A 144,179-nucleotide genomic window follows, 5' to 3' on the forward strand; every position below is an offset into this window, starting at 1 on the left:
GAGCGTATGAACCAAGAGTTGGGAAAATTTCTAAGAATATATTGTTTTGAGAATCAGGCTAACTGGTCCCAGTTCTTGCCATGGGCAGAGATCATATGCAAACTGTGGAATGGGGAACTGCTTTGGCCATTGTTGACATCATTTTGTTGTGCTTTGCCTAGGCAGAATAATGGTGTCCTGGCGGGAATAAGATTCAGCAGGCAATTCTGAATTTGATGCAGTTGACACACATGATTGAGAGGCACAGTCAGTTGACTGTTGACCAGAGGTACTGTTGAAACTTTCATCAGCTGGAAACAGGGTAAGAGTAATGGGGGCGGTTTGAACAACCTTTATGCTGTCTATGTATTTAATTTGGTCTCCAATGTTAAGAGTAAAGTAGTCTTCAAATTCTGTGTCCAGATACAGAAGATTGAACTCATCAGATATTCCAAAGGTCTCCTTTACAACTGTTTGCAGCTCCTTCACAGTGGGTGGGATTCCCAATGGAAGGATCAGCGTTTCAATTCAGTCATCAAGTATTACTCTGAGCTTTGCCTCCATCTCTGACAAACTGGCAACAATATAGACAAAAGTAAAATAACATCACAAGCAGAAGGGTACAGATGAGTGAATAATAACCAGACAGACAGTGAATAATGTGATGAAGAGCCTGCAAAATCATTTCAGGATAATTCAATTTAGCACTCAACTATGATCACTAAACCACTCGACAGAAGTGGTGACTTTTCCCATCATCTGATGTCTTGTAGAAAGGGCCAACAACACATTTCAGAAGTCATTAGTGTGCCTTACAATTTGCTTTAAAAAAAAACTGTGTTTGGCTTCAAAGCGCATTGTCCATACACCAACCAGAGGGCCATATGTTTCTATCAATGCAGAAAACAATTGTCTGTTCAGGAAAAACTTCTAAGAACCTGTCACAATGTTCAGATATTTTAAAGTTAAGATGTGTAATACTTTCAGCTGTGTGAACAGGGGCTACCACCAATTCAACTATGTCTTTTAAAATCAGAAGAACCTGCCAAGCAGAATCACCCTCAGGTACCAGTGAACCAACAATAAGTGGCAACAACCGTATTAGGGCCCAATTTTCATGTGCATTTCCACCTATTGTTTTACGACCAGTGTAGTTTTGTGGGATTGCTATTGGCTTTGTCTGTATTTTTGTAGGGAAAATGTGTAATTAAGTTATTGAGCACCATCAAATTAAAGTACTTCTTCTTCTTGGCAAAAATCTGAAAACACAATGCAAGCTTCGGCCTTCAAAAAGGTCATGAAGTATATCTGGTGGGTACCCGGAAAAAGTCAACGTGAATACATTTTTCAGTCAGGGGACATGACCGCTTTACTCCAAAATAATGTGCTAAATCTGTATTTTCTCTGACAGTTTGCACATGCAAAATATGGTCCTCATTTGTCTGAGGTGGAAAGAATCCAGTGCATACTTTGTGTGTCTGGTACTCTGAAGAATGTCCAAGACAATATCTACAAACATACGGCCCAATAAAACTAGTCCACTAATTGAATGTGCACCTAGATTATCAGCCACAACACAGTGCACACTCCCTTTAATGTTTTTCCTAGACTGGAAATGAACACCAGTTCTAGTTCTAGAGTAGCAAGATCATTGAAGAGTGGTTCCAAAACTGCTTTGTATTCAAACCTTTTCACATCAACAGCTTTGCAAAGCAAAGCAAGGTGTACTGAATTTAATGCAGATGGTAAGTGGGATGGTATGTTTCCTAAAACCCAATATACCGCTGTTATTTTGTGTTTCTTGCTTGAGGTTCCAAGTGGGTTGCACTCTTCAAAGTCATCAACATAAAGGATTATAGAGAGTCATGTTTTATCTCCAGTGTAGAAGTCATTTTGCTTGAAAAATGTACCATCAAAATGGACTTAATATGTCCTGTACTGCTCAAACATGACACAAAGAACACGTTTGGTAGATTACAAAAGAAATAAAAATAAAAGTTATGGTAACAAAAGTGACAATATTTTTCAATAGATATGAAGTTCTGTCATAGTTTTTAAAACTTGAATTTGCACATTTCATTTAGGTACAGACAAAGAGGAGTTGCAATGTAATTGTGTTGATTTAAGCAACAAATTGCTTAAATATGAGTTCATATAACTTATTTATTTTTTAATTCCTAAGTATTTAATAGTGATATTTCGTAAATGTAAGTAATATCTTTCCAGCTATTAAGTACATTTAAATAAATATTAGCAAGGTATTTAGTAAATATTAATTTTACTCAAATAATTAGTCAATATTAATGAATTTTCTTGTGAAATTAATTTGTATTTACTCAATATTTTTGAGCTATGTTAATTCTTAAGTAGGCATGTATTACTAAATCCAACACATTTTAGTTGTTCATTTTATTAACATTTATTTAATTTATTTGCTTAAATTTAGTTCATTCATTCAATAACTGTCAATCTAAATTTTGAAAATTAAAATCTACTCATTTATATTATGTGTCACTTTGTTGCCATAATTTGTTTAACTATGTAATGGGTCACATTTTTTTACAGTGTGTGTCTTCACTGGTAAATGAACATATGCAAATGATCTCAGAGCAGAGCAGCTGCTGATGACATTGTAAAATATACATTTGTGCCAATTTAATTCTTGAGTTATTCAGCCATAAAGTTTAAGTGAATTCACTCAGCCCCTCATCAACGTCAAAATTGCTCCAAAGTGGTCTCTTTCATTAGTGATTTCATCTTAATGATGATTATATTCTTATGTATGGAATAAACAAAGAATCTGTGGTTTTTGTAAAATAACTTTTGATATTAGAATATTGTGTTTATGTTTCCATATGATTCCAGTTGACTGCTGAATCCCAAAAAATGTAGATGCTTACTGTTATTATTATTATTTCACTGTGAAGACATTATTAGAGGGTTCAGTTGTATTTATTTTGCATTTATTCAAGTTTGAATATAGAATCACATGCTGTTTTCTTGGACAGGGCCAGTCATATTGGGCAAGGCTCTGACAAGCTGTGGATTTACTAGGTGACTAACTATATATCCATTTTGCATAATTGGTCTCAGACCTCCAGCAAAAGTTTTACATTTTACATTCACAGAGACTTTTATTCTGGAAAACAATCTAATACAAATATTATCAACAACTATGAGAGATATAATAATGAGTATAAGCGTGATATAAAATGATTAAATGTTAAAAATTGTGACACTGTGCTGGATTAAAATTATTTACTAATCTTATTTATAAAGAATAACAAAAGATGTAAATGTAAACTGGACTGTGAATGGAAAAGTGTAAAATGTGGCATTTTGTCTAAAATTCTGTTTAATCACCAGTGGTCCGCCCAGAAAACGCTGCCCTCAGTGGGACATCAGTGGACCCCCGTCTCCGCGTTATCAGTGGAGGTCTTTTTAGTGTCAGGATATTCTCAGAATTTCAGTGATGGCAGGTTTTTGTTTTTTGTTTTTTAAAGAAGTTGTATAACCACAGATATATACAAGTTAAATAAGTACAAGTGAAAAAAACTAAACAAATGAAATCACTAGCCATTAATTACAAACACTTCCTATAATAATAAAGAAAATAGTATCACTTGATTGGATAATACTTCATAATCCTGACAATCAACTCTTTCATTTTCCACACAATTTATACCTGTAGGGTGAATTTGTACAAATTAATATTTATCTTCCCTTTCATATTTTCCCTTTTCTTTGGGTTTTATTTGAAGTGGATTCCTCATTAGGTGTTTTAATACTTTCATAAATTATACTACTCCAATGGAAACAATAGTTCCAGCTTCCATGCAGCATTTTGTATATGTCTATACAATAACTAAGTGAAGAATGCAACTCTGGAATCACCAGTGGTTTTTTCTGCCATAATTTGCAACTGGCGGCACGGTGGCACAGCAGGTAGTGTCCACACAGCTCCAGGGACCTGGAGGTTGTGGGTTCGATTCCTACTCCGGGTGACTGTGTGTGAGGAGTTGGTGTGTTCTCCCCATGTCCACGTGGGTTTCCTCCGGGTGCTCCGGTTTCCTCCCACAGTCCAAAAACACACGTTGGTAGGTGGATTGGTGACTCAAAAAAGTGTCCATAGGTGTGTGTGAGTGGGTGTATTCCCGCCTTGCGCCCAATGATTCCAGGTAGGCTCTGGACCCACCATGACCCTGAACTGGATAAGAGGTTACAGATAATGAATGAATGAATGAATTTGCAACTGAATGTTTCCAACTGAATAATGAACTAATGAAAATCTTGTAAATTTGTAATCAGGCCCCCACCTCTTCTCATTTATTTATTCAAACCTGCAAAAATATCCTTTGACATCTCACTTTATGGCATCAATAAAAAAAAATGCAGTATTTTTAAAGTTAGTGGGTTACTTACTCATTTTGATGTTCATGATATTGTTTATTGAGTTTCCATCATTTTGTATATATTACATTTTATGTACTGAAGTCACACTTCAATAAATAAAAAATAAAACTTGGCTTGTGACTTTCACTGTTAACATACACATGTAGGTATACTTTCCCAGTAAAATAATCTATTTCTCATTCTGAAATATTAATAAAAGGAATCAATATTCTAATCCATGTTTCTGTGTGGACCAAAAAAAAAAAAAACCAGTGAGACCTATAAGTGGGAGGGTATAGTAATGGGACTGCTATCCGGATACAGATAGTTGTTGACTGATTGTGAAGAACCCAAAAGCAAACAGATTAACTTAAATACGTACTGGGGCTTGTGACTACCAGGGATCCAAAAGAGGAGAATAACAGATGTAAAAAAAGGAGAAATTCTTATTCTTTCTTAGAATAAGTAGAGGAGAAAGCAAATTGGCGAGACAAAAAGTCCCAACAGGAAAATGCTCTCCAGACTCCTGGAGGATAGAAAGAAAAGGGCTTGTAAGTAGAACTAACTCCAAACTTTGAAAATACAAAAGAAGATCAAAAGACTCCTTTTGGAGAGAAATACCAAATTACCAGCAAGGTCTGGCTTTTACAGACTCAAGACACAGACTGAAGGCTTAATAAAGGGTAAGAACCCTCTGTTGTCAATCGGGCTGATTAACACGGTTCCTGAGATGTGGTTGCCCCCTGTTGGGCATATAGTATATATAGAAAACAGTATATAAAACAGATTATACTTGTACATAGTTTAACAAAATGTGTAATAAATTATGTAATATGTTAAGCAATTGAATAAGTTAGTAAATTTAGTAAATTTTATTATAAAAAATAAGTTACATATTTAAGTATATTTAAGGCCCCACTACAGGGATATGACAGATGAGCTACGGTCTCTGACTTTACATCTTTAAGGTGGACCAACAGAGTGGTGTGTCCAACAGAGTGGACACAGGGTTTAATACCTCCAGCAGCACTGCTGTGTCTGATCCACTTGTACCAGCACAGAATGGACAGTGAGTGTAGAAACAATGAAGTAATAATGATCATAATGTTATGGTTGACTGGTGTATAATTCACTTGAGACAGAAAACAGACTATTAGTACAATTTATCATCATGAAAGCAATGTCAAGCAACTCTATTATACACAGAGATGCTTTCCGTATGTCCATCAACACAAACACAGCAGTAAACACCTGAAAATGTTATAGTTTGTGAACTCTGCTTCTTTAACCCTTGTGTGATCTTAACATTCAGTTTACTCCCCTTGTCCTATGGGTCAAAAATGACTCGCGCTACCAAAGCTTATTACACAATACAAGAAGATCACCAGTAAAAAAGTTTACACTGTCACAACTGTTTTCTTTTACACAGTAGAGGTTTATTATTGCTATAATATAAATGTGAAGTTATTACTTCTGAATTAATTATATTGAAACAGAAAAGACAGTCAACAATCTGGAACTTTTTTGTCAACAGTTTTTATTTTATATTTTTTAGGAAGTGAATTATAAAAATATTTCTCTCATAACACTAACAAAACAGCAAAATGTTGCTTGATTTTGTGAACAATATTCAACATAAACTCTATTTAGCACATGCAGGACAGTATGTGCGAACATGAGAATGGGCTTTGCAGATGTATTTCTCACATGTGCAGCACACAGCTGTTGTCTTGCAGTCCTTCTTCCAGGGGCAGAACTGGCACCTTTTTCTTTTGAGTGACCCAGCTTCAGACTCAGGTGGATCAGTACAAGATGCAACTCCCTGAACAGCTTCCACAATGGCTGCAGAGGCTTCTGTGTGGGGCAGGCACTCTCTTCTCTCAATACATGGGGTGACAAGAGCCTTTCCCAACTGCTCAAGGAACATCCTTCTCTTGTTTATCTTCCCTGACATCCAGGTTGGGTTGATCTCCTGCCATCAAAAGCCCTATGTAGCCACGCGGGTCAATCTCATCCATTTTTTTCCAGTTTTCTCCATATTTCCGGAAACCCTCCAAATTTGTGTTTTCCAGGATGATTTTTTCGATGGCTGGTGTGATGAACAGGAGAAAGGTGGATAAAATGTCCTGGACATGGGCAGCCGAATACCTTGTTGGCCCTGGAGTCATCCTTATGATGTTTGATGCTGCTGTTCTTCCCTGGTTGCTGTCTGAATTTGATGAGGACCATGCAATTTTGACGTTCTTTGACAAAAAAGTCTCTCTGTCAGCGTGATGGATTTCCTCTTCTTCTTCATCTGAAGATGCATCATCCTCTGGGTTGCATTCCTCCCCATCTTCCTCTTCAGATACATCTTCATCCTCTTGTTCCTCCAGAGCTCCTGAAAATATCTCATCCAGGACCTGTTGGGCTCTGAAATGTCTATTCATGGCTTCAGCAAGCAACCAACTGGGGTACTTTGATTCAGGGTCCCATCAAAGAAACTCCGACCTAAGAACTGATCATGTGTTTTTAGGCCGGAGTTTCTTTAATGTGTGTGTGTGTGTGTGTGTGTGTGTGTGTTAGAGAGAGTTTGTGTGTGGCCTTTGAACTTTTTTCTAGTGTTTAAATGCTTTTATAATTCACGGGTCAAAAATGACCCATAAGACAATCTTTGTACCCTAGTGGTGTACAGCTCACATGGAAACATAAACAAAAACAAAGTATCATTTTTTTCTAATGAAGGGGTCTCTAAAATTTCAAGTTGGAAAAAGATAGTTTAAGGTATTTTTTCTACAGCTAAACATGGTAGTGGGTCACTTTTGACCCGCAAGACAACACAAGGGTTAACCTTCACCCACTGTGGACACAGGTTGTAACTGACTGGTAGAATGGGGGTTTCTGATGTAGCTGCACATGAGGCTAAAACCAGCAAGCCCAAAACCAAGGGTGGGATAGAAGTGTAGAAGCCTCGTTGCCCTGGCACTGGGCTGTGGAACAGTGGAACTGTGTTCTCTGGACTGATAGCACACCACCTAATTCTTTTAAGATGATTTTGTCACGGGGGTGTGATGAGTAGATATACGGAGGCGGACACACTCGCTACAACACAGAGTTTAATAATGAAATTACAAAACAAACGAACTAGACCAGAAACACGAAATAACATGACTTATAAACATAGGAAAGAGCAGGAAACAGCACTACAGGACTGGGGCAGGCAACAGGCAGGAGACCGAACAAGGAACGAGAAACAAACACTAATATAACAACAAACAAACTAGCGGTTAAACACGAATGGGGCATGAAAGGAGCAAGAGAGACGGGCAAGAACGAGAACGAAAACACAGCGAAACATAACACAAACACAATACAAACGACAAAGAAAACAATGACCGATAACAGGAAGTGAGTGAAGAGGACTTAAATACAAGAACTAACAAGAAACACCTGACACAGATAATGACAAAGAGGCGGAACAAGAGGTGGAGCCAGAGTGGAACGAGGGTGGAGATAGGAAAAACAACAAACAGACAGAGCCACATGGAAGGAGAAAACAAACAAGAAAGTGCCAGGGTGTGACAGATTTAGGTCATCCAACACCAGTGGCACATCTCATTAATACCTCAGACAGAGGAATGAAGCGATCGTCTGTTTCACCAAAACACATTTTGCCTAAAGTTTCCTCATCACATGATCAATGAAAATGTCACTTTATATATTAACCCTTTAGGGCAGTGAGCCAATCCATTTCACTAAGGATTTGATGGCATTAAACCACACAGTGTTTTTGCTCAATAAAAGTAAATATTCCCTTTTAGGATTTTCTGACATGAGACGTAATCATATTTAATGTGTCTCTGTGAAAGCAGGGGGAGAGTTTATGAAAATCAGACACTGATGTTATCAGCAGCTGCTCTGCTCTGAGGTGCTTTGCATACACACCTCCATCTCCCAGCACAAACCCAGCAGGTACCAACTCAAAATGTTCAGTAGAACTAAGGTAAGGACAGCCTTTATAGTGAATCTAGCTTTGATAAGGTTCACCCAGTGTGGACATAGGTCGTAACAAGTTTAGGTTAGAAAGGTAGAAACCCTCCCTCCACCCAGCACTGGGCTGTGGAACTGTGGAACTGTGTTCCCTGGAGTGACAGAGTATCATCTAGTACTTTTGGCATGAGTTGGGATGGCATCCAACATCAGAACCTGTCGACATTAATGATTGTTTGAAGCAATCCAATCAAATCTGCAAAGTCTCAAAATTTGACTCAAATCGTTTTAACAGATTTAAAGAGTCTATTTTTCTCCCTTTTTCTTCTCTGTTCAGTCCTGGAGTCTGGGGGTCTGTAGGTAGGTGAATGAATGAATGTAATAAATGAAGATCAGTGTGAAGGAATGTGATGGTTTGTGTGATTCTTCGGACTGTGCACTCAGTGCCAGAGTATCCTAAGAATGCTCTGTAATCACCTGCTGTAGGATGTGTTTTATGTGGGAGTTAATGATCTACTATAATCCTCAAACTGTCATTACAGCAATGTTGTCCATGTGTCTGAGATTCCCAAAGACTCCTGTAACCAACCCATGAAGTTCGACTGTTTTCATTTTTCTTCAATGACATTAATAAACAAAGACATATGAACTCATCTCAGAACAACTTGTAACTTATTTGTAATTTATTTTTAAAAAATGTCTTTATGCAATGAATATTTCATAAACCTCCAGTTATTTCTTACCTAATATCACAATGTTCAAAAATCACATCCAGCTTACTGAGTATTTCTGTATGTTTATTTTGTGTAATAAAAATAATAATAATAAAAAAATAAAAACTATTTTCTCTATATTTCAAAGACTATAATGTAGGTCTCTAGAGTAAAAGGCACTTGATGAATATAAATAGTCTAAAGCATGAAAATGTATCTCACCAAATATAAAACCCAAAGAATATGCGGGATAGCAGCAAAACCAGTGAAAATGAGGATTTTCTGACTCTGGATCCTGAAGAGTGATCACACCTGCCTTCACTCTTCATTTTTTGAAAAGAGAGAAATAAATGAGGGTTACCAGTACTGCTGCAGTTTTCAAATAGTAACCAATCAACCAAAGAATAACTGACCTCAGTAGTTGGAGCAGATGAAGTTGAGTTGTTGGTTCTTTGGGAGACCCAGTGCTGTCCTCCACTTGATTCCACTGCTCCGGCTCTCTCTAGAACACCACAGTCTTCTCTCCCGGTCCCGTTCCCTGGAGCCCAGTTCTGGAAGCAGACAGTGTGGTTAGTGACCCAGAACCAGCAGCTGAAAAAGCAGTTGTGATGGAGCCCCAGCCAGAGGTATTCACTGGAGGCTTTCTGAGCCACCACTGTCACCAAGAGCTGGACCTCCTCGGAGTGAACTGAGACCAGGTCTCTATGGTTCTCCCTGCAGTATCTCAGAGCGTCCCCCCAGGTCAGCATCTGATTCACCAACACCAGTTTATCTGGAGAAGGAAGGGAACGGACATTTTAGTGTCTTTACAGGATAATAGAGGATTATAATGACATTGTGGAGAAAGTGAAATGACACTCACTCTGGTAGCAGACGAATGGGTTCATGGTGTTACAGTTTACATCAAGCCACTGACCCTGGTCAGCCATGGACACTGCAGTACAGTTCTCATTACTAGTCGCGGTATTTGGCTGGTCAGACCTCCAGTACCGGAATGAGGCGTTAATCTGATCTGACCACTGCCACGAGTCATTGAAAAGACCGATCCAGAACCGGTTTACACCTGAACTTAGAGTCACATTTAACATCAGCTGGTTCTCCGTCTGGTTCCTCACACTGGCCAGATCTGTGTGATACTGTCTGCAGTAGCTCTGAGCGTCACGCCAGGTCTTTGCTTGTTGAATATATACATATAGCTGAGTGTTGGTCATCATTTCTGAAACACACTTTAATTACATTGTTAACTCTATATTTCTCTCTTTAGGTTTTTACAGCCAAACAAGTATCAGCCACATGAACAACTGGATGAAATGTGCACTGCACTGGTCAGTCATATTTTAATGTTTTCCTGATATATTTCCTAAAGTGATTTCTATGAAACTGTGTCTGAAATATCTTACAGTCATAACACATAAAATAGTACATTTGGTTACATGTGTCATCATTCCAGGTTCCAGCAAATCCAATGCACCTCTACACAGTACTCCCCTTGCCCTAGATAGTTGTTTGGTTCCAGCACAGCCCAGTTATGGTACAGATCTGAATCACCCAGAGACCAGTGCCATCTCCCAGTGTTCCCTCTGTTCAGTCCGATCCACACTGAGCTCGTAGTTTTATCTTTGAGAGTCGTGTTCAGGTTCTTCATCTCCTTCATGTTGTTGACGGTGACCAGATCAGTGTAGTTCTGTCTGCAGTAGCTCTGAGCCTTAGTCCAGGTTTTAGCTTCATTCACAAAAACAAACTGATAAGGAGCGAATGCAAAGGCTCCAAAAACAGCTGTGAAAGAGAGGTATTAAGTGAAAAGGTTTTAACACATATTTGCTTCAATTATTATTAGTATTTCACCAGAGGAAATGTCATGTATCCTCTGTGTCCTCAGGGTGCTAAGGTGATTTAAAATAATTATTTGTTTACTCATAACTTGACAAACAACATCTAAATAAACACAAATTTAGCTATTCACAAACACAAGTTTATATTAGAATGTGAACAAATGTACAGAAGGAAGGAACAATAATTCAATGAGAGACCAATTATAAACTAGAGGGGGAAAGTTTGTGAACAAATTTTAGCAAGTCAGATATTGCTAACATAGTTGCAACATTAGTTTATATACTGCTTAATAGCTACAAGGTTGAATACACCTTAAGAAGTAATTATTTAAATAGTTGATCTAGATTTTAAAAGTCTTACTTAATTTCGAATTTATAAATAATCATGTAAACAGAACTAAAGTCATAAAATGTTACAAAAGATCAACGAGAGGCGATAGTAGCTAGTATTTTACTGTGGGTAAACTTTCAATTTCTGCCCCTCCATACTCTGGCCACTCTGCAATAAAAAAAATAGAGGAGATGGTGGCATTCGAAACTTTAATTAAGCTATTTACTATACGTCTAAGATACTTCTAATGTAATCAGAAATGTATGTTTTTATTTTCCTTTCTGCTTTGGTTTGTTCCTCATTATTCATTTAAAATAAATAAATAAATAATATTAATGGCCAAGGTGTCACTTTGGATAGCTATCCACCACACACACACACACACACACACACACACACTGACCTGCCACAAGGACATTGATGGAAAACCACTTCAGATACATTTCTAAGAGAAAAATAGAGAGAAACTGGTCATTAATATGTTCATGAAAATCACATTAGGAAATAAGAAACACTTTACAGATACTGAAATAATGAAAATTCATGCCAAATATTGTATAAGTAATGTAAATAAAGTCAAACACACATTTTGCACTCTTGAAATGTTTTGAATATTTGAAGATTTAAGATTCAATATTTAGATCTGAATTCATGGTAATTTTCCTACTGTTTTGGGATTCTCTGCATCACAGTAGAGTTTGTACAAACATTAAAGTCACTCAGACCTGTCTAGAACCTCTACAGGTAAAACCTAGATATTTACTACCCAAAATAATCATGAAGTCTAGAACCTTTGGGATCTAAGTGTAGTTTGGCAATGTTAATTAAAATAGTTATCCAATGCATTCTAGAATATTTTCCACAATTACTAAGTTATTATCTAGAACCTGTGTAGGATCTCAGTGTAGTTCAGTGATGTTCCTCAGAGTGATTCTCCGGTTCTTTTGGAGTGTGTACCTCACAGTAACTGGGTCACTATGTAGAACTTTCTCTTTATCCAGTGTCCACTATGAAAACTAACCCCAGCAGAAGACTGGAGCAGCTTCTTTAGCTCTGAGTTAAAGTTAATGAAACATGAATCCTACCTCGGTGTTGGTTCTGTTCTCCTCTCGGCGTCCACTTCTGTCGTCTTCTCTTCTCCCTGTGACTCTGTATCTCTCTCTATCCTCTCTCTCTTATCTCTGACCTTTCTAACTCCTCCTCTGTACGTCACGTATAGGACTGAATTGATCGTCTGTTTCACCTAAACACACTTTACATAAACGTCACTCACCACACGTCAGTCACAACAGCCGACTGTTTATGAAATGTACCTCTTAGGGCCCTGAGACAGTGCATTTCCATGAGGTTGTGATGCCTCTCCAGCACCAGTGTTAGTGCTCAGTAAATAAAATATAGCCTTTATTTATTATCCATTAATGGTGTAGTGTTTTAATAGTTTTTTTCAGATAAACATTGGATGCTTGTGTTGTAATAAAATCTAACATGACTCTGTGAAAGCAGAGGAAGTAGTTTATGAAAATTAGACCATGATGTTATCAGCAGCTGCTCTGCTCTGAGATCATTTGCATATGTTCATTTACCATCGCAGACACAGTAGTGACCACCTGGTTATATCCAGCAGAACTAAATAAATCTCCATAATGTCCACAATGTCCAAAGGTAAGGACAGCTTTTATAGTTAGTGAACTCTGCTTCTTTAAGGTTCACCCATTGTTAATAATATTAATAATAATAAATTGAATTTTTAAAGCGCTTTTCAGTAACCCAAAGACGCTGTTACAATCAGATGAACACATAAAGACAATCACATCCATAACACTGCATAACATACAATGATACAAAACAGGAACAAGGGTAAAAACAAACAAGGGCTAATCAGAAACAGAGGGATTAAATGCAGCCGCAAACAGGTGTGTTTTAAGTTTGGATTTAAATAGCGATAGAGATGTTGACTGTTGAATTTCTACTACGCAGCTTAGAAGGGGGAATGGTGAGTAAACCAGCTGAGGAAGATCTGAGAAGGTCTTTGTAGGTGAGGAGGAGGATTTTGAACTGAATACGATATTTAACAGGAAACCAGTGGAGGTTGTGGAGAACTGGGGTGATGTGGTGGTGGGACCGGGTGTGGGTGAGGAGACGGGCAGCAGAGTTCTGGACCATTTGGAGTTTATGTAGTAGTGAGGAGCTAATGCCAGAAAGAAGAGAGTTACAATAGTCAAGACGGCTGGAGATGAATGCATGGATGAGGCGTTCAGAGGCAGACGGGGAAAGAGAAGGACGGATTGTAGCAATGTTGCGAAGGTGGAAGAATGAGGTTTTTATGATGGAACTAACATGGGAATGAAACGTGAGTGAAGAGTCAAGGGTGACACCAAGATTTCGGACCACAGTGGAGGGGGACAGGGTGACATCATCAATTGAGAGTGTGAGGGAGCCAGTTTTATTTAGGGTAGATTTGGAGCCAATGAGGATTAGGTCAGTTTTATTACTATTAAGCATCAGTGAATTTTGTGTCATCCAGTGCCTGATTTTTGAGAGACATAGTTCAAATTTGGAGAGTGGTGGGTTGTTGAAAGAATTGATCCGGAGGTAAATCTGTGTGTCATTAGCGTAACAGTGAAAATCAAGATTGAAATGACGGATAATATGGCTGAGGGGAAGTACATAGACAATAAACAGTAATGGTCCAAGGACAGAGCCTTGTGGGACCCCTTGTGAGATGGATGAAATGGTTGAACTATGTCCAGAAAGTGTGACAAATTGTTTTCGATCTGTTAGGTAAGATATAAACCAGTCAAGGGCAGAACCAGTGACACCCAGTTCACGCAGTCTTGAAAGGAGGATGGCATGATTTACTATGTCAAAGGCAGAACTTAAGTCAAGGAGGACCAGAATACTTAGAGCTCCCGTATCTGCAGCCACCAGCAGATCATTGATAACTTTGACCAAGGCAGTTTCGGTACTATGGTGAGGGCGAAAACCAGACTGAAATGAGTCGAGGTGGTTATTGGATTCTAGGTATGTTGTCAGCTGGGTGGCTACGACACGCTCAAGGATTTTAGAAAAAAAATGGAAGATTTGAAATCGGACGGAAATTGTTTAGATTAGCTGGGTCAAGACCAGGTTTTTTAAGGAAAGGTGTAACTGCAGCTAATTTGTAAACTGAGGGTACATAGCCAGAAAACAGTGAATGGTTAATAATAGAGGTTAGATGAGGGACCAAAGCAGTCATGCAGGCTTTCGTTAATGAGGTAGGGAGGGGATCAAGAGAGCAGGTGGTACTTTTAGAATGGGTAATGATATCACTAATAAGAGAAGGAGTAACCGGGCTGAAATCAGAAAAACAGGGCGTGGATATAGAACAGACTGAGGGCTGTGGAGACAGTGAGGAAGGAAAGGTGGATTTAGATGAGATAATCGTAAGAGAGTTATTAATATTGGAAATTTTATCTTCAAAGAAGTGTAAGAAGGAGTTACAGAGTTCAGAGGAGGGTGTCATGTTGCTGCCAGGGGCTTTGAAAAGTTTAGAGATTGTTGTAAAGAGATTACGGGGGTTAGCATTAGGCCTATTAATAAGACCTGAGAGATACCTAGACTTGGTGGTGTGTAAGGAATCTCTGTATTTGTGCATGTGTTGCAGATAAGCATCAGCATGCACCGTTAATTTGGTTTTTTTGTACAGCCTTTCAAGCTGACGTCCGGCTTGCTTCATAGCGCGCAGCTCAGTGGTGAACCAGGGAGCAGAAGTGGTGAAAGAGACCAATTTGGTTTTCGCAGGAGCAGAAGCATTGAGGGACGCGGAAAGAGCAGAGTTAAGCATTGTGGCATGTACCTCAGGAGAGGATGGAGCAGTGAGAACAGGAAAGCTCAAATTGATGGACTGAGCGAAGGAACAGGGATCAACAGATTTAATATTACGGAAAGAGAAAAGTCTTTTCCTTAGAAAAGCAGTGACTGGTAGAATGGGAGTCTCTGGAGCAGCTGCACATGAGGCAGTGACCAACAGATCAAAGCCAACTGTGTCTGTAGATGGAGGAATGGCTGAATGGAAATGAATAATGTCAATGAATGTGGGTGAATCTGTTGATTTCACGCTGAGTGCCAGAGTTTCTCTGTACCTCTGTAATTAAAAGGTTTAGGATGTGACTTCAGAGACTGGATCTTAATAATCTACCATTTGCTGAAGCTCTCGTTACCGTAATGTTGCCCTTGTGTTTGAGTCTCTCAAGTTAAAGAAATAAATTACAATTAAAACATTATTCAATTTCACATAGAATATGTTATTTATTCAAAAAATGTGCAGATTTCCAAAAGAACATAAAAATAGATATATAAGAAAAAACAATGTTAATAGACTCTTGCTTCCAGCATCAAACTTTAGTTTGATCACAATCACAGATATTTTAAAGAGTGTTCACACACGGACTGTTTCATTATCCTTTAGATCCATTAGATATTACTCAGGAAAATCCATTCTTTTCAAGTTCAACATAAACAATAGCAAATGTACTTTTTGATGTTCAATAACATTTCAAACTTTATCCCTTTGTTTAAACATAGCTAATGCACCTCGTGTTGCACTGAACACATTTTAAAATAAAAACAAACACACACCAATCTGATTCACTGTTCTTTCACTCGCCCCACAATCGAGGAAAATGTAACACGCTGTAAATGACTGTGTCATGCTCCATTATATGATAACACTTTATTTGAGGCTCTGAGCTCTTTCTTTTTGTCTGTGGTTCCCAGCATGTTTCTGTTGTTTTACACATAAATTGAACAATGACTGATCGACATTTTATAAAACAAGTTGTACAGAGATGACTTTTGCATTTGTTTTAGTAGAGCATGATGACATTATGATTTACAGTCAAAATTTCATATTATTTTATACAGTATTTTATTGTTTTTTTTTAATAAATTTGTGACAGAATTGGTGTGTAGACAGTAATGATGATGATACAGTGATACACAGAATAAAAAGCACACAAAATAAAAGAAGGACTGTAAAAATAGATCAAACTTGAAACAATGTTTAAAACTGACATTTGAAGACCATGGTCTTGAACAATGTGTCCATTCAACAAACTCATTCTGTTTGTTTCATGACTGAGGACCACATATATTTCAGGAAGAAAATGATTCATCTGCGCACTAAACATCCAACATTGTTATCAAAATGTACATATTTACTCACCACCCATTAAACCCAGTAATAATGCAAGAAATCATAAACATCACTGAACATAAGGATCTTCCCACTGAGGATCTTCTGTGTCTCAGAAAGGGAACACACCTGGCTTCAGTCTTCATCTTTGAGAAGAGAAAGAACCAGTGAGTGCTACAATGTCCACTTCAATATTCCAGTGACAAACAAAGTGTAACTGACCTCAGTAGTTGGTGCAGATGAAGTTGAGCTGCTGGTTCTGTGGCAGACTGACCCACTGTTGTCCTCCACTCAATTCCACCGCTCCAGATCTCTCTCCAGAACCACAGTCTTCTCCACCGGTCCCGTTCCCTGGAGCCCAGTTCTGGTAGCAGATGGACTCTCCACTCACCCAGAACCAGAAGTTGAGAGTGCAGGTGTGACGTAGCCCCAGCCAAACATGATCAGTGGAGGCTTTCTGAGCCACCTCCATCACCCAGGACTGGACCTTCTCAGAGTAAACTGAGACCAGATCCACATGGTGCTCCCTGCAGTATCTCAGAGCGTCTTTCCAGGTCAGAGTCAGATTCACCAACACCACTTTATCTGGAGACAACAGGACAGAGGTCAGTGAGAAACATGGAGCAGTTCAACACAGCATTTAATGTTAAAATTGTTAATTAAGTGTATATCATAATTAATCAGCTCATTGTTGAATCAGTGAATCATGACTCACTCTCTCAACAGACGAAGGGGAGCTTGTTGTCACAGGTCAGATTAGTCCACTGACCGTCTTCAGTCACTACGGCACACTGCTGCTGTCCATTTTTACCATAATAATCTGGTCCAGGCCTCCAGTATCTGAACGAGGAGTTACTCTGATCTGACCACTGCCAGGAGTCGTAGAACAGACCGATCCAGAAATTACCATTGTTATGAGATGACTGTGGTAAATCCCAGATCTCCTGGTTCTCCGTCTGGTTCCTCACAGTGACCAGATCTGTGTAGTGTTCTCTGCAGTAGCTCTGAGCTTCATGCCAGGTCTTTGTCTCATTCATAAATATATATCTGTGAGTGCTGTTCTTTTCTGAAACATTAATTCAGTCAGAATTTACAATTTTCCAGATCCATTTCATGAAGAGATTATTATTTACATGAATCTGAATCTGGGAGTTCTTACCGTCATAACACACAAAAGGGTGTAGATAATCACATCTGTCATCATTCCATTTTCCAGGATTTGTCCACATTGTGACACAGTACTCTATCCCTCCAGAGTTGTCTGGTTGTCCACTGCACCAGTTCCTGTACTCCGCTCCCTCACTGTAGAGTCCTCCATCAGCCAGAGACCACAGCCATCTCCCAGTGCCCCCTCTGTTTAGACCGATCCACACTGAGCTGGTAGTTTTATCTTTGAGAGTCGTGTTCAGGTTCTTCATCTCCTCCATGTTGTTGATGGTGGCCAGATCAGTGTAGTTCTGTCTGCAGTAGCTCTGAGCTTCAGTCCAGTTTTTATTCTCATTCACAAAAACGTACCGATAGGAAGTGTATGCAGATACCCCACACACAGCTGTGGAGAACACGAGAAGGACTGATTTGTAGAGATCATTTACAGATATTTATTGGTGGATGTGTTAAACTCAGAACCAGTTCTAACACTGGATCAGTTCAGAAACTAGTGGCTAATCTCCAAGTAGATGCCCAGGCAGCAACATGTTCTAGGAGCCGAACTTAACCAACACCTAAACGTCTCTTAATGTGGAAATAATAATGAATACTTTATTTGATATAAATACAGCAGAAATGGCATAAAGTACCATATAGTTTTAGTCTCAACAATTAACCCTTAGACATTCACTCACTCACTCACACACACACACACACACACACTGACCTGATAACTGGAAGATGATGGAAACCCACTTCAGATCCATTTCTAAAAGTAAATACATGTCTTTATTTAGATTTTCCTGAACATCAAAGTGTAAATGTATATTTCACACAGAGAAATAATGTGATTGTTATAAAGTTAATAAATGATGCACATAAAGTAATGTTAGTTGAAATATTTTTCCTGTTTTAGGTTGAAGGCATGTTTCTCTGGTTCTGGACTCGTTTTGGTCTCAGTAGAACTTCTATATTCCACACTTCTTCAGAAAATATCTGGAACGTCTTTGGCATCTCAGAGTAATTGAGGGACGTTAACCCACAGAATCCAAAGATATGTTTCAGTGGATTTTGTTCCATTAAACGGGAGAATATTTAAATGTAATTTCTATAATTGAACCAGACTATTGCTATAATAACAAACACAACTCCATTGGACCTTAGTGATCATACATTATAATTACTCAGGTATTATCTAGAACCTGCTTAGGTTCTCAGTGTAGTTCAGTGATGTTCCTCAGAGTGATTCTCCAGTTCTTTTGGAGTGTGTACCTCACAGTAACTGGGTCACTATGTAGAACTTTCTCTTTATCCAGTGTCCACTATGAAAACTAACCCCAGCAGAAGACTGGAGCAGCTTCTTTAGCTCTGAGTTAATGTTAATGAAACATGAATCCTACCTCGGTGTTGGTTCTGTTCTGTCTTCTCTTCACTGGTTCGTTTCAGCTGCTGTGTGTTTGTGGGTTTTAAGGATCTGGTTAAATCACACTCCTCTATGTCCGCCTCACTCTGCTTCTCTGTGCCGACTGACCCTGTCTCTCACTGTCCTCTTCCATACATCTCTTTACAATTCAAATCCTCTTATCTCCATCATCTACCACACCTATCTTATATCACACTGTCCATGACGTCAACAACAACAACAACAGTCCTCTTCCACAGAACTTGCTTTGCATGAGATTCCTGTCTCTGTCCTCACAGTACACTGTGTCTAAATGTATGTTGACACTGATCTGAATTCAGCCACTATACAGAATCCGCCCAGCATTTACCAGAAGAACAGTGGAACTGTGTTCTCTGGAGCGATGGGTGAGGTGGAGGCAGAAGATCTAATCTTACAGCAGTTCATACCCTTCACTCATGGACTCTGAGGACAATGCGTATGTTTTGCATGTGTTACTGTGAGTCAGAGTCAAAACAATGAGGCCACCAAACCACACACTATGTAACATGACCACCCCGTCCAGTAGAACAAAATAAGTGTCCAAATGTCAAAGGATGAAGACAGCTTCTACAGTTAGAGAGGTCTACTTTAAGATTCACCCATTGTTCTCTACAGAAAAGCACTGACTGGTAGAATGGGAGTCTCTGGAGCAGCTGCACATGAGGCTGAAAGCCCCAGGTCAAAAGCCAGCTGTGTTTTAGAACATTAGAATCACACACAGCCCCAGCTCATATGGATGAATGGAATTGAATGTGGGTGAATCTGTTCAGTTCACACTCAGTGCCAAAGTTTCCTGAGAATCCTCTGTAATTAACCAGTGTAAGGTGTGTCTTCAGAGACTGGATATTAATCATCTATCATTTGCTAAAACACTTTTTACTATAATATTGCCTTTGTGTTTGAGACTGAGTCTGAGACCCTTCTGTAGACAACCCATGAGTGTCTACTTCTTGTTTGAAATGTGTGTGTGTGTGTGTGTGTGTGTGAGAGAGAGAGGGAGAGAGAGAGACATTAATGAATACAGACATATGATCCGGTCCTAAAACAAACTATTATCTTAAATCACACACACACACATCATTCATTAGAGTGTATATACACTGACTGAGTAGTCCTACCTCTTTTGATCTCACCAAAATGTCTTACATATGACACCAAAGACAAATAGAACACACATTAAATACAGAATTTACAAGTGACATTTTTCCTTTCTTTGTCAGTTGTTCCTAGCGTAACTCAGTTGTTCTATATGGAGGTGAATTATTGATTCAAATGAAGACAAGTTAAAGCTATTCATCATCATCATCATCATCTTCTATTCCACTTTTCCATTTCAGGGTCGCGGTGGTTAAAGCAATTAATTACAGTCAAAACACTATTAAATTTCAAATAGTAAATGTAATTTATTTGATTTATCTGATTCGCTGTTCTTTCACTCGCCCCACAATCGAGGAAAAGATAGCATGTAACCCAGGTTATAAAACCTGAGAAACATAGTTTAATTCATAAGCTAATTGTTAATTAAATGTAGTATATATTTCAATTTTAATAATAAAACACTATTAAATATTTTGAATACTAAGCTAATTCAAATAAAACAATTCGCTATAAGTAAACACAGGAATAACAAAGTGTAAAAAGAATATTTTATTCATTTTATTTGGTATTTTCCTATTGGTTGATGATAAATCTAGCCGGCCAATCGAGTTGTGGTTAGCTGAGGCGCGTGAGTGCGTGTCTGAGCGCTCAGCTCTCTTCATGTACCGCTGTAAAGCATAGAAAAGGAGTTAAAAGTCTAAAATAAGTGGTGAATACTTATTTAGTAGTTAATAACTTGTCGATGAACAAGATAACGCAAAGGGGAAAATTTCTCGTCGAAGAAGGACGAGTTTATCACACTTTTTGCACTGGTGAGCAGCAATGCTAAATTTGTATAAATATATAATGTACATGCTAATGCTAGCTCCGTATATTCATGTGTTTTTGAGTAGATATAGTGACAATATCAGTGTTATATGTTCAACTTATGTGGTTAATATTATTATTGTGAACTAATAGGAGTTTATATATAATACAGGATATATATTATATTTTCAGAAATTTTATTAAAGTTTTGGCGCGAGTTAAGCTGTGTGTCATAAGCGCATGCGCGAGTGTGAGTTTTGGCGCCTAGTGCTGCAGGAATTAACCCTGTAAATGCTGAATGAGGAGTGGTATTCTTATTTTTGTGTAGAAAAGTTGTAAATATAGTGATTAAATGCAATTGTTCATTATAAATGTTAAGTTTTATGAGAACTACATTCGTTAAACTTACTGTTTGTGTATTGTTTGGATATTATATTAATGAGATATATATGGCCATATTATAGGTCAGGTTTTTTTGAATGGTGAACAAGTTGGATAAGTTCATTTGATGGAGAGCCTCCCAGACTCTACCTAGAGGATTGTCTACATTCCGTGGACATCTTTGAACTGATCTTTGTTTTCTTGAGCTGAGCCCTGATCTGGTAGGAGGAACACTTACCTTTACAAACTCCATGGACTGAAATAGTTCCATCACTTTTGGGACTGAGAGAAAAGAAAAAGAAAAGGGCATTACTACACACACACACACACACACACACAGAGTTTTGTTATTTAATTTAAATTGTTTTTGTAATTGGTTGATTTAATTGTCACATATTGAATATTTTTTATTGAAAGATATTGAGAGTTTATATATATTTTAAGTTGATATTTATTTTCTACCTGGTTTGGAAGAAGTTATATTCTAATATATCATTTTATGTTTTGTGTTGTTTACTTACCTGTTGTAATAATTTGAGGCTCTTTCTGGAGCTTCTGTATCTTGACTCACCCCCAGACGCTGTCATGGTTTGTGCTGAAGAATGCATCACATCAGTGACAGTTGGTTGCTGCCTGAGGAGGTGCAGGATTAAAGTAGACACACCGAGGGAACATGGTGCATGTTTAAAATGTAGAAACCCCTGGGTCTAGAGCAGGAGTACACTTTGTTATTCTTCATGAAAGATTTGAGATCACAAAGTATTGGAACAGTAGTTGGTGCAGATGAAGTTGAGTGTCTGGGTCTCAGGCAGACTGACCACTGCTGTCCACCACTTGATTCCACCATTCCACATCTCTCTCCAGAACCACAGTCTTCTCCTCCGGTCCCATTCCCTGGAGCCCAGTTCTGGTAGCAGATGGACTCTCCATTAATCCAGAACCAGACATCAAATATGGAGGAGTGATGTATCCCCAGCCAAACGTGATCAGTGGAGGCTTTCTGAACCACCTCCATCACCCAGGATTGGACCTCCACAGAGTGAACTGAGACCAAGTCCCTATGGTTCTCCCTGCAGTACCTCAGAGCGACCCACCAGGTCAGAGTCTGATTCACCAGCACCAGTTTAACTGGACAGAACAGGACAGAGGTCAGCGAGAAATGACAGACAGCAATTAATGAGTTTAAAATTGATAATTAAGTGTATTTTATAATTCACCATCTCATTGTTAAATCAGTGAATCATGAGTCACTCTCACAGACAAAGGGGAGCTTGTTGTCACAGGGCAGATTAGTACCATAATTATCTGGTCCAGACCTCCATTATCTGAATGAGGAGTTACTCTGACCACTGCCAGGAGTCGTTGAACCAACCAGGTATCACGTCAGAAACGTAAACAGTCTACTAAAAGACCATACCTACGATAATGTATTCATTTGTACGTAGTTGTTGCCGTGCGCCCCCGGGGTATATTGACATGCGGTATTCTGGTACAAGCAGAACACCAGATGCTCGAGACGGACATGGCGCCGGCGTTGCCACGGTGCTAATTATTTGTTGATGGAGGTTCAAAGGTAAAAGGCTGACTTTGTGATGCTAAATTGTGGGTTTCTAAATTCAACTGTAAAACAAGTAATAGTTTTGCACCTTATAATAGCTAATAGTTTCATCTTTGATTTAATTCGACATCTAGGTTTAGCTTAACTAATACCTCGTAAGTCACTACTGTAAGCCATGTAGTGGAGTATGGATCGAATAAAGAAATGAAAAGTTCTGAATAAGGATTTCTTGGGACAGAACCCTACATTCCACAGACTGCGTGTGTGCAAAGACTCTGCACAAAGACTTGACCTCGCCCTGAACTCCGGAAAACCCATCCGCACAGGACGAATAGCATGGACAACCAGCGACCCCAAGTGGACAGTTGTGAAATCATGTTTCACCCTGCGGCCATCTAAATACATAAAGGACTTAATCGAGTGTTTATAAATATGTTTATGCAATATGTATGAATGTTACTCTCTGTTGTCCTCAGGTGAATGTCTACCAACTAATGAAGTGATGTGTATTACTGTTTCAATCATGAAGGAAAGTTTCTGTCTCTGATTAGGAAAACAAATTAATTTCTAACTTCTAGCATAATATTGTAGTGGAATGTAATCGTAAAGTACCCAAGATATATATATATATATATACATAGATGTTTGATATTAATAATCCAGGACACTCATTGTGCTATACCACAAGCATGTATAAGTAATTTTTGTGTATACGTGACTCTCTTCCCTCTCTGAAACGTGAAACAAGTCACGTGAGCCTCAGACCTAGGATCCAATCAAAGGGAGGATACCTCCCAAATGGCCGTGACCGCGCCACATCTGAAAAGAGAGTGCCCGACTCACGTCGCTCTCTCTTCGCTTCCGCTCTTCCCCGCCTTCTTCTTCCGCTCTCCAGCGACCTTCTCACATTGCGCTCTCTTCACTTCAAGTGCGACCCTCTTCCTTACGCCGACGGAACGACTCATCAAAGACTCTAAGGACCTCACTCTGCTTCCAAGGGACGCCTTGTGCTAGTTAGCAGTGTGATACAGAAACTACAGCGTAACGTCGAGTAACTCTCAGTAATATTCCTGTTACTTTTGTTTTCATGTTTTGTTGCCCAATCTAAGTTTAATCTCACGACTGATCAAAGCAAGTGAAACTTATTTTGGCCAGAATAAAATATCACCCCTGAGATTAGTTGATAGTGGATATGTTAGCGTTATACTCTGACTTCTGAGGGCATCACTTCTGGGGACTCGAGTAACGAGCGAACGACTCTTAGACGCCCCCCTCACTCCGGGGACAATCCAGCCAGGCCAGCAGTTCTCCGTAAAGGGAATCCCCCGACTGACGTCACACCTTCTATGGCCAAAAGTGTCTGACTCACCCTGGAAGGAATCCCCTTCCTAGCGAGCCTACCTTCAGTGACACGGGGAGGACAAGAAGCAAAGACCCGGAGAACGGAGATTGAATCTGTGGGACCCGACGGCTCGGTGATAAAAGGCAAAAAGAGTAAGCAAGCAAAATGTACTCACTTTTCAGAAGCTGATGCCTAATTAAGTCTCTTGATAAATTTATACATTAATTAAATCTCATTTAGCAACACCTTAATCAAGTCATATCGCCTAGCCTATCTTTAAATTCGAACCGGTTTGACCTGAGTTGATCTAGTGAGAATTTCTAGGATTGTGCTATGTTTAGTAAATATTCTCTTTTCTCTTAATAAAATATTTCCATTATTTGAAATAACAGTGTGTGGAGTCTGTTCATTAAAAGTCTGAAAATCCTGAAGAACTCACGTAGCGATGACAGTATTCACTCTCTAACTACTTGTTAATGTTTTTGTCAATTAAGTCAATCATAAAAATAACAGTTATTATCATTAGTCAAAATGTCATTAATCAGAACGAGTTTATATATATATTTATATAGAAACACTACAGTGTATACACAACATACACTACAAATTTCACATAGAATATGTTATTTATTCAAAAAAATGTGCAGATTTCCAAAAGTAAACATACTAAACATATTAAACAAAAGTAAACATAAAAATAGATATATAAGAAAAAACAATGTTAATAGACTCTTGCTTCCAGCATCAAACTTTAGTTTGATCACAATCACAGATATTTTAAAGTTTGTTTACACACGGACTGTTTCATTATCCTTTAGATCCATTAGATATTACTCAGGAAAATCCATTCTTTTCAAGTTCAACATAAACAATAGCAAATTTACTTTTTGATGTTCAATAACGTTTTAAAAGGTTTTCCCTTTATTTAAATGTAGCTAATGCACCTCGTGTTGCACTGAACACATTTTAAAGTAAAAACAAACACACACCAATCTGATTCGCTGTTCTTTCACTCGCCCCTGTCACGCTTTCGTCCTGTCATGTCTGTTGTCCCCGGCCATGTGCTTTTAGCACATGGCTATGTTTTGTTTATGTCTTTGTCTCCGCCCTCGTCCCGCCTCTGTTCCGCCTCCTCGTCCGTGTCATCTGTTAACCCGTCCTCCTCGTTATCTGTCTCAGGTGCGTCTCGTCAGTGTCTTGTATTTAAGTCCCTTTCCTGCACTTCCTGTTTGTTGGTCATTGTTCTATTGTTCTCATGTTCTCTGTATCGTGTTTAGTCAGTTGTGTTATCCAGTCTGTCCGTATCTCTAGTTTGTCTTCCAGTCTGTCCGTATCTCTAGTTTGTCTTTACTCCTCTTCTGTTCGTTTGGTTCCTTTGTCCATGCCTCTGTTAGCTATCTGTTAGTCATCTTGTTATGTTAAGCTCTCGGTTTGTTGTTCTTTTGTAAATTAAACGTTATCTGTGCTTTAGCGAATGCGTCCGCTCCATCAGTCCGTCCCTCGTCCCTGACAGCCCCACAATCGAGGAAAATGTAAAACGCTGTAAATGACTGTGTCATGCTCCATTATATGATAACACTTTATTTGAGGCCCTGAGCTCTTTCTGGAGCTCCTTTATCTCGACTCACCCACAAACGCCATCATGATTCGAGCCGAAGAATGCATCACAGCAGTGACAGTGGGTCAGAGGAGGTGCAGCATTAAAGTAGACACACTGAGGGGTGTGGTGCATGTTTAAAAGGTAGAAACCCCTTGGTCTGGAGCAGGAGTACACTCTGTTATTCATCATGAAAATTTTGAGATCACAAAATATTGGAACTTATTTTAAAATCAATCTGTGTCCATTCAACAAACTCGTTCGGCTTGTTTCATGACTGATGTCCACAGAAAGTTCAGGAAGAAGAAAAGCTGACACAGCGACTGAGTCTGAGATTATAATGGAAATATAAATATACTTCACCACCCACTAAACCCATGAATTAAACAGGAGAGCAAACTAAACCAGTGAATCTGAGGATCTTCTGACTCTGGCTCCTGAACAGGGAACACAACCTGGCTTCAGTCTTCGTTTCTGAAAAGAGGAAAGAGAACAATGAGGGTCAGCAATGGTGCTGCAGTTTTCCAATAAAAACCAACCAACCAAAGACTGACTGACCTCAGTAGTTGGTGCAGATGAAGTTGAGCTGCTGGGTCTCAGGAAGACTGGCCCACTGCTGTCTTCCACATGATTCCACCGCTCCACATCTCTCTACAGAACCACAGTCTTCTCCCCCGGTCCCGTTCCCTGGAGCCCAGTTCTGGTAGCAGATGGACTCTCCATTAATCCAGAACCAGATTTCGAAGATGGAGGAGTGACGTATCCCCAACCAAACGTGATCAGTGGAGGCTTTCTGAGCCACCTCCATCACCCAGAATTGGACCTCCTTAGAGTGAACTGACACTAAGTCGGTGTGGTTCTCCTTGCAGTATCTCAGAGCATCTGTCCAGGTCAGAGTCAAATTCACCAGCACAAGTTTATCTGGAGACAACAGGACAGAGGTCAGTGAGAAACAACAGACAGCATTTAATGAGTTTAAAATTGTTAATTAAGTGTAATTTATAATTCATCATCTCATTGTTGAATCAGTGAATCATGACTCACTCTCTCGGCAGACAAAGGGGAGCTTGTTGTCACAGGTCAGATTAGTCCACTGACCGTCCTCGGTCACTATGGCACACTGCTGTTGTCCATTATTAACATAATTATTTGGTCCAGACCTCCAGTATCGGAATGAGGAGTTACTCTGATCTGACCACTGCCAGGAGTCGTAGAACAGACCGATCCAGACACCATCATTGTAATGAGATGACTGTGATAAACCCCAGATCTCCTGGTTCTCCGTCTGGTTCCTCACAGTGACCAGATCTGTGTAGTGTTCTCTGCAGTAGCTCTGAGCATCATGCCAGGTCATTGCCTCATTCAGAAATATATATCTGTGAGTGCTGTTCTTTTCTGAAACATTAATTCAGTCAGAATTTACAATTTTCCAGATCCATTTCATGAAGTGAGAATTATTATTTACAATAATCTGAATCTGGGAGTTCTTACCGTCATAACACACAAAAGGGTATGGTTTATTACATCTGTCATCATTCCATTTTCCAAGATTTTTCCTCATTGTGACACAGTACTCTTTCCCTTCATGGTTGTTTGGTTGTCCATTGTCCCAGTTCCTGTACTCCTCTCCCTCACTGTAGAGACCTCCATCAGCCAGAGACCACAGCCATCTCCCAGTGTTCCCTCTGTTTAGACCGATCCACACTGAGCTGGTAGTTTTATCTTTGAGAGTCGTGTTCAGGTTCTTCATCTCCTCCATGTTGTTGATGGTGGCCAGATCAGTGTAGTTCTGTCTGCAGTAGCTCTGAGCTTCAGTCCAGTTTTTATTCTCATTCACAAAAATGTACCGATACGAAGTGTATGCAGATACCCCACACACAGCTGTGGAGAACACGAGAAGGACTGATTTGTAGAGATCATTTACAGATATTTATTGGTGGATGTGTTAAACTCAGAACCAGTTCTAACACTGGATCAGTTCAGAAACTAGTGGCTAATCTCCAAGTAGATGCCCAGGCAGCAACATGTTCTAGGAGCCGAAATTAACCAACACCTAAGTGTCTCTTAATGTGGAAATAATAATCAATACTTTATTTGATACAAATACAACAGAAATGGCATAAAGTACCATATAGTTTTAGTCTCAACAATTAACCCTTAGACATTCACTCACTCACTCATTCATTCCCTCACTCACACACACACACACACACACACACACACACACACACACACACACACACACACACACACTGACCTGATAACTGGAAGATGATGGAAACCCACTTCAGATCCATTTCTAAAAGTAAATACATGTCTTTATTTACATTTTCCTGAACATCAAAGTGTAAATGTATATTTCACACAGAGAAATAATGTGATTGTTATAAAGTTAATAAACGATGCACATAAAGTAATGTTAGTTGAAATATTTTTCCTGTTTTAGGTTGAAGGCATGTTTCTCTGGTTCTGGACTCGTCTTGGTCTCAGTAGAACTTCTATATTCCACACTTCTTCAGAAAATATCTAGAACGTCTTTATCATCTCAGAGTAATTGAGGGACGTTAACCCACAGAATCCAAAGATATGTTTCAGTGGATTTTGTTCCATTAAACGGGAGAATATTTAAATGTAATTTCTATAATTGAACCAGACTATTGCTATAATAACAAACACAACTCCATTGGACCTTAGTGACCATACATTATAATTACTCAGGTATTATCTAGAAGCTGCTTAGGTTCTCAGTGTAGTTCAGTGATGTTCCTCAGAGTGATTCTCCAGTTCTTTTGGAGTGTGTACCTCACAGTAACTGGGTCACTATGTAGAACTTTCTCTTTATCCAGTGTCCACTATGAAAACTAACCCCAGCAGAAGACTGGAGCAGCTTCTTTAGCTCTGAGTTAATGTTAATGAAACATGAATCCTACCTCGGTGTTGGTTCTGTTCTCCTCTCTGCGTCTACTTCTGTCGTCTTCTCTTCTCCCTGTGACTCTGTATCTCCCTCTATCCTCTCTCTCTTATCTCTGATCTCTCTAACTCCTCCTCTGTACGTCACATATAGGACTGAATTGATTGTCTGTTTCACCTAAACACACTTTACATAAACGTCACTCACCACACCAACAGCCGACTGTTTATGAAACGAACCTCTTAGGGCTTTTCCATGAGACTGTGCATTCTCATGAGGTTGTAATGCTATTCCAACACTAGTGTTAGTGCACAATAAATAAAATATAGCTTTTTTTTTTATTTCTGTTTATGTCTTAGATTTTGAACTTTTTTAGGTAGCACTTTAGAATAAGACTAATCTTATAAAGGTCTATAAATGGTTTAAATGTTGTATTGATGGTTATTAACTGGGTTGTAAACACAATAAAAGTCATTAGTAATCCTTTATAACACACAGATATAAAGGCTAACAGTGACCTGTTGAACCCACATCCATCTACACCAGTGGTTCTGTAACTTTATTGACAAAGTACCACCTATCAATCCAATGAATGTCTTGCTTGAATATTTGTAATTTGCATTACACAAAGTTATTCAAAAATAGTTACTAAAATTTAAAGAGTGAATTAGGGCTGTACGATATCGTATAGTTTTACAATTTTACAAACTAAAAAAAATCGACAATTTTAAAAAAGTCAATATATTGATATTCTCAATATGTTTGCCTCACGACGTCATGCAATTAGCCATGATATGGCATACGTTCTTTATATGTGTCGTTTAGGCCCAGTGAAGTATGGTGGAAAGTGTCTCTGAATGATTGAAATTACATTTGTAATAAAATAAAACTTTTAAATAAATGAAACCATTTAATACTTTTAATATATATTACATACATGTAATATAATTAGTATTAATATCATTTCAATATCACCTTTACCCTAACTATCCATGTGTTATAAAAGATTATTACTGAATTTCAATGTGTTTACAGCCTAATTAATAACCATGTAATCAAGTTTTTTATCCCATTGATAAACCTTTATATGTGTAGTCTTATTTTAAAGTGGCACCATATATATTTTCCCCAGATAAACATTGGATGCTTGTGTTGTAATGAACTCTAATGTGTGTTACTCAGTGAAAGCAGAGGAAGTAGTTTATGAAAATTAGACCTTCATGTTGTCAGCAGCTGCTCTGCTCTAAGATCATTTGCATATGTTCATTTACCAGTGCAGACACAGTAGTGACCACCTGGTTATGTCCAGCAGAACTAAATAAATGTCCAAATGTCCACAATGTCCAAAGGTAAGGACAGCTTTTATAGTTAGTGACCTCTGCTTCTTTAAGATTCACCCATTGCTTTTTATAAAAGAGCAGTGATTGGTAGAATGGGAGTCTCTGGAGCAGGCTGAGACCACCTCATGAACATGAGGCAGTTACCACCAGATCAAAGCCAACTATGTCTGGAGATGGGTGAATGGATGAATGGAAATGAATGTTGTAAATCAATGTGGGTGAATCTTTTGATTTCACGCTCAGTGCCTAAGTTTCCTAAGATTCCTCTGTAATTAACAGGTGTAGGGTGTGACTTCAGAGACTGGATTTTAATAATCTACCATTTGCTGAAACTCTTGTTACTATAATGTTGCCCTTGTGTTTGAGACTCTTAGACCCTTCTCGAGACAACCCATGAGAGTGGACCACTTGTTCAAGATCAACACCCAGCAGAGAAAGCTCATTTCAGCCACTTGTACCCGTGATCTCATTCTTGCAGTCACTACCCAAAGCTTGTGACCATAGGTGAGGGTTGGGACATAGATTGAACGGTAAATCGAGAGCTTTGCTTTTCTGCTCAGCTCTCTCTTCACCACAACGGACCGGTACAGAGCCCGCATTACTGCTGACGCTTCACCAGTCCGCCTGTGAATCTCCCGCTCCATCTTTCCCTCACTTGTGAACAAGACCCCAAGGTATTTAAACTCCTCCACTTGAGGCAGGGTCTCACTTCCTACCTGGAGAGAGCACTCCACCCTTTTCCGACTGAGTACCATGGACTCGGACTTGGAGGTGCTGATCCTCATCCCTACCGCTTCACACTCGGCTGCAAACTGGTCCAGCAAGAGCTGGAGGTCCCGGCTTGATGAAGCCAAAAAGACCACATCATCCGCAAAAACCAGACATGGAATCCTGAGACCACCAAACCGGACACCTTCCGCCACTTGGCTACACCGATAAATTCTGTCCATAAAAATTATGAACAGAACCGGGGACAACAGGCAGCCCTGATGGAGTCCAACTCCGACTTGAAACCAGTCGGACTTACTGCCAGCCATACGAACCAGACTCCTGCTCTGTTTATACAGGGACTGGATGGCTCATGGAAAAGAGCCCAGTACCCCATACTCCCTGAGCACACCCCACAGAGTAGCCCGAGGGACATGGTCGAATGCCTTCTCCAGATCCACAAAACACATGTAGACTGGTCGAACAAAATCACACGCATCCTCCAGGATCCTAGTGAGGGTAAAGAGCTGGTCCTGTGTTCCACAACCGGGGCGGAATCCACATTGTTCCTCCTGGATCGGAGGTTCAACTATCAGACAGACTCTCTTCTCCAGTAACCCCTCATAGACCTTACCGGGGAGGCTGAGGAATGTGATCCCCTATAGTTGGAACACACCCTCCGATCCCCCTTCTTAAAAAGAGGAACCACCACCCTAGTCTGCCAATCCAGAGGCACTGCCCCCGATGTCCACACAATGTTGCACAGACATGTCAGCCAGGACAGCCCCATAACATCCAGAGCCTTGAGGAGCCCGGGGCGAACTTCATCCACCCCCGCCAAGAAGTTTTCCTACCACCTCGGCCACCTCAGCCCCAGTGATAGAAGAGCCCTCCCCGGGGTCCCCAAACTCTACTTCCTCTGCGGAAGACGTGCTGGTGGGTTTGAGAAGATCCTCAAAGTATTCCTTCCACCGCCTAATGATGTCCCCAGTCGAAGTCAACAGTTCTCCACCCCCACCATATACAGTGTTGGTGGAAAGCCGCTTTCTTCTCCTGAGTCGCCTGATGGTTTGCCAGAAACTTCTTGGAGCCAACCGAAAATCATTTTCCATGTTCTCACCGAACTCCTCCCACACCCAAGTGTTTGGGTCAGCAACAGCCGAAGCCATGAGCCGCTTGACTCCTCGGTACCTGTTAGCTGCCTTCGGAGTCCCCTGAGCCAACCAGGCTCGATAGGACTCTTTCTTCAGCTTCAGTTGTTATAGGTGAATTATTTATTTTAATGAAAACAAGTTAAAGAGATAAATTACAATCAAAACACCATTCAATTTCAAATATTATATGTTATTTATTTAAGAAAAAAAACAGGATACAGATTTCCAAAAGACAATAAAAATAGATATTAAAAAACAATGTTAATAATAAAAGACTTAAACTCTAAACTTTAGTTTGATCACAATCCATTCTGTTCAGGTTCATCATAAACAATGACAAATTTACCTTTTGATGTTTAATAGCATTTTAAAAGTTTTTCCCTGCATTTAAATGTAGCTTATACACCTCTTGTTACACTGAACACATTTTAATGTAAAAACAAACACACCAATCTGATTCACTATTCTTTCACTCGCCCCACAATCGAGGAAAATGTAACACGCTGTAAATGAGCATAAATGAAAGCTCTGAGCTCTTTCTGGAGCTTCTTTATCTTAACTCACCCACAGACGCCATCATAGTTTGTGCTGAAGAATGCATCACAGTAGTGACAGTGGGTCACTGCCTGAGGAGGTGCAGGATTAAAGTAGACACACTGAGGGGTGTGGTGCATGTTTAAAATGTAGAAACCCCTGGGTCTAGAGCAGGAGTACACTCTGTTATTCATCATGAAAGTTTTGAGATCACAAAATATTGAAAGTTGTTTTAAAATCAATCTGTGTCCATTCAACAAACTCATTGGTCTGGGCTTGTTTCATGACTGATGTCCACAGAAAGTTCAGGAAGAAGAAAAGCTGACACAGCGACTGAGTCTGAGATTATAATGGAAATATAAATATACTTCACCACTCATTAAACCCATGAATTAAACAGGAGAGCAAACTAAACCAGTGAATCTGAGGATCTTCTGACTCTGGCTCCTGAACAGGGAACACAACCTGGCTTCAGTCTTCGTTTCTGAAAAGAGGAAAGAGAACAATGAGGGTCAGCAATGGTGCTGCAACTTTCCAATAAAACCCAACCAACCAAAGACTGACTGACCTCAGTAGTTGGTGCAGATGAAGTTCAGTGTCTGGGTCTCAGGAAGACTGACCCACTGCTGTCCTCCACTCGATTCCACCGCTCCAGATCTCTCTCCAGAACCACAGTCTTCTCCCCCGGTCCCATTCCCTGGAGCCCAGTTCTGGTAGCAGATGGAGAACCCACTGACCCAGAACCAGAAGCCCTGTCTGCAGGTGTGACGTAGCCCCAGCCAAACGTGATCCGTGGAGGCTCTCTGAGACACCTCCATCACCCAGGAAAGGACCTCCTCAGAGTGAACTGAGACCAGGTCCACATGGTGCTCCCTGCAGTATCTCAGAGCATCTCTCCAGGTCAGAGCCAGATTCAACCACAGCAGTTTATCTGGAGACAACAGGACAGAGGTCAGTGAGAAACAACAGACAGCAATTAATGAGTTTAAAATTGTTAATTAAGTGTATATCATAATTAACCAGCTCAATGTTGAATCATGACTCACTCTCTTGACAGACAAAGGGGAGCTCCTCATCACAGGTCAGATTAGTCCACTGACCGTCCTCAGTCACTACGGCACACTGCTGCTGTCCATTTTTACCATAATTATCTGGTCCAGACCTCCAGTATCGGAATGAGGAGTTACTCTGATCTTAGGTTGAAGACATGTTTCTCTGGTTCTGGACTCGTCTTGGTCTCAGTAGAACTTCTATATTCCACACTTCTTCAGAAAATATCTAGAACGTCTTTATCATCTCAGAGTAATTGAGGGACGTTAACCCACAGAATCCAAAGATATGTTTCAGTGGATTTTGTTTCATTAAACGGGAGAATATTTAAATGTAATTTCTATAATTGAACCAGACTATTGCTATAATAACAAACACAACTCCATTGGACCTTAGTGATCATACATTATAATTACTCAGGTATTATCTAGAACCTGCTTAGGTTCTCAGTGTAGTTCAGTGATGTTCCTCAGAGTGATTCTCCAGTTCTTTTGGAGTGTGTACCTCACAGTAACTGGGTCACTATGTAGAACTTTCTCTTTATCCAGTGTCCACTATGAAAACTAACCCCAGCAGAAGACTGGAGCAGCTTCTTTAGCTCTGAGTTAATGTTAATGAAACATGAATCCTACCTCGGTGTTGGTTCTGTTCTGTCTTCTCTTCACTGGTTCGTTTCAGCTGCTGTGTGTTTGTGGGTTTTAAGGATCTGGTTAAATCACACTCCTCTATGTCCGCCTCACTCTGCTTCTCTGTGCCGACTGACCCTGTCTCTCACTGTCCTCTCAGTACATCTCTTTACAATTCAAATCCTCTTATCTCCATCATCTACCACACCTATCTTCTATCACATTGTCCATGATGTCAACATCAACAACAACAGTCCTCTTCCACAGATCTCATTTTGCATGAGCTGCCTGTCCCTGTCCTCACGCTACTCACTGTGTCCAAAAGTTTTAGACACTGATCTGAATTCAGACACTACACCGGTGTCCAACCAGCACCCAGCCCTGCATTTACCTGAGGAACAGTGGAACTGTGTTCTCTGGAGCGATGGGTGAGGTGGGGGCAGCAGATCTAATCTTACAGCAGTTCATACCCTTCACTCATGAGCTGGCAGCTGCCATCAAATCCTCACAGATGAAACCTCAGATATCAAGAAGTAGTCTAAATCATCATAGATTCAACAGAAAAAAATATAACAGTTGTTTATTAATAATATTAAAAGATAATGTTTATGGTAATATCAGACCTCTAATAGAGTTCTCTGTCATCACTAAGTCTTTGTATCTCAGCTGTAAAACAGGTTTGGCTTCTCTTATACAATGCAATACTGTGATCTGGAGGTTCAGAGGAAAACACACTTGTTTTGCATGTGTTACTGTGAGTCACAGTCAAAACAAAGAGGGCCTGGTTAAAATTTTATTTAAAAAAAAAAAGAACAAATCCCTTGTTCAGTGCATGTTCACGTTTATATGAGGATCTGGAGGCCACCAACCCACACACTGTGAAACAAGACCACTGACAATTTTCTTAATTCAGAAAGCACGAGATAAAATGAGTCGTTCTGATTCTGCTCTGCTTCTGACGTGCAGAGGTTTTAGAATGGCCCCGCCCCCTTGTCTGAGTCTTTCCAATCACAGCACTGGACCCGAGTGTGTGTGAGAGCGCAAAGACGAAGTTGAATGAGTGGTATTTATTAGTCATCTGTGAATACTTATTATTAGCATTTAGCTAATAATAGCATTTAGTTGTATGTAAATAATTGTAAATGTTAGTTTAATTGTAACTGAGCAAAATACTAAAGACATAGAGGGAAATAACCATTAAACCATTCATGAAGAATCTACTTAAACACTATTTATTTATAAAGTAAAGTGAGGAGAAACACCCGACTCAGTCCACTGCCCTCAGCCAATCAGCAGCATGTTAAGTTCTGCTGGAGGAAGAACCTTTGACCAACTCAAATGTTGTGCTTTATAAAAATGCTTTTTCAGCTGTCACTCAAACATTTTCATACACCCATTGAATCGCATTCACTCACTAACTCGTGTTTAGCAGGATGTAGAGTCACCATAAGGGGGTGCTGTTAGGACTCCAGTAGCTCCTTGTCCTTCAGTGTCCAATTAGTTTTTCGTTGCTTTCCCAGTTATTGATGCATTTAATCATGAATTAAATAAATTAATATTAATTAAGTAACTGTTATCTTACCTCAGAAAAGTTTGACCACTATTACAGCTACATAAAAAATATAAATACACATTTTAATTGTCTCAATTTAATTGTCTCAATTGTCTCGATTTATTAAAGAACTAATTAAGAAAGAACAGGTTTTATATTGATCAAAATGATTGATTTTATACAAAACAGTGTAGTGGAGGAAGGCCAAGGTATGCTGAACTTTAAGACTATGGATTATCCAGATCAAAGGATGGAGAAATTTTAAGATTTAGCCTCTGACTTTCCATTCTTAAGATCAAAGAAGAATTCTACATTCTATAAGCTTGAGCTGTGAGGAAAATGACCCCCCCCCCCCACACACACACACACAGTATGTGTGAAGGCCAGAAGGTCAAGCAAACCCTTTTCCTGATTGACCCTGGGATGCTCACAAAATGTCCATACCTACTCTAAGTGGTCAGTTGGAAACTTATGGCCATCATTAGACCAAAAGATAACTCTTAAATCAGTTAATGAATCCTGGGGCGTGAACACTAAACCTATCACCTGACTGAACTCAAAACTCTTCTAAAAGAACATTTTTCAGACTTAATCTTATCAGAGATCGGCACATGGTCCCAAGGCTAACTTTACCTCCAAAATCATAGTTCAATCCAGCCGGAACAGCTTAGACCAACAGTGCCTCCAAGTGGATGTGTGGGAAATCATATGTCACCAAAAGCACCCCATTCTCTCTCTCTCTCTCTCTCTCTCTCTCTCTCTCTCTCTCTCTCGTTTCATCTCTGTCCCAAAAGAGTTATCTTGGACACATACGTCTTTCTCAATGCAGTTATGCATTATGCAAAATATTATTGCTTAATCATGTGATATCCTGTTATCTGAGGTATTAACTGAAGAATGGTTTATCCACCTAAGCAGAGTTAAACATTTTATCTCTGGGGAATTTGAGATGGTCACGTGTATTTCCCAAGCCCAGTAGTCAATCAGAGAACGGCTACCTCTCAAGTGGGCATAATGGCGCTGACTAGAAAACCAGTTGTACAAGGTAGAAGTTTGAGTCGCTTAAAAAAAAGTGTCACTTAAGAAAACGAAAGGTAGAGAGTTGAGTTGCTGAACGGAGTCGACTTTAGCAGAGATTCGCTGAAAAGACTCGCTGTCTAGGATCAGCGGAAGGACCAGAAGAGCTCTGACTCTGGCTCATTATTCTGAAAAGACTCTGTGAACATGGACCAATCTTAGAACTGGGCAGGGGATGCTCTGTTCAGTTTAGCATTGGATAATAGATATCTGAGCCTTTAGAAATAACTCCATCAGCACCAGCCTCTATCTACTGTAGTGGAGGATGGATCCAGATCAAGAAATGAAAAAAAATGCTAGGATTCAAACTTTGACTTTCATCAAGACCTCATATTCCACAGAATGTGTGTGTGCTAGCAGCCACACACAGACCTAGCTATAAAACTATAAACCCCCCTTCTTCAGTGACCGGGAGATGCTCACAAAAAGGATTCATATGACACTAAGAGGTTTCCCAATTTTGTGACTTCATTAAGCCTAAAAGGTCAATCAGAACCTTGGAGACCTGGATTAAAGAACCCCGGAACCCCCAGCATTTATTACCCTCCAGCGTTGGACTGTCGAATGCTTATCTTATTGCAAAATCGGCAGATGGCCCAGGACTGCCTAATGGTGACCTCTCTCATCCCGAGTTCAAACCAGACAAACAGCATGGACCAACAGTGCCCCCAAGTGGACATTTGCGAAATCATATGCCACCCTAAACATTTTTCCCTATCTCAAAAGAGAATTATCTTGGATGCATATGTTTCTGCTGATTCTAAGCATGTATTATGCAATATGTTATTAATGTTATTCTCAGGTGACTGTCTACTAACTAATCAAGTGATGTGAATTAAAGTTTTAATCACGATTCCTGTGTAAATTTATTAGAATGTTACTCAATCTCTAGTAACTAGAATAATTGATGTAATTACATCAGTATACTCATTATGTTATATTCAAGTATATACAAAGTATTAAAAGTATTAAAAATTTAACATGCTCTCTGTCGGCTGCTCTTTGGTTTCTACCTGCTGTCTCCAGATAGAGCCTGGTTCCCATGGTCTGTGCGAGTCTCCACGTCCGGTGTCATTGGAGTAGAAACAGGATGTGGGTCGTACACTGAACAGGACTTTCAAAGAGAGGCACCCGGGGATAGGAGCAGCTCAAATGGCCACACCTAAAGGCAACGTCATTGACTTTCAGTCATTGATAAATTTACTTATAAACAACATAAAATTAATTTTAATTATTACACCCCAGAAAACATTTCCTAGAATTTAAGCAAAATGAAAATAAATCTCATGAGTCGTTATGGTCCTTTACTGATTTATTTAAAGACTTTTTCACAGATGAGCATTTTTATGATAATTAATGTGACTGATTATATAAAAGACAAAGCAAAGATAGCAAAAAATCTTATATATGTTATAAATGTGATATAAACAGTGTGTCACTGCCTGAGGAGGTGCAGGATTAAAGTAGACACACTGAGGGGCGTGGTGCATGTTTAAAATGTAGAAACCTCTGGGTCTAGAGCAGGAGAACACTCTGTTATTCATCATGAAAGTTTTGAAATCACGAAATATTGGAACTTATTTTAAAATCAATCTGTGTCCGTTCAACAAACTCGTTCGGCTTGTTTCATGACTGATGTCCACATAAAGTTCAGGAAGAAGAAAAGCTGACACAGCGACTGAGTCTGAGATTATAATGGAAATATAAATATACTTCACCACCCATTAAACCCATGAATTAAACAGGAGAGCAAACTAAACCAGTGAATCTGAGGATATTCTGACTCTGGCTCCTGAACAGGGAACACAACCTGGCTTCAGTCTTCCTTTCTGAAAAGAGGAAAGAGAACAATGAGGGTCAGCAATGGTGCTGCAGCTTTCCAATAAAAACCAACCAACCAAAGACTGACTGACCTCAGTAGTTGGTGCAGATGAAGTTGAGCTGCTGGGTCTCAGGAAGACTGACCCACTGCTGTCCTCCACGTGATTCCACTGCTCCACATCTCTCTACAGAATCACAGTCTTCTCCCCCGGTCCCATTCCCTGGAGCCCAGTTCTGGTAGCAGATGGACTCTCCATTAATCCAGAACCAGACACCGAAGATGGAGGTGTGACGTAGCCCCAGCCAAACGTGACCAGTGGAGGCTTTCTGAGCCACCTCCATCACCCAGGACTGGACCTCCTTAGAGTGAACTGACACTAAGTCGGTGTGGTTCTCCTTGCAGTATCTCAGAGCATTTGTCCAGGTCAGAGTCTGATTCACCAACACCAGTTTATCTGGAGACAACAGGACAGAGGTCAGTGAGAAACAACAGAAAGCATTTAATGAGTTTAAAATTGTTAATTAAGTGTATTTTATAATTCATCATCTCATTGTTGAATCAGTGAATCATGACTCACTCTCTCGACAGATAAAGGGGAGCTTGTTGTCACAGGTCAGATTAGTCCACTGACCATCCCCGGTCACTACGGCACACTGCTGCTGTTCATTTTTACCATAGTAATCTGGTCCAGACCTCCAGTATCTGAATGAGGAGTTACTCTGATCTGACCACTGCCAGGAGTCGTTGAACAGACCGATCCAGACATCATCGTTGTTATGAGATAAACCCCAGATCTCCTGGTTCTCCGTCTGGTTCCTCACAGTGACCAGATCTGTGTAGTGTTCTCTGCAGTAGCTCTGAGCATCATGCCAGGTCTTTTTCTCATTCATAAATATATATCTGTGAGTGCTGTTTTTTTCTGAAACATTGATTCAGTCAGAATTTAGAATTTTCCAGATCAATTTCATGAAGAGATTATTTTTTACATGAATCTGAATCTGGGAGTTCTTACCGTCATAACACACAAAATGGTTATCATTATTACATCTGTCATCATTCCATTCTCCAGAATTTTTCCTCATTGTGACACAGTACTCTTTCCCTTCATGGTTGTTTGGTCGTCCATTGTCCCAGTTCCTGTACTCCTCTCCCTCTCTGTACAAATCTCCATCAGCCAGAGACCACAGCCATCTCCCAGTGTTCCCTCTGTTTAGACCGATCCACACTGAGCTGGTAGTTTTATCTTTGAGAGTCGTGTTCAGGTTCTTCATCTCCTCCATGTTGTTGACGGTGGCCAGATCAGTGTAGTTCTGTCTGCAGTAGCTCTGAGCTTCAGTCCAGTTTTTACTCTCATTCACAAAAACGTACCGATACGAAGTGTATGCAGATGCCCCACACACAGCTTTGAAAACATGAAAATTATTATTATTACAAATGAATGTAGATTCATTATCTTCTTCAGAACTTGCATATTGGTCACTAAACTGCTTCACGTCTTCAAACAAAAATGTAAATGAGATACGGAGAGCTTGAGGAAACAAAGCCATTATGAAACTGGAATTCTGACACATTCTTCTTTTAAAACCAAATTTGATTACACCACTCTGCTGTGCTTTTAAAGAACTGGGATTTGTGCCAAGACAACAATCCTAAGCACAAGAGCAAGCTGACATCTGATAGCTGAAGGGAAGCAGCATGAAGGAGTGGGAGGGGTTTAATCAAAGTCCTCACTGAACCTCAAATTTTAAAACAGGAGGTCAACCCAGTTAACAAGCACCATCCACTTAATGCCCCTTTACCTTCTGATTTGAATCACTGCATGGTCTTATGTGCCAGATGATAAGAGGATAAGAGGAGTTTCAGGAGACAGGAAGTAATGAACATTCCATGGTCCCAAGTTGGTTAGAAAAGACCTCTCTTTGACCAGTCTCTGAGTCCCTAAGGAATATTCTCGTTGTGACTTTGCCGGTTTGGTCCCTGTCATTGGGTTCAGGTTTCAGCCATAAATCTGAGAAGATCTTCCTGTAAACTGGGACTGTTGCCTCTGCTGATCGACCCTTATTCAGTTACTTCTTTCACACTACGCCCAAATGCAGTCACCCCTTTTGACCGATCATTATCTTCTGCTTTGCCACCCATTTTCCACACATCAGCCAACATGTACACTGCACTGTACCACCTCTTCCTAATTTAGGACTCCCATCGCAGACCTCGCAGAATTTATAATCCCACCTTCTTAAGCAGTGCTATCTGCAGGAGCATGAAGTTAGGACCACCTTAAACACGCAAGGTCACTAATTTATGTCTGGGACATTTATTTTGTCCTTAGTTTTGACTTTTTAACTCAAAATAAAGCGCTGTTTTCTAAACATTTTATAGAATATATACTTATAACCACACAAAACCAACAGGAACAACTTCTGAATCAAGCTCATGGTTTTTAAATCTCACTTTGAAAGATAGGTCTTGGATCTTAAAAATTACATTAAGTCCTAGATCCAGTTACATTACATCATTACATCAGAGATGATGAGACGCTGGGGAAGGTAAATGGGTTTCTCAGAATATGCAAAAACCTAGTGTAAAAATATATATATTCCTTTATTTCAGAGTGCCACTCTAAGGAAAATCTTCTGGACATACTGCCTTCATCCATAACTTTACTTCATGGAGATAGATTTACACACAAATGAGACTCCAGAGAAGGTACACACACACACACACACACACACACACACTTACCTGAGTATAGAAAGATGATGGACACCCACTGCTGAGCCATTTCTGAAAGAAAAGACAGAGGCATATTTAATAAACGACTGAACTAATGACATGCGCATAATTAACAATCAACATGATCCTGAATTAAACCTGTTCTGAAAGGGTGCCACACCTTGTTTCCATGCCTTAACAATGCCTTTATAGTTCCCACATATTCTTACATTGTTATTTGTGTCCCAATTATTTAGTCCTTCCCACATTATAAGTTGTTCCCACACATTACTAAATCATTCATGTGCATTAATAATCTGTACCCATAACTTATTAAATAGTTCCCACACCATATTTTACCCTTCCCACATCCTCTTAAGTAATTTACGTACATTTTTAAGTTGTTCCCACATGTTACTTTTTCAAAAAGGAAGCAGTTTCCAAACCTTATTAATCTCTCCTATCAACGACCAACACACACACACACACACACTGAGCAAGACAATGAGACTCGTACCTGGGGTCTGATGCTCTTCTCCAGTTTGTTTCTCCTCATCCTCCTCGCTCTGCTTCTCTGTCCTGACTGACCCTGTCTCTCTCTGTCCTCTCAGTACGTCTCTCTGTCCAAACCCTCTTATCTCCATCATCTTCCACGTCCATGACGTCAACAACAACAACAGTCCTCTTCCACAGAACTCACTTTGCATGAGCTGCCTGTCCCTGTCCTCACGCTACACACTGTGTCCAAATGTTTGTAGACACTGATCTGAATTCAGACACTACACCACTGTCCAACCAGCACCCAGCCCAGCATTTACCTGAGGAACAGTGGAACTGTGTTCTCTGGAGCAAAGGGTGAGGTGGGTTCACCCTCACGGATGAAACCTCAGATACCAATAACTAGTCTAAATCATCATAGATTCAACAGAAAAAATATAACAGTTGTTTATTAATAATATTAAAATATAATATTTATGGTAATATCAGACCTCTAATAGAGTTCTCTGTCATCACTAAGTCTTTGTATCTCAGCTGTAAAACAGGTTTGGCTTCTCTTATACAATGCAATACTGTGATCTGGAGGTTCAGAGGAAAACACACTTGTTTTGCATGTGTTACTGTGAGTCACAGTCAAAACAAAGAGGGTCTGGTTAAAATTTTATTTAAAAAAAAAAGAACAAATCCCTTGTTCAGTGCATGTTCACGTTTATATGAGGATCTGGAGGCCACCAACCCACACGCTGTGAAACAAGACCACTGACAATTTTCTTAATTCAGATTCAGATAAGTCTTTGTATCTCAGCTGTAAAACAGGTTTGGCTTCTCTTATACAATGCAATACTGTGATCTGGAAGCTCTGAGGAGAGTGTGATTGTTTTGCATGTGTTACTCTCTGGTTCAAATTTTAATAAAACAAATAAACAAATCCCTTGTTCAGTGCATGTCCACATGAGGATCTGGAGGCCACCAACTCACACACTGTCTTCGGTTTCTTGACCAGGGGACTAATAACTGCTAGTTTAAATGCTTTGGGTATGTGATCCAGTCTAAGGGACGAATTTATGATTGTTAAAAGGGGATTGGTTATGACTGGTAATACTTCTTTAAATAGTTTTGTTGGTATTGCATCACGTGTGCAGGTCGTACAATTTGACGAGTAGATGATTTTCTCCAGTTCTAGCTGTGGTAGTGGGTCAAAGTCCTCTAGTCTTTCTTCTATGTTTTGTTCTATATCATCCACACCAGATGACAGACAGGTTGGATTTAGTAATATGGTATTTATTGTTTGTCTAATATTTTCAATCTTATTGTTAAAAAAGTCCATAAAAGCATTGCTGGTGTGAATGGCTGGGATCTGTGGATCAGTAGCTGCCCGATTGTTTGTAAGTTTAGAGATTACATTAAAGAGTGCTCTAGGATTGTGTTTATTATTTTCAATCAGTGAGGACAGATGTGCTGAACGTGCATTGACGAGTGCCCTTCTATATTCGATAAGGCTGTCTTTCCAGGCACAGTGAAATACTTCCAGTTTAGTCGACCGCCATTTCCGCTCTAATTTCCTTACGGTTTGTTTTAAGGTGAGTGTTTCTTCATTATATCAGGGAGCAAGTTTTTTTCTGTCGTAGCTCTTATGCTTAAGTGGTGCTACACTATCTAAAGTTGATCGAAGAGTGTTATCTAAGTAGTCCGTTAGTCTGTCCAGCTCCAGAGGGTCTGCTGGACTACTGACTGAGGTCAATAAATCAGTGATGTTTTCAGTAAATTTAGGGGCTGTAGATGGGGTTAGTGAGCACTTTAAATAATAATGTGGGCATGTACATTTTTTAATATCTAAACTCAGTTCATATGAAATTAGGTAGTGGTCTGAGACTGTGGAAGACTGAGGGAGAATATTTAGGTTTTTTATGTTCGTGCCCAGGGTCAAAACCAAGTCTAGTGTGTGATTACAATAATGAGTAGGACCTGATACATTTTGTGTGAAACCAACATAATCTATGATTGATGTGAATGTCTTTTTTAGGGGATCATCACTTTTCTCAAAATGAATGTTAAAGTCTCCTACAATTATTAACTTATCACATGACACTGCTAAATTAGCAGCTAGTTCACCAAATTCTTTTATAAATTCTGAATAGGGCCCTGGTGGTCTATAAATGTTTAATAAGGAGATTGTGTTCTTATTTGTGGCGGGGTTAATTATGTTAATGTACATAATTTCGAAGGAAGTAAAGTTGTAACCATGTTTTTGGTTAATAATTAAATTATTTTTGTAAATTATACATAATCCACTCCCTTTGCCAGTCAGTCAGGGGCTGTGTACATATTTATAGCCTGTAGGAGTGGCTTGATTTAGTGCTAAATATTCATCATTTCTGACCCAATTTTCACATAAAACATCAAATTTCTGATCCATTATTATTTCATGTATAATGACTGCTTTAGAGTTACGTGCTCTTATATTGAGTAGGCCAAACTTTAGGTCTGAGGGGAAGATACTACGCTCTGTTTCTGATGGTTTAATAGTGATTAGGTTATTGGGGCACGCTGTTTGATATTTTCTGGGTTTAAGTTTGATTCGGGGGACAGACACAGTCTTGATACTGTAACAAATGTTTATATTTCTTAGAGCAAGCTTTGTAGATACATCCTTACTATGGGCAAACAAATGGCTATTATCTGTTAGTGTATCCTTAAAATCACTTACCTGTTCGTTGTGTAATCTACTTGCATGGTTTGTGCTGGTGGGTGCGATTAGCCAAGCCTGGCGTAGAACACCCTCAATGTTCCCAGAGAGAACTGCAGAACCTAGATGACTAGGGTAAAGCCTATCCCGGTGGTAGAGGGCAGGACGTTCCTGAAAACACCAAACCCGGAGCCAGGAGTGGAGTGCGAAGAGCCTGATATACACCTCACATCCTCGTCTGTAGGTGGGTAGGGGGCCGGAGACGACGATTCTGGTGTCCGTCTTCTTCTGAGCGGTATCCAGAAGCAAATGGTAGTGCTCCTTCAGGACCTCGCTGCAGCGGGCGGAAGTGTCGTTCGTCCCCATGTGGAGAACGACGGTGCCAAGATCCTCACGCTGCCGCAGCGCAGAGGATAGTCGCCTGGCAACATCCAGGACACGAGCACCTGGAAGACAGGACACAGTGGCATTACTTTTAGTGCCTGAGACTCTTAAATGTCTGACTATAAGAACACCGCCCTGTTTAACTCTCGGTGCCGGTGCAGGTGAGAGTCAAGAGCTGAGCACCTCAAACCGGTTGGTAGAGATGAAGACTGGCTGCGGTAGAGGGGGAGACGACCTCGGCTTCCCACGCCCATGCTGATGCTCCCAGCTCGGAGCTGGAGTAAAGATGGCCATCCCGGAGAGCCGCCACGATGGAGGAGCTGGAGTGCCAACGACCCATGATGACGGTAAGTAGAAGCCGAAGTTTAACATGCTCACAGTTGGCTGCCCTTTGGTTTCTACCTGTTGTCTCCAGACAGAGCCTGGTTCCCATAGTCTGTGTGAGTCTCCACGTCCGGTGTCATCGGAGGAGAAACAGTATGTGGGTCGTACACTGAATTGGAATTTCACAGAGAGGCACCCGGGGATAGGAGCAACTCACATGGCCACACTTAAAGGCAACGTCATTGACTTTCAGTCATTGATAAATTCACTTATAAACAACATAAAATTAATTTTAATTATTACAGCCCAGAAAACATTGACTACAATTTAAACAAAATTAAAATAAATCTCATGAGTCGTTATGGTCCTTTACTGATTTATTTAAAGACATTTTCACACAAGAGCATTTTTATGATGATTAATGTGACTGATTATATAAAAGACAAAGTAAAATTAGCAAAAAATTTTATATATGTTATAAATGTGATATAAAATTGTTATCAATGTATTATGAAATAGTTATCAGTTAAGTGGGTCCCACCCTCTCTGAGTGTTTGAAAAATGCACATTGGTGTGTAGAGCTTACGTCACTCGACTGAACTTAAGATGCAGAAATCAAAGAGGTACACCATTTTAATCACCTATAAATCACAAGAAAAACCAGAGAAACCAACCAAGAGGTGTTCCACCCTTCGACAAAAAAATAGTTGGACCCAGAAGAAATCAACCGACAGGAATGAGACTTGGTGAGTAGGTTTGACATCCTTAGACCTGAGAATGGCGCAGGTTTGATTCAGGTTTCTTGTCGTGCTGCCGTACATGTGACATCCCTGTTCCTGACTAACTGTATGAGGTCATGCCATTGTTGCGATTTCTATTGAGACTTGTGCGGTACAGTTGGTCTCAAACTTTGCAAAAGAAGTCTGCCTCTGAGAAGCGTACGAATTTGAGAAGCATACAATTCACAGGCGTACAAGCCTCTGAGAAGCGTACAATTCGAGCAGCTGGAAGAGTTCAACAGGAGTTAAATCATAGGGCTCTGGGAAACAGGTTGATCTATGTATGCTTGCAGATATTACCATAACCCACTGTAGGCAGCAGTGGATAGAAAACGGCACACACTTGTGATAGGAAGAATCTGAGAGACCTACACAAACCAAGGTGAGGGAGAACTGATGGATTGTTCAGATTTGCCTAACAGCCTCGATGGCAGACATTCAGCAAGCAGTGAAGCCCACTGTGAGTCGTATAATTAGTGCAGGACCACTGGCAGACGACTGCATGATGCAGGCCGTTATGACAACAAACTAGAGCTTGCCTTGAAGACACAGGTACTATGCCAAGGCCAGCCTCATCACTGGACCTGTCCCCAATCAAATATGTGTGAGATGATTTTGGATGCACTATTAACACTCCACCTCTACTGCAAATTCTGCAGAAATTGTGTGAGAATATTCAAGCTGCATGGGATGGATTATCACAGGACATCGTAAGAGCCTCTACTAATCCATGCCAAGACCAATTGCGTACTAACAGGCACTAGTTCTGTAGGTGTAGCTCAGTAAATATTACCCATATCCGTCTAAATTTTTTTAAGTGTTGATGTTCCTGGTAACCTTTGTCTTCCTGCCGAATATCTTTGCAATCTGACATTTCATTCTGGGGGCTACTATCTTTCTGGCAATGAGTGCACTATAGAAATAGAAGAAAGGAATAAATTCGGATTAAAATATACACAATTCCACCATAAAGGAAATTATACCCAAGAAAACGGAAGTGTAGATCCGCTGATACTGACCACTGCTCCTGAGTTCAGCCTGAACAGAAAGAAGACGACCATCAGCATTTCGAGTTGGATCTACAAGAACCTCCATCACCAACCACACAGTAACTGACCTCAGTAGTTGGTGCAGATGAAGTTGAGTGTCTGGGTCTCAGGCTGACTGACCCACTGCTGCCCTCCACTCAATTCCACTGCTCCAGATCTCTCTCCAGAACCACAGTCTTCTGCCCCGGTCCCATTTCCTGGAGCCCAGTTCTGGTAGCAGATGGAGAACCCACTGACCCAGAACCAGAAGCCCTGTCTGCAGGTGTGACGTAGCCCCAGCCAAACGTGATCAGTGGAGGCTTTCTGAGCCACCTCCTTCACCAAGGACTGGACCTCCTCAGAGTGAACTGAGACCAGGTCCCTATAGTTCTCCCTGCAGTATCTCAGAGCTTCCCACCAGGTCAGAGCCTGATTCACCAACACCAGTTTATCTGGAGATAACAGGACAGAGGTCAGTGAGAAACAACAGACAGCAATTAATGTGTTAAATTGTTAATTAAGTGTATTTTATAATTAATCAGCTCATTGTTGAATCAGTGAATCATGACTCACTCTCTCGACAGACGAAAGAGAGCTTGTTGTCACAGGTCAGATTAGTCCACTGACCATCCTCAGTCACTACGGCACACTGCTGCTGTCTGTTTTTACCATAATAATCTGGTCCAGACCTCCAGTATCGGAATGAGGAGTTACTCTGATCTGACCATTGCCAGGAGTCATAGAACAGACCGATCCAGAAATTATCATTGTTTCGAGATGACACTGATAAATTCCAGATCTCTTGGTTCTCTGTCTGGTTCCTCACAGTGACCAGATCTGTGTAGTGTTCTCTGCAGTAGCTCCGAGCATCAGGCCAGGTCTTTGCCTCATTCATAAATATATATCTGTCAGTGCTGTTCTTTTCTGAAACATTAATTCAGTCAGAATTTAACATTTTCCAGATCCATTTCATGAATAGATAATTTTTTACATTACTCTGAATCTGGGAGTTCTTACCGTCATAATGTAGTGGAGTATGGACAAATATGAATACCAAAGACAGATTTGGACAGATTGAAATGAAGAAATGAAAAGTTTTGAATTAAAACTTCTCCAGTCTGAATAGAACCTTTCCTCTGCGACCAAGTCACATTCCAGAGGACTGTCTGCGCCCGCGGGAGTGCAAAGCCCCACACACACGCACACTCATAAGCTAAGAGCATCAAAGAACCCTTTAAAGTAACACATGGCCCCAACAACCCCGTCTCTCTTTTAACTAACAGGAACTGTCGAGATAACTATTTTATAATACTCTTAAGAGGCAGGAACCTCAAACAAAGAAGAGAGCCTTTACGGCCATTTATGACAATGGCACCTAAATGTCGGCTCCTTATCTCGAGCCCACTAAACAGGGTCAACAAATGTTCAAACCAAAGTGACCTCGAGTGAACTCCCGTGAATCACCAGCCGAAGCACGAATCAACAGCGACACCAAATGGACACTGGCGAAACTACGCCTCGCTCGGAGTCGCTGGAAAACAATAGCGGAAAATAATCAAACTCTGATTATTTGTGTATTAAACCTATGTATTGATGTTACTTTCTGTATCATCAAATCAAATCAAATTTATTTGTATAGCGCTTTTTACAACTGACGTTGTCACAAAGCAGCTTCACAGTTTCAAAACAGAACATTTAAATAAAAGCCCAATGCAAGCAAGCCGAAGGCGACAGTGGCAAGGAAAAACTCCCTCGAGGCTGGAGGAAGAAACCTTGGGAGGAACCAAGACTCACAAAGGGGACCCATCCTCCTCTGATCAAACTATAGATTGAATTTTAAATGATCACCAATGAAGTGTCATTATGCTACATAATAATAATAATAATAATAATAATAATAATAATAATAAGGTGAGCAGCTGGTCTGGTCTGCAGGAGAATCCAGCAAACAGTCTTCCATCAGTGGGCCACCATTCTCTCAGAAAAAAACAGTAAAACAGTAAAAGGGAAGCAGTTAGTTTAGTTGAGTGCAGCAGAGAATAAGAGCATGTGAATATTTTAGTGTAGTGACGGATCAGACTGTAACAGACTGGGAGTAGGGAAACCAGAAGGAGCTCAGGCAAAGACATCCTTTCGTTCCAAGCAAGAGAAATTGTGAGCACATCATCCAGGTTTACCCTGATTCTCCATGTCCATGAGTTCCTGAAACGACAACCTTAAACTAGACAGAGGTTAGTTGCCAAAGGCTAAACTGAACAAGTGTGTTTTGAGCCTAGACTTAAACATAGTGACTGTGTCTGCGTCCCGAACACTAGCTGGAAGATTGTTCCAGAGCTGAGGGGCTTTGTAGGAGAAGGCTTTCCCCCCCGCTGAAGTCTTATGAATTCTGGGTACTAGTAAGAGGCCGGCGCCCTGAGATCTGAGTAATCTTGGTGGTTCATAGTGTGTGATGAGGTCTCGCAGGTATTCAGGGGCGAGACCATGTAAGGATTTATACGTGAGTAAAAGAATTTTGTAATCAATACGGAATTTAACTGGAAGCCAGTGAAGGGCCGATAAGACTGGACTGATATGATCAAATTTTCTAGTCTTAGTGAGGACCCTGGCTGCAGCATTTTGAATTAACTGGAGTTTACTCAGGTTTCTGCTGGAGCATCCTGATAAAAGTGCATTGCAATAATCTAATCTTGATGTAATAAAAGCGTGAATTAATTTTTCCGCATCTGGGAGGGATAAGGAATTTCTTAACTTAGCGAGGTTCCGAAGATGTAGGAAAGCTATTCTTGTAATGTTACCTGTATGCTGATCAAATGATAGATCTGAATCAATTATAACACCCAGATTTTTAGCTGATGAGCTCGGGAGAACAGGGAAGTCAAAATTATGTATTAAATCTGATACCTTATTTATAGCAGGTTTTGGACCTAGAAGGAGAACCTCGGTTTTGTCGCTGTTTAGCAGAAGGAAATTGTATGACATCCAATGCTTCACTTCTTTAACACAGTCCTCCATTTTCTTTAGTGTAGGTTTGTCATCTGGTTTGGCTGATATGTATAACTGTGTGTCATCTGCATAACTGTGGAAGGTAATGCCATGCCTGCTAATAACTCTGCCCAGTGGCAGCATGTATAATATGAATAGTAAAGGTCCTAAAATGGAGCCTTGGGGAACTCCAAATCTCATTTTTGTATGAGTAGAAGAAACATTATTTACGTTTACAAACTGATAGCGATCTGTGAGGTAAGACTTAAACCATGATAGGGCTGTTCCTGTTATTCCAACCATGTTTTTTAATCTTTCTAGCAGAATAGTATGATCAATTGTATCGAAAGCTGCACTGAGGTCTAGTAGAACTAGCATGGATACGCAGCCTCGATCAGAGGCGAGAAGAAGGTCGTTTGTTATCTTAACTAAAGCTGTTTCGGTGCTATGGTGTGGCCTAAAACCAGATTGAAATTTTTCATATATGTTATTCTTATGCAAGTATGACCTAAGTTGTTGGGCCACAACTTTTTCTAAGATCTTAGATATGAAGGGAAGGTTAGAGATGGGTCTGTAATTGGATAGTACACTAGGATCAAGATTCGGTTTTTTGATTAGGGGCTTAATAACTGCTAGTTTAAATGCTTTGGGTATGTGACCTAGTCTAAGGGATGAATTTATGATTGTTAAAATGGGATTGATTATGACTGGTAATACTTCTTTAAATAGTTTTGTTGGTATTGCATCAAGTGTGCAGGTCGTACAATTTGACGAATAGATGATTTTCTCCAGTTCTAGCTGTGGTAGTGGGTCAAAGTCCTCTAGTCTTTCTTCTATGTTTTGTTCTATATCATCCACACCAGATGACAGACAGGCTGGATTTAGTAATATGGTATTTATTGTTTGTCTAATATTTTCAATCTTATTGTTAAAAAAGTCCATAAAAGCATTGCTGGTGTGAATGGCTGGGATCTGTGGATCAGTAGCTGTCCGATTGTTTGTAAGTTTAGAGATTACATTAAAGAGTACTCTAGGATTGTGTTTATTATTTTCAATCAGTGAGGACAGATGTGCTGAACGTGCACTGACGAGTGCCTTTCTATATTGGATAAGGCTGTCTTTCCAGGCACAGTGAAATACTTCCAGTTTAGTCGACCGCCATTTCCGCTCTAATTTCCTTACGGTTTGTTTTAAGGTGAGTGTTTCTTCATTATACCAGGGAGCGAGTTTTTTCTGTTGTAGCTTTTTACGCTTCAGCGGTGCTACACTATCTAAAGTTGATCGAAGAGTGTTATCTAAGTAGTCCGTTAGTCTATCCAGCTCCAGTGGGTCTGCTGGACTACTGACTGAGGTCAATAAATCAGTGATGTTTTCAGTAAATTTAGGGGCTGTAGATGGGGTTAGTGAGCGCTTTAGATAATAATGTGGGCATGTACATTTTTTAATATCTAAACTCAGTTCATATGAAATTAGGTAGTGGTCTGAGACTGTGGAAGACTGAGGGAGAATATTTAGGTTTTTTATGTTCGTGCCCAGGGACAAAACCAAGTCTAGTGTGTGATTACAATAATGAGTAGGACCTGATACATTTTGTGTGAACCCAACAGAATCTATGATTGATGTGAACGCCTTTTTTAGGGGATCATCACTTTTCTCAAAATGAATGTTAAAGTCTCCTACAATTATTAACTTATCACATGACACTGCTAAATTAGCAGCTAGTTCACCAAATTCTTTTATAAATTCTGAATAGGGCCCTGGTGGTCTATAAATGTTTAATAAGGAGATAGTGTTCTTATTTGTGGCGGGGTTAAGTATGTTAATGTACATGATTTCGAAGGAAGTACAGTTGTAACCATGTTTTTGGTTAATAATTAAATTATTTTTGTAAATTATACATAATCCACCGCCTTTGCCTGTCAGTCTGGGGCTGTGTACATATTTATAGCCTGTAGGAGTGGCTTGATTTAGTGCTAAATAATCATCATTTCTGACCCAAGTTTCACTAAGGCATAAAACATCAAGTTTCTGATCCATTATTATTTCATGTATAATGACTGCTTTAGAGTTAAGTGCTCTTATATTGAGTAGGCCAAACTTTAGGTCTGTGGGGATGATACTACCCTCTGTTTCTGATGGTTTAATAGTGATTAGGTTATTGGGGCACGCTGTTTGATATTTTCTGGGTTTAAGTTTGATTCGGGGGACAGACACAGTCTTGATACTGTAACAAATTTTTATATTTCTTAAAGCAAGCTTTGTACATATTCCCTTACTATGGGCAAACAAATGGCCATTATCTGTAAGTGTATCCTTAAAATCACTTACCTGTTCGCTGTGTAATCTACTTGCCTGGTTTGTGCTGGTGGGTGGGGTTAGTCAAGCCTGGCGAAGAACATCCTCGATGTTCCCAGAGAGAACTGCAGAACCTAGACGACTAGGGTGAAGCCCATCCCGGCGGTAGAGGGCAGGACGTTCCCGAAAACACTCCCAGTGGTCGACGTAGTCCACGCCGACAGTGCCACACCAAACCCGGAGCCAGGAGTGGAGTGCGAAGAGCCTGCTGTACGCCTCACATCCTCGTCTGTAGGTGGGTAGGGGGCCGGAGACGACGATCCTGGCGTCCGTCTTCTTCCGAGCGGTATCCAGAAGCGAACGGTAGTGCTCCTTCAGGACCTCGCTGCGGCGGGCGGAAGTGTCGTTCGTCCCCACGTGGAGAACGACGGTGCCGAGATCCTCACGCTGCCGCAGCGCCGAGGGAAGTCGCCTGGCAACATCCAGGACACGAGCACCTGGAAGACAGGACACAGTAGCTTTACTCTTTGTGCCTGAGACTCTTAAATGTCTAACTATAGAGTCGCCGATGATAAGAGTACCGCCCTGTTTAGTTTTCGGTGCAATTGAGGGCCAGGAGCTGAGCACCTCAAACCGGTTAGTAGAGGTGAAGACTGGCTGCGGTAGAGGGGGAGACGACCTCGGCTTCCCACGCCCACGCTGACGCTCCCAGCTCGGGGCTGGAGTGAAGATGGGCGTCCCGGGGAGCCGTCGCGACGGAGGAGCTGGCGTGCCAACGGCCGCGTAGGAGGCATCGCGGGCGGCCTCGAGCCTCGTCTTCTCCCGCTGGAGCTCCGTCTGCTTCTCCAGGAGACGCTGAATTCGGCGGCCCAACTGCTCGAGCTCCGTGCTGAGCCTGGAAAGAGATCGCTCCTCCGCGGTCGCCATAATCAGGAGAGAAGGAGTTATTAATTGAGAGAAGTTATTAATATGAAAACAACAATAATAAAATGGTAGTGGTATTTAACAGTGTACAACTAACACTAAGCACAACTAATAAGGATAAGTTAACAAGGTATTAACAGTAAAGATTTTAAGTAACGAGCTTAGGAACAGTACTAAACAGCAGCAAGCAAACAAACAAACTGAGCGCGCGAACTGTCAGCCGGAAATGACGACACCGAATTTTCACTCTCCTGTCTGTATTCAGGGGGTATTCTGTACCCTCAGATGAATGCCTACCTCCTAATGAAATGTGTATATTGTGGACTGTTTTCTATCATGAAGAGAAATCCTACCTCTGAATAGGATTAAACGAACTAATATACTTTCCCAGCATAGCATCATAAATGGGACGTAAAGATGAAACCTTATGTAACTGTCTGATGTTAATAGTCCAATGTACTCATTGTTATATGTTGATAGCGGGTATAAGAATTTTGATATGAGAAATTCATATTCTTTATGTGAGAATCAATGATTCAAACTCCCTTCGACTCTCTCCCCCTAGCGAGAGTCACGTGAGACTGAACTCGCGTCCAATCAGAAAGAGGACGCCTCCCATTAGGGCGTGACCGCGCCAGCCTTGAAAATAGCAGCTCGACTGCTCACATCCAGTTCGAAGTTTTGAAGAGTCGCGAGGACTCTACAGAAGTAACGGACCACGAAAGAAAGTTGAAAAGAGAGGACGCCGACGACAACAACCACGAGGAGATCCGAGAAACTTTGAAACAACAAAGAAACGCTCTCGTCTCCACGCCGACAACAAACAAAGAAAAACCTCTCAGACTTCAAAAAGCTTACGAGAGACGTCTCGAAATTAGCTAAGAGTATGAAGTTTTACTAATACGTCGAGTAATTTGAATATCTTCTTTTCTTTTAATCGTGTTTATGTCTTATAACCCAATCTAAGTTTAATCTCACAACTGATCGAAGCAGGTGAACTTATTCATGGCCAGAGTAAGGAAACACTGCCGATACATCAGAAGTCTTAGAATAAGTGAGTTTATTGAAGCGGTTTCAGTTCTGGAGCTGCCATAACTAGCGAACCGCTCGTCCAAAACGTCCATATTTTGGACTCTCGCACTCCGGACCGAAGGCCGAAGAGAGGATACTGCCGCCTGCGTCATCACACTCCGGGTACGCCCGAGACAACTCAATCAACGAAGAAAAACCTCCACGCTAAACCAGCCTGGATACTTCGGCGGTAAGAACCGCGAGACTAAGTGAGACGCCTCCATTCCCAGGACTTCAAAGAGCCTCTGCATCCAAACGGGTGGTGAAAATCGACGAAAAAGTAAGCTAAACTTATGCATTTCCAGAGCTGAAACCGAATTAAGTTCTTGATAAATTTTGTTTTAATTAAACCTTAGCTAGTAACTTCAGTCACAAATTAAAAACGCCTAGCTCACCTTTAAGTTCGAATTAGTTCCCCCTGCCGGACACAGTGAGATTACAAGGTTGTGCTATGTTAATTAAATACTTCTCTTTATTAATAAAACTCTCATTATTTGAAATCACAGTGTGTGCAGTTTGTTCATTAGAATTTCTGAAAATCCGGAAGAACTCATTTAGCATGATTATTATTCATTCTCAAACTAATTATTAATGTTCTAATTGCTTAAACCAATTATAAATCTTAATTAATTTCATTAAGTCAAATATCAGAGGTTGAAGGAGTTTGAATAAAGTCAAGGCTATAAAACAAATTATAAAATTATATGTATATGTATTTGTGGTGTACCTTACTACACTACATATACAGACCATTATAAATTTTTGGCGCCCAACGTGGGGCCGGAAAAAGGCTTTTTAATGAACAAACTAAACACTGAAACAATATCAGCTTGGGTTTATGAAATACTTTACGCTGTTGTGTTACTGAATAACGATTGAGATTCAAAGCTTGATGTGGGTAATTTCGTGTTGTGTTTGTTACTGCTGAAAAACTGTTCTGTGATATATATACCGGTTAGAAAATAAGCTTGGTTGTTTTTGAAAGAGCGCGGCTCTGCGCCATTTTGCATGCATTAAATTGAGGCCTGGGCACGTCTAAATAGCGCGAAACTCCGCTTTTAAGACTTTGCCTTCGGTTCGACCCCTTGGCCACGAATCCCGGCGAGAGACCACCGAACCGAATACCCCCGTTCGTTTTAAACTGGGTCGCTACCAGCGTTAATAACGAGATCGCGCGCTAGGCGATTGGGAGGTTATTAGACAGCCGAAAATACGGCTTGTGTGAAGAGCTATCTGCTCTTGTCAGCTGTTCCAGTTAAACTGAACGCGTATTCAGAAAGGAACGAACCCCTTTGAAGGGGCGGAGCTGAAACTAAGGAGGGAAATTCAAAACGCCCCCAAAACAGAGGAAGACAAATTCCCTCTTGTGGTATAAGTGCGTAATTGCAGGGAAAATTACTTCATAACTAGCGTCTATTGAAGCGTGTCCCCCGTGCTCCTCCTTGTGGTCAAGTGGTGCTACCCTTGACGTTTGATTCCCGTACACCCTCTAGTGGTTGGGAGGTTGTCCGCCGAGATAACATAAGTGTTTAGCAGCCCTCTGGTGTTTAAAAGTTGTCATTACAGATGAAATTCTTTTAAAATACCTTAGTGTAAAATCTCTGTTCCCCTTTTAAAATTTTAATTTTTTTTTGATAGAGTATCTGAGCGTTTAAAATGTTTATTCCATTTTAGATTTTAATCTGATAACGCCCTCTAGTGTTGAAACTTCCCGCTACAGTGGAAATTCCCACTTGTGTTACTGTGTCTGCTGGTGCCCTGTTGATTGGGATTCCCACCAGCGCCGACTGGTGTGCATTGCTGCTATTGCATTGTAACTTGCTTGTCGCCCTCTGGTGTCCTAGTCTGGTATTACAATTTAAGTTCAACTTAAATACTGAAGCTCGCTGTTGCCATTCAGACTTACCTTCAGTACCCTCTGGTGGAGAAAACTTGCTATCGCAATTGAAATTGTCGACCAGTTCACACTGATAAGACCTGGTATCACAGCTCTAGTGGCTGTCTCTAAACTCTGCACATCTGAATAATTACAAGTAAGGGCTTGGAAGCATAATAAGTTGATACAACTACAGCAGACAGTGTGCTGTAATTAGAGATTGACACTCTAACGCGATACCAGAGCACAAACGCAGTTAACAGATAGAGTCTATTGATTTCGCTGTTCTTAATAATTCTTTAATTTGGAAGATTCTTTTACTTTCATAATTCCTTAATTGGAAATTATATGCAATAATAAATTTCACTTAATTTAAAATTCCTTCATCCAAATTTTTCGACAATTCTTTAATTCAAAATTTTTAATAATTTTAATTATTGAAAATTTTTTTTTATATTTTTTTTCTTCTCTCTCTTCTTGTATTCACTTGCGCATAGCAACTTTCACTCCACTCTCTCATACTAACAGACTTCCCTTAGAGATTCACAAGTTAACTCTAACACCATACATACTAGCAGTTACTCTTAGAGCACTCGATACAGGTGAATTTAGTTCAGATTTAGTTAGAAAAGGGATTAAACGGAATTAATCCTAACTAAATAGAAGTAAGTTACACCTCGCGGTCAAAACACAGCTAACATGGCAGAAGGGACTTTTTCCTCGGAAGTATATATAGAAGGTTTGTGGGATGAGGCATTCTCTGTTCTGACCAGCATCACCAGTGATGTGATGCCTGGATTCGCAGAGACTGTGCAGAAGACCTCCCTGGTCGGCCGTGACCACATGGTGGCTAAGTGGGTAGAGAACCACTTAACCCACATGGCCAAGGGCAAGTCCCTAACGGAGGCATTAGGTCAAATAGCCATCCTCGCTTTAGTACAGCTCAGAGCCAGCGAACGTGAGCTTGAGGTATCAAGGCGACAGCAGGCAAAGGTAGAGGCAGAGCTAAGTCGACTTCAAAGCGAAATAGCTGAAGGGAACACACTGCCCCAGGTCACACCTGATGTGCCACCTAGTGCCGCTACAGAAAGACAAGGCCAGCAGGAAGATAGTGAGGATCAGGAACCAGACTCAGGGACCGTAACCTTTAGAGCTGCTGCAGCACCTCCTCTGGTATCAACGGGTATTTCCCCTTCCCCTGTGTCTCCTGTCAGTCGTCCCTTACAACGCCCTGCTAGACCCAGAGCACTGCAACCCAGTGTCTGGTCCCCTCAACCTTTACCCTCTCATGGTCCCTCATACAAGGACCTAGATAAAATCGCGCGTAATATAACCCGCTTTGATCCCAAACCTGACGGTTCTAATGATATCTTTTCCTACCTAAAAGATATTGACTTCTACCTCCAAAGGTTCCCCGGGATCACCATAGATGACAGACTATATGTGATTAAACTGACCTCCAACCGAGACGTCAGCAATTTCATTGAACGTCAGCCAGACTATGTAAAAGCGCGATATGATGTGCTGTGCCAAGCCTTGGAGGAAGAATTCTCCAATCACCTGTCACAGACCGGACTGGCCGCTGCTTTGAATATAAAACAGCAACGCCAGGAATCCCCTCAGCAATATTATAACCGACTCAGACAGGCTTACTTCGGACCTAGGAATGACTCCGGAATGGAGGAAGAGTTAAATTTCAAATCACTATTTATCCAAAACCTCCATCCCCACACCAGTCATCAGTTGGGAGTCTCAGCTTGCCCTCGCACCCTGTCTAGCAGACAGCTGCGTGATTTAGCACTCAGAGGTTTCCTAAAATCCCAACAAATCCCCAACAGACGGTCCGAAACACCCCAAGTCTTCAATGTCGACTCCAACTCCCCACATTTAGAGTTAGAAGGTGCCACCCAGGCCGATCCACAAAGATCCGCCCTGGACCCTTCCTCCACTCCGTGGACCAGTGAGGGCCCGAAACCTCATCCGCCCTCACACCAATACAAGCGCTACCCTCCTCGCAGGCCAGACAGAAATCACGACAAAGATTTCTGGAACCCTCGGGACAGGGCTGGGTATGGTCGTAACTATTACCCTGTAGAAAACCGCGGTGCGGGCCGTGGAAAACCATCACATCCCCATAAGGGATATGAGCGAACAGCTCCGAACCAGCTTTCTGATTCCTATAGAGAAAAGAAAGAGAAATACTGGTATCAAAATAAAGAAAATCACGCTAAAGACAAGCTTAAAGGCACGGAACTCAGCTCTAAGGAGTTAGAGGACATCCGCCGAATGCTTGCAATGATTTGCAAAGAGAAAAAGAAAAAACCTGACGTTCTTTCTATCACCTCTGTGCGGTCTAACCCAAAGCCATCCTCTAACACTCCAGAAATGTTAGAGAGTTATGTAGGAGAAGTGACAAGCGAAGCTCCGTCTTGCAGCGCACCGTGCGATCTCCTCGTGACCCAAACAAACACTGAAAACCCGATGATACACGGGGGTGACTTGCAACCACCCTCCAGTGCTGTTTTGGTTGTTCAGTTAGACGGTAAAGAAGGTTTAACGCCAAATGACCCCTCAGTCATTGAAGGCGACACACCCGTCCGACAATTCATGGGACACCTAACAGAGAAAGGGGTTGCACGCAAATTCTACTTGTCCACCATTGTGGAGAGAAGGCTAGTACATGAGGCCCTGTTGGACACTGCATCAGATGTCACGCTCATGTCTTCCGCCTTGTTCCACCAGGTTCGAGCCATTGCGCGGCGTGAAAATCGCGAGATACAGCTCCAAAACTGTTCTCTTAAAATTCAGCCGTATTCACATGCAGGCCTCACTATCCAATCTATGGCACTAATACACTTAGCCATTGGACCAATGACTTTAGTGCATCCAGTCCATGTGTCTCCTCTCGAAACAATTCCCTTCCTCATCGGCAAAGATCTCCTTAATCGCTTCGAACCACTGATTGACTTCAAAAGGTCAAAGATCTGGGCACAAGTGCGTGAGCCTCTACCCATCTGCACCCCACACCACCGGGAAGCTCAGTGTTGCCGTCTCGAAATCCGGCCTGAATCAATAGGAGATCCACCAAGCCAGATCCCTCACTTCGAGGAAGAGGAAACTGAGCCCATGGCAGCCACGCCAGAGACAGCAGTCTCTCCCTGGCCCCCTAGTGCCATGTTAGAACAACGGAACACATTCCTGTGCACTTTCACACAGCCGTCCACAACAGACGCTCCCGGCCTTCCCATCGTGAATGGTCTCACAATGCAGGACTATCATGTAGACAATGCAGTTCTGGCTCTATGGACCGACCAGTCCGCCATAAGCCAAACCCTCTTTAACACTCTGCGCCTCACTCAACCAAACATTCCTTTGGTGAGCAGTCCTTGTCGTTTTCCTCTTAACCTGACATCAAAAGCAATGTCACCCACTGATGGAATTTGCGCTTTAACCGTCCAGTGGAACAAAAGGGTAATCACCCATTATTTCTTAGTCGTCCCTAACTTGCCGCACGACGTTTACATTGGAAGTGACTTCTTGGTGCGCCTCGACGTCCACGTAGACACCCTCAATGGCGTGCTGTGGTCTTTGACTGATGTTTCAACGGAAACCTGGTCCTCTGATCTCAGCAACCTAGGCTCAGGACAAACTATTCCCGAGGTATGTCAGGTCACTAACCAAGGTTCACTTGTGGTACCTGCGAACGCAGCAAATGTACCCATCCGCTTAGTCATGCGACCTGGCCAACACTTAAGCCACACGCATGCACTTTTCCAACCGTCACCTCAGTTCTTCGAACTAGGCCTCACCCTCGAAGCCACACCTTTGGTGGAGACGCGAGCAAGATCCACCTATCTATTCGTACGGAACGAAACCACTCAACCCTTAACGATCCCTCACTCATCCCCTCTGGGTTGGTTAGTCAGTACGAAATTCCATGACTTTGAGTTGCGAATTCCGATCATAGGACCAATGCCTGAATCCCTGCTTCTTGACCATGCAGAATCAAAGGTGTTCTACACTCATCCGACGCGAGCTGTTGCTCTCTTCTCAGCTCTGGACATGAGTAACGACGCCATTTGCAGGATAGATCTCGCTGACGACAATCAAATGACGATCACGGTTCTTTCCATAGATTCATCCCCGGAATCCTCCCGGGAACCATCTCTTCTTCCCGAAGCAGGAGAAAACACTTCAAATCCACGTACTTCGAAAGAACTATCTGACTCCGAATTTCGTATCCAAGTCGAACAAGTTCTAAAGGAGGCCGACGCCCTCCAAAGCAAAGAAGAACGTGAGAAACTCTGTGAAGTGCTCCTTAAATATCAAAAATCTTTTTCCAAAGATTCAACGGACTGTGGTCTCACTGACATTCATTCAGTACGCATTCCCACTCGTCCAGGAGCACCACCCACGTTTGTCCGCCAATACAAAATTCCGTTGGCATCCTATGAACCGGTACAAGAAATCATTGATGACTTGCTGGAAAAGGGCATAATTCGACCCTGTAACAGCACGTACTCGGCACCATTATGGCCCGTCATAAAACCAAATGATAAATGGCGCTTAACCATCGACTATCGGAAACTAAATCAACAAGTTCCCTTGTCTCGATGGCCGATGACACAATTGGAGCAAGAACTTCCCTCGGTCCGAAACGCTAAATACTTTTCCACCATCGATGTAGCCTCTGGCTTCTGGACCATCCCGGTGCAAGCAGAAGACCAACACAAGCTCGCTTTCACTTTCGCAAACCGACAGTACACATTCACTCGGTGCCCTTTTGGATATGCCAACTCACCCGCGGAGTTTAATATTTTCTTAAACAAAGCATGCCCTGATGCCCGCGAGCGAGGCACCCTCATATATGTGGACGACATACTCATGCGTAACCACTCCCTACAGGCACACATTGACGAGATTGATCATGTTCTTGACCAGCTTACAACAGCAGGTGCGAAAATATCACTCTCCAAATGTCAGTGGTGCAGAACAAAAGTGAATTACGTCGGTCTGCTCGTAAGCACTGATGGTGTTGAACCACAAGTGAGTCGAGTGCAAGGGGTAACAAACCTCGCAACACCCACCAACCTTAAGGAACTCCGCAGTTTCTTAGGAGTATGCAACTACTCACGACAATTCATAGAGAACTACGCGGACCTAGCTCGCCCACTTTATGACCTCCTGAAAAAGGATACTCCGTTCACCTGGGGCGAAGCCCAGGAACACGCCATGCAGGCACTGAAATCGAAACTGTGCACGGCTCCATGCCTTGCCTATCCTGACAGTAGCAAAGAATTCTACCTAGAAGTAGGGTTCTCGGACCACTGTCTCAGCTCCGGTCTGTATCAATTACACGACAGAGACAAACGTGTCATAGCCTATGCTAGTAAAACTATGCTGGCTGCCGAAAACAAATACAGTGACTGCGAAAAAGCACTACTAGCAACAGTGTGGGCAGTCAAACATTTCTCCAACTACCTAGGTGGTCAGAAGGTGATTGTTGAAACTCATCATCAACCAGTCACTTTCCTAAACAGCCAACGAATTCGAGAGGGTGTAGTAACTAACGCTCGAGTAGCATCCTGGCTAATGGCTCTCCAAAGCTTTGACTTAGAGGTGCGTTACGCGCAAAACTACAAGAGCCCCCTAGGCACAGGCCTTGCTTCCTGCAGGCGATGCGAAGGAAACATTCCTTCCCAAGTGCCACAAACTCCAGGAACCCTCTTACCCACCGTGGCTAACCACCACTATTTCGATCCTAACACATGCAAAGACCTTGTCACTGCGTATGTAGATGGTTGTTCGTTCCGCCGAGAACACACCCTGATGGCAGGGGTGGGGATTATCGGAATAAACGGATGGCCTCACGAACCCCTAAGTTTCAAATTGGGTGCTCAGTCCTCCCAATATGCTGAAATAGCAGGAATTCTCATCACAATCCAGTCTGCGGTCCAGAAAAGAGTAAAAACGTTGGTGATCTGCACAGACTCCAACTACGCGCGCCTAAGCTTCACATGCCACTTGAGACTGTGGAAAACCAACAACTACACCACGTCAAACAAAAAGCCAGTTAAACACAAAGAGCTTTTCGCGGCATGCGAACACTTGGTAGACACGCATGACCTGCAGATCTACTGGAAGAAAGTGAAAGGTCACTCCCGAGTCCCGGGAGATGACAAAGAATTCAATGATCAAGCAGATAGCTTAGCCAAACAAGGGGCCCGCGAAGGCACATCGTGGACATTCTATCCCTCCCTTTTTCCAAACCCACCCGACATCGAAGTCCTAGCTGTCACACGGTCTCGAACAGTAACGAAGGCGTCGCCTGACAATGCCAAAACTACCATTGTCTCTATTAACCCTGCTTTTTCGGACGCTGACTTAGTTGCTCTCCAAGCTCGAGACCCATCCATTTCTAAAGTGCTTAGCCACATCTCTGACCCATCTACTAATCCCATCGCAGCACAAGATCTTGACACCATACCAGGCCTTAAAGACCTATACGGCGCCAGAGCGTCCCTCCAAGTCGTCAAAGACTTGCTAGTTCATGCCACTGACTCGCACACTTCACCTACGTTCGTGGTTCCTCAGTGCCACAGGGGGGTGATGCTGATGCACGCCCATGACTCCCCATCTGCGGGACACAAAGGGGTCAAAGCAACACACCATGCGCTCAGGCAGGTGGCATATTGGCCCCACATGGTAAAAGATGTGGCTGACTATATTAAAGGCTGTCTGGTATGTTGCCAATTTCAACCCTCAAATCCTCTTCATAGAGCCCCCTTGCAAAAGAAGGGATTATCCTTCCCTTGGTCAAACCTCCAGATAGACTGGGTTGGACCACTCACTCGAACAGTAAGAGGTAACAAGTACTTCCTCACAGTCACGTGTGCATTCACTAAATGGGTAGAATGCCTCCCCGCACCGAATGACACAGCGCTAACCACTGCATACTTACTGATGAACCATGTCTTCTCACGGTTTGGCCTACCCAGCCGTGTCGACTCTGACAGAGGGACACATTTCACAGCCGAGGTCATGCAGCAGCTCTGGCAACTCTTAGGAGTAAAAGCCAGCCTTCACATTAGCTACCATCCTCAAAGCTCAGGTCAGGTAGAACGAGCCAACCGAACTGTTGTTAGCATACTGAAAAAGTACGTAGCAGCAAACCAACGAGACTGGGATGTCAAACTCCCCCTCGTACTGATGGCCATACGGGCGACCCCACACGACGCGGTCGGGGTCTCACCCTTTGAGTTGATGACAGGGAGACAAATGACTCTGCCTCTACATCTGTTATATCAGCCAGGTGAAGCTAGCATAGCCGTAGCCTACACCACTCATCAGTATATGGAAGACCTGCAGAAACACCTCAAAGCTACTTTCGCCTTTGCCCAGCAGAAACTGGAAAGAAGTGCAGAAGGTCGCAAAGCGTACTACGATCACAAAGCATCCCACGATGAACTCCAAATAGGGGACAAAGTATGGTACTACATCTTTGTCCAACCTGTTGGAAGGTCGCGAAAAACAGGGGGGAATTTGGCCCGCAAATTCCTACCCCGATGGTCCGGTCCCTATAAGATAACAGACAAACTGTCCCCCGTTGTGTACAGGATCAAAATAAACAAAGCTCGGGGCAGTACCGAATTCAAATGGGTCCACCGCAACCAAATCCGACCACACACAACCCCCATGGGACTTGTAGGGGATACTAACGCTTGTGTTAGATCATAAACGACAGAACCAAAGGCAGGAAGGGTGTTAGTTAACAAACAACTATAACCTTCTACTCACACCTTAGTTCTCCTATTCCTTTTCTCTTTTTCTCTCACTCTTTAGCAGGCAACGAGCTTCTAACCAGACTGAGGACGCTCAGGGTGCAAGACCCTAGTCCCTCATCGTCAATTATTATAAAGTGTTTACCCTAGGAAAATTTTATCAAAAGGAGGGTATCGCGAAAATTTTATAATTTGTCTAAACGACTCGCCGTAAATACCCTAAATCTAACCATGAGCATCTCTTCCGGTAGGATGGCCCCGCTGCTCATTCTCCTGATCGTCGGCTCCCTAGGAACCGCCGTGCTCCCTGAAGTGATCGAACCAGGTCCTGACTCAGGAATAATACTGAAAGACCAGCCGGGACTGCTAATCACTAATTGCCGCCTCCATACCCAGAGAGTATTTGTACGGTTGAATCCCGCCGAAGCGTGTAGCAAAAACCTACCGATAACCACTCTGCAGACTGGCCGGAATGGAGTTAGATGGACTGAGGAAGCTATCAGCCATGCTGAAGCAGACGTAACTCACATGCTCCGCCAGCTACAAAAGTTTACCGTGACGCAATCAGAACTAAATGGTTTTAATAAACGACCTAAACGCTTCATAGGCGGATTGCTAATGGCAGCTGCAACTGTGGGATCACTACTGAGTCTCGGAACGTCCGCCGTCAATGCCGTCAATATAGCCACTGTCAAACGTCAAGTAGGGAAATTACAAGCTGAAATTCCGAACATTAAAACCCAATTAGACAAACAGCAGCAGCACCTGCAAACAATTGGGCAAACCCTACGTGGCACCGTCGTAGTGCTCAACGCTCACAGTGTCGCCTTGAACAAAACGCTCCAGACAGTTAACTCCATGCTTTCAGTAGTACAACTTGACCTTGCCCACATCCAGCTTGTGAATATGTTATTGTCTGATATGCTACAAGAAATCAGCTCCTCGGTAGATAGCCTAGCCATGGGGAGAATTCCTCCCTACCTGGTGCCTCTATCCTTAGTACAGGAGATTTTATCCACAGCAACTCGAGAAGTAGTTACTGACCTCCAGGCCCACCTAGCCTATACCCTAGGCAGCGCCATCCCAATTTATGTTAATCCTCAAGACCGAGAATTAGCATTCATTATTAACCTTCCCATAATGGCGCCTGAAAACATATACCGTTTGAAAGATGTTGTTAACGTTGGTTTCTGGCAAGATTCTGCCTACGTTCGTGTGAAAACAACATCTCTTGTAGCATACCAAGACGATAACCCTGACCTATATCTGGTACCCAATTTGCTTATGTGCACACTCACTAAAGACATTCACTACTTGTGCCCTAGCAAACCTTTCATTCGTGACAGCGCAAATGGGATCTGTGGCCTTAAGCCTATGATGAGTAATACTCAATGCCCGGTAGTCATTACGCCCCGACGTTTGGTAACCAGTACTCAAGCTGAAATTGTTGGAAATCGTTGGTTGGTTAACACCCCCTTTAGAGAGGCCCTACTAACCTATGATCAACATGACACCTCAGAAAGGGTACTCCTTCCTAGCCGAACCTTCTGGGTAGACGTCCCTGTAAACGCAATCTTACATGTAGGAGACCTGGCCCTGTATCACCTAAACCCTGACCAATATGAGAGCGACATAGAAATCTCAGAGTTCTTCTCCAAACACACCATCGAGCTAGATACTAAAACACTAACTCGCCTAGAATATGAGGGAACCCAAGTCATTGACCTAACCCCCATAGATAACACTCTTAGAGAACTGTCGTCTCAACCCCTATGGCCAGTTCAGCCTGTCACCTATGCATGGTCCACCCCGGACACCTTACTAGTTACCCTGGTAGGATTAGGATATCTTTTGACCTTTGGTATAGCTTGGTTCTATTTCAAACGCACTCAAGCCCTCCAGAGCAGGTTAGAAACTTGGTCTAATAAAATGGTCAAATTCGTTAGACATAAAAGAGCCCAGAGAGGTGAACCCCCAAGTTTTAGATATGAAGCCGAAGGCCATGTCGAAGAATCAGCTCTTGAGGTTGCGTTTGAACAAGACCTACCCCTAAATAATTAGGATCCCTTCAGCATGCAAACATACACATTCCATATACACCCATACACTAATAGGAATACATCAGCTCTGGAAATGTGTTTGAATATGCTTGCTGACCTCACCTTCCTCCACAGCAAAAGTTCTTTTCAGCTCCATGATCCCTGACGAACCATAAAACTGAAAAGAAAGGGGGGAATGTAGTGGAGTATGGACAAATATGAATACCAAAGACAGATTTGGACAGATTGAAATGAAGAAATGAAAAGTTTTGAATTAAAACTTCTCCAGTCTGAATAGAACCTTTCCTCTGCGACAAAGTCACATTCCAGACTGTCTGCGCCCGCGGGAGTGCAAAGCCCCACACACACGCACACTCATAAGCTAAGAGCATCAAAGAACCCTTTAAAGTAACACATGGCCCCAACAACCCCGTCTCTCTTTTAACTAACAGGAACTGTCGAGATAACTATTTTATAATACTCTTAAGAGGCAGGAACCTCAAACAAAGAAGAGAGCCTTTACGGCCATTTATGACAATGGCACCTAAATGTCGGCTCCTTATCTCGAGCCCACTAAACAGGGTCAACAAATGTTCAAACCAAAGTGACCTCGAGTGAACTCCCGTGAATCACCAGCCGAAGCACGAATCAACAGCGACACCAAATGGACACTGGCGAAACTACGCCTCGCTCGGAGTCGCTGGAAAACAATAGCGGAAAATAATCAAACTCTGATTATTTGTGTATTAAACCTATGTATTGATGTCACTTTCTGTACCCTCAGATGAATGCCTACCTCCTAATGAAATGTGTATATTGTGGACTGTTTTCTATCATGAAGAGAAATCCTACCTCTGAATAGGATTAAACGAACTAATATACTTTCCCAGCATAGCATCATAAATGGGACGTAAAGATGAAACCTTATGTAACTGTCTGATGTTAATAGTCCAATGTACTCATTGTTATATGTTGATAGCGGGTATAAGAATTTTGATATGAGAAATTCATATTCTTTATGTGAGAATCAATGATTCAAACTCCCTTCGACTCTCTCCCCCTAGCGAGAGTCACGTGAGACTGAACTCGCGTCCAATCAGAAAGAGGACGCCTCCCATTAGGGCGTGACCGCGCCAGCCTTGAAAATAGCAGCTCGACTGCTCACATCCAGTTCGAAGTTTTGAAGAGTCGCGAGGATGTTAATTAAATACTTCTCTTTATTAATAAAACTCTCATTATTTGAAATCACAGTGTGTGCAGTTTGTTCATTAGAATTTCTGAAAATCCGGAAGAACTCATTTAGCATGATTATTATTCATTCTCAAACTAATTATTAATGTTCTAATTGCTTAAACCAATTATAAATCTTAATTAATTTCATTAAGTCAAATATCAGAGGTTGAAGGAGTTTGAATAAAGTCAAGGCTATAAAACAAATTATAAAATTATATGTATATGTATTTGTGGTGTACCTTACTACACTACAATAACACACAAAAGGGTGTGTTTTATTACACTGGTCATCATTCCATTGTCCAGGATTTTTCCACATTGTAACGCAGTACTCTATCCCTCCATAGTTGTTTGGATTTCCACTGTCCCAGTTCCTGTACTCCTCTCCCTCACTGTAGAGACCTCCATCAGCCAGAGACCACAGCCATCTCCCAGTGTTCCCTCTGTTTAGACCGATCCACACTGAGCTGGTAGTTTTATCTTTGAGAGTCGTGTTCAGGTCCTTCATCTCCTCCATGTTGTTGACGGTGGCCAGATCAGTGTATTTCTGTCTGCAGTAGCTCTGAGCTTCAGTCCAGTTTTTATTCTCATTCACAAAAACGTACCGATACGAAGTGTATGCAGATACCCCACACACAGCTGTGGAGAACACGAGAAGGACTGATTTGTAGAGATCATTTACAGATATTTATTGGTGGATGTGTTAAACTCAGAACCAGTTCTAACACTGGATCAGTTCAGAAACTAGTGGCTAATCTCCAAGTAGATGCCCAGGCAGCAACATGTTCTAGGAGCCAAACTTAACCAACACCTAAACGTCTCTTAATGTGGAAATAATAATCAATACTTTATTTGATACAAATACAGCAGAAATGGCATAAAGTACCATATAGTTTTATTCTCAACAATTAACCCTTAGACACTCACTCCCTCACTCATTCACTCCCTCACTCACACACACACACTCACACACACACACTGACCTGATAACTGGAGGATGATGGAAACCCACTTCAGATCCATTTCTAAAAGTAAATACATGTCTTTATTTACATTTTCCTGAACATCAAAGTGTAAATGTATATTTCACACAGAGAAATAATGTGATTGTTATGAGGTTAATAAAAAGAGAGAACACTTGTCAAATATTATTATGGCAAATTGTCATAAGCCACGAGTGTTATTTAAAACCATTGACTCTGTTCTTAAGGCCCCTCAGCCTGTCTGTTTGGAACCATCTCCTGACATGTGTAATGACTTTCTGCACTTTTTTATTGATAAGATTGTTACTGCAAGAGCTCTTATCACAGCTCCTGCTGTTGACCCCTCTGACTCTGCCCCTTGCTTGGCTGTGTTTGATAGGTTTGAGCCGGTGACTCTGTCGCACTTGGAGGCTGTGGTGGGCCATTTAAAGCCCTCAGGTTCTCCTTGTGATGTTTTGCCTCCTCACTTTCTAAAAGAGATTTTTCATACTATAGGGCAGTAGGTTCTGGCCATTATTAACAGCAGCCTGTCTTCTGGTGTTGTTCCTATGAGTTTTAAACATGCTGTAGTACAACACCTGCTCAAGAAACCTGGCCTCGACCATACAGTACTGGCTAATTATAGGCCTATTTCCAAGCTGCCTTTTATTTCAAAGATCTTGGAGAAAGTTGTTTATGCTCAACTGAAATTATTTTTGGATGAGCATAATATCCTGGAGGTTTTTCTGTCTGATTTTAAAACCTTGCATAGTACAGAGTCAGCGTTGCTCAGGGTTTTCAATGACATTCTCCTGGCCAATGATTCTGGGGACTATGCAATTCTTGTGCTGCTGGATCTAACTGCTGCTTTTGACACAGTGGATCACAACATTTTAGTTTCCCGCTTGCAGCATCTAGTTGGCATTTGTGGTAGTGCTTTGGAATGGTTTAGGTCCTATCTGACGGACAGAACTTTGTGTGTTAGTTTTGCTGGCTCAGAATCCTCCTCAGCTCCCCTATCATATGAAGTTCCACAGGGCTCAATCTTAGGACCCCTCCTTTTCTCACTTTATCTGCTCCCATTGGGCTCTATCTTGAGAAAACATGGGATTGCATTCCACTGTTACGCTGACGACAGCCAGATATATGTCCCTTTAAAGAAGAAAGATGCTTTCTCGATTAAACTACTGTTGTTATGTCTCAATGACATTAAAGACTGGATGGCTTTAAATCTTTTACATTTTAACGAAAACAAAACAGAAGTGATGTTGTTTGGTCCCAGTGGGCCCTGTGAAGCCCCTCCAGTTGATTTGTGCCCCTTGACTTTGTATGTGAAGCCAACTATCTTAAATTTGAGTTTTAAGATGGACAGTGATTTTAAATTGGACCGCCAAATAGGCACAGTAGTTAGGTCCAGCTTTTTCCACCTGAGGCAGCTGGCAAAGGTGAAGCCATTTCTCACACATGAGCACTTTCAAACAGTAATGCATGCCTTCATCACATCCTGTCTGGATTACTGCAATGCACTGTATTTTAGAGTCAGCCAGTCCTCCCTCAGACGTCTCCAATTGGTGCAAAATGCTGCTGCCCGACTTTTAATGGGCTCGTGTAAGAGGGAACATATAACTCCCATTCTGGCCTCTCTCCACTGGTTGCTTGTGCATTTTAGAGTACATTTTAAGATTCTCTTATTTGTTTTTAAATCTTTAAATGGACTCGCCCCACCTTACCTCACTGAGCTGCTACATCCCCACGTCTCTGCTCGGTGCCTCAGGTCAGCTGATCAGCTGCTCCTGGAGGTGCCGAGGTCAAAACGTAAGCTCAGAGGAGATACAGCTTTTTCAATTGCTGCGCCAAAACTGTGGAATAGCCTGCCATTACAGATTAGGCAGGCTTCTTCACTTTCGGTTTTTAAAACTTATCTTAAAACCCATTTTTATTCCTTGGCTTTCAACCCAGCATGAGACTTTTGTTTTGTTTTATTAGTTTTATTATTGTTGTTTTAATTTAAGTTATTTATTTTTCCTTATTGGGTGGCACGGTGGCGCAGCAGGTAGGTGTCGCAGTCACACAGCTCCAGGGGCCTGGAGGTTGTGGGTTTGATTCCAGCTCCGGGTGACTGTCTGTGAGGAGTTGGTGTGTTCTCCCCGTGTCCGTGTGGGTTTCCTCCGGGTGCTCCGGTTTCCTCCCACAGTCCAAAAACACATGTTGCAGGTAGATCCGTAGGTGTGAGTGTGTGAGTGAATGTGTGTGTGTGTCTGTGTTGCCCTGTGAAGGACTGGCGTCCCCTCCAGGGTGTATTCCCGCCTTGCGCCCGATGATTCCAGGTAGGCTCTGGACCCCCCGCGACCCTAAATTGGATAAGCGGTTACAGATAATGGATGGATGGATTGATGGTTATTTTATTTTGTTTTTGTTTGTTTTATAAACATCTTTTGTACAGCACTTTGTTTTAGCTGTTGGTGTTTTTTAAAGTGCTCTATAAATAAATTTGAGTTGAGTTGAGTTAAACGATGCACATAAAGTAATGTTAGTTGAAATATTTTTCCTGTTTTAGGTTGAAGGCATGTTTCTCTGGTTCTGGACTTGTCTTGGTCTCAGCAAAACTTCTATATTCCACAGTTCTTCAGAAAATATATAGAGCGTCTTTGGCATCTCAGAGTGGATGTTAACCCACAGAATCCAAAGATATGTTTCAGTGGATTTTGTTCCATTAAAATGAGAGAATATTTAATGTAATTTCTGTAATTGAACCAGACTATTGCTATAATAACAAACACAACTCCATTGGACCTTAGTGATCATACATTATAATTACTCAGGTATTATCTAGAACCTGCTTAGGTTCTCAATGTAGTTCAGTGATGTCTCTCAGAGTAATTCTCCAGTTCTTTTGGAGTGTGTACCTCACAGTAACTGGGTCACTATGTAGAACTTTCTCTTTATCCAGTGTCCACTATGAAAACTAACCCCAGCAGAAGACTGGAGCAGCTTCTTTAGCTCTGAGTTAATGTTAATGAAACATGAATCCTACCTCGGTGTTGGTTCTGTTCTGTCTTCTCTTCACCGGTTCGTTTCAGCTGCTGCGTGTTTGTGGGTTTTACGGATCTGGTTAAATCACACTCCTCTATGTCCGCCTCACTCTGCTTCTCTGTGCCGTCTGATCCTATCTCTCTCTGTCCTCTCAGTACATCTCTTTACAATTCAAATCCTCTTATCTCCATCATCTACCTATCTTATATCACAAATTTCCATGATGTCAACAACAACAACAACAGTCCTCTTCCACAGAACTTGCTTTGCATGAGATTCCTGTCTTTGTCCTCACAGTACACTGTGTCTAAATGTATGTTGACACTGATCTGGATTCAGCCACTATACAGAATCCACCCAGCATTTACCAGAAGAACAGTGGAACTGTGTTCTCAGGAGTGATGGGTGAGGTGGAGGCAGAAGGTCTAATCATACAGCAGTTCATACCCTTCACTCATGGACTCTGAGGACAGTGCGTATGTTTTGCATGTGTTACTGTGAGTCATAGTCAAAACAAAGAGGCCACCAAACCACACACTATGTAACATGACCACCCCGTCCAGTAGAACTAAATAAGTGTCCAAATGTCAAAGGATGAAGACAGCTTCTACAGTTAGAGAGGTCTACTTTAAGCTTCACCCATTGTTCTCTACAGAAAAGCACTGACTGGTAGAATGGGAGTCTCTGGAGCAGCTGCACATGAGGCTGAAACCCCCAGGTCAAAGCCAGCTATGTTTGAGAACGTTAGAATCACACACAGCCCCAGCTCATATGGATGAATGGAATTGAATGTGGGTGAATCTGTTGATCACACTCAGTGCCAAAGTTTCCTAAGATTCCTCTGTAATTAACAGGTGTAAGATGTGACTTCAGAGACTGGATATTTATCATCTATCATTTGCTAAAACACTTTTTACTATAATATTGCCTTTGTGTTTGAGACTCTCAGACCCTTCTGTAGACAACCCATGAGGGTCTACTTCTTGTGTGTGTTGAAGATTAAAATGTTCTTTTGGACCGTTCTCAGAGTAATTAAAATTTAAAAAATATCAAAAAGGTCCAAAATACACCCTCCCTCTTCAGGGAGACGTGTTCGTTCCGGAAGAGTCGCAGACACCAGTCCAGTGAAGTTCAAAGCAAATCAAAGTATTTATTTAACAATACTGGATCCAGGAGAACAATACATGAAAAACAGTCTAGTACCCTTTCCAAGTAAAGCTCTGACCTCTCCAAGATCTGACTCCAACAGTTATACCCCAGATGACGTATACCCTGCTGGTGTGGCGTTTCTGGCTGATTAGCGTATATTAATATGCATAATTTCACGTGTTAGTACTCAGCTCTTCACGTGCAAGTTTCAAGTGCATTCCGTGACCCCCAAAACATTCATTATGGCCAGGCTGACAATGGACCTTTCTTCCCAAGACTCCTCTCCCGTGTGACCACAATTTAGGGAGTTTGAAATGCACTTTCAAGGTCATCAACATGCCCCTACACTTCAGCCCTCCTGAGCCAACACTGTGATTAATGTCAGTGTGCTAAAAGCCTGGAGTGCACATCTGTTCAAGGTTAGACGTTTAAGAATTAAGAATGTGTAAATATCACGTGTGTCATCATGCCATATAGTTAGTCGTGCAGGATCAAAAATGTGTAAATGCTACATAAAGTTAATGCTGGTTAGTCATTCATATAAATGCATATAAGGTACAAGATTTCACACAATGAGTATGTAGTTATAAATGTTAATAAAATATATTTAAGGATATTTGTCCACAAACATAAAGTAATAAAATTGTTTCCTACGACAGTGTGTGTGTGTGTGTGTGAGAGAGAGAGAGAGAGAGAGAGATTAATGAGTACAGACATATGATCCGGTCCTAAAACAAACTATTTCTAACTATTATCTTAAATCACACACACACATCATTCATTAGAGTGTATATACACTGACTGAGTAGTCCTACCTCTTTTGATTTCACCAAAATGTCTTACATATGACACCAAAGACAAATAGAACGCACATTAAATACAGAATTTACAAGTGACATTTTTCCTTTCTTTGTCTGTTGTTCCTGGCGTAACTCTGTTCTATATGGAGTTGAATTATTTATTCAAATGAAGACAAGTTAAAGCAATTCATCATCATCATCATCATCTTCTATTCCGCTTTTCCATTTCAGGGTCGCGGTGGTTAAAGCAATTAATTAAAGTCAAAACACTATTAAATTTCAAATAGTAAATGTAATTTATTTGATTTATCTGATTCGCTGTTCTTTCACTCGCCCCACAATCGAGGAAAAGATAGCATGTAACCCAGGTTATAAAACCTGAGAAACATAGTTTAATTCATAAGCTAATTGTTAATTAAATGTAGTATATATTTAAATGTTACTAATAAAACACTATTAAATATTTTGAATACTAAGCTAATTAAGCTAATTATTGGTTGATGATAAATCTAGCCGGCCAATCAAGTGGCGGTTTGATGAGGCGCGTGAGTGTGTGCAGATGAGAGGAGGGTTCTCCTGCTGTAAAGCATAGAAAAGGACTTAAAAGTTAAAAATAAGTGGTGAAAGCTTATTTAGTAGTTAATAACTTGTCTCTGAACAAGACAACGCAAAGGGGAAAGTTTCTCGTCGAAGAACGACGAGTTTATCACACTTTTTGCACTGGTGAGCAGCAATGCTAAATTTGTATACATATATAATGTACATGCTAATGCTAGCTCCGTATATTCATGTGTTTTTGAGTAGATATAGTGACAATATCAGTGTTATACGTTCAACTTATGTGGTTAATATTATTATTGTGAACTAATAGGAGTTTATATAAAATATTGGATATATATTATATTTTCAGAAAGTTCATTAAAGTTTTGTCGCGAGTGTGAGTTTTGGCGCCTAGTGCTGCAGGAATTAACCCTGTAAATGCTGAATGAGGAGTGGTATTCTTATTTTTGTGTAGAAAAGTTGTAAATATAGTGATTAAATGCAATTGTTCATTATAAATGTGATAAATAAACTGATCTTTGTTTTCTTGAGCTGGTAGGAGGAACACTTAACTTTGCAAACTCCATGGACTGAAATAGTTCCATCACTTTTGGGACTGAAAGAAAAGAAAAGGGCATTACTACACACACAGATAGTATTTAAATTTAAATTGTTTTTGTAATTGGTTGATTTAATTGTCACGTATTGAATATTTTTTATTGAAAGATATTGAGAGTTAATATATATTTTAAGTTGATTTTTATTTTCTACCTGGGTTAGAAGTAGTTATATTCTAATTTATCATTTTGTTTTGTTTTGTGTTGTTTACTTACCTGTTGTAATAAATTGTTAATGCACTTTCCAAATGTCCAATAGTGACAAGTTGTTTTCTTGAGCTGCTGGTTGTCCGAGCTCCGTAGCGGTCCTGGTATTCTTCTGATTGGCCCATGTCTATACCTAATTTAATGTATAAACACCCTGTTCGCATATCTAACCAATAATCATTTATATACTTACCTGTTACTATATTTCTACCAAAGCCTTTGAGTTTATAATTATTATACATATACATAGATATATTTATTTCGTATGTACGTTACAAACACACTGTAAATGACCGCGTCACGCTCCATTATGTGATAACGCTTTATTTGAGGCTCTGAGCTCTTTCTGGAGCTTCTGTATCTCGACTCGCCCCCAGACTCCGTCATGGTTTGTGCTGAAGAATGCATCAGTGACAGTGGGGTGACTGAGGAGGTGACACACCGAGGGAACATGGTGCATGTTTAAAATGTAGAAACCCGTGGGTCTAGTGCAGGAGTACACTTTGTTATTCTTCATGAAAATTTTGAGATCACAAAATATTGGAACTTAGTATTGGAACAGTAGTTGGTGCAGATGAAGTTGAGTGTCTGGGTCTCAGGCAGACTGACCCACTGTGTCCTCCACTTGATTCCACCGTTCCACATCTCTCTCCAGAACCACAGTCTTCTCCCCCGGTCCCGTTCCCTGGAGCCCAGTTCTGGTAGCAGATGGACTCTCCATTAATCCAGAACCAGACATCAAATATGGAGGAGTGATGTATTCCCAGCCAAATGTGATCAGTGGAGGCTTTCTGAGCCACCTCCATCACCCAGGACTGGACCTCCACAAAGTGAACTGAGACCAGGTCCGTATGGTTCTTCCTTCAGTATCTCAGAGCGTCCCACCAGGTCAGAGTCTGATTCACCAACACCAGCTTAACTGGACACAATCGGACAGAGGTCAGTGAGAAACAACAGACAGCAATTAATGAGTTTAAAATTGATAATTAGGTGTATTTTATAATTCACCATCTCATTGTTAAATCAGTGAATCATGACTCACTCTCACAGATGAAGGGGAGATTGTTGTCACAGGGCAGAATAGTACCATAATTATCTGGTCCTGGTCCAGGAGTTACTCTGATCTGACCACTGCCAGGAGTCACTGAATCAACCAGGTATCACGTCAGAAACTTAAACAGTCTACTAAAAGACCATACTTACTATAATGTATTCATCTGTATGTAGTTTTTGCAGTGCGCCCCTGGGATATATTGACAACATGCGGTATTACAACCAGAACACCAGATGCTCGAGACGGCCATGGTGCTAATTATTTGTTGATGAAAGTTCAAAGGTAAAAGGCTGACTTTGTGATGCTAAATTGTGGGTTTCTAAATTCAACTGTAAAATAAGTAATAGTTTTGCACCTTATAACAGCTAATAGTTTCATCCTTGAGTTAATTCGACATCTAGGATTAGCTTAACTAATACCTCGTATGTCACTACTGTAAGCCATAAATCTTGTGTTTTTAGACGTGCTTGTATGTTTTATCGTAGCATATGTTGAGTGGTCAAGTAGTTGTCTGACCCTTAATGAAATGTCCAGCGATGCAAATTGAAAGATATTTCGCTGGCCTAACACGTATTAGTTTTAATGAACTGTAAAAAATCTGTTGTTTTTTTGAGGGTGCAGTGTTCTGGGTGGACAGAGACCACGTGGAGGTTGCAGCGTTCTGGGTGGACAGAGACCGTGTGGAGGGTGCAGTGTTCTAGGTAGATTCTCCAGGTCTCTGAGAAGAAAGAGAAACTGTTGGGGGCAGGAGGAAAAAAACAAAAAAAGTAAATAAATAAACAACAACTATTATAATATTACATTCTAATTATACAGACCAATTTACAAATATATTTTACATTAGACATTTAAATAATGGTTTGTCAAAAGTTCTTCAGCAAATTACAGTTCTAAATAAAACCTTGAACACATTTAAAGAACACTTTGCCTGATTAATGGGTTCTTTGCATTGTGAAATCCATCCATCCATTTTCCACCGCTTATCCGGGTCCGGGTCGCGGGGGAAGCAGTCGGAGTAAATAAACCCAGACCTCCCTCTACCCAGCAACTGCTTCCAGCTCCTCCGTGTGTATACCGAGGCGTTTCCAGGCCAGTCGAGACATGTAGTCTCTCCAGTGTGTTCTAGGTCTGCCCCGGGGCCTCCTCCCCGTTGGACATGCCCGGAACACCTCACCAAGAAGGCGTCCAGGAGGCATCCGGACCAGATGCCTGAACCACCTCAACTGGCTCCTCTCGACATGGAGGAGCAGCGGCTCCACTCCGAGTCTCTCCCAGATGTCCGAGTTCCTAACCCTGTCTCTAAGGGAGAGTCCAGACACCCTGCGGAGAAAACTCATTTCAGCTTCTTGTACCCGCGATCTCGTTCTTTCGGTCACTACCCAAAGCTTGTGACCATAGGTGAGGGTTGGGACGTAGATTGAATGGTAAATTGAGAGCTTTGCTTTTCTGCTCAGCTCTCTCTTCACCACAATGGACGGGTACAGAGCGCGCATTACTGCTGACGCTGCACCGATCCGCCGGTCAATCTCACGCTCCATCTTTCCCTCACTCGTGAACAAGACCCCGAGGTATCAGACTTGGAGGTGCTGATCCTCATCCCTACCGCTTCACACTCGGCTGCAAACTGGTCCAGCAGGAGCTGGAGGTCCCAGCTCGATGAAGCCAACAAGACCACATCATCCGCAAAAAGCAGACATGGAATCCTGAGACCACCAAACCGGACAGCTTCCGCCACTTGGCTACACTGAGCAATTCTGTCCATAAAAATTATGAACAGAACCGGTGACAACGGGCAGTCCAACTATGACTGAAAACCAGTCAGACTTACTGCCAGCTATACGAACCAGACTCCTGTTCTGTTTAAACAGGGACTGGGTGGCAGTTAGTCACAGTAGCTCCGTGCACGTTTATCTGTTCTTGTATGTTGCACCTTTTTCTTGTTTTTTGTGCACAAGGACGGACAACTCATGAGACTGTGGATTTGCATTTTTCTCTTGTTGGGAATACTTAAATCGAAATTAGCGGACCCTTTCAGCCTTTCTGTGGAAAACTTCATGTGTTGTTCCAGTTCCAAAGACTGCACATCCTAGGGAGCCTAACCACTTTAGGCCAGTAACTCTAACCTCTCACCTAATGAAGACCATGGAGAGAATTGTCCTCATTCACCGTCGACACCTGGTAAATAGCGGAATGGACCCCCTGCAGTTCGCGTATCGACCGGGCATTGGTGTGGAGGACGCTGTCATCTACCTGCTAGACCAGGGGTTGGCAACCCGCGGCTCCAGAGCCGAATGCGGCTCTTTGATCCCTCTGATGCGGCTCAGCTTTTGAAAATCATTAATGAGTATTTAATTAAAATGTATTTTATTTTAGTTCATTCATTTTCAAAATGTAATTCTATGAAGATTGTGCCGATCTTGTAACATCTAAAATATATTAATATTTAAAATTTTGTCGCTCTTAATACACGTCACAACTTCCAATGCGCGACACCCGCTGACAGCTGACTGCACGGCGCCAGTAAAGTAATGAGGGCACGCAGAGAGAGGACAGCATTTTTGTTTGCTGCCAGTGGATAATTTAAGTTTGGCGTTTTTTCCCATTACTACAAGGACTCAAATAAACATTGAGTATTTTACTTAACCGTCAACACAACGTCTTTTTTTTTGAGTTAAAAATGTTTTTTTGCATGCAGAAATGTTATTTCATTTTTCTGCAGTCGTTCATTAATGTCATAAATGTAACACAGAATAGTTTGTTTATACATAGCACAAAGGCAAAAAAAAAAAAAAACCTGCAGTGTTATTTCATGTAAAATTTCAAAAGGGTTTTTTGGCTCCCAGTGTTTTCTTTACTGTGTGAAACGGGTCCAAATGGTGGTAAAGGTTGCCGACTCCTGTGCACTTAGAGGGGATGGGGAGCGCTGTAAAAAGTATTGTTCTTTGACTTTTCCAATGCTTTCAATACAATCCAGCCATCACTAAGGGGGAAGTTGGAGGGAGATGGTGTCGACTGTCATCTGGCTGCATGGGTCACTGATTACCTCACCAACAGACCGCAGTATGTGACTGCGTGTCTGATGTGGTGGTCTGCAGCACGGGGGCCCTCCAGGGTACAGTTCTCTCTCCTTTCCTATTTACACTCTACACATCAGAATTCAGTTATAGCTTGGACAGCTGCCACCTCCAGATGTTCTCTCATGATACGCCCATTGTTGGACGTGTGTCAGAGGGGAACGATCTGGAGTATAGAGAGGTCATCACCAACTTTGTGGACTGGTGTGACTTGAACAAACTGTGTATTAATGCCAGCAAGACAAAGGAGGTGGTGATTGACTTCAGAAAGAAGGTTATCCAATTTGCACCAGTGAACATCCAGGGTGTGGACATTGAGATTGTGAAGGAGTATAAAGACCTGGGCATTCACCTTAGCAATAAACTGGACTGGTCAATAAACACAGATGTGTCGTAGAAGAAGTGCCAAAGTCGTCTCCACTTGCTGAGAAGGCTGAGGTCCTTTGGGGTGTGCAGGTCACTGCTAAGGACTTTTTACGACACTGCGGTGGCTTCAGTGATTTTCTACGCTGAGGTCTGCTGGGGCTGTGGAAGCTCTGATAGGGACAGGAAGAGGCTAAATAAACTGGTCACAAGGGCTGGCTCAGTCTTAGACTGTCCTCTGAACTGTATAGAGGAGGTGGGGGAGAGCAGAATGCTAGCAAAACTGATATCAATTGTGATTAACCCCTCTCACCCCCTATATGCAACAGCGGGGGCCTTGAGCAGCTCCTTTAGCAGACGGCTGTTACATCCACAGTGTAGGATGGAGAGGTACTGGAGGTCATTCATACCTACTGTTCTTAGATTATACAACACTCACAATATGTAATATATACTACTATCTGCATATTTGCATATCTGTCTTTGCACTACCAGTATTACTACCTCTGCCCTTTTCCCAATAATGCGAATAATCATGTGCAACCATCTCTGTATGGTTGTATGGGTTATATGTTTGTGAGTATGTAAGTTTTTAAGTCTTTTTCTCCATTGTTTTTATCGCGTTACTGTTTTTTCCCACTTCTTGTCCAATGCCTAAGATTTGTGTGCTGCTGTAACAAGTGGATTTCCCCGATGTGGGATGAATAACGTCAAGACTAAGTCTAAGGTCTCACTGTCGTTACCCACGTGAGCATTTAAGTCCCCCAGCAGAACAATGGAGTCACCAGAATGAGTGCTCTCCAGCACCCTCTCTAGGGTCCCCAAGAAGGCCTGGTACTCTGAACTGCTGTTCGGTGCATAAGCACAAACAACCGTCAGAGCCCTTTCCTCCAACCAGAAGGCGCAGGGAAATTACCCTCTCGTCTGCTGGGGTAAACCCCAACGTACAGGCGCTAAGCCGGGGGGCTATGAGTAAGTCTGCCTTTCGCCTCTCACCCTGGGCAACTCCAGAGTGAAAGATCATCCAGCTCCTCTCAAGGAGATTGGTTCCAGAGCCCATACTGTGTGTTGAGGTGAGCCCAATTATATCTAGCCTGGGCTCTTTTCCCACCAGAGAGGTCGCTTTCCATGTTCCAAATGGCAGTTTCAGTAACAGGATCAGAACGCCTGGGCCCCCGACCTCGGCTGCCACCCAATCCACAATGCACTAGACCCGGATTACTACCTGTCACACAGGTAATGGGCCCATTGGAGAGTGGACCCATGTTGCTCCTTCGGGCTGAGCCCGGCCGGTAGGAAGCTTACTAACCCTCGCAGGGACATTCCTTGACATTCTTTGACATTTTCATATGCATTAATGTGTAAATAAATACATAATAGAATGTATGTATATCAATTATGTTACTTAAAAATATAGGTTTGGAATATCTCTCACCAACTCTAGAAGTGTATGCACTGTGATTGTCTCTTTTTATTGGTGAAGATATCATTGTTAGAATTTGTGTATACCACATGTATTATTACATTTTTTTGATTTCATGACATTATCACACATTGTGATTATAATTTCAGAGAGTCCAGTCTCTGTGGAAGAGGACAGGGTCATGAGGTGATCTAAAATCAAGATGTGTCTTAATAATTGGACTTCAGACTTCTCTACAATAGCCTCTAGTTTTCACGCAGCTCACTTCTAGAATCAAAAAGCTGGGGGCCTGGGCTGACTCCAAAACTAGACGAGCCACACGCAGATAAACACAGTGAAACATTTCCACACATTTCTCACCATTGCCCCATGATCACAAATCACATCATTTGTGGGGATTTACTTTCTTTGAGGTGAGACAAAGGATAAATATGTATTAAAAACAATAAAAAGTATTACTCACCTTTTAAAAGGCCTGAATATAGGTTCTTGATCGTAGCCAATGTGGCTTTCTCCTGCTCCGTCTCCTGCTTTTGGGGACAAATAATGTCAGCTGTGCACCCTACTGTGTTCTTCTTTCTGCAGCCAATTAGAAGCAATGGATAGTAGCCCAGTGTGTGCCACTTATGAAGCTGAAACAAAGAGCAAATACATCAAATTAATTCATTGCTTGTTTTTATGTGATAGCTCATTAAAAATTATTATCCAACAATACCAACTTGGGGAACATTTTTATATCAAACATTTCATTTTTCAGGGCCTACAAAAACCTAGTACATGAGATATCAAAAACTAACTAATTAACTTTTTATTATTACATTTTATTTTCATACACTTTTTGAATATCTATAAAAAAATCCCCAGGTGTCATATATGACATTAGAAAACTAGACCAGTGTTTCTCAGATGTAGTCAATGAATAGATACACCTGCAAACTCAATTAAAAAGGGATTACGTGTAATGAGTGAAATGTGTCAATTCAGGTTAAAAACAACCTCGTAAACAATTAGTAAAAAGTTATGTAAACTAAAAGTAGAATTACGCATTTTAATTATTAATAAATAATTGTAATATTATTATTAGTATTATTAATAATAATAATAATAAACATATTAAGCTTTTCTTATCCATAACACAAGTTATGAATATTTCATAAAATGATTATTTAAACTGAGATTTAAATATGTCAAAGGTATTGTATGGACATTTTAGCCCAGAGGTTCTCAGTGGTACTGGAGTACCACTACACTGCATAATTTGTTATTTTCCTGCTCTAAAAATTCAAATTCAGTCCTGGCTATAGTTTCTCTGTACAACTTCAAACACGTCCTGTCTCAGCACCTGATCTAGTTAACAGGGAATGTTCTGTATTATATCTACTGGAACAACGAAAAATGTGGCAGGGCAGGCAGGCAATAGCCGTGCACATTTGAGCGCACTCAGATTTGTCTTTGAGTTTTTTCTATGGTTAACCCGCTAGTACGGCTATAATCTTATTTATAGAAACTTATAAGGGTCTTAAAACATAGGCCAACGTATGCTTTAAAAGCCTTGGTTTGACTTTACTTTAGCCCTGTAACATAGTGATAGCTAGCTGTATTTAGCTAAACATTTGGTGCAAGGATGTCTGAAAATGTCTAAAAAGTTAATTCAGAGGCACAAACCTGCAAAATATTTATAAACAGTGTCACAACTGATCCTATGTCTACACTTCACCTAAAACTTTTAAAAATAAAACCACAGGACTATGCAAACTTACCAGCAGGGTCGACACATTACGTAGTTTTGACGCGTTGTTGCTCTTAACCATCTTCTCCGCCCATTTGTCGTCATATTTGACGTCTAGTTCCTGTTTTCTTTTGTGTGGCTGCTTGGCTCCACAAAACTTGCACGTTTTGGTTACCACGTTTATCATTGTTTCGCAAGCGATGCACTTTTTCACTGTGGGGCCTGGCATCATTTACTGTTAATTAACGCTACCTGGAAAATTCTCTCTGCAGGTTGCAGCTGCTCTTACTCGCATGCGAAACTAAACTACATTTCCCACAATGCCGGATTACATTTATATATATATATATATATATATATATATATATATATATGTGTGTGTATACTGCATTTATTTGTGTTTATATAAACGTGGCATATCAGTTGATTGCAATACTTTTCTAAACACACTTTTACCACAAAAAAAAAAAAAAAGTAAATGAATCTCCTACTAAGCAATCTTCTTGAATGCTTTGGTTCAGCATGCAGTTTTCCAAGCCACCTTAGAGGCTAGGTGGCGCATATTAAGTTTAATGAAGTTAATTGAAGTTATGTAATAACATAATTTTGGGAGTAGGACCACGCCCTAACTCCTCCTCTCAGCCCTATATATAACCTGCAAATTCACGTCATTTCCACGTCAGACAAACTCGCTTCATTTAGTTCAGGAGACGGATCTCGATTCGATTGCTTAACCAAGTCAACTCGCTCCTCTGCACTGGGTCATTCCTGCTGATCCCCATATTCTGAGCAAGAACTTGTCCAAATCATCATAAATTCAACACAATATATAACAGCAGTTTTTTAATAATATTAAAATATAATGTTTATGGTAATATCAGAGCTTTAATAGAGTCTTAATAGAGTCACTAAGTCTTTGTATCTCAGCTGTAAAACAGGTCTGGCTTCTCTTATACAATGCAATACTGTGATCTGGAGGCTCTGAGGAGAGTGGGCTGTTTTGCATGTGTTACTGTGAGTCAGAGTCAAACAAAGAGGCTCTGGTTAAAATTTTAATAAAAACAAATAAACAAATCCTTTGTTCAGTGCATGTCCACATTTACATGAGGATCTGGAGGCCACCAACCCACACTGAAACAAGACAACAGTCAGTTTTCTTGAGTCAGAAAACACTGGATAAAACAAGTGGTTCTGATTCTGCTCTGCTTCTGATGTTAGGTGCAGAGACTTTAGAATGTCCCCGCCCCCTCGTTTGAGTCTGTCCAATCACAGCACTGGACCCGTGTTTATGTGAGAGCGCCAAGACGAGGTTAAACTCAGCAAAACAGACACAACGAGCGCGGAGAAATAAGAGCACTGAGTAAAAACAGAGAAGAAAGAGAACAGAGTGAAAACGGCTAAAAACCAGAGCTTCTGCTCCTCGCTCCTCACTGCTGTGCGCTCGGGGTCGGGGTGAACACTGAGCGGCTCATTATCATTTAAAGGAACAGGTGCTGAAAGCGGACAGGCCCTTCCTCTACCACCAAACTTCAGAGGAGAGGACGAGTTTGAGAAGTTAACTTTATTAATGCAATGAATTAATAAGAAAATCACCATCAGAAAAACAACAACAAACAGAATCAATATAAACTCAGTCATTTAAATATGAATATATCTGTACCTCAGAGTACAATCAGAGTGTGATTTCTGTAGACAGTGTCTGGGAGGCACCAACAGGTGGCAGCAGAGCTGTCTGTTTTACACCAGCTGGAGATTCCCATGTTCTTTACTGATCTTTACATTTCACTGAATGATATACAGCACTTCCTAAGTCTTCTGAAGGTTTCCTTGGATACTGGTTTATAACTCAATAAACTCTAGTCACATGTAAATACCTCTGAACCTTTCTGTAACTGTATTTGAGCAAAATACCAAATAAGTTTATGGACATTTTGCTTGGAGTAAGATTACAGCATCTTAACTTTCACTAAACAGAAAGAGACACCTTTAAATGTGTGTTTTCAGCTTGTTTTAAAGGTGCACAGTGTGGATCCAGACAGAGCACAGCTATAAAATGCAAGGGGGCACTGATATAAGATGTGAGCACTGGGGGAGAGCAAAGATCCCTTCAAGGTTTTGGGGTGAGTTTTGTCTAAAGCAGTGTTTAAACCATTAAACCATTCATGAAAAATCTACTTAAACACTATTTATTTATACAGTAAAGTGAGGAGAAACACCCGACTCTCTTTAGACTCCGACAGTCCACTGCCCTCAGCCAATCAGCAGCATGTTCTGCTGGAGGAAGCACTTTTGATCAATCAGGTTGCTGTTGGTAGTCAAAATTACCAAGTTACTTTAGAGCAAAGGGATCTTTCCTTCAGTCCAAATCTGTGTTTAATGAACATGACTAACTCAATAGTTAAGGTGCTGGTTTGAAATCAGTCTGAAAAACTCACTCCTTCACTCACACACTCACTCACTTGTGTTTAGAAGGCTGAAGATTATCCATAGGGGGGCGCTGTAAGCACTCCAGTAGTTTGTTGTGCTTTATAAAAATGCTTTTTCAGCTGTCACTCAAACATTTTCATACACCCACTGAATCTCATTCACTCACTCACTCGTGTTTAGCAGGATGTAGAGTCACCATAAGCGGGGGCCTGTTAGCAATCCAGTAGCTCCTTGTCCTCTAAAGTCCAATCAGTGTTTCCTTGCTTTCTCAGTTGTTTATACATTTAATCATGAATTAAATAAATGAATATTAAGTAACTGTTTATCTTACCTTATCTACAGATAAATAAATAAAATATATAAATACATATTTTTATTTGTCTCAACTGGATTTATTAAAGAACTAATTAAGAAAGAACAGGTTTAATGTTGATCAAAATGATTGATTATATACAAAACAGCAGGAAAAAACAAAGAAGAAACAAAGAACAGTGCCATACAAGTGTTAAAAATATATTATTAAACAGAAGTAAACAAGGACATCTGTGGCCAATCACATTGGGCCTAGACTGGAGAAGACACTCTGAATATCTGATCTGGATTGTGGACCACGGGACCCCAGCTCCGACTGCAGGCGGCAAGTAGAAGTCAAAGTTTAACATGCTCACCGTCGGCTGCTCTTTGGTTCCTACCTGCTGTCTCCAGATGAAGCCTGGTTCCCATGGTCTGTGTGAGTCTCCACGGCCGGTGTTGTCAGAGGAGAAACAGGATGTGGGTCGTACACTGGAATTTCACCGAGAGGCACCCGGGGCTAGGAGCAAATCTAAGGCAACGTATACGACTTTGGGGAAATGCAGAGTGAAATGCTGTTCTCTCTGGTTTGTTAACGTTCAGAATCTCTGCGTCTTCTAGGGTGGAACGGTGTGTTTGAGAAAAACTACTGTTGTTTGTATGTTTATGTGTTTGAATTCCCACAAAAACTCATGTGTAACTCGAGCTGTTTAGTTTTGTACCACTTTCGCTCTGTGTTTACTTTCATGTCAGTTAGAGTCAGTTCCACCTTAAGTAATGTAACTGCAACAGCAAAAGTAAGTCAGTGTTACCCCCCTATGGAGCAGGAATAGAGCAACATCCTCATCTCGGTTGGTGCTTTTCAGTGTTTGGAGTCTCTCCGTTGTCTAAAAACCTCCAGATGGCGTTTCTCTGCAGTGAGCAGAGAGAGAGAAAGTCTAGCACCGGACCCAGACACTTTGTTTTTTTTACCCATTTACAGACACTGGGGCTTCGTAAACACATTAGAGCTGTTTCCAGACCTGAAATCGTGAATGTCACTTTTTAGAAGCTGAATGTAAAGAGTGGTATTCCATGAAAACAAGACAAAACAAAACCAAGGGCTCATATTAAAGAAACTGAAAAAGGGTTAAACTAGGATTAAAGTATACACCATTCCACCATAAATCAAAGCAAACCCAAGAAAAATGGAAGTGTAGATCTGCTGATACTGAGCACTGAAGATCCACTGCTCCTGAGTTCAGCCTGAACAGAAAGACGACGACCATCAGCTTTTCGAGTTGGATCTACAAGAACCTCCATCACCAACCACACAGTAACTGACCTCAGTAGTTGGTGCAGATGAAGTTGAGTGTCTGGGTCTCAGGCAGACTGACCCACTGCTGTCCTCCACTCGATTCCACCACTCCAGATCTCTCTCCAGAACCACAGTCTTCTCCCCCGGTCCCGTTCCCTAGAGCCCAGTTCTGGTAGCAGATGGAGAACCCACTGACCCAGAACCAGAAGCCCTGTCTGCAGGTGTGACGTAGCCCCAGCCAAACGTAATCAGTGGAGGCTTTCTGGGCCACCTCCATCACCCAGGACTGGACCTCCTCAGAGTGAACTGAGACCAGGTCCCTATGGTTCTCCCTGCAGTATCTCAGAGCATCCCACCAGGTCAGAGTCAGATTCACCAACACCAGTTTATCTGGAGAAGGAAGAGAGAGTGATTAGTGAAGAGTGTCTGTGGTAAATACATGATGATCACCACATGCTGAACTCTGTGGTTGGGAATGAATTGAACACATTACTGAAGAGATGAAGCAGAGCTCACCCTCACGGCAGACGAATGGAAACTCACTGTCACAGTTCTCATCGAACCAACTGCCCCCTGCATCTCCTTCAGTCATGGACACTGCAGTACAGTTCTGACTCCCACTGGTATTGTTTGGCTGTGTAGAAGCCCAGTATCTGAACGAGGAGTAGCTCTGATCTGACCACTGCCAGGAGTCGCTGAACAGACCGATCCAAAACTTTTTACGTTCAAAATAATTTACTGAACTTCGTATCCACTCGTTCTCCGTCTGGTTCCTCACACTGACCAGATCTGTGTAGTTCACTCTGCAGTAGCTCTGAGCTTCACGCCACGTCACATTGCCTTTAATCAGTATGTAACTTGTGGAACCCACATCCATCTACACCAGTGGTTCTGTAACTGTATCGACCAAGTACCACCTATCAATCCTATGAATGTCTTGTTGAATATTTGCAATTTGCATCACACAAAGTTATTTGAAAATAGTTACTAAAAATTAAAGAGTGAATTAGGGCTGTACCATATCGTATAGTTTTACAATTTTACAAACTAAATAAATTGACAATTTTAAAAAAGTCAATATAGTGATATTCTAACATGTTTACCTCATGATGTAATGCAATTAGCCATGATATGGCATACGTTCTTTATATGAGTCGTTTAGATCCAGTGAAGTATGGTGGAAAGTGTCTCTGAATGATTGAAATTACATTTGTAATAAAATAAAACTTTTTAATAAATAAAACGTTTTAATACTTTTAATATATATTACATATATGTATAATAATATAATTAGTATTAATATCATTTCAATATCACCTTTACCCTAACTATCCATGTGTTATAAAAGATTATTACTGATTTTCAATGTGTTTACAGCCTAATTAATAACCATGTAATCAAGTTTTTTATACCATTGATAAACCTTTATATGTGTAGTCTTATTTTAAAGTGGTACCATATATATTTTCCCCAGATAAACATTGGATGCTTGTGTTGCAATGAACTCTAATGTGTGTGACTCAGTGAAAGCAGAGGAAGTACTTTATGAAAATTAGACCCTGATGTTATCAGCAGCTGCTCTCCTCTGAGATCATTTGCATATGTTCACTTACCAGTGCAGACACAGTAGTGACCACCTGGTTATGTCCAGCAGAACTAAATAAATGTCCAAATGTTCACAATGTCCAAAGGTAAGGACAGCTTTTATAGTTAGTGAGGTCTACTTCTTTAAGATTCACCCATTGTTTTTTATAAAAGAGCAGTGATTGGTAGAATGGGAGTCTCTGGAGCAGGCTGAGACCACCTCATGAACATGAGGCAGTTACAACCAGATCAAAGCCAACTATGTATGGAGATGGGTGACTGGATGAATGGAAATGAATGTTGTAAATGAATGTGGGTGAATCTGTTGATTTCACGCTCAGTGCCAAAGTTTCCTAAGATTCCTCTGTAATTAACAGGTGTAGGATGTGACTTCAGAGACCGGATCTTAATAATCTACCATTTGCTGAAACTCTTGTTACTATAATGTTGCCCTTGTGTTTGAGACTCTTAGACCCTTCTGTAGACAACCCATGAGGGTGGACCACTTGTTCAAGATCAACACCCAGCAGGGAAAACTCATTTCAGCCGCTTGTACCCACAATCTCATTCTTGCAGTCACTACCCAAAGCTTGTGACCATAGGTGAGGGTTGGGATATAGATTGAACGGTAAATCGAGAGCTTTGCTTTTCTGCTCCGCTCTCTCTTCACCATAATGGACCGGTACAGAGCCCGCATTACTGCTGACGCTTCACCAATCCGCCTGTCAATCTCCCGCTCCATCTTTCCCTCACTTGTGAACAAAACCCCAAGGTATTTAAATGATGAAAACAAAAGCCTGAAGGTGATTGAATGCTTTGGACCAAATGTCTAAATCAGTTTAAGCCTCGAATGATCATCCTACTATTTGTAGAACATTCACACATCTACAGCCCACAGAACAATTCAGAATTTGGACAACATTTTTAAAAAGTTTCTCCTGAGACTATGGGTGTTTCTACACTTCAAACCCACACTTTAGTTTTGGGCATGATGGTCTCAGCCTCATGTGCAGCTGCTTCAGAGCATCCCATTCTACCCGTCAGTGCTTGGATATGGATTTATTACAACCGTTGTCTACAGTGTGTGCAGCTTAAAGACGCAGACCTCACTAACTACAAACACTGTCCTTACATTTGGACGTTGTGGACATTTGGACATGTATTTAGTTCTACTGGACATAAGGTGGTCACTGCTGGGTTGGTGTTTATTAGACTGAGGTGAGCAAACCATCTCAGAGCAGAGCAGCTGCTGATAACATCACTGTCTAATTTTCATAAACTCTTTCCTTGTTTATACCCTTCCTTTCAGAAATGTCCAGAAACTCATGCTGACGTAGTGTGTTTACACCTGTCTGACGCCTGTAAACTGTGAATGCAAATCACCGGCACACATCCTGAACCCACATGACCCTGGTGTTTCCACGTCCTAAAGCCTGTGTTTACGTTCTGGACGTCAGTGTGACCTAATGATTTCAGTGTCTGATATTTATTTCTATTAAATATAATCTACAGGACTGTTTTTATAATATTCTTAACACATAGGAGTCTCTGTAAAACCACACGTGTAAAAATATATGATAATACCATGATGAAACAAATACAATTACAAATGAAACCAGAAGCACCAGTTGTTACCTTAGTGATATCATGAGCTGAACATCCAGGTACAATGTAAAGCACTGCTGTGCAGAGCCGGTGATTTAAAGCTGGTGAGGGACAGACAGGTGGTCGACTGCATCAAAGACTGCAGGGTGGTCTATGAGAATCAGGACTGGTGACATTGTGCTTGGTCTTGCACCTTCTGGAAGTGCGGTGAGAACATGATCTGTAGAGTGTGACAAAGGAGTCGAATTCTTCATCTCATGTGAGTTGTAGTTCAAAGAAATAATTCATAAAATAGAAAATGATTCATTTGAAAAACATGGTTTGTGTGAAACCACTGACACCTCACTACAACAGTCTCAGGGCCCTAAAGGGTTAATATAAAAAACAAGAGGTTGTTGTTGACTGGACGTGTGCTGCACCTGACTTTTATGCAAAAGATGTTTTGGTGAAGCAGACGTCCATCAGTCTGGTGTCGGAGGTAAAGAGGAGGGGTTTGGAGAGAGAGATAGAGATAGAGAGAGAGAGAGAGAGAGAGAGAGAGAGAGAGAGAGAGAGAGATTATAGAGAAAGATACTGAGTCACAGGGAGAAGAGAAGACGACAGAAGTGGACGCCGATAAGAGAACAGAACCAACACCGAGGTAGGATTCATGTTTCATTAACATTAACTCAGAGCTAAAGAAGCTGCTCCAGTCTTCTGCTGGGGTTAGTTTTCATAGTGGACACTGGATAAAGAGAAAGTTCTACATAGTGACCCAGTTACTGTGAGGTACACACTCCAAAAGAACTGGAGAATCACTCTGAGGAACATCACTGAACTACACTGAGAACCTAAGCAGGTTCTAGATAATACCTGAGTAATTATAATGTATGATCACTAAGGTCCAATGGAGTTGTGTTTGTTATTATAGCAATAGTCTGGTTCAATTATAGAAATTACATTTAAATATTCTCCCGTTTAATGGAACAAAATCCACTGAAACATATCTTTGGATTCTGTGGGTTAACGTCCCTCAATTACTCTGAGATGATAAAGACGTTCTAGATATTTTCTGAAGAAGTGTGGAATATAGAAGTTCTACTGAGACCAAGACGAGTCCAGAACCAGAGAAACGTGCCTTCAACCTAAAACAGGAAAAATATTTCAACTAACATTACTTTATGTGCATCGTTTATTAACTTTATAACAATCACATTATTTCTCTGTGTGAAATATACATTTACACTTTGATGTTCAGGAAAATGTAAATAAAGACATGTATTTACTTTTAGAAATGGATCTGAAGTGGGTTTCCATCATCTTCCAGTTATCAGGTCAGTGTGTGTGTGTGTGTGTGTGTGTGTGAGTGAGGGAGTGAATGAATGAGTGAGTGAATGTCTAAGGGTTAATTGTTGAGACTAAAACTATATGGAACTTTATGCCATTTCTGCTGTATTTGTATCAAATAAAGTATTGATTATTATTTCCTCATTAAGAGACGTTTAGGTGTTGGTTAAGTTCGGCTCCTAGAACATGTTGCTGCCTGGGCATCTACTTGGAGATTAGCCACTAGTTTCTGAACTGATCCAGTGTTAGAACTGGTTCTGAGTTTAACACATCCACCAATAAATATCTGTAAATGATCTCTACAAATCAGTCCTTCTCGTGTTCTCCACAGCTGTGTGTGGGGTATCTGCATACACTTCGTATCGGTACGTTTTTGTGAATGAGAATAAAACCTGGACTGAAGCTCAGAGCTACTGCAGACAGAACTACACTGATCTGGCCACCATCAACAACATGGAGGAGATGAAGAACCTGAACACGACTCTCAAAGATAAAACTACCAGCTCAGTGTGGATCAGTCTAAACAGAGGGAACACTGGGAGATGGCTGTGGTCTCTGGCTGATGGAGGTCTCTACAGTGAGGGAGAGGAGTACAGGAACTGGGACAGTGGACAACCAGACAACTATGGAGGGTTAGAATACTGTGTCGCAATATGGAAAAATCCTGGACAATGGAATGATGACAGTTGTAATAAAACACACCCTTTTGTGTGTTATGACGGTAAGAACTCCCAGATTCAGATTCATGTAAAGTATTATCACTTGATGAAATGGATCTGGAAAATTGTAAATTCTGACTGAATTAATGTTTCAGAAAAGAACAGCACTCACAGATATATATTTATGAATGAGGCAGAGACCTGGCATGAAGCTCAGAGCTACTGCAGAGAACACTACACAGATCTGGTCACTGTGAGCAACCAGACGATGAATAATGAGATCTGGGGTTTACCAAAGTCTTCTCTATACTCCAATCGTTTCTGGATCGGTCTGTTCAACGACTCCTGGCAGTGGTCAGATCAGAGTAACTCCTCATTCAGATACTGGAGGTCTGGACCAGATTATTATGGTAAAAATGGACAGCAGCAGTGTGCCGTAGTGACTGAGGACGGTCAGTGGACTAATCTGACCTGTGACAACAAGCTCCCCTTCGTCTGTCGACAGAGTGAGTCATGATTCACTGATTCAACAATGAGATGATGAATTATAAATTACACTTAATTAACAATTTTAAACCCATTAAATGGTGAATTATTTATTTTAATGAAAACAAGTTAAAGAAATAAATTACAATCAAAACACCATTCAATTTCAAATAGTATATGTTATTTATTTAAGAAATAGCGCAAAAAAAAGGATACAGATTTCCAAAAGACAATAAAAATAGATATTAAAAAAACAATGTTAATAATGAAAGACTTAAACTCTAAACTTTAGTTTGATCACAATACATTCTGTTCAGGTTCATCATAAACAATGACAAATTTACCTTTTGATGTTTAATAGCATTTTAAAAGTTTTTCCCTGCATTTAAATCTAGCTTATACACCTCTTGTTACACTGAACACATTTTAATGTAAAAACAAACACACACCAATCTGATTCACTCTTCTTTCACTCGCCCCACAATCGAGGAAAATGTAACACGCTGTAAATGAGCGTAAATGAGGCTCTGAGCTCTTTCTGGAGCTTCTTTATCTTAACTCACCCACAGACGCCATCATAGTTTGTGCTGAAGAATGCATCACAGTAGTGACAGTGGGTCACTGCCTGAGGAGGTGCAGGATTAAAGTAGACACACTGAGGGGTGTGGTGCATGTTTAAAATGTAGAAACCCCTGGGTCTAGAGCAGGAGTACACTCTGTAATTCATCATGAAAGTTTTGAGATCACAAAATATTGAAACTTATTTTAAAATCAATCTGTGTCTATTCAACAAACTCATTCGGCTTGTTTCATGACTGATGTCCACAGAAAGTTCAGGAAGAAGAAAAGCTGACACAGAGACTGAGTCTGAGATTATAATGGAAATATAAATATACTTCACCACCCATTAAACCCATTAATTAACGATCTACCATTCGGTCAAACTCTAATCACTTTAATGTTGCCATTGTGTTTGAGATTCTCAGACCCTCTTATAACTAACCCATGAAGCTGGACCTGTTTTAGACCTGTGTGTGGCATTTATATATAAGACATATGTACAACCAGTAACATATTGTACCACCCACACACAGCCCTTGAGTTACTGCATATATTTCTTGCCTCAAAAATCTTTCTTCATTTAATTTTAACCAAACTATCTTACATAAAACAGCTATAATAATAAATTTATGTTATTTGTCTGTTGTTCCTAGCATGTTTCTGTTGTTTTACACATAAATTGAACAATGACTGATCGACATTTTATAAAACAAGTTGTACAGAAATGACTTTTGCATTTGTTTTAGTAGAGCATGATGACATGATGATTTACAGTCAAAATTTCATATTATTTTATACAGTATTTTATTGGGTTTTTTAATAAATTGGTGACAAAATTGGTGTGTAGACAGTAATGATGATGATACAGCGATACACAGAATAAAAAAGAACACAAAATAACAAAAGGACTGTAAAAATAGATCAAACTTGAAACAATGTTTAAAACTGACATTTGAAGACCATGGTCTTGAACAATGTGTCCATTCAACAAACTCATTCTGTTTGTTTCATGACTGAGGACCACATATATTTCAGGAAGAAAACCATTCATCTGCGCACTAAACATCCAACATTGTTATCAAAATGTACATATTTACTCACCACCCATTAAACCCAGTAATAATGCAAGAAATCATAAACATCACTGAACGTAAGGATCTTCCCACTGAGGATCTTCTGTGTTTCAGAAAGGGGACACACCTGGCTTCAGTCTTCATTTTTGAGAAGAGAAAGAACCAGTGAGTGTTACAATGTCCACTTCAATATTCCAGTGACAAACAAAGTGTAACTGACCTCAGTAAATGGAGCAGATGAAGTTGAGCTGCTGGTTCTGTGGCAGACTGACCCACTGCTGTCCTCCACTCGATTGCACCGCTCCAGATCTCTCTCCAGAACCACAGTCTACTCCCCCGGTCCCGTTCCCTGGAGCCCAGTTCTGGTAGCAGATGGACTCTCCACTGACCCAGAACCAGAAGCTGAGGGTGCAGGTGTGACGTAGCCCCAGCCAAACGTGATCAGTGGAGGCTTTCTGAGCCACCTCCATCACCCAGGACTGGACCTCCTCAGAGTGAACTGAGACCAGATCCACATGGTGCTCCCTGCAGTATCTCAGAGCGTCTTTCCAGGTCAGAGTCAGATTCACCAACAGAAGTATTTCTGCACACAACAGGACAGAGGTCAATGAGAAACATGGAGCAGTTCAGCGTAACATTTGATTTTTAATATGTTAAATAATTATATATATATAAACTCATGAATAATGAATCAGTGAATCATGACTCACTCTCTTGACAGATGAAGGGGGGCTTGTTGTCACAGGTCAGATTAGTCCACTGACCGTCCTCGATCACTACGGCACACTGCTGCTGTCCATTTTTACCATAATAATCTGGTCCAGACCTCCAGTATCTGAACGAGGAGTTACTCTGATCTGACCACTGCCAGGAGTCGTTGAACAGACCGATCCAGACATCATCGTTGTTATGAGATGACTTTGATAAATCCCAGATCTCCTGGTTCTCCGTCCGGTTCCTCACAGTGACCAGATCTGTGTAGTGTTCTCGGCAGTAGCTCTGAGCTTCATGCCAGGTCATTGTCTTATTCATAAATATATATCTGTGAGTGCTGTTAATTTCTGAAACATTAATTCAGTCAGAATTTACAATTTTCCAGATTCATTTAATAAAGTAATAATTATTTACATGAAACTGAATCTGGGAGTTCTTACCGTCATAACACACAAAAGGGTGTGTTTTATTACAGCTGTCATCATTCCATTTTCCATTGCAATAAAATATTGTTCCACAGTACTCTATCCCTCCAGCATTGTCTGGTTGTCCCAAGCTCCAGTTGCGATACTCCTCTCCCTCACTGTAGAGACCTCCATCAGCCAGAGACCACAGCCATCTCCCAGTGTTCCCTCTGTTTAGACCGATCCACACTGAGCTGGTAGTTTTATCTTTGAGAGTTGTGTTCAGGTTCATCATCTCCTCCATGTTGTTGACGGTGGCCAGATCAGTGTATTTCTGTCTGCAGTAGCTCTGAGCTTCAGTCCAGGTTTTATTCTCATTCACAAGAACATACTGATAAGGAGAGTATACAGACACTCCACACACAGCTGTAAAGAAAACCAGGAAAAGTCTAGTTTAGTGGAAATGAACACACTTAACAGTGTTTTACAAATTCTGAAAAGCTGCTTTGTGACATCCTCAACTGTAAATCGCAGTATATAAATACATTTTGATTTCATTTGATTTCCACACATTGTTTAAACAAACAATCACCACTGGTTTATTCAATACTCTCTAAAACAACAAAAGTACTAGACAAATACCATCTGTGTTGTTACCTGATATTTTTTACTAGATTTTATCCAGATACTTGGCCAGAAACATGCAAACGTATAGCGAATACATGTACTGTAACTGTATATCCACTAGTGGCAATATCTGGGCTCTAAGCAGTAATTAATAAATATATCCCAAAGCAGCAATACCATTTAGCTAGTGATCACTGCTACATCTGCTAATGTTTTAAACAACAACGCCTGAAGTTGACTTAATGTAGAAATTATAATAACTATTGTGTGTAGGTCATAATAATAAATGAATGCATAATTTATACATTGTCGGTAACCTTTATCCAGATCAGGGTCACGGTGGGTACGGACCCTACCAGGAATTATTGGGTGTAAGGTGGAAATACACACTGGAAGGCAGGAAGTCACCAATCCTTCACAGGGCAACACACACTCAAACATTCACACCTATGGAAACTTCAGTTGGCAATCCGCCTACCAATGTGTGTTTTTGGAGCATGCGAGGAAACTGGAGCAACCGGAGAAAACCCACGCAGACACAGGGAGAACACACCACACTCCTCACAGACAGTCACCCGGAGCGGGACTCGAACCCACAACCTCCAGGACACTGGAGCTGTGACTGAGACACAACCTGCTGCACCACTATGCCACCACTATCTACTAATTATTTAGAAAAAAATTTAAAATATACATAAAAATCACACACAAATCAAACAGAAACGATCTCTGACCTGAGAAAAGGAACAGGATGAAAATGCTCCTCAGGTCCATTTCTAAAAGAAAATTCAGAAGAACATCAGCAATAAAATATGAAAGTTTACCAATAGTGTCAGGAGCGAGGGGTGGATTGAGGGAGGCGGACGCACTCGCTAAAACACGGTATATTTAATAAAGGAAAACAACAAAACAAAGACTTTAACAAAACGAAAACAAACAGGGAGCCAAGCAGGCTAAACTAAACAAGGGGAGCTAAACAGGGCAAACGGGACTGACAGACTAAAGAGTAAACGAAGACACGAGAGAGGAAAAGAAACTACGACACGAAACAACGACTAGGGAAACAAACACGGAGAAACTGTGGAGACAGACGGACAGACTAGAAAACACGACCGACTAGACATATGATAAATGTGAAATGTACGACAAACAGGACGTGAAACAAGAGGGCTTAAATACAGACACAAACGAGACACACCTGGACAGATAACGAGGACGGGTTAACACATGACACGGACGAGGAGGTGGGATGAGGGCGGAGACAAGGATATAAACAAAACATAGCCATGTGCTAAAAGCACATGGCCGGGGACAACAGACATGACAGGACGAAGGCGTGACAGATGCCCCCCCCCAAGAACGCGCAACTCCCGGGCACGTACTCCTAAACCCCCCAGGAGCTGGCACAGGAGAGGGCACGGAAAACAAGACAGGACAACAAACCAACGGGTGACAGGACTCAGGACAATCCGGGAACAGACACTGGAGCTGGGGACACAACAGAACCGAATATACGAGACGGGACATGGGACATGACAGGTGACTGACAAAGGGAGATAACAAAAGACTGGAACGGACTGGACATGACGGGAGTGGACACATGAGACTTGACAGAGTTTTTGACATTGGACATGACACTGGATGGAAACAGGGACTGGACAGAAGACGGGACAGGTGACAGGACTTGGTGCTGGAACTGGACGGGAGCAGAGACTGGTGACAAGACACTGGATAGGATAGGAACGTTAGACTGGACAGGGGTACGTGACTGGACAGAAGACAAGACAGGTGACTTGACACTAGACTGAAACGGAGACGGGACTGGAGACTGGACAGGGGATTGAAAGGGAAACTGGACCGGAGACAAGACAGGTGACTGGACATTGGACGGATATGGGAACTGGACGTGAGACAAGACAGAGGGTTGAAACGGGGACTGGACAGGACTAACAGGGGACTGGACATGAGACAAGACAGAGGGTTGAAACGGGGACTGGACAGGAGACGGGACTTGAGACTGGACAGGGGTTTGAAACAGAGACTGGACCGGAGACAAGACAGGTGACTGAACACTGGATGGATACGGAGACTGGACATGACTAACAGGGGACTGAACATGAGACAGGACAGAGGGTTGAAACATAGACTGGACAGGGCTGACAGGGGACTGGACAAGACTCACAGGAGACTGGACTGGACTTGGTAGGGGAACAGGGACCAAGACATTCAGGGGGACAGACACGAACACAGTGACAGGGACTGGGACAGAGACAAAAGCTGACACGGGTACTGGGACAAGGACAGAGACAGGAACCAAGACAGGGACAGACAAGGGAACCAATATAACAGGGGGGTGCCCAGGACTGGCTAATGTCTGTGGGGCAGTCTGAGGAACCAGCCTGGGCACAGTTCTGGGGATCGGCCCTGAAGTCCTTCGGGCCGACCTACGGACATGGACAGGAGCGGCCGTAGCCACAGTCACGGGGACAGGAGCGGCCGTAGCCACAGTCACGGGACAGGAGCGGCCGTAGCCACAGTCACGGGGACAGGAGCGGTCGTAGCCACATCCACGGAGGCAGGGGAACCTGCGACGACGTCCACGGAGACAGGGGAACTTGCAGTGACGTCCACTGAGGCAGGGAGAACTGCGCCGACATCCACGGAGGCAGATGAATCTGCGACGTCGTCCACGGAGACTGGAGAACGTGCGACGACGTCCATGGAGACAGATGAATCTGCGACGTCATCCACGGAGACTGGAGACAGTGCGACGACGTCCACGGAGGCAGGGAGACCTGCGACGTCATCCACGGAGACTGGAGAAAGTGCGACGACGTCCACGGAGGCAGAGGAATCTGCGACATCGTCCACTGAGACAGGAGAAACTGTGACGACGTCCACGGAGGTAGAGGAGTCTGCGACGTCATCCACGGATACTGGAGACAATGCGACGACGTCTACGGAGGGAGGGAGACCTGCGACGTCGTCCACGGGGACTGGAGAAAATGCGACGACGTCCACAGAGGCAGAGGAATCTGCGACGTCGTCCACTGAGACAGGAGAAACTGTGACGACGTCCACGGAGGCAGAGGAATCTGCGACGTCGTCCACGGAGACTGGAGACAGTGTGACGACGTCCACGGAGGCAGAGGAATCTGCGACGTCGTCCACAGAGACTAGAGACAGTGCGACGACGTCCACGGAGGCAGAGGAATCTGCGACGTCGTCCACGGAGACTGGAGAAACTGTGACGACATCCACGGAGGTAGAGGAGTCTGCGACGTCGTCCACGGAGACTGGAGACAGTGCGACGACGTCCACGGAGGCAGAGGAGAGGCGCGCGCCGTGCTCACGAAGAGAGGCGCGGCCGGAGGTGCTGCGTTCACGAAGATAGGCGCGGCTGGAGGTGCCGCGCTCTCGAGGACAGGAGTTTGTGCTGCTCGCCGGGCTCGCGCTGGAGCTGTAAAGGGTTTAGGGGGTTTCACAGGCGCACCCATTAGATCCCCTCGAGGTGCGCCCCTGTTAGCCTCACTTCCGTAGCTCTGAGGTCGGAGGCTAACAGCCCCTACCCTTAACGCCCCCCCAAAAATTTCCCCGGAACTGAGGGGGTAATCCCCCAGCGAGGAGGGGATTCCAGCACGCTTCTTCCGCCGACTCTTTCGACTCCCGCTGGCGCAACTATTCAATTCACGAGTCGACTCCTCCGGTATATGAATCGGAACAGCGCCAGGCAGGAGCTGGAGCCGGCGACTCCATTCCGAGGCCGCTTTCAAAGCCTCCCCCACAGGATCTTTGGGGCCTGTGCGGAATGGAGTCCGGCGAACGGCACAACCCTTAAGGTAGTAGTCCGTGCTAGCTGCGTCCTGGGGGTCGTACATTCTGTCAGGAGCGAGGGGTGGATTGAGGGAGGCGGACGCACTCGCTAAAACACGGTATATTTAATAAAGGAAAACAACAAAACAAAGACTTTAACAAAACGAAAACAAACAGGGAGTCAAGCAGGCTAAACTAAACAAGGGGAGCTAAACAGGGCAAACGGGACTGACAGACTAAAGAGTAAACGAAGACACGAGAGAGGAAAAGAAACTACGACACGAAACAACGACTAGGGAAACAAACACGGAGAAACTGTGGAGACAGACGGACAGACTAGAAAACACGACCGACTAGACATATGATAAATGTGAAATGTACGACAAACAGGACGTGAAACAAGAGGGCTTAAATACAGACACAAACGAGACACACCTGGACAGATAACGAGGACGGGTTAACACATGACACGGACGAGGAGGCGGGACGAGGGCGGAGACAAGGATATAAACAAAACATAGCCATGTGCTAAAAGCACATGGCCGGGGACAACAGACATGACAGGACGAAGGCGTGACAAATAGTATGTTCTCTAACTGTAGAGATTATATTAAAATCTAGAATGTTCCCCTGGTCAATTTTATTTTTACTTTTTATTTATTTATTTATTTTTACCCTTGTTCTTATTTACAACAGCATCCTGACAAACAGCAAGGGCTACATGGAAATAAATTGATGGATATTGTCACTGTCTAGAGGAGAAAAAAGGATTAAGGATTTCAAGAACTCTTGATGAATGAACCAATAGAAATGCTCAACAATTACTGAGAAACAAATCTATCACTTTTTTATATCACTTTTTTTGGAGATCAATGTTTTTTTAATTTATTTGATTAGTTTTTGATAGTGACCATATAAGATGAAATGAAATATAGAGGAAAAATCTCTTTAAAAAATGCTACATGAGGATATATGAAGCAGTAGAAAATATTAGATCAAATGAACTGAATCAAACAGCACAGAAGTAAGTTGATGAATCAGTAACGATATTTTTGGTGTTAAAAGTTGAGACGGGCATAAATAACTTTAATTTGAATGTTTCCTGAAGTGTATTCCACTCTTTTGTGGAAGTTGACAATGATAAATTGTAATTTAAATGTAATTTAGTAACGTTGCTTAATATAATTTTCATACATTTTTAATTTTAATCATAATTCACACTAGAAAATGTCCAATATCCAAAATAATTATGGAATATTTGAAAATATGTAATTATTCAGCTATTATCTAGAACATGTTTAAGATCACAGTGTAGTTCTCCAGTTTATTTAGAGTGTGTACCTCACAGTACCTGGGTCACTATGTAGAACTTTCTCTTTATCCAGTGTCCACTATGAAAACTAACCCCAGCAGAAGACTGGAGCAGCTTCTTTAGCTCTGAGTTAATGTTAATGAAACATGAATCCTACCTTGGTGTTGGTTCTGTTCTCCTCTCGGCGTCCACTTCTGTCGTCTTCTCCGTGACTCTGTATCTCTCTCTATCCTCTCTCTCTTATCTCTGACCTCTCTAAACCCTCCTTTGTATGTCATGTACAGGACTGAATTGATCGTCTGTTTCACCTAAACACACTTTACATAAACGTCACTCACCACACGTCAGTCACAACAGCCGAATGTTTATGAAATGTACCTCTTAGGGCCTTTCCATGAGACTGTGCATTTCCATGAGGTTGTAATGCCATTCCAACAATAGTGTTAGTGCACAATAAATAAAATGTAGCCTTTTTTAATTTCCCGTTCATGTCTTAGAGTTTGAACATTTTTAGGTAGCACTTTAGAATAAGACTAATCTTATAAAGGTCTATAAATGGTTTAAATGTTGTATTGATGGTTATTAATTCGGTTCTAAACACAATAAGAGTCATTAGTAATCCTTTATAACACACAGATATAAAGGCTAACAGTGACCTGTTGAACACACATCCATCTACACCAGTGGTTCTGTAACTTTATCGACCAAGTACCACCTATCAATCTTATGAATGTCTTGCTTGAATATTTGTAATTTGCATTACACAAAGTTATTCAAAAACAGTTACTAAAATTTAAAGAGTGAATTAGGGCTGTACCATATCGTATAGTTTTACAATTTTACAAACTAAAAAAATCGACAATTTTAAAAAAGTCAATATAGTGAAATTCTAACGTTTGCCTCACGACGTCATGCAATTAGCCATGATATGGCATACGTTCTTTATATGAGTCACTTAAGGCCAGTGAAGTAGAGTGGAAAGTGTCTCTGAATGATTGAAATGCCATTTGTAATAAATATATGTAATATAATTTGTATTAATATCATTTTTTTGTTTTTCATTTTTTTGTCATATCGCCAAGGATATCATTATCATGAAAATACTCTACAATATTGTGATATTACTTTAGAGCCATATCGCACAACCCCTAGACTGAATACAAATGATTAGCCTCAAACTGAATGTTTTAAACACAAACGTACATTTATGAGAACATATACAATTTTGGGGACATAAGCATTTTGATTAAAAAATAAACAGGGGAAAGAGAGCGGTTTAATATGTGCTTTAACAGACTATAGGTGAAAACAGCGTGGCGCTGGGAGCAGGTCACTGCAGCTCTCAGCGCTTGTAACACTAGGTGACGGAGGCGCAGAGCTGCTAAACAGTGTTTTAAGACTCTAATGATGTGAAGATCAGCCACGTCGCTTTCCTTCAGTTAAGTGTTCTCTCTGTTTATGCCTCTAGGTTTAGTCCGTCTGGACTCAGGAGTATTTCTGCTTGTTTTTCTCGTTTACTCTTTGCCCTTTTTGCAATTAGTCATTTTTTTCAAAACGTTATGTAATTTACAAATCATTCCAGATTTTCAGTTATTGATTAATTATTTAATTAACTAGTAATTATTTCGTAGCACCATTTCCATTGAGTTTGAACTTTTTTAGATAGCACTTTAGAATAAGACTAATCTTATAAAGGTCTATAAATGGTTTAAATGTTGTATTGATGGTTATTAATTGGGTTGTAAACACAATAAAAGTCATTAGTAATCCTTTATAACACACAGATATAAAGGCTAACAGTGACCTGTTGAGGCGGCACGGTGGCGCAGCAGGTAGTGTCGCAGTCACACAGCTCCAGGGGCCTGGAGGTTGTGGGTTCGATTCCCGCTCCGGGTGACTGTCTGTGAGGAGTTGGTGTGTTCTCCCCGTGTCCGCGTGGGTTTCCTCCCACAGTCCAAAAACACACGTTGCAAGTGCATTGGCGTGAATGTGTGTGTGTCTGTGTTGCCCTGTGAAGGACTGGCGTCCCCTCCAGGGTGTAATCCCGCCTTGCGCCCAATGATTCCAGGTAGGTTCTGGGCCCCCCGCGACCCTAAATTGGATAAGCGGCTACAGATAATGGATGGATGGAGTGACCTGTTGAACCCACATCCATCTACACCAGTGGTTCTGTAACTTTATTGACAAAGTACCACCTATCAATCCTATGAATGTCTTGCTTGAATATTTATAATTTGCATCACACTAAGTTATTCGAAAATAGTTACTAAAAATTAAAGAGTGAATTAGGGCTGTACCATATACCACATACCATAGTTTTACAATTTTACAAACTAAATAAATCGACAATTTTAAAAAAGTCAATATAGTGATATTCTAACATGTTTGCCTCACGACGTCATGCAATTAGCCATGATATGGCATACGTTCTTTATATGAGTCGTTTAGGCCCAGTGAAGTACAGTGGAAAGTGTCTCTGAATGATTGAAATTACATTTGTAATAAAATAAAACTTTTAAATAAATGAAACCATTTAATACTTTTAATATATATTACATATATGTAATATAATTAGTATTAATATCATTTTTTAGCGTAGCGTAACTCAGTTGTTCTATGTGGAGGTGAATTATTTATTTTAATGAAGACAAGTTAAAGAAATGAATTACAATCAAAGCACTATTCAATTTCACATAGTATATGTAAGTTATTGAAGAAATATCTACAAAAGACAGAGTACAGATTTCCAAAAGACCACATAAATGCATATTTTAAAATAAACACAATGTTAATAATGAAAGACGCTTGCTTTCAGCTTTATAAATTTAGTTTGATCACAATCACAGATATTTTAAAGTGTGTTTAAACACTGACTGTTTCATTATCCTTTAGATCAATTAGATATTACTCAGGAAATTCCATTCTGTTCAAGTTCAACATAAACAATAGCAAATTTACATTTTGATGTTCAGTAATGTTTTAAAAGTTTTTCCCTTCATTTAAACATAGCTAATGCACCTCGTGTTGCACTGAACACATTTTATAATAAAAACAAACACATACCAATCTGATTTGCTCTTCTTTCACTCGCCCCACAATCAAGGAATATGTAACACACTGTAAATGACTGTGTGTAAATGACACTGTAAGTGTCATGCTCCATTATGTGATAACACTTTATTTGAGGCTCTGAGCTCTTTCTGGAGCTTCTGTATCTCGACTCGCCCACAGACGCCATCATGGTTCGTGTTGAAGAATGTATCACAGTAGTGACAGTGGGTCGCTGCCTGAGGAGGTGCAGGATTAAAGTAGAAACGCTGAGGGGTGTGGTGCATGTTTAAAATGTAGAAACCCCTGGGTCTAGAGCAGGAGTACACTTTGTTTTTCTTCATGAAAGTTTTGTGATCACAAAATATTGAAACTTATTTTAAAATCAATCTGTGTCCATTGAACAAACTCGTTCGGCTTGTTTCATGACTGATGTCCACAGAAAGTTCAGGAAGAAGAAAAGCTGACACAGCGACTGAGTCTGAGATTATAATGGAAATATAAATATACTTCACCACCCATTAAACCCATGAATTAAACAGGAGAACAAACTAAACCAGTGAATCTGAGGATCTTCTGACTCTGGCTCCTGAACAGGGAACACAACCTGGCTTCAGTCTTCGTTTCTGAAAAGAGGAAAGAGAACAATGAGGGTCAGCAATGGTGCTGCAGTTTTCCAATAAAAACCAACCAGCCAAAGATTGACTGACCTCAGTAATTTGTGCAGATGAAGTTGAGCTGCTGGGTCTCAGGAAGACTGACCCACTGCTGCCCTCCACGCGATTCCACTGCTCCACATCTCTCTACAGAATCACAGTCTTCTCCCCCAGTCCCGTTCACTGGAGCCCAGTTCTGGTAGCAGATTGACTCTCCCTTAATCCAGAACCAGATATCGAAGATGGAGGAGTGACGTAGCCCCAGCCAAACGTGACCAGTGGAGGCTTTCTGAGCCACCTCCATCACCCAGGACTGGACCTCCTTAGAGTGAACTGACACTAATTCGGTATGGTTCTCCCTGCAGTATCTCATAGCGTCCCACCAGGTCAGATTCAGATTCACCAACACCAGTTTATCTGGAGACAACAGGACAGAGGTCAGTGAGAAACAAAAGACAGCATTTAATGAGTTTAAAATTGTTAATTAAGTGTATTTCATAATTAATCATCTCACTGTTGAATCAGTGAATTATGACTCACTCTCTCGGCAGATGAAGGGGAGCTTGTTGTCACAGGTCAGATTAGTCCACTGACCGTCCTCAGTCACTATGGCACACTGCTGCTGTCCATTATTATCATAATTATCTGGTCCAGACCTCCAGTATCTGAATGAGGAGTTACTCTGATCTGACCACTGCCAGGAGTCGTTGAACAGACCGATCCAGACATCATCGTCATTTTGAGATGACTTTGATAAACCCTTGATCACATTATTCACCGTGTCATTCCTCACAGTGACCAGATCTGTGTAGTGTTTTCTGCAGTAGCTCTGAGCATCAGGCCAGGTCTTTTCTTCATTTATATATGTGTATCTCTGAGTGCTGCTCTTTTCTGAAACATTAATTTTCCAGATTAATTTACTCAAGTGATAAAGCTTTACATGAATCTGAATCTGGGAGTTCTTACCGTCATAACACACAAAAGGGTGTTTTTCATCACATTTATCTTTATTCCATTTTCCAACATTTTTCCGCATTGTGACACAGTAGTTCTTCTTTCCATTCTCTTGTTGTCCATTGTCCCAGTTCCTGTACTCCTCTCCCTCACTGCAGTGTCCTCCATCATCCAGAGACCACAGCCATCTCCCAGTGTTCCCTCTGTTTAGACCGATCCACACTGAGCTGGTAGTTATATCTTTGAGAGTCATTTTCAGGTTCATCATCTCCTCCATGTTGTTGACGGTGGCCAGATCAGTGTAGTTCTGTCTGCAGTATCAGATTTTTCTGACTGTCACAATTGAGGCAGGACGTGGACGTACATGCAAGGAATATTTAATTAAACTAAACCAATAACAAACAGAAAACAAACACAAGCATGGTGTCAAGAATACAAACTAGAACTTAGTAAAACATAACTAGGACAGGAACATAACAACTGTGAACTGGTGGCTATGTGTAAGACAAAGAAACACATCTACACACACAAGAACCGACAAGGGAACACTGAAACAAAGGGACTATATATACAGAGCACCTGGGGACAATAACGAGAGGGCAGGACTACAAATGAGACACTGACGAGAGGGTGGAGCTAAGGTGGGACTAGGGCAGAGACAAGAACCACAACCAGAGCAAGGAAAACAGACAGGACGTTACACTGACCAGGTGATCAGACGTGAGCAAAGGCCTCTAGAGTCTGCTGAGTGACCTTTCAGATACTGACAGTGATGGACCTACGTTGGCTTGTAGAAGTAATCTTTGCCTGTTTGGTCCCTGTCATTGGGGTCATGTTTCAGCCATAAATCTGAGAAGATCTTCCTGTAGACTGGGACTGTTGCCTCTGCTGGATGACCCTTATTCAGCTACTTTTTTCACACTACGCCCAAATGCAATTTTAACTGATTATCTGCTTTGCCACCCATTTTACACACATCGAACAACATATACACTGCACTGTACCAAATCTTCCCAATTTAGGACTCCCATCGTAGACCTTGCAGGAATTTATAACCCCACCTCTTAAGCAGCGCCATCTGCAGGAGCATGACGTTAGGACCACCTTAAACATGCAAGGTCACTAATTTATGTCTGGGACGTTTATTTTGTCCTTTGTAGGACAGTGTAGGTAGTGTCGCAGTCACACAGCTCCAGGGGCCTGGAGGTTGTGGGTTCGATTCCCGCTCCAGGTGACTGTCTGTGAGGAGTTGGTGTGTTCTCCCCGTGTCCGCGTGGGTTTCCTCCGGGTGCTCCAGCTTCCTCCCACAGTCCAAAAACACACGTTGCAGGTGGATTGGTGACTCCAAAGTGTCCGTAGGTGTGAATGTGTGTGTGTGTGTCTGTGTTGCCCTGTGAAGGACTGGCGCCCCCTTCAGGGTGTATTCCCGCCTTGCGCCCAATGATTCCAGGTAGGCTCTGGACCCACCGCGACCCTGAATTGGATAAGCGGTTACAGATAATAGATGAATGAATGAATGAATATACTTATAACCACATGAAACCAACAAGAACAACTTCTGAATCAAGCTCATGGTTTTTAAATCTCGCTTTGAAAGATAGATCTTGGATCTTAAAAATTACATTAACTCCTAGGTCCAGTTACATTACATCATTACATCAGAGATGATGAGACACTGGGGAAGGTAAATGAGTTTCTCAGAATATGCAAAAACCTAGTGTAAGAAATATATATATTCCTTTATTTTAGAGTACCACTCTAAGAAAAAGGAAAGGACTTTTTGGACATACTGCCTTCATCCATAACTTTACCTCATGGAGATAGATTTACACACAAATGAGACTCCAGAGAAGGTACACACACACACACACACACTTACCTGAGTATAGAAAGATGATGGACACCCACTGCTGAGCCATTTCTGACAGAAAAAAACGACATCATATTTAATAAACGACTGAACTAATGACATGCACATAATTAACACTCAACATGATCCTGAATTAAACCTGTTCTGAAAGGGTGCCACACCTTGTTTCCATGCCTTAACAAGTCACATTACTATGTTGTCCTTCCCACGTCTCCTTAAGGAGTTGCGTGTCTTAAATCTTTCCCTATTAATTCATTCCCACATTTTAAGTTGTTCCCACACATTAGTAAGTCATTTGTGTGCATTAATAATCTATACAAATGCCTTATTAAATTGTTCCCACACCATATTTTACCCTTCCCACCTCCTCTTAAGTAATTTCTGCTCATTTTTAAGTCATATTTACGTAGATTTTTAAGTTCTTCCCACGTGTTACTAAGTCATTTTCAAAAAGGAAGCTGTTTCCAAACCTTATTAACCTCTACCGTCAACAACCAACACACACACACACACACACACACACCGTCACACACACACACACATACACACACACACACACACACTGAGCAGGACAATGAGACTCGTACCTGGGGTCTGATGTTCTTCTCCAGTTTGTTTCTCCTCGTCCGCCTCGCTCTGCTTCTCTGTCCTGACTGACCCTGTCTCTCTCTGTCCTCTCAGTACGTCTCTCTGTCCAAACCCTCTTATCTCCATCATCTTCCACATCCATGACGTCAGCAACAACAACAACAACAGTCCTCTTCCACAGAACTCACTTTGCATGATCCGCCTGTCTCTGTCCTCACGCTACACACTGTGTCCAAAAGTTCGTAGACACTGATCAGGATTCAGACACTACACCAGTGTCCAACCAGCACCCAGCCCAGCATTTACCTGAGGAACAGTGGAACCGTGTTCTCTGGAGCAATGGGTGAGGTGGGGGCAGCAGATCTAATCTTACAGCAGTTCATACCCTTCACTCATGGGCTGGCAGCTGCCATCAAACCCTCACAGATGAAATCTCAGATATCAAGAACTAGTCTAAATCATCATAGATTCAACAGAAAAATATAACAGTTGTTTATTAATAACGGCATTTTATTTCTTTTATTTCTTTTCATTTATTGTCATTTTAAATTGTTTTAATCATTTTAATCATTTTACTCTTTTTATGTAATTGTCTTATTGGAATTTATGATTTTACTCTGGCTTTTAATGTAATTTCTTTTTCTGTAAAGCACTTTGAATTGCTTCTGTATGAAAGGTGCTCTATAAATAAACTTGCCTTGCCTTGCCTTGCCATTAATAATATTAAAATATAATGTTTATGGTAATATCAGACCCCTAATAGAGTTCTTTGTCATCACTAAGTCGTTGTATCTCAGCTGTAAAACAGGTTTGTCTTCTCTTATACAATACAATACTGTGATCTGGAGGCTCTGAGGAAAACACACTTGTTTTGCATGTGTTACTGTCGTGTCTGAGTCAGAGTCAAAACAAAGAGGCTTTGGTTAAAATTTTAATAAAACAAATAAACAAATCCCTTGTTCAGTGCATGTCCACATTTATATGAGGATCTGGAGGCCACCAACCCACACACTGTGAAACAAGATCACAGACAGTTTTCCTAAGTCAGAAACACAGGATAAAATGAGTCATTCTGATTCTGCTCCACTTCTGACGTCAGGTGAAGAAGCTTTAGAATGGCCCCGCCCCCTTGTCTGACTCTGTCCAATCACAGCGCTGGATCCAAGTTTGTGTGAGAGCACACAGACAAAGTTGAATGAGTGGCATTTATTAGTCACCTGTGAATACTTATTATTAGCATTTAGCTAATAATAGCATTTAGTCGTATGTAAATAATTGTAAATGTTAGTTTAATTGTAACGGAGCAAAATACTAAAGACTTAGAGGGAAATAACCAGTAAACCATTCATGAAAAATCTACTTAAACACTATTTATTTATGCAGTTACGTGAGGAGAAACACCTGACTCAGTCCACTGCCCTCAGCCAATCAGCAGCATGTTCTGCTGGAGGAAGCACCTTCGACCAATCAGGTGGCTGTTGTTAGGATGAATTACCAAGTTACTTTAGAGCAAGGGGATCTTTTCTTCAGTCCAAATCTGTGTTTAATAACCATGACCAACTCAATAGTTAAGGTGCTGGTTTGAAATCAGTCTGAAAAACTCACTCCTTCACTCACACACTTGTGTTTAGCAGACTGAAGATTATCCACATGGGGGCGCTGTAAGCACTCCAGTAGCTGCTTGTCCTTCAAAGTCCAATCAGTATTTCCTTGCATTCTCAGTCAATGGTATATTTAATCACAAATTAAATAAATGAATATTAAATGAGTCACTCTTTGTTTTGACTACTATTACATTCATTCATTCATTATCTGTAATCCTTATCCAGTTCAGGGTCGAGATCCTACCTGGATTCATTGGGCACAAGGGAATACACCCTGGAGGGGGAGCCAATCCTTCACAGGGACACACACACTCACACAGTCACTCGCACACTCACACCTATGGACACTTTTGAGTCGCCAATCCAGTGACCAAGATTTGTTTTTGGATTGTGGGAGGAAACCGGAGCACACGGAGGAATCCCACGCAGACACAGGGAGAACACACCACACTCCTCAGAGACAGTCACCCGGAGGAAACCCACGCAGACACAGGGAGAACACACCACACTACTCACAGACAGTCACCCGGAGGAAACCCACGCAGACACAGGGAGAACACACCACACTCCTCACAGACAGTCACCCGGAGGAAACCCGCGCAGACACAGGGAGAACACACTACACTCCTCACAGACAGTCACCCGGAGGAAACCCACGCAGACACAGGGAAAACACACCACTCCTCACAAATATTCACCTGGAGGAAACCCACGCAGACACAGGGAGAACACACCACACTCCTCACAGACAGTCACCCGGAGGAAACCCACGCAGACACAGGGAGAACACACCACACTCCTCACAGACAGTCACCCGGAGGAAACCCACGCAGACACAGGGAGAACACACCACACTCCTCACAGACAGTCACCCGGAGGAAACCCACGCAGACACAGGGAGAACACACCACACTCCTCAGAGACAGTCACCCGGAGGACACCCACGCAGACACAGGGAAAACACACCACTCCTCACAAATATTCACCTGGAGGAAACCCACGCAGACACAGGGAGAACACACCACACTCCTCACAGACAGTCACCCGGAGGAAACCCACGCAGACACAGTGAGAACACACCCCACTCCTCACAAACAGTCACCCGGAGGAAACCCACGCAGACACAGGGAGAACACACCACACTCCTCACAGACAGTCACCCGGAGGAAACCCACGCAGACACAGGGAGAACACACCACACTCCTCAGAGACAGTCACCCGGAGGACACCCACGCAGACACAGGAAGAACACACCACACTCCTCAGAGACAGTCACCCGGAGGAAACCCACGCAGACACAGGGAGAACACACCACACTACTCACAGACAGTCACCCGGAGGAAACCCACGCAGACACAGGGAGAACACACCACACCCCTCACAGACAGTCACCCGGAGGAAACCCGCGCAGACACAGGGAGAACACACCACACTCCTCACAGACAGTCACCCGGAGGAAACCCACGCAGACACAGGGAAAACACACCACTCCTCACAAATATTCACCTGGAGGAAACCCACGCATACACAGTGAGAACACACCCCACTCCTCACAAACAGTCACCCGGAGGAAACCCACGCAGACACAGGGAGAACACACACCACTCCTCACAAACAGTCACCCGGAGGAACCCCATGCAGACACAGGGAGGACAAACCACACTCTTTACAGACAGTCACCCGGAGGAAACACACGCAGACACAGGGAGAACACACCACACTCCTCACAGACAGTCACCCGGAGGAAACCCACGCAGACACAGAGAGAACACAACACCCTCCTCACAGACAGCCACCCGGAGGAAACCCACGCAGACACAGAGAGAACACACCACACTCCTCACAGACTGTCACCCGGAGGATACCCACGCATACACAGGGAGAACACACCACACTCCACACTGACAGTCACCCGGAGGAAACCCACGCAGACACAGGGAGAACACACCACACTCCTCACAGACAGTCACCCGGAGGAAACCCACGCAGACACAGAGAGAACACACCACACTCCTCACAGACAGTCACCCGGAGGAAACCCACGCAGACACAGAGAGAACACACCACACTCCTCACAGACAGTCACCCGGAGGAAACCCACGCATACACAGGGAGAACACACCACACTCCACACTGACAGTCACCCGGAGGAAACCCACGCAGACACAGAGAGAACACACCACACTCCTCACAGACAGTCACCCGGAGGAAACCCACGCAGACACAGGGAGAACACACCACACTCCTCACAGACCGTCACCCGGAGGAAATCCAAGCAGACACAGAAAGAACACGCCACACTCCTCACAGACAGTCACCCGGAGGAAAATGTTCAGTAGAACTAAATAAATGTCCAAAGGTAAGAACAGCTGTTATAGTTAGTGAACTCTGCTTCTTTAACCTTCACCCACTGTGGACACAGGTTGTAACTGACTGGTAGAATGGGAGATTCTGATGTAGCTGCACATGAGGCTAAAACCAGCAAGCCCAAAACCAAGGGTGGGTTAGAAGTGTAGAAACCCTGTTGCCCTGGCACTGGGCTGTGGAACAGTGGAACTGTGTTCTCTGGACTGATAGCACACTACATAATTCTTTTAAGATGATTTGGAAGGTCATCCAACACCAGTGGCACATCTCATTAATACCTCAGACAGAGGAATGAAGTGATCGTCTGTTTCACCAAAACACATTTTGCATAAAGTTTCCTCATCACATGATCAATGAAAATGTCACTTTATATATTAACCCTTTAGGGCAGTGAGCCAATCCATTTCACTAAGGATTTGATGGCATTAAACCACAGTGTTTTTGCTCAATAAAAGTAAATATTGCCTTTTAGGATTTTCTGACATGAGACGTAATCATATTTAATGTGTCTCTGTGAAAGCAGGGGGAGAGTTTATGAAAATCAGACACTGATGTTATCAGCAGCTGCTCTGCTCTGAGGTGCTTTTCATACACACGTCCATCACACAGCACACACCCAGCAGGGACCAACTCAAAATATTCAGTAGAACTAAGGTAAGGACAGCCTTTATAGTGAATCTAGCTTTGTTAAGGTTCACCCAGTGTGGACACAGGTCGTAACAAGTTTAGATTAGAAAGGTAGAAACCCTCCCTCCACCCAGCACTGGGCTGTGGAACTGTGGAACTGTGTTCCCTGGAGTGATAGAGTATCATCTAGTACTTTTGGCATGAGTTGGGATGGCATCCAACATCAGAATCTGACAACATTAATGATTGTTTGAAGCAATCCAATCAAATCTGCAAAGTCTCAAAATTTGACTCATATCTTTTTAAGAGATTTTCCTATTTTCCTCCATTTTTCTTCTCTGTTCAGTCCTGGCGTCTGGGGGTCTGTAGGTAGGTGAATGAATGAATGTAATAAATGAAGATCAGTGTGAAGGAATGTGCTGATTTTGTGTGATTCTAATGACTGCACACTCAGTGCCAGAGTATCCTAAGAATGCTCTGTAATCACCTGGTGTAGGATGTGTTTTATGTGGGAGTTAATGATCTACTATAATCCTCAAACTGTCATTACAGCAATGTTGTCCATGTGTCTGAGATTCCCAAAGACTCCTGTAACCAACCCAAGAAGTTCGACTGTTTTCATTTTTCTTCAACAGCATTAATAAATAAAGACATATGAACTGATCTCAGAACAACTTGTAACTCCACCCCCCCACACACACACACACGAGTCTATATTTTGTTTTGCTCAATGATCCTACTTTTGTTTTTAAACAAAAAGTCTTACATATAGCACCTATACAAATAGCAATTCCCTTTAGAGTTGAATGGTACATTTTAAATGCAAAATTAGATTTTCTTTTCTCATTCTGTTGTTCCTACCATGTTTCTGCCGTTATAAACGTAGATGAACAAATAAATAAAAACAAATAAACAAGTTTCCAGAATGCTGAATAAAACATGGCTTTTATAACAGTATTCAGTTACTTCCATTTAGTGTTTGAATTATAACTTTAAAGCAATCAGTGACACAATAGATACACCGTTCAAAACTATGATACGCAATAACAATGATAAACAACTGCACAGCAAATCATTTCAACTTAGAGAAATATATAACATTGTAAAAAGAAGCACAAAATAGGTAAAATGATGAATTTTAAACAGATTAAAAATTATATTTTACCAATGTTTTATATTTAATCATTCTGTCTATCAGCATTACACATAGTTTTTATTATAATGCATTTATTTTTTATAAAATGTCTTTATGCAATGAATATTTTATAAACCTCCAGTTATTTCTTACCTAACATCACAATGTTCAAAAATCACATCCAGTTTACTGAGTATTTCTGTATGTTTATTTTGTGTAATAAAAATAATAATAAAAATAAACACTATTTTCTCCATATTTCAAAGGCTATAATGTGGGTCTCTAGAGAATAATGCACTTGATGAATATACATAGTCTAAAGCAGGCGTACACACTGTAATCATGAATATATTCTGACTAATTATAATTTTTTTTCAGTTTTGGAACATGCGTTACAAACAACCCAGCCCATTCAACCCTCTCGTTCTATTGGTTTGGTGACCGAGGTCCATAGAACGTTCAGAAAGTAGAACATTTTAATTTGCAAATCAAAAATTCTAGATTATTATCAAAATGAAAATTTACCTCACCACCAATAAAACCCAAAGAATATTCAGGATAGCAGCAAAACCAGTGAAAATGGGGATTTTCTGACTCTGGATCCTGAAGAGTGACCACACCTGCCTTCACTCTTCATTTCTGAAAAGAGAGAAATAAAATGAGGGTTACCAGTACTGCTGCAGTTTTCAAATAGTAACCAACAAACCAAAGAATAACTGACTTCAGTAGTTGGAGCAGATGAAGTTGAGTTGTTGGTTCTTTGGGAGACTGACCCAGTGCTGTCCTCCACTCGATTCCACCGCTCCAGCTCTCTCTACAACACCACAGTCTTCTTTCCCGGTTCCGTTCCCTGGAGCCCAGTTCTGGAAGCAGACAGTGTGGTTAGTGACCCAGAACCAGCAGCTGAAAAGCAGTTGTGATGGAGCCCCAGCCAGATGTATTCACTGGAGGCTTTCTGAGCCACCACTGTCACCAAGAGCTGGACCTCCTCGGACTGAACTGAGACCAGGTCCCTATGGTTCTCCCTGCAGTATCTCAGAGCGTCCCACCAGGTCAGCATCTGATTCACCAAGACCAGTTTATCTGGAGACAGAAGGGACCGGACATTTTTAATGTCTTTACAGGATGATAGAGGATTATAATGACATTGTTGAGAAAGCGAAATGACACTCACTCTGGTAGCAGACGAATGGGTTCATGGTGTTACAGTTTACATCAATCCACTGACCCTGGTCAGCCATGGACACTGCAGTGCAGTCCTCATTACTAGTCGCGGTATTTGGTTGGTCAGACCTCCAGTATCGGAATGATGAATTACTCTGATCTGACCACTGCCAGGAGTCGTTAAACAGACCGATCCAGAACACGTAACCACTTGAATGTTGAATCACGTTCCAGATCAGCTGGTTCTCCGCCTGGTTCCTCACACTGGCCAGATCTGTATGATACTGTCTGCAGTAGCTCTGAGCGTCACGCCAGGTCTTTGCTTGTTGAATATATACATATAGATGAGTGTTGGTCATCGTTTCTAAAACACATGTTTATTACATTGTTAACTCTATATTTCTATCTTTAGGTTTTTACAGCCAAACAAGTATCAGCCACATGCACAACTGGATGACATGTGCACTGCTATGGTCAGTCATATTTTAATGTTTTCCTGATATATTTCCTAAAGTGATTTACATGAAACTGTGTCTGAAATTTCTTACCGTCATAACAAATAAAATAGAACAATTGGTTACATGTGTCATCATTCCAGGTTCCAGCAAATCCATACACCTCTACACAGTACTCCCCTTGCCCTAGATAGTTGTTTGGTTCCAGCACAGCCCAGTTATGATACAGGTCTGAATCACCCAGAGACCAGTGCCATCTCCCAGTGTTCCCTCTGTTCAGACCGATCCACACTGAGCTGGTAGTTTTATCTTTCAGAGTCGTGTTCAGGTTCTTCATCTCCTTCATGTTGTTGATGGTGACCAGATCAGTGTAGTTCTGTCTGCAGTAGCTCTGAGCTTCAGTCCAGGTTTTAGCTTCATTCACAAAAACATACTGATAAGGAGGGAATGTAAATGTTCCAAAAACAGCTGTGAAAGAGAGATATTAAGTGAAAAGGTTTTAACACACATTTGCTGCAATTATTATTAGTATTTCACCAGAGGAAATGTCATGTATCCTCTGTGTCCTCAGGGGTGCTAAGGTGATTTAAAATGATTTTTTACACATAACTTGACAAACAACTAAATAAACACAAATTTATGTATTCACAAACACATGTTTGGCTATTCAGTTTGTGTTCGAATGTGAACAGACGTACAGAAGGAAGGAACAATAATTCAATGAGAGTTCAATTTTAAACTAGAGGTCTGCATTTCCAGGAGGAAATGCGAGATGTTGCGCCGCTGAAACCCCCGTCCCCCGATCCGCATCTTTCCCACTTAAAGCGAGGTTGTCGGTACGGAAAACCCGCGTGGGTCCCTAGACAATGCTATGGTGAAGGAGTTGACTGCTAAGTTGCTGGTAGTGGGATGTTAAGAGAGCACTTTCCCACAGCAGTTTACATTGGACTCTATGGAGCTCCGTAGGCCGTGAATGGAAATTGAATTACACCTTTAAAAACAATTCCACCTTAAGAAACCCAGAATTGTATTCAGATGACCAAATTGCAGGCCATGAGAGTCTTAAAAGCAAAAAAAGATGGCCAATACATTTTAAATACCACATTAAGAAAAATTCCACCTTAAGAAACCCACAATTGTATTGAGACGTCCACCTTTAGATATGACCACTTGAAATAAAGCTTAAAATATTGAAAAGACAGCCAGTATATTGTGAATGAGGTATTATAAATAAATTCCACCTTAACAAACCCTGGATAATTAAGACGCCCCCCTTAAAAATGACCTTTAAAGTGTTACAGACTGCTTATGTGTTTCTGTCCTCCACACCTCTCCCCCTCAGTCTCTGCCTCTGAGACTGTTGGACCCAACGGCTTGGTGATAAAGGCAAAAAGAGTAAGCAAGCAAAATGTACTCACTTTTCAGAAGCTGATGCCTAATTAAGTCTCTTGACAAATTTATACATTAATTAAATCTCATTTAGCAACACCTTAGTCAAGTCATATCGCCTAGCCTATCTCTAAATTCGAACCGGTTTGACTTGAGTTGATCTAGTGAGAATTTCTGGGATCGTGCTATGTTTAGTAAATATTCTCTTTTCTCTTAATAAAATATTTCCATTATTTGAAATAAGAGTGTGGAGTCTGTTCATTAGGAGTCTGAAAATCCTGAAGAACTCACGTAGCAATGACAGTATTCACTCTCTAACTACTTGTTAATGTTTTGTCATTTAAGTCAATCCTAACAATAACAAATATTATTATTAGTCAAAATGTCATTAATCAGAAGAGTTTGAATAAGGTCAAACGCTACAAATACAATATAGAAATATATATATGATATATATTTATATATAAACACTACATACACTATTATATTTATACTAGTCTACATACCGTTGTGACAAGGAGAGTCTGGGGATCGATATGTTATAAAAATATGCAGATTAAGATCTATATCATTTAAAATTTAAAATTAAATGAAGTTTATAGGTGAAGGTATGAGGAAGTTATGGTGAATTGTTTGGCTGAAAAGTGAAAAAACGGTTTTCGGCCAGAGAACCTACAGTGTATGACATCACCGCACTCTAAGAGCCTACCATTGAAATGAATGGAGGGATTTTGAAAGAGGGATAGAAAGAGAAGTATGAGTGCAAGAGGTCCAAAAACGGACGTGATGCGACCCGGTACACCCAGGTCCGACCGTCTGAAATCCCGTGTCCGTAGCTTGAAAAATGACCGAGTTAGTGTGCTTTGAAAATTAATTCCATAGAAATGACTGGGGAAAAACGGAGCGAAAAAGGAGTGTACTGGACGAACGAGTGTGTGTATTGGAAAGCTGTATACAAGCCCACATTGTCGCTATAGGACGCATGATTTCCAGGTGGAACGGAGTCGATAGCTCGAAAACTGTGGGACTAGTTAAGCGGACAAGGAAACGCGGAATAATAATAAAAAATCCAAATCGGATAACAATATATTGCGCGCTGCTGCTTAAAGCAGCAGGCGCAACATAACTAGAGGGGGTAGGTTTATGAACAAATTTTAGCAAGTCAGATGTTGCTAACATAGTTGCAACATTAGCTTATATACTGCTTAATAGCTATAAGGTTGAATACACCTTAAGAAGTAATTATTTAAATTAAATAGTTAATCTAGATTTTAAAAGTCTTACTTAATTTCGAATTTATAATTAATCATGTAAACAGAACTAAAGTCATAAAATGTCACAAAAGATCAATGAGAGGCAATAGTAGCTAGTGTATTACTGTGGGTAAAACTTTCAATTTCTGCCCCTCCATCCTTTGGCCACTCTGTAATAAAAAAAAATAGAGGAGAATGTGGCATTCGAAACTTTAATTAAGCTATTTACTATACATTTAAGTTACTTCTAATGTAATCAGAAATGTATGTTTTTATGTTTCTTTCTGCTTTGGTTTGTTCCTCATTATTCATTTAAAATAAATAAATAAATAAATAATAATAATATTAATGGCCAATATTTAAACTGAACTTGGTGCCACTTAAGGTAAGGTGTCACCTTGGATAGCTATCCACCACACACACACACACACACACACACACACACACACTGACCTGCCAAAAGGACATTGATGGAAAACCACTTCAGATACATTTCTGAAAAATAGAGAAAAATAGAGAGAAACTGGTCATTAATATGTTCATGAAAATCACATTAGGAAATAAGAAACACTTTACAGATACTGAAATAATGAAAATTCATGCCAAATATTGTATAAGTAATGTAAATAAAGTCAAACACACATTTTGCACTCTTGAAATGTTTTGAATATTTGAAGATTTAAGATTCAATATTTAGATCTGGATTCATGGTAATTTTCCTACTGTTTTGGGATTCTCTGCATCACAGTAGAGTTTGTACAAAACATTAAAGTTACTCAGACCTGTCTAGAACCTCTACAGGTAAAACCTAGATATTTACTACCCAAAATAATCATGAAGTCTAGAACCTGTTTGGGATCTAAGTGTAGTTTGGCAATGTTAATTAAAATAGTTATCCAATACATTCTGGAATATTTTCCACAATTACTAAGGTATTATCTAGAACCTGCTTAGGTTCTCAGTGTAGTTCAGTGATGTTCCTCAGAGTGATTCTCCAGTTCTTTTGGAGTGTGTACCTCACAGTAACTGGGTCACTATGTAGAACTTTCTCTTTATCTAGTGTCCACTATGAAAACTAACCCCAGCAGAAGACTGGAGCAGCTTCTTTAGCTCTGAGTTAATGTTAATGAAACATGAATCCTACCTCGGTGTTGGTTCTGTTCTCCTCTCGGCGTCCACTTCTGTCGTCTTCTCTTCTCCCTGTGACTCTGTATCTCTCTCTCTCTCTCTCTCTCTCTCTAAACCCCTCCTCTTTACCTCCGACACCAGCCTGATGGACGTCTGCTTCACCAAAAGTCAGGTGCAGCACACGTCCAGTCAACAACAACCTCTTGTTTTTGATATTAACCCTTTAGGGCCCTGAGACTGTTGTAGTGAGGTGTCAGTGGTTTCACACAAACCATGTTTTTCAAATGAATTATTTTCTATTTTATGAATTATTCCTTTGAACTACAACTCACATGAGATGAAGAATTCGACTCCTTTGGCACACTCTACAGATCATGTTTTCACCGCACTTCCAGAAGGTGTAAGACCAACCAAAATGTCATCAGTCCTGATTCTCATAGACCACCCTGCAGTCTTCGATGCAGTCGACCACCTGTCTGTCCCTCACCAGCTTTAAATCACCGGCTCTGCACAGCAGTGCTTTACATTGTACCTGGATGTTCAGCTCATGATATCACTAAGGTAACAACTGGTGCTTCTGGTTTCATTTGTAATTTTATTTGTTTCATCATGGTATTATCATATATTTTTACACGTGTGGTTTTACAGAGACTCCTATGTGTTAAGAATATTATAAAAACAGTCCTGTAGATTATATTTAATAGAAATAAATATCAGACACTGAAATCATTAGGTCACCCTACGTCCAGAACGTAAACACAGGCTTTAGGACGTGGAAACACCAGGGTCATGTGGGTTCAGGATGTCCACAACGTCCAAATGTAAGGACAGTGTTTGTAGTTAGTGAGGTCTGCGTCTTTAAGCTGCACACATTGTAGACAACGGTTGTAATAACTCCATAGCCCAGCACTGACTGGTAGAATGGGATGCTCTGAAGCAGCTGCACATGAGGCTGAGACCACCATGCCCAAAACTAAAGTGTGGGTTTGAATTGTAGAAACACCCATAGTCTCAGGAGGGACTTTTTAAAAAATTTGTCCAAATTCTGAATTGTTCTGTGGGCTGTAGATGTGTGAATGTTCTACAAATAGTAGGATGATCATTTGAGGCTTAAACTGATTTAGACATTTGGTGCAAAGCATTCATTCACCTTCAGGCTTTTGTTTTCATCATTTAAGTTCCAATTGAGAACATTTAAAGAGAGATAAAAAGGTAAAAACCAAACAAGTGCCTATAATTTTAGGGGTAAACAATGTGTTACTGGGTGCTGAGGATAACAGACCAGCTATTTCTTTACTTGTAAGACAACTTACATAATTTTAAGCAAGAACAATAATGTATTATGGAATTTACGCAGCATTTTCTGAAAGTAGACAATATGTACCTCAAAGGGCCAAAAAGTTTAAAATAGTCACAAAACCATGGAGGGTTTATTTGGTTGTTCTGTGATAAAAACAAGTACATTTGAGTTTATTCTAAAAAATTTTGGCCTGGAAGGTGTTCCATAGTGCTCTTTCAGTCATAAGCACCCCTTTACTGTGCACCTCTGGGGTGCTACCTCCCTCTCACAGGCCCAGAGAGTGAGGTGCACCCCTCCCCCGTGTGATAGGACCCCGCTGACAGCCAGCAGCCTCTCATTGGTCCACAGCTACACTGAATCTAAGAAGGAACGCCCTGAACGTTGAATTCACAAAGAGTTTGTGGCAAAACTCCCCATTGCAAGAGCACCATGAGCTCCAGAACAGGAAAATACTCAGGAAATAAAGGCATGTTTACTGTGGCATTGTGAACAATGGATTCTCTTTTGGACTTTTTCTGTGGTGCGGCGCCTCTCCTGAGACTGTGTTAGTGATTGTTACAGACAGAATCTGAAGAGACCTTACATGTCTGTTATGGTTTAAAAGTCTGGCGTCCTGCTCCAGGTGCAAACAGTCAATACCGAGCAGGGTGGGCTCTCTGTATTTTCTGGAGATTGGTGGAGTGTAGTTGTGTTACTTCTGAAACATATGAGTTGGTGTTGAGGACTGTGAGATAAAATCATTAGACGCTATAAACTAATTAATTTTGATCATCAAATATAGGTCCGCCCCCTCCAGGGTGTGTTCCTGCCTTGCGCCCCATGATTCCAGGTAGGCTCTGGACACACCGCAACCCTGAGCTGGATAAGGGTTACAGATGATGAATGAATGAATATAGGTCAGTTAGAGGGTGTCTGCACCAAGAAGATACTGAGGAGAGTCTTAATTTTTGTGGGTGAATCTGATAATTGTGGGTGAGTCAGAGTGTCCTAAGATTCCTCTGTAAACACCAGGTGTAGGATGTGTTTTCTGAGGCTGTAACTTAACGATCTACCATTCGGTCAAACTCTAATCACTTTAATGTTGCCATTGTGTTTGAGATTCTCAGACCCTCTTGTAACTAACCCATGAAGCTGGACCTGTTTTAGACCTGTGTGTGGCATTTATATATAAGACATATGTACAACCAGTGACATATTGTACCACCCACACACAGCCCTTGAGTTACTGCATATATTTCTTGCCTCAAAAATCTTTCTTCATTTCATTTTAACCAAACTATCTTACATAAAACAGCTATAATAATAACTTTACGTTATTTGTCTGTTGTTCCTAGCATGTTTCTGTTGTTTTACACATAAATTGAACAATGACTGATCGACATTTTATAAAACAAGTTGTACAGAGATGACTTTTGCATTTGTTTTAGTAGAGCATGATGACATGATGATTTACAGTCAAAATTTCATATTATTTTATACAGTATTTTATTGGGGTTTTTGTTTAATAAATTGGTGACAAAATTGGTGTATAGACAGTAATGATGATGATACAGCGATACACAAAATAAAAAAGCACACAAAATAAAAGAAGGACTGTAAAAATAGATCAAACTTGAAACAATGTTTAAAACTGACATTTGAAGACCATGGTCTTGAACAATGTGTCCATTCAACAAACTCATTCTGTTTGTTTCATGACTGAGGACCACATATATTTCAGGAAGAAAACAATTCATCTGCGCACTAAACATCCAACATTGTTATCAAAATATACATATTTACTCACCACCCATTAAACCCAGTACTAATGCAAGAAATCATAAACATCACTGAACATAAGGATCTTCCCACTGAGGATCTTCTGTGTCTCAGAAAGGGAACACACCTGGCTTCAGTCTTCATCTTTGAGAAGAGAATGAACCAGTGAGTGTTACAATGTCCACTTCAATATTCCAGTGACAAACAAAGTGTAACTGACCTCAGTAATTGGAGCAGATGAAGTTGAGCTGCTGGTTCTGTGGCAGACTGACCCACTGCTGTCCTCCACTCGATCCCACCGCTCCAGATCTCTCTCCAGAACCACAGTCTTCTACCCTGGTCCCATTCCCTGGAGCCCAGTTCTGGTAGCAGATGGACTCTCCACTGACCCAGAACCAGAAGTTGAGAGTGCAGGTGTGACGTAGTCCCAGCCAAACGTGATCAGTGGAGGCTTTCTGAGCCAACTCCTTCACCCAGGACTGGACCTTCTCAGAGTGAACTGAGACCAGATCCACATAGTTCTCCCTGCAGTATCTCAGAGCTTCTTTCCAGGTCAGAGTCAAATTCACCAACACCAGTTTATCTGGAGACAACAGGACAGAGGTCAGTGAGAAACAACAGACAGAATTATATTAATGACTTTAAAATTATTTATTAAGTGTAATTTATAATTAATCATCTCATTGTTGAATCAGTGAACCATGACTCACTCTGTCGACAGACGAAGGGGAGTTTGTTGTCACAGGTCAGATTAGTCCACTGACCATCCTCAGTCACTACGGCACACTGCTGCTGTCCATTATTACCATAATTATCTGGTCCAGACCTCCAGTATCGGAATGAGGAGTTACTCTGATCTGACCACTGCCAGGAGTCGTTGAACAGACCGATCCAGACACCATCGTTGTTATGAGATAAACCCCAGATCTCATCGTTTTCCGTCCGGTTCCTCACAGTGACCAGATCTGTGAAGTGTTCTCTGCAGTAGCTCTGAGCTTCAGCCCAGGTCTTTGTCTCATTCATAAATATATATCTGTGAGTGCTGTTCTTTTCTGAAACATTAATTCAGTCAGAATTTAGAAATTTCATCAAGTTTTACAGAATTTACAGATTTCATCAAGTGAAAATTATTTACATGAATCTGAATCTGGGAGTTCTTACCGTCATAACACACAAAAGGGTGTAGTTTATCACATCTGTCATCATTCCATTTTCCAGGATTATTCCACATCGTGACACAGTACTCTATCCCTCCAGAGTTGTCTGGTTGTCCACTGTACCAGTTCCTGTACTCCTCTCCCTCACTGTAGAGACCTCCATCAGCCAGAGACCACAGCCATCTCCCAGTGTTCCCTCTGTTTAGACCGATCCACACTGAGCTGGTAGTTTTATCTTTGAGAGTCGTGTTCAGGTTCTTCATCTCCTCCATGTTGTTGACGGTGGCCAGATCAGTGTGGGTCTCTCTGCAGTAGCTCTGAGCTTCAGTCCAGTTTTTATTCTCATTCACAAAAACGTACCGATACGAAGTGTATGCAGATACCCCACACACAGCTGTGGAGAACACGAGAAGGACTGATTTGTAGAGATCATTTACAGATATTTATTGGTGGATGTGTTAAACTCAGAACCAGTTCTAACACTGGATCAGTTCAGAAACTAGTGGCTAATCTCCAAGTAGATGCCCAGGCAGCAACATGTTCTAGGAGCCCAACTTAACCAACACCTAAACGTGTCTTAATGTGGAAATAATAATGAATACTTTATTTGATACAAATACAGCAGAAATGGCATAAAGTACCATATAGTTTTAGTCTCAACAATTAACCCTTAGACATTCACTCACTCACTCATTCACTCCCTCACTCACACACACACACACACACACACACACACACACACTGACCTGATAACTGGAGGATGATGGAAACCCACTTCAGATCCATTTCTAAAAGTAAATACGTGTCTTTATTTACATTTTCCTGAACATCAAAGTGTAAATGTATATTTCACACAGAGAAATAATGTGATTGTTATAAAGTTAATAAACGATGCACATAAAGTAATGTTAGTTGAAATATTTTTCCTGTTTTAGGTTGAAGGCATGTTTCTCTGGTTCTGGACTCGTCTTGGTCTCAGTAGAACTTCTATATTCCACACTTCTTCAGAAAATATCTAGAACGTCTTTATCATCTCAGAGTAATTGAGGGACGTTAACCCACAGAATCCAAAGATATGTTTCAGTGGATTTTGTTCCATTAAACGGGAGAATATTTAAATGTAATTTCTATAATTGAACCAGACTATTGCTATAATAACAAACACAACTCCATTGGACCTTAGTGATCATACATTATAATTACTCAGGTATTATCTAGAACCTGCTTAGGTTCTCAGTGTAGTTCAGTGATGTTCCTCAGAGTGATTTTCCAGTTCTTTTGGAGTGTGTACCTCACAGTAACTGGGTCACTATGTAGAACTTTCTCTTTATCCAGTGTCCACTATGAAAACTAACCCCAGCAGAAGACTGGAGCAGCTTCTTTAGATTAGATTAGATTAGATTCAACTTCATCTAACCCGAAGTTCAATATATAACATTATTTACATAATTTACATAAAGTGCAGTTGTGGTTTAAAATTGTGATTATAGAAGTTGTAACTATATATACATATTGAAATATAAAACATGTAAACAAAGTAACATTGTGTAGATGATGCACTGTGTACTGAAGGATGAATGAAATACAACTTTACAGAAGGTTCAGTGAAATGATTGTTCAATGTTTGTTTAAATTGTCTGAATAGTGTTTATCAGGATAACAGCCTCAGGACAAAAACTTTTATGAAGCCTGTTAGAGCGGGAACGCCTATGATGCGCTGTGCTGTTTTTACCACCCGCTGCAGAGCTTTGCGGTCTGCAACACAGCAACCGCCGTACCATACTGAGATGCAGTTGGTAAGTATGCTCTCGGTGGTACAGCGGTAAAAATTTACCAGTATCCTGGGAGACAAGTAAGCTTTCTTCAGACTCAGAAGAAAATAGAGGCATTGCTGCGCCTTTTTGATGAGGACGGAGGAGTTCAAGGACCAGGTGAGATCACTGGAAATGTGGAGACCAAGGAACTTGAAACTGGACACCTGATCCACTGCAGTTCTGTTGATGTACAGAGTACAGAATCAAGCTCAAAACACAGCCTTGTGGAATGCCAGTGTTTAAGGTGATGGTTGATGAGTGAAGGTTGCCTAATTTAACAGATTGGGGTCTGTTAGACAGGAAGTCTAAAATCCAGTGGCAGAGTGATGTGCTGATACCCAGATGATTGAGTTTGGATATCAGCATAGACGGAATCACTGTGTTGAATGCAGAACTAAAATCGATGAACAGCATTCTCACATATGAGTTTTGACAGTCCAGTTGTGTTAGTGCAGTGTGTAGCGCTGTTGAGATACCGTCCTCAGTGGATCTGTTGCTACAATAAGCAAATTGGTGTGGGTCCAGCGTAGCAGGCAGGCGGGACTTCAGGTGAGAAAGAACTAGTCTTTCAAAGCATTTGGAAATTATTGGGGTGAGTGCAACAGGTCGAAAGTCATTTAAGTCTGAAGCAGTAGAGTGCTTAGGCACAGGCACAATGGTGGCAGACTTAAAGATGGATAGTACAGCTGTCTGGGCAAGCGAAACATTAAAGATGTGAGTGAAGACACCCGCGAGTTCCCCAGCACATGCTCTTAGCACACGGCCAGCTACACCATCAGGGCCAGCTGCCTTTTGTGCATTCACTCCTGATACAATAAAAGCTCAGTCTGGGTGTGTATTTTGCAATTTGGTATGGAAGCACGGAGACACTCCATAGCCGAGTTAACGTTAGCAACAGGAGGCACATAGACTATGGCAGCAAATATACAGCTGAACTCACAGGGCAGATAGAAGGGTCTACAATTAATGATCAGGAACTCCAGGTCTGCAGAGCAGTGGGTTTCCACAACAACAGAGTCCATGCACCACGCTTTGTTTACGTAGATACAGTTTCCTCCGACGCGGGTCTTGCCTGTAGTCAGGCTGGTCAGCTCTGAACAGCGCTCGTCCATCCATTTCCTCCACACTATCCGCCACATTGTCCCTTAGCCATGTTTCCGTGAAGAACATTAAATTACAGTCCCTGAGCCAGCTCTGTGTGAGGGTCCAGATTTTTAACTCATCCAGCTTCCCCGGCAGCGAGCGAACATTCGCGAGAAAAACACTAGGTAATGCCAGCCAGTGTGGGTTTAGCCTTACGCTGGTTTACGCTGGTGTTGGGTCCTTCTGGTCCCGGTGTTTGGATCAACTCTGGTGGAAGCTGGCTGAAGTCAAACTGATGTGTGAATCTGTTGTTTGTGCATTCGTTCATTTATTATCTGTAACCGCTTATCCAGTTCAGGGTCGCAGTGGGTCCAGAGCCTACCTGGAGGTGGGAATACACCCTGGAGGGGGTGCCAGTCCTTCACAGCTATGGACACTTTTGAGTTTTTGGACTGTGGGAGGAAACCGGAGCACCCGGAGGAAACCCACGCAGACACAGGGAGAACACACCAACTCCTCACAGGCAGTCACCCAGAGCGGGAATCGAACCCGCAACTTCCAGGTCCCTGGAGCTGTGTGACTGCGACACTACCTGCTGCGCCACCGTGCCGCCCGGTGTTTGTTGTTATGACCCAGTCTAGCGTTGAGCCGTAACAGAATGAGGTGTGTGTTGAAATTAATGTCTGAGAAGGGAATAACTGTAACAGAGGTGTAAATGGTGAAACAAAAGGACACAAACGGAAACACAGAATGGATAATGAATAGAATATATATATATAGTAGATGTGATATTTACAATGAGCCAAACACCAGAGAACTTCAGGATGGCCTTAAGCCGACAAAAACAACAAACAAACACCCCTCCTAACTGACCCACAAACAGCTCTAACTTACCTAAGTGAAAACAAAAAGGAAACAAAAGACAATACCTTACCTTATTCCCTGTCTATACACAAAAACACGCACAAAACCCACTCCCAAAACAAACGGCAGCCAACCCTACTCTGGTGAAATATATACACAGTGTTTACAATACTTTACAACAGATCTAACGTCAGTTATTAAAAAAAAAAGGGCAAAAACAAACTCGTAGTCGAAGTGGGAATGGAACAAAGTCAAAACCAGGAAAACACACAGAATTCAATACACACAACACAAATCACAGAGCACAAAACAAGGCTGACTAGCAGCATACACACAGATGTATTTATGATTCCCGCCTAGATGACGTAGACGAAATATTGACAAACAAAACACATGGACTGGATGGCGGACCTGAATCAGGACGATGAACAAATGCACGAACTGGAATATGGTATGAACTCTAGACGGGTGAACAAACACACGGACTGGAACAGATTGCAGAACCTATAATTTTACAGAGATAGGGAGAGAGAGAAAACATACACATACACAGCGCAGCGTAACATTGTGCAGTGAATGTTAATTTCCAAAAGTGTCTGTCTGTTTTAGCTGTAGTTTGCAAGAGTTATTTGCGCAAGAAAACTGGAGATAGCTAAGTAAATAAGTGTAATATTGCTAAAACTGGTAAGACGCTGAGCCTTGCGTAGTGATCGCGACGCCATCTTGGTCTCAAGATGAGTTAATGTTAATGTTAATGAAACATGAATCCTACCTCGGTGTTGGTTCTGTTCCCCTCTCGGTGTCCACTTCTGTCGTCTTCTCTTCTCCCTGTGACTCTGTATCTCTCTCTATCCTCTCTCTCTTATCTCTGATCTCTCTAACTCCTCCTCTCTACGTCACGTATAGGATTGAATTGATCGTCTGTTTCACCTAAACACACTTTACATAAACGTCACTCACCACACGTCAGTCACAACAGCCGACTGTTTATGAAATGTACCTCTTAGGGCCCTGAGACAGTGCATTTCCATGAGGTTGTGATGCCTCTCCAGCTCCAGTGTTAGTGCTCAATAAATAAAATATAGCCTTTATTAATTTTCCATGAAAGGTTTAGTGTTTTAATAGTTTTTTTCAGATAAACATTGGATGCTTGTGTTGTAATAAAATCTAACGTGACTCTGTGAAAGCAGAAGAACTAGTTTATGAAAATTAGACCCTGATGTTATCAGCAGCTGCTCTCCTCTGAAATCATTTGCATATGTTCATTTACCAGTGCAGACACAGTAGTGACCACCTGGTTATGTCCAGCAGAACTAAATAAATGTCCACAATGTCCAAAGGTAAGCTTTTATAGTTAGTGAACTCTGCTTCTTTAAGCTTTACCTATTGTTTTCTATAGAAAAGCAGTGACTGGTAGAATGGGAGTCTCTGGAGCAGCTGCACATGAGGCAGTGACCAACAGATCAAAGCCAACTGTGCCTGTAGATTGGTGAATGGTTGAATGCAAATGAATATTGTAAATGAATGTGGGTGAATCTGTTGATTTCACGCTCAGTGCCAAAGTTTCCCGAGATTCCTCTGTAATTAACAGGTGTAGGATGTGACTTCAGAGACTGGATCTTAATAATCTACCATTTGCTGAAACTCTTGTTACTATAATGTTGCCCTTGTGTTTGAGTCTCTCAGACCCTTCTGTATAAAACCCATGAGAGTGGGCCACTTGTTCAAGATTTGAACATTTAACATTTTTCCTTTCTTTGTCTGTTTTTCCTAAGAGATGAATTATTTATTTTAATGAAGACAAGTTAAAGAAATGAATTACAATCAAAACACTATTCAATTTCAAATAGTATCTGATATTTATTTAAGAAATAGATACAAAACAGTGTACAGATTTCCAAAAGACCATAAAAATAGATATTAAAAAAAACAATGTTAATAATTAAAGACTCAAACTTTAGTTTGACCACAATAACAGAACTTTTCACACACTGACTCTTTCATTATGCTTTAGATCCTTTAGATATTACTCAGAAAAATCCAATCTGTTAAAGTTCAACATAAAAAATAACAAATTGAAAAGTTTTAAAAGTTTTCCCTTTATTTAAACATAGCTGATGCACCTCGTGTTGCACTGAACACATTTTAATGTAAAAACAAACACTAATCTGATTCACTCTTCTTTCAAAAGAGCTCTGAGCTCTTTCTGGAGCTTCTGTATCTCGACTCGCCCACAGACACCATCATGGTTCATGCTGAAGAATGCATCACAGCAGTGACAGTGGGTCACTGCCTGAGGAGGTGCAGGATTAAAGTAGACACACTGAGGGGTGTGGTGCATGTTTAAAATGTAGAAACCCCTGGGTCTAGAGCAGGAGTACACTTTGTTTTTCTTCATGAAAGTTTTGAGATCACAAAATATTGAAACTTATTTTAAAATCAATCTGTGTCCATTCAACAAACTCGTTCGGCTTGTTTCATGACTGATGTCCACAGAAAGTTCAGGAAGAAGAAAAGCTGACACAGTGACTGAGTCTGAGATTATAATGGAAATATAAATATACTTCACCACCCATTAAACCCATGAATTAAACAGGAGAGCAAACTAAACCAGTGAATCTGAGGATCTTCTGACTCTGGCTCCTGAACAGGGAACACAACCTGGCTTCAGTCTTCGTTTCTGAAAAGAGGAAAGAGAACAATGAGGGTCAGCAATGGTGCTGCAGCTTTCCAATAAAAACCAACCAACCAAAGACTGACTGACCTCAGTAGTTGGTGCAGATGAAGTTGAGTTTCTGGGTCTCAGGCAGACTGACCCACTGCTGTCCTCCACTCGATTCCACCGCTCCAGATCTCTCTCCAGAACCACAGTCTCCTCCCCTGGTCCCGTTCCCTGGAGCCCAGTTCTGGTAGCAGATGGACTCTCCATTAATCCAGAACCAGATATCGAAGATGGAGGAGTGACGTAGCCCCAACCAAACGTGATCAGTGGAGGCTTTCTGAGCCACCTCCATCACCCAGGACTGGACCTCCTCAGAGTGAACTGATACTAAGTTGGTATGGTTCTCCTTGCAGTATCTCAGAGCATCTGTCCAGGTCAGAGTCTGATTCACCAACACCAGTTTATCTGGAGACAACAGGGCAGAGGTCAAAAGAGACAGCTTTTAATGAGTTTAAAATTGTTAATTAAGTGTAATTTATAATTAATCATCTCATTATTGAATCAGTGAATCATGACTCACTCTCTCGACAGACGAAGGGGAGTCTGTTGTCACAGGTCAGATTAGTCCACTGACCGTCCTCAGTCACTACGGCACACTGCTGCTGACTGTTTTTACCATAATTATCTGGTCCAGACCTCCAGTATCTGAATGAGGAGTTACTCTGATCTGACCACTGCCAGGAGTCGTTGAACAGACCGATCCAGACATCATCGTTGTTATGAGATGACACTGATAAACCCCAGATCTCCTGGTTCTCCGTCTGGTTCCTCACAGTGACCAGATCTGTGTAGTGTTCTCTGCAGTAGCTCTGAGCTTCACGCCAGGTCTTTTTGTCATTTATATATATGTATCTCTCAGTTCTGTTTATTTCTGAAACATAATTCAGTCAGAATTTAGGATTTTCCACATCCATTTCATGAAGTGAGTATTGTTTACATGAATCTGAATCTGGGAGTTCTTACCGTCATAACACACAAAAGGGTATGGTTTATCACAGTTGTCATCATTCCATTTTCCAGGATTTGTCCACATTGTGACACAGTACTGTATCCCTCCATAGTTGTTTGGTCGTCCACTGTCCCAGTTCCTGTACTCCTCTCCCTCTCTGTACAAATCTCCATCAGCCAGAGACCACAGCCATCTCCCAGTGTTCCCTCTGTTTAGACCGATCCACACTGAGCTGGTAGTTTTATCTTTGAGAGTCGTGTTCAGGTTCTTCATCTCCTCCATGTTGTTGACGGTGGCCAGATCAGTGTGGGTCTGTCTGCAGTAGCTCTGAGCTTCAGTCCAGGTTTTATTCTCATTCACAAAAACGTACCGATACGAAGTGTATGCAGATACCCCACACACAGCTGTGGAGAACATGAGAAGGACTGATTTGTAGAGATCATTTACAGATATTTATTGGTGGATGTGTTAAACTCAGAACCAGTTCTAACACTGGATCAGTCAGAAACTAGTGGCTAATCTCCAAGTAGATGCCCAGGCAGCAACATGTTGTAGGAGCCGAACTTAACCAACACCTAAACGTCTCTTAATGTGGAAATAATAATCAATACTTTATTTGATACAAATACAGCAGAAATGGCATAAAGTACCATATAGTTTTAGTCTCAACAATTAACCCTTAGACATTCTCACACACACACACACACACACACACACACACACACACACACACACACACACACACTGACCTGATAGCTGGAAGATGATGGAAACCCACTTCAGATCCATTTCTAAAAGTAAATACATGTCTTTATTTACATTTTCCTGAACATCAAAGTGTAAATGTATATTTCACACAGATAAATAATGTGATTGTTATAAAGTTAATAAACGATGCACATAAAGTAATGTTAGTTGAAATATTTTTCCTGTTTTAGGTTGAAGGCATGTTTCTCTGGTTCTGGACTCGTCTTGGTCTCGTTAACCCACAGAATCCAAAGATATGTTTCAGTGGATTTTGTTCCATTAAACGGGAGAATATTTAAATGTAATTTCTATAATTGAACCAGACTATTGCTATAATAACAAACAACTCCAATGGACCTTAGTGATCATACATTATAATTACTCAGGTATTATCTAGAACCTGCTTAGGTTCTCAGTGTAGTTCAGTGATGTTCCTCAGAGTGATTCTCCAGTTCTTTTGGAGTGTGTACCTCACAGTAACTGGGTCACTATGTAGAACTTTCTCTTTATCCAGTGTCCACTATGAAAACTAACCCCAGCAGAAGACTGGAGCAGCTTCTTTAGCTCTGAGTTAATGTTAATGAAACATGAATCCTACCTCGGTGTTGGTTCTGTTCTGTCTTCTCTTCACCGGTTCGTTTCAGCTGCTGTGTGTTTGTGGTTTTTACGGATCTGGTTAAATCACACTCCTCTATGTCCGCCTCACTCTGCTTCTCTGTGCCGACTGATCCTATCTCTCTCTGTCCTCTCAGTACATCTCTTTACAATTCAAATCCTCTTATCTCCATCATCTACCACACCTATCTTATATCACATTGTCCATAAAGTCAACAACAACAACAACAGTCCTCTTCCATAGAACTCAATTTGCATGAGCTGCCTGTCTCTGTCCTCATTCTACTCACTGTGTCCAAATGTTCATAGACACTGATCTGAATTCAGACACTACACAATTTGTACAAATCTCAAACAAAATCCACGCAGCATTTACCTGAGGAACAGTGGAACCGTGTTCTTTGGAGCGAAGGGTGATGTAGGGGTAGCAGTTCTAATCTTACAGGTCATACCCTTCACTCATGGGCTGGCACCTGCCATCAAACCCTCACAGATGAAACCTCAGATATCAATAACTAGTCTAAATCATCATAGATTCAACAGAAATATATAAAGGTTGTTTGTTAATAATATTAAAACAATGTTTATGGTAATATCAGAGCTCTAATAGAGTTCTCTGTCATCATTAAGTCTTTGTATCTCAGCTGTAAAACAGGTTTGTCTTCTCTTATACAATGCAATACTGTGATCTGGAGGCTCAAAGGAGAGTGCACTTGTTTTGCATGTGTTACTGTGAGTCAGAGTCAAAACAAAGAGGCTCTGGTTAAAATTTTAATAAAAAAAATAAACAAATCCCTTGTTCAGTGCATGTCCACATTTATATGAGGATCTAAAGGCCACCAACCCACACACTGTGAAACAACACCACAGTCGGTTTACTTGGGTCAGAAAACATGAGATAAAATGAGTCGTTCTGATTCTGCTCTGCTTGACGTGCAGAGGTTTTAGAATGGCCCCGCCCTCTCATCTGAGTGTGTCCAATCACAGCGCTGGACCCGAGTTTGGACGAAGTCGAATGAGTGGTATTTATTAGTCACCTGTGAATACTTATTATTAGCATTTAGCTAATAATAGCATTTAGTCGTACGTAAATAATTGTAAATGTTAGTTTAACTGTAACTGAGCAAAATACTAAAGACTTAGAGGAAAATAACAATTAAATCATTCATGAAAAATCTGCTTAAACACTATTTATTTATACAGTAAAGTGAGGAGAAACACCCGACTCAGTCCACTGCCCTCAGCCAATCAGCAGCATGTTCTGGGAGGAAGCACCATCGACCAATCAGGTGGCTGTTGTTAGGCAGAATTACCAACTTAGTTTAGAGCAAGGGGATCTTTTCTTCAGTCCAAATCTGTGTTTAATAAACATGACTAACTCAATAGTTAAGGTGCTGGTTTAAAATCAGGCTGAAAAACTCAATCCTTCACTCACACACTCACTGACTTGTGTTTAGCAGGCTGAGGATTATCCATAGGTGGGGCGCTGTTAGCACTCCAGTAGCTCCTTATCCTTCAAAGTCCAATCAATGTTTCATTGCTTTCTCAGTTATTCATACTTTTAATTATGAATTAAATTAATGAATATTAAGTAAGTAACTTTTTGTTATTTTAGCTCAGAAAGGTTTGACCAGTATTACATTCATTCATTCATTATCTGTAACCCTTATCCAGTTCAGGGTCGCGGGAGGTCCAGAGCCTACATGGAATCATAGGGTGCAAGGGAATACACCCTGGAGAGAGTGCCAGACCTTCACAAGGCACCACACGCACTCACACATTCACTCACACACTCACACCTACAGACATTTTGAGTCACCAATTCACCTACCAATGTGTGATTTTGGACTGTGGGAGGAAACCGGAGCACCCGGAGGAAACCCACGCAGACACAGAGAGAACACACCACACTCCTCACAGAAATTCACCTGGGGAAACCCATGCAGACACAGCGAGAACACAACACACTCCTCACAGACAGTCACCCGGAGGAAACCCACGCAGACACAGCGAGAACACACCACACTCCTCACAGACATTCACCCGGAGGAAACCCACGCAGACACAGGGACAACACACCACACTCCTCACAGACAGTCACCAGAGGAAACCCACGCAGACACAGAGAGAACATACCGTTCCCTTCTGGATACCGCTCAGAAGAAGACGGACACTAGGATCATTGTCTCTGGCCCCCTGCCCACCTACCATCGAGGATGTGAGGCGTTTAGCAGGCTCTTTGGGCTCCACTCCTGGCTCCTGGATTGGTGCGGCACTGTCGGCGTGGACTACGTCGACAACTGGGAGTGCTTTCGTGAGTGTCCGGCCCTGTATCGTTGGGATGGGCTTCATCCAAGCCGTCTAGGATCCGTAGTTCTCTCTGAGAACATTGAGGTGGTTCTGTGCCGGAACTGACTGGTCATTCCCAGTCACATCAGTCAGGTAGGTGGAATGGATAGCGAGCAGGTAAGTAATATTAAAATTCCTAATGTTCCTCCTGACCAGCTCTCTACTGCTAGTATGATGAGTAGCATGTCCATATCACCCACTCTGATTAACGCTAATAAATTTTTCAGCATTGAGACTGTGTCTGTTCCCCGCAAAGCTTGTTATCACAAACGCCCAAAAGTCAGTTTTAACAACCTAATTAGAATTAACACCAAGGCACTGCAGCGAACGCAATATTTCAGCACTTCCAGCATTAAATTAGGGCTTTTAAATATATGATCTCTAACATCCAAAGCACTCACTGTCTGTGATATTATTACTGATAACAAACTCAATGCATTATGTCTCTGCGAAACATGGGCTAAAGCCAATGAATACATTGCCCTAAATGAATCCACTCCCCCTGGCTTCAGCTATTACAGTTGCCCACGACCATCTGGTCGTGGTGGTGGTGTAGCCACAATTTATGACCCTACCATTGACACAACACAAAAATCTAGTTATGATACTAAATCCTTGAAATACTTACTCTTAAAGTCACTGCATCAAAAAGGCAGCACTCATTTATGCTCATCACAATCTACCGTCCTCCTGGCCCTTATACAGAATTTCTTTGTGAATTTGCTGATTTTCTCTCAAGTGTAGTTATCGTATCAGAAAAGGCCTTAATTGTTGGTGATTTCAATATTCACTTTGAGAAGGACCATGATCCACTTAAAATTGCATTTGAATCAATTTTGGATGCGCTAGGGTTCACTCAGAATGTTACTGGGCCCACTCATCAATGCAAACACACATTGGACCTAGTGTTAACACGGGGCATTGAGATAAAGAATCTATCCAATCTCTCGCTACATGAGACCATCTCTGATCACCATCTAATCACATATGAAATTGCGTTAAACTTTGATATTTGTCCACAACCACGCTATATTAGAAAGCGCACTATAACATCCTCAACAGTTAGTGATTTTATCAACAACCTTCCAGACCTTACCACCATTTCTTTTCCTACTCTCCCAAATGACCTTGAGCTCATTACAAACAACCTACACCACTTATTGTGTACAAACCTAGATAGTGTTGCACCAGTCAAGACCAAACAATTTAGAGAGAAAAGGCTTGCTCCATGGTACAGTGACAGCACGCGTGCATTAAAACTGGCTGCTCGTAACCATGAACGTAAATGGAGACACACAAAACTAGAATGTTTCCGAATTGCATGGCAGCACAGCCTCACCCATTACAAACATGCCTTATCTAAAGCCAAATCACAGTACATCTCTTCCCTTATAGAAAACAACAAAGACAACCCTAGATTCCTTTTTAGCACTGTATCAAATCTAATTGGAAACAAAAAGGAAATCAACCCCATTGTCCCCTCTGATTTCTGTAGCAATGACTTTATGAGGTTTTTTAATGATAAAATTGATTGCATTCGCCTCAAAATCCAAAATCAGTCCAAAGTCACATCGGCTTTTGTTGATGAACCCCCCGCCAGCTCTGAGGTGCACTTAGACTACTTGAATTCTGTCGATGAAAATGACTTAGTTTAATTAGCTCATCTAAATCAACTTCATGCTTACTGGATCCTGTACCAACACAATTATTTAAACAAATTTTACCTAAAGTCATTAGACCATTGCTCACAATAATAAACTCATCCCTCAACATTGGATATGTACCAAAACCTCTGAAACTAGCGGTAATCAAACCAATTATTAAAAAACCTAATCTTGACCCTCTCGTACTCGCAAACTACAGGCCAATATCAAACCTCCCTTTTATTGCTAAGATTCTAGAAAAAGTCGTGTCACAGCATTTGTGCTTTTATCTACAAAACAATGACATTCATGACATTTTTCAGTCTGGATTTAGACCAAATCACAGCACAGAAACGGCTCTAACAAGAGTAACTAATGACTTACTCCTTTCACATGATAAGGGCTATATCTCTATTCTGGTGCTGCTTGACCTTAGTGTAGCGTTTGATACCATAGATCATGTGATGCTTCTTGATAGGCTGGAAAATCTGGTAGGAATAAAAGGATCTGCCCTCTCTTGGTTCAGATCCTATTTGTCTGATAGTTATCAATTTGTTTATCTGAATAATAAATCCTCAAATCATACTTTAGTTAAATATAGTCCTTGCTTTCCTAGTTATCGATACATTTAATCATGAATTAAATAAATGAATATTAAATAAGTAACTGTTTGTAATCTTAGCTCAGGAAAGTTTGACCACAAAATGCTTTTTCAGCTGTCACTCAAACATTTTCATACACCCACTGAATCTCATTCACTCACTCACTCGTGTTTAGCAGGATGTAGAGTCACCATAAGCGGGGGCCTGTTAGCAATCCAGTAGCTCCTTGTCCTCTAAAGTCCAATCAGTGTTTCCTTGCTTTCTCAGTTGTTTATACATTTAATCATGAATTAAATAAATGAATATTAAGTAACTGTTTATCTTACCTTATCTACAGATAAATAAATAAAATATATAAATAAACATTTTAATTGTCTGAACTGATATATTAAAGAACTAATTAAGAAATAAGAGGTGTAATGTTGATCAAAATGATTGATTATATACAAAACAACGGGGAAACACAAAGAAAAATACCATACAAGTGTTAGAAATATATTATTAAACAGAAGTAAACAAGGACATCTGTGGCCAATCACATTGGGCCTAGACCAGAGGAGACATTGGATTGTGGACCACGGGACCCCAGCTCCAGCTGCAGACGGCAAGTAGAAGTCGAAGTTTAACATGCTCACTGTCGGCTGCTCTTTGGTTTCTACCTGCTGTCTCCAGATGGAGCCTGAATCCCATGGTCTGTGTGAGTCTCCACGTCCGGTGTCATCAGAGGATAAACAGGATGTGGGTCGTACACTGACCTGGACTTTCACAGAGGCACCCGGGGCTAGGAGCAACTCACATGGCCACAATTAAAGGCAACATCTATGAATTTGGGGAAATGCTGTTCACTCTGATTTGTTAACGTTCAGAATCTCTGCGTCTTTTAGGATGGAACTGTGTGTTTGAGAAAAACTACTGTTGTTTGTAAGTGTCTGAAGTGTAAATAGTCTGTAAGTGGTTATTCACTGTTTGAATTCCCACAGAAACTCATGTGTAAGTCGAGCTGTTTAGTTTTGTAGCACTTTCGCTCTGTGTTTACTTTCATGCAGTTAGCGCTCTCCTGAATTTAGACTCAGTTCCACCTTAGGTAATGTAACAGTAAAAATAAGTCAGTGTTACCCCCCTATGGAGCAGGAGTAGAGCAACATCCTCATCTCGGTTGGTGCTTTTCAGTATTTGGAGTCTCTCCGTTGTCTAAAAACCTCCAGATGGAATTTCTCTGCAGAGAGAGAGAAAGTCTAGCACCGGACCCAGACACTTTGTTTTTTTACCCATTTACAGACACTGGGGCTTCGTAAACACATTAGAGCTGTTTCCAGACCTGAAATTGTGAATGTCACTTTTAAGATGCAGAATGTACAGAGTGGTATTCCATGAAAACAGGACAAAATAAAACCAAGAGCTCATATTAAAGAAACTGAAGATTAAAATATACGCCATTCCACCACAAAGGAAAGCAAACCCAAGGAAAATTAAAGTGTAGATCCACTGATGCTGAGCACCTAAGATCCACCGCTCCTGAGTTCAGCCTGAACAGAAAGACGACGACCATCAGCATTTCGATTTGGATCTACAAGAATGTCCATCACCAACCACACAGTAACTGACCTCAGTAGTTGGTGCAGATGAAGTTGAGTCTCTGGGACTCAGGCAGACTGACCCACTGCTGTCCTCCACTCAATTCCATCGCTCCAGATCTCTCTCCAGAACCACAGTCTTCTCCCCCGGTCCCGTTCCCTGGAGCCCAGTTCTGGTAGCAGATGGAGAACCCACTGACCCAGAACCAGAAGCCCTGTCTGCAGGTGTGACGTAGCCCCAGCCAAACGTGATCAGTGGAGGCTCTCTGAGCCACCTCCATCACCCAGGACTGGACCTCCTTAGAGTGAACTGAGCTCAGGTCCCTATGGTTCTCCCTGCAGTATCTCAGAGCTTCCCACCAGGTCTGAGTCAGATTCACCAACACCAGTTTATCTGGAGAAGGAAGAGAGAGTGATTAGTGAAGAGTGTCTATGGTAAATACATGATGATCACCACATGCTGAACTCTGTGGTTGGGAATGAAATGAACACATGACTGAAGAGATGAAGCAGAGCTCACCCTCACGACAGACTAATGGAAGCTCACTGTCACAGTTCTCATCGAACCAACTGCCCCCTGCATCTCCTTCAGTCATGGACACTGCAGTACAGTTCTGACTTCCACTGGTACCGTCTGGCTGTGTAGACGCCCAGTATCTGAACAAGGAGTAGCTCTGATCTGACCACTGCCAGGAGTCGCTGAACAGACCGATCCAGAAATAGTTTTGATTATAAGTGTAAATTGACGTTTGCATCCACTGGTTCTCCGTCTGGTTCCTTACACTGACCAGATCTGTGTAATTCACTCTGCAGTGTCTCTGAGCTTTACGCCATGTCACAAAGCTGTTAATAAATATGTAGCTTCCACTGGTTGGACTTGTTTCTGAAAGACATTTAGTATATTTGTTACTGAGTTACGTTGAATTTTACCATACTAACTCATAAAAAACACAGGGGCAATACAACAGATAAATATTTGGGCTTAGAAAATCATTTTCAAATGTTCCTCAATGAAACAGTTTATTTCTTACCATTGTAACACATAAAAGCATATTTAGTGTCACAGGTAACAGTATGAAAGGATCCAAACGTTTTTCCCATCATAACACAGAACTCGTTCCCCATTGCGTTGTCTGGTTCTCCACTGTACCAGTTCCTGTACTCTGCTCCCTTACTGTACAAATCTCCGTCAGCCAGAGACCACAGCCATCTCTCAGTGTTACCTCTGTTTAGACACTGAGCTGGTAGTTTTATCTTTGAGGGTCATGTTCAGTGTCAGAAACGAGGGGCGGACTGAAGGAGGGCGGACGCACTCGCTAAAGCACAGTATTTTAATAAAGAAGGATAACAAAACAAAGATACTTTAACATACAGGGAAACAAGCAGGCTAAACTAAACACGGGAAGCTAAACAGGGCAAATGGGACTGACAGACTAATGAGTTAACGAAGTAAAGATAAATGAAAGGAAACTACAACATGAAACAACGACTAAGAAAACAAACACGGAGAAGCTGTGGAGACAAACGGACAGACTAGAAGACACGACCGACATGAGAAAGATGAAATGAGAAAATGTGAAATGTACGACAAACAGCACGTGAAACGAGGGCTTAAATACAGACACAAATGAGACACACCTGGACAGATAACGAGGACGGGTTAACACATGACACGGACGAGGAGGCGGAACAGAGGCGGGACGAGGGCGGAGACAAGGACATAAACAAAACATAGCCATGTGCTAAAAGCACATGGCCAGGGACAACAGACATGACAGGACGAAGGCGTGTCATTCAGGTTCTTCATCTCCTCCATGTTGCTGACGGTGGCCAGATCAGTGTAGTTCTGTCTGCAGTAGCTCTGAGCTTCAGTCCAGGTTTTATTCTCATTCACAAAGTGATATTGATATGGAACATCTGTAGATACTCCACAGACAGCTGTGGGGAACAAGGACATTATTTTTATTATTATTATTATTATTATTATTATTATTATTGGGAAATATGCACATATTCTCTTTAATAACTGACTCTGCAGATTGGTACAAATTAGAAATATGACTCAGAAACTAAACAAATATTGAGTACAAACCTAGGACAAGAGCACAGAAGCAGAGGGAAACAAGAACAAACGTAAACACTAACACAAACAATGACTGACACCAGAGATAGAAAAGAACCAGAAGGGGCGGGGCATGAGGAGACAGGAAACGCAAGACAAGCACGGGTAGAAAGACCAGGAATTTATGTTTTACACACACACACACACACACACACACTTACCTGAGTAAAGGAGGAGGATGGGAACCCACTGCTGAGCCATTTCTGACAGAAGAACAGAGGCATGTTTAATCTTAAACCTCTTCAATCTTAAAATCTCTAAAATTAACATCACGCCCCCAGGAGATGACTTAACTAATGAAATACACAAAATTATCACACAATCATGACCCTGAATTAAACACATAAACTGTTCTGACCTCGTCATTAGGGGGCGCTCTGGAGCTAAAACTAGTGCCTTATCAAGTCCCTCCCATAACCTCAGTTATTACTAAGTGCATTATTAATTTGTACCGATTCCTTTTCAATAGCATAATTCCCACCTGTAACTAAGACACCAGAGCTGTCGGTGTTAACAGGTTAATGCATGTGATTCATCTGGAAAATTTTTGGGCCATGACTTCCTCCCATAATTCACTGGTTTTACAGATTATAGTGATGTATTAGAGTGGAGCAGCAGGTAGTCTCTCTGTCACAATTCCGGGTGACTGTCTGTGAGGAGTGTGGTGTGTTCTCTCTGTGTCTGTGTGGGTTTCCTCTGGGTGACTGTCTATGAGGAGTGTGGTGTGTTATCTCTGAGTCTGCATGGGTTTCCTCTGGGTGACTGTCTGTGAGGAGAGGGGTGTGTTCTCTCTGTGTCTGCGTGGGTTTCCTCCAGGTGACTGTCTGTGAGGAGTGTGGTGTGTTATCTCTGAGTCTGTGTGGGTTTCCTCTGGGTGACTGTCTGTGAGGACAGGGGTGTGTTCTCTCTGTGTCTGCGTGGGTTTCCACAGAGTGACTGTCTGTGAGGAGTGTGGTGTGTTCTCCATGTGTCTGCATGGGTTTCCTCTGGGTGACTGTCTGTGAGGAGAGGGGTGTGTTCTCTCTGTGTCTGCGTGGGTTTCCTCCAGGTGACTGTCTATGAGGAGTGTGGTGTGTTCTCCATGTGTCTGCATGGGTTTCCTCTGGGTGACTGTCTGTGAGGAGAGGGGTGTGTTCTCTCTGTGTCTGCGTGGGTTTCCACAGAGTGACTGTCTGTGAGGAGTGTGGTGTGTTCTCCATGTGTCTGCATGGGTTTCCTCTGGGTGACTGTCTGTGAGGAGTGTGGTGTGTTCTCTCTGTGTCTGCTTGGATTTCCTCCAGGTGACTGTGAGGAGTGTGGTGTGTTCTTTCTGTCTGCTTGGGTTTCCTCCAGGTGACTGTGTGGAGTGTGGTGTGTTCTCTCTGTGTCTGATGGGTTTCCTCCGGGTGACTGTCTGTGAGGAGGGTGGTGTGTTCTCCCTCTGTCTGCCTGGGTTTCCTCAGGGTGACTCTGAGGAGTGTGTTGTGTTCTCCCTGTGTCTGCGTGGGTTTCCGCTGGGTGACTGTCCGTGAGAAGTGTGGTGTGTTCTCTCTTTGTCTGCGTGGGTTTCCGCTGGGTGACTGTCCGTGAGGAGTGGGGTGTGTTATCCCTGTGTGTCTGTGAGGAGTGTCGTGTGTTCTCCCTGTGTCTGCCTGGGTTTCCTCCGGGTGACTGTCTCTGAGGAGTGAGTGTCCGTGTGGAGTGTGGTATGTTCCCCCTGTGTCTTCGTGGGTTTCCTCCGGGTGACTGTCTGTGAGGAGTGTGGTGTGTTCTCCCTGTGTCTGCATGGGTTTCCTCCAGGTGACTGTCTGTGAGGAGTGTGGTGTGTTCTCCCTGTGTATACTTGGGTTTCCTCCGGGTGACTGTCTGTGAGGAATGTGGTGTGTTCTCTCTCTGTCTGCTTGGGTTTCCTTCGGGTGACAGTCTATGAGTAGTGTGGTGTGTTCTCTCTGTGTCTCCGTGGGTTTCCTCCGGGTGACTGTCTGTAAAGAGTGTGGTGTGTTCTCCCTGTGTCTGCATGGTTTTCCTCCAGGTGTCTGTCCGTGAGGAGTGTGGTGTTTTCTCGCTGTGTCTGCATGGGTTTTCATCCGAGTGACTGTCCGTGTGGAGTGTGGTATGTTCTCCTTGTGTCTGCATGGGTTTCCGCAGGGTGACTGTCTGTGAGGAGTGTGGTGTGTTCTCGCTGTGTCTGCATGGATTTCCTCCAGGTGACTGTCTGTGAGGAGTGTGGTGTGTTCTCTCTGTGTCTGCATGGGTTTCCTCCAGGTGACTGTCTGTGAGGAGTGTGGTGTTTTCTCTCTGTGTCTGTGTGGGTTTCCTCCGGGTGACAGTGTATGAGGAGTGTAGTCTGTTCTCCCTGTGCCTGTGCGGATTTCCTCCGGATGTCTGTCTGTGAGGAGTGTGGTGTGTTCTCTCTGTGCCTCCGTGGGTTTCCTCCAGGTGACTGTCTGTGAGGAGTGTGGTGTTTTCTCTCTGTGTCTGTGCGGATTTCCTCCGGGTGACTGTCTGTGAAGAGTGTGGTGTGTTCTCGCTGTGTCTGCGTGGGTTTTCATCCGAGTGACTGTCCTTGTGGAGTGTGGTATTTTCTCCTTGTGTCTGCTAGGGTTTCCGCAGGGTGACTGTCTGTGAGGAGTGTGGTGTGTTCTCTCTCTGTCTGCTTGGGTTTCCTTCGGGTGACAGTCTATGAGTAGTGTGGTGTGTTCTCTCTGTGTCTCCGTAGGTTTCCTCCGGGTGACTGTCTGTGAAGAGTGTGGTGTGTTCTCCCTGTGTCTGCATGGTTTTCCTCCAGGTGTCTGTCTGTGAGGAGTGTGGTGTGTTCTCCCTGTGTCTGTGTGGGTTTCCTCTGGATGACTGTCTGTGAGGAGTGTGGTGTGTTCTTTCTGTATCTACTTGGGTTTCCTCCAGGTGACTGTCTGTGAGAAGTGTGGTGTGTTCTCTCTGTATCTGTTTGGGTTTCCTCCGGGTGACTGTCCGTGAGGAGTGTGTTGTGTTCTCCCTGTGTCTGCGTGGGTTTCCTACGGGTGACTGTCTGTAAAGAGTGTGGTGTGTTCTCCCTGTGTCTGCATGGTTTTCCTCCAGGTGTCTGTCCGTGAGGAGTGTGGTGTTTTCTCGCTGTGTCTGCATGGGTTTTCATCCGAGTGACTGTCCGTGTGGAGTGTGGTATGTTCTCCTTGTGTCTGCATGGGTTTCCGCAGGGTGACTGTCTGTGAGGAGTGTGGTGTGTTCTCGCTGTGTCTGCATGGATTTCCTCCAGGTGACTGTCTGTGAGGAGTGTGGTGTGTTCTCTCTGTGTCTGCATGGGTTTCCTCCAGGTGACTGTCTGTGAGGAGTGTGGTGTTTTCTCTCTGTGTCTGTGTGGGTTTCCTCCGGGTGACAGTCTATGAGGAGTGTAGTCTGTTCTCCCTGTGCCTGTGCGGATTTCCTCCGGATGTCTGTCTGTGAGGAGTGTGGTGTGTTCTCTCTGTGTCTGTGCGGATTTCCTCCGGGTGACTATCTGTGAAGAGTGTGGTGTGTTCTCGCTGTGTCTGCGTGGGTTTTCATCCGAGTGACTGTCCTTGTGGAGTGTGGTATTTTCTCCTTGTGTCTGCTAGGGTTTCCGCAGTGTGACTGTCTGTGAGGAGTGTGGTGTGTTCTCTCTCTGTCTGCTTGGGTTTCCTTCGGGTGACAGTCTATGAGTAGTGTGGTGTGTTCTCTCTGTGTCTCCGTAGGTTTCCTCCGGGTGACTGTCTGTGAAGAATGTGGTGTGTTCTCCCTGTGTCTGCATGGTTTTCCTCCAGGTGTCTGTCTGTGAGGAGTGTGGTGTGTTCTCCCTGTGTCTGTGTGGGTTTCCTCTGGATGACTGTCTGTGAGGAGTGTGGTGTGTTCTTTCTGTATCTACTTGGGTTTCCTCCAGGTGACTGTCTGTGAGAAGTGTGGTGTGTTCTCTCTGTATCTGTTTGGGTTTCCTCCGGGTGACTGTCCGTGAGGAGTGTGTTGTGTTCTCCCTGTGTCTGCGTGGGTTTCCTACGGGTGACTGTCTGTGAGGACTGTGGTGTGTTCTCCCTGTGTCAGCGTGGGTTTCCTCCGGGTGACTGTCTGTGAGGAGTATGGTGTGTTCTCCCTGTGTCTGCATGGGTTTCCTCCGGGTGACTGTCCGTGAGGAGTGTGTTCTGTTCTCCCTGTGCCTGCATGGGTTTCCTCCGGGTGACTGTCCGTGAGGAGTGTGTTCTGTTCTCCCTGTGTCTGCGTGGGTTTTCATCCGAGTGACTGTCCGTGTGGAGTGTGGTATGTTCTCCTTTTGTCTGCATGGGTTTCTGCAGGGTGACTGTCTGTGAGGAGTGTGGTGTGTTCTCCCTGTGTCTGCTTGGGTTTCCTTCGGGTGACAGTCTATAAGTAGTGTGGTGTGT

At 41.7% G+C, this 144,179-nt stretch overlaps 8 protein-coding genes and 1 pseudogene across 8 annotated transcripts; all 9 read right to left on the reverse strand.

Annotated features, from left to right (window-relative positions):
• Window positions 1-16,612: 16,612 nt before the first annotated feature.
• LOC136678839 (macrophage mannose receptor 1-like) lies at window positions 16,613-18,302 on the reverse strand. The gene is made up of 4 exons (XM_066656999.1): window positions 18,263-18,302; window positions 17,549-17,938; window positions 17,201-17,455; window positions 16,613-16,974 (listed from the first exon to the last, which is right to left on the reverse strand). Exons 1-4 carry the CDS (start codon window positions 18,300-18,302, stop codon window positions 16,613-16,615), a joined length of 1,047 nt encoding a protein of 348 aa, XP_066513096.1.
• An 8,019-nt stretch (window positions 18,303-26,321) lies between these two features.
• Window positions 26,322-31,050, reverse strand: LOC136678847 (uncharacterized). The gene is made up of 3 exons (XM_066657012.1): window positions 30,669-31,050; window positions 27,407-27,643; window positions 26,322-26,683 (listed from the first exon to the last, which is right to left on the reverse strand). Exons 1-3 carry the CDS (start codon window positions 31,048-31,050, stop codon window positions 26,322-26,324), a joined length of 981 nt encoding a protein of 326 aa, XP_066513109.1.
• A 7,578-nt stretch (window positions 31,051-38,628) lies between these two features.
• Window positions 38,629-45,156, reverse strand: LOC136678855 (macrophage mannose receptor 1-like). Its single transcript, XM_066657024.1, has 7 exons — window positions 45,027-45,156; window positions 44,454-44,878; window positions 41,766-41,979; window positions 41,279-41,320; window positions 39,549-39,938; window positions 39,114-39,455; window positions 38,629-38,990 (listed from the first exon to the last, which is right to left on the reverse strand). The coding sequence occupies exons 1-7, from the start codon at window positions 45,154-45,156 to the stop codon at window positions 38,629-38,631; spliced, it is 1,905 nt and encodes a 634-aa protein (XP_066513121.1).
• Window positions 45,157-47,037: 1,881 nt separating this feature from the next.
• On the reverse strand, window positions 47,038-75,262 carry LOC136678864 (C-type mannose receptor 2-like). Its single transcript, XM_066657035.1, has 6 exons — window positions 75,070-75,262; window positions 67,388-67,787; window positions 52,462-53,119; window positions 48,379-48,478; window positions 47,521-47,871; window positions 47,038-47,399 (listed from the first exon to the last, which is right to left on the reverse strand). Exons 1-6 carry the CDS (start codon window positions 75,260-75,262, stop codon window positions 47,038-47,040), a joined length of 2,064 nt encoding a protein of 687 aa, XP_066513132.1.
• A 16,730-nt stretch (window positions 75,263-91,992) lies between these two features.
• LOC136687447 (macrophage mannose receptor 1-like) lies at window positions 91,993-95,957 on the reverse strand. Its single transcript, XM_066661854.1, has 5 exons — window positions 95,888-95,957; window positions 94,563-94,952; window positions 94,119-94,469; window positions 93,629-93,991; window positions 91,993-93,546 (listed from the first exon to the last, which is right to left on the reverse strand). The coding sequence occupies exons 1-4, from the start codon at window positions 95,925-95,927 to the stop codon at window positions 93,630-93,632; spliced, it is 1,143 nt and encodes a 380-aa protein (XP_066517951.1). The 5' UTR covers window positions 95,928-95,957; the 3' UTR covers window positions 91,993-93,546; window position 93,629.
• Window positions 95,958-112,939: 16,982 nt separating this feature from the next.
• On the reverse strand, window positions 112,940-115,206 carry LOC136687495 (macrophage mannose receptor 1-like; annotated as a pseudogene).
• A 6,104-nt stretch (window positions 115,207-121,310) lies between these two features.
• Window positions 121,311-125,661, reverse strand: LOC136678872 (macrophage mannose receptor 1-like). Its single transcript, XM_066657047.1, has 6 exons — window positions 125,618-125,661; window positions 124,464-124,725; window positions 123,478-123,553; window positions 122,736-123,125; window positions 122,285-122,626; window positions 121,311-122,157 (listed from the first exon to the last, which is right to left on the reverse strand). The coding sequence occupies exons 1-6, from the start codon at window positions 125,659-125,661 to the stop codon at window positions 121,796-121,798; spliced, it is 1,476 nt and encodes a 491-aa protein (XP_066513144.1). The 3' UTR covers window positions 121,311-121,795.
• A 3,596-nt stretch (window positions 125,662-129,257) lies between these two features.
• On the reverse strand, window positions 129,258-130,952 carry LOC136678880 (macrophage mannose receptor 1-like). Its single transcript, XM_066657059.1, has 4 exons — window positions 130,913-130,952; window positions 130,178-130,567; window positions 129,735-130,085; window positions 129,258-129,619 (listed from the first exon to the last, which is right to left on the reverse strand). Exons 1-4 carry the CDS (start codon window positions 130,950-130,952, stop codon window positions 129,258-129,260), a joined length of 1,143 nt encoding a protein of 380 aa, XP_066513156.1.
• Window positions 130,953-136,661: 5,709 nt separating this feature from the next.
• Window positions 136,662-139,193, reverse strand: LOC136687496 (C-type mannose receptor 2-like). Its single transcript, XM_066661943.1, has 4 exons — window positions 138,725-139,193; window positions 138,214-138,576; window positions 137,725-138,087; window positions 136,662-137,645 (listed from the first exon to the last, which is right to left on the reverse strand). Exons 1-3 carry the CDS (start codon window positions 138,816-138,818, stop codon window positions 137,726-137,728), a joined length of 819 nt encoding a protein of 272 aa, XP_066518040.1. The 5' UTR covers window positions 138,819-139,193; the 3' UTR covers window positions 136,662-137,645; window position 137,725.
• Window positions 139,194-144,179: the final 4,986 nt, after the last annotated feature.

This window comes from Hoplias malabaricus, chromosome 2 (genome assembly GCF_029633855.1).
Source record: "Hoplias malabaricus isolate fHopMal1 chromosome 2, fHopMal1.hap1, whole genome shotgun sequence".
Taxonomy (NCBI): Eukaryota; Metazoa; Chordata; class Actinopteri; order Characiformes; family Erythrinidae; genus Hoplias; species Hoplias malabaricus.

What these genes read in the sequence shown, in the direction of transcription:
- LOC136678880 (XM_066657059.1), bottom strand. Translation starts at nt 130,952, where the DNA reads ATGGATCTGAAGTGGGTTTCCATCATCTTCCAGCTATCAG. An exon ending in CCCTTTTGTGTGTTATGACG is followed by an intron (nt 130,086 to 130,177) that starts GTAAGAACTCCC and finishes ATTATGTTTCAG; the next exon opens with AAATAAACAGAACTGAGAGA. An exon ending in CCCCTTCGTCTGTCGAGAGA is followed by an intron (nt 129,620 to 129,734) that starts GTGAGTCATGAT and finishes TGTTGTCTCCAG; the next exon opens with ATAAACTGGTGTTGGTGAAT.
- LOC136687447 (XM_066661854.1), bottom strand. Translation starts at nt 95,927, where the DNA reads ATGGACCTGAGGAGCATTTTCATCCTGTTCCTTTTCTCAG. An exon ending in CATCCTGTTCCTTTTCTCAG is followed by an intron (nt 94,953 to 95,887) that starts GTCAGAGATCGT and finishes TTTTCTTTACAG; the next exon opens with CTGTGTGTGGAGTGTCTGTA. An exon ending in CCCCTTCATCTGTCAAGAGA is followed by an intron (nt 93,992 to 94,118) that starts GTGAGTCATGAT and finishes TGTTGTGTGCAG; the next exon opens with AAATACTTCTGTTGGTGAAT.
- LOC136678847 (XM_066657012.1), bottom strand. Translation starts at nt 31,050, where the DNA reads ATGGCTGGCAGTAAGTCCGACTGGTTTCAAGTCGGAGTTGGACTCCAT. An exon ending in CCTTGGGGTCTTGTTCACAA is followed by an intron (nt 27,644 to 30,668) that starts GTGAGGGAAAGA and finishes TGTTCTCCACAG; the next exon opens with CTGTGTGTGGGGTATCTGCA. An exon ending in GTGGTCTCTGGCTGATGGAG is followed by an intron (nt 26,684 to 27,406) that starts GTCTCTACAGTG and finishes TGTTGTCTCCAG; the next exon opens with ATAAACTTGTGCTGGTGAAT.
- LOC136687496 (XM_066661943.1), bottom strand. Translation starts at nt 138,818, where the DNA reads ATGGGGAACGAGTTCTGTGTTATGATGGGAAAAACGTTTGGATCCTTT. An exon ending in TGCTTTTATGTGTTACAATG is followed by an intron (nt 138,577 to 138,724) that starts GTAAGAAATAAA and finishes AATGTCTTTCAG; the next exon opens with AAACAAGTCCAACCAGTGGA. An exon ending in TCCATTAGTCTGTCGTGAGG is followed by an intron (nt 138,088 to 138,213) that starts GTGAGCTCTGCT and finishes TTCCTTCTCCAG; the next exon opens with ATAAACTGGTGTTGGTGAAT.
- LOC136678864 (XM_066657035.1), bottom strand. Translation starts at nt 75,262, where the DNA reads ATGGAGGTGGCTCAGAAAGCCTCCACTGATCACATTTGGCTGGGAATA. An exon ending in GGAATCAAGTGGAGGACACA is followed by an intron (nt 67,788 to 75,069) that starts GTGGGTCAGTCT and finishes TGTTCTCCACAG; the next exon opens with CTGTGTGTGGGGTATCTGCA. An exon ending in CACTCCACTCCTGGCTCCGG is followed by an intron (nt 48,479 to 52,461) that starts GTTTGGTGTGGC and finishes ATTGTTTTCCAG; the next exon opens with CGACTCCGAGCGAGGCGTAG.
- LOC136678872 (XM_066657047.1), bottom strand. Translation starts at nt 125,661, where the DNA reads ATGGATGGACGAGCGCTGTTCAGAGCTGACCAGCCTGACTACAG. An exon ending in GCAAAGCTCTGCAGCGGGTG is followed by an intron (nt 123,554 to 124,463) that starts GTAAAAACAGCA and finishes TTTGATGTTCAG; the next exon opens with GAAAATGTAAATAAAGACAC. An exon ending in CATCATCCTCCAGTTATCAG is followed by an intron (nt 123,126 to 123,477) that starts GTCAGTGTGTGT and finishes TGTTCTCCACAG; the next exon opens with CTGTGTGTGGGGTATCTGCA.
- LOC136678839 (XM_066656999.1), bottom strand. Translation starts at nt 18,302, where the DNA reads ATGGATCTGAAGTGGGTTTCCATCATCTTCCAGTTATCAG. An exon ending in CCCTTTTGTGTGTTATGACG is followed by an intron (nt 17,456 to 17,548) that starts GTAAGAACTCCC and finishes TTAATGTTTCAG; the next exon opens with AAAAGAACAGCACTCACAGA. An exon ending in GCCTGGACCAGATTATTATG is followed by an intron (nt 16,975 to 17,200) that starts GTAAAAATGGAC and finishes TGTTGTCTCCAG; the next exon opens with ATAAAGTGGTGTTGGTGAAT.
- LOC136678855 (XM_066657024.1), bottom strand. Translation starts at nt 45,156, where the DNA reads ATGGGTCGTTGGCACTCCAGCTCCTCCATCGTGGCGGCTCTCCGGGAT. An exon ending in AGAAGAGCATCAGACCCCAG is followed by an intron (nt 41,321 to 41,765) that starts GTACGAGTCTCA and finishes CTTTTCTTTCAG; the next exon opens with AAATGGCTCAGCAGTGGGTG. An exon ending in CCATTTTGTGTGTTATGACG is followed by an intron (nt 39,456 to 39,548) that starts GTAAGAACTCCC and finishes TCAATGTTTCAG; the next exon opens with AAAAAAACAGCACTCACAGA.